Below are 125,734 nucleotides of genomic sequence, written 5' to 3' on the forward strand. Positions count from 1 at the left end.
AAAAAACCATCTGCAAAGCCTGTGTAAGTTTCCTCGACAAACTGAAATGAGTCAGCTGGAGAAATGTATAACATTACATATAAAAATGCAAACCATTTTCTTCTATTCCCTAAATGGTGCTCAAAAGGTTGTGACGAAGTTTGCAATTTCTTTTTAAGTGCCCTTAGGAGCCACCAAAAGAAACAATTGGATATAGATCATCAGGAGCTACTCCTACATGACAGAAGGACTGGTTCAGAGGCAGGGTCATTACAGTGAACATCTACCACTCTAATGAAAGCAGCAGAATAGTGTTACCCCATGGAAGTAAATTAGTAAATTCTTCCAGTTTTGTTTTGTACATCTTTTTTCTCAAGAGCCGAAAGAAAAAGGTTTCTCTTCCAACATCTAAGTAGAGAATGAAGTACTCTAACGCTTGCCTCAACCAATACATTTTTCACTTTCCTGTTCTTTCTACACCAATTTCCTTTCTTGCACCAATCCTAATCTGCAGAGTGACCTCTTCTTGGGAATAATAAAGATACTCACACATGATGTGCTTTCAGCTTCCACAATATAACAGTGTTTAGCAGTAATTCACTGTTTTTCATCTACAGATCTCAAATTGATTCGCTGCAGCCCTGCATGGAATTTACCTACTTGTAAGACTGAGACAAGTGTTTGCTGTGCAATTAAAAAAAAAAAAAAAGGAACAAAATAAAGAAATAAAGTAGACTTTATTAAAATCCAAACTATTTCTTTCTCCTGTGGTGTGATTTTCCTAAAGTGCAATTCAGGCTGCAAATAGGGCTCTTCTGCAGCCCACAGCTGTACAACCCCAGATGCTCATTTGCAGCCGAATGAGAACAGTTCACAGCCAGGTCAGAGCAATACCGTTAGAAAGCTCTTCCCTCAGTGAGGTATAACCGTGGCCAGAAAACAGAAGCATTCCTGTGCTTGGTTCCAAACATGAAAGAAATTATACTGCTCCTCGACTACCCTGCTTTCTGAAGGGAAGGCAGGAAGGCAGCCAAGGCATCTCAGCAGACATCCTCAAGAAAGAAAAGGATCAGGGGCTGGACATGATGCCTGGGCCAGCAGATCCAGTCCCTCTGCTCCATGGCAGAGGAGGGCAGCTGTGTGGCTGACCCTGCTGAGGCAGGGGCTTCACTCAAGAGCCTAGGAATGGTCCCAGAGGTGCCCAGAGCCGCCTGAGATGCTGGCAGCAAGCAACACTATGCCCACATTTCACTTACCCCAGGGCACACAAACCCTGCCGAAATTAACAATCCCAGCTCCTGCTTTTGCACTGGGCTGAGAGATGCAGTAGCTGCAGGACCATTGAGCTGCCTCTGGTCTCCCTGCAGCTGGAAGGAGCAGGCAGCAAGGACAAGATCACCATTTCCCTGACATGTATCTAACTACCTTGGTTCATAAGCCAATGCCTTGAGATAGGCAGCCAGGCATCTAACCACCAGCAGAGCAACAGAGCCCTCCAGAGAATAATTCAGAGTGTCTTAAGTTAGGCTCCTGTGATGAATCACAGCCTGTATCTCTCTGTGCTGACCACACGCTTTAGTTCCTCAGATGAAAGAGCTGAACACAATAGAGCAAATTCAGTGTACTCTCTTCCCCTGTTCAGCTTTTTTCTTCCATACAGGTCTGAAGAGGAAAGTCAACATGAGCAAAGCGGCTGCATGCCCACCTCTGGATGTTTAGCAGCATATAAAATGGTTTGGCTCAAATTTTAGAGTATCTGAACTTCTTGTTTCATGTAGTTGCTTTCAATCAGTTATTTTGGAGACATCATAGTGACTATCCCAGAAATGGACCTATTTAAGCCAACTCTGCTCCTCCCATTGGTACTCATACTCACTAGTTCAAGTTCACTGATGCTGCACCCTGTTCTAAGATCTTGAATTACTCAGGTTTTTTTTCAAACACTCAACTCAGTACAAATTTTAAGGTACTAAAAAAAACTTTCCAAAAATGTAGGGCTGAGATTTTCAGAAGTATTCTCTGTTTAGAAAATTCTTAAATTAATTACACTACAAGATGAATTTCAATGTTCCCAGATAGGACCACTCATTTATGCTTTTGTCTTTAGGAGAAATTCACTTGTTCAGTTTCAGTTTGATTGCCAAGCCTGGGCACTAAACTAACTGGGCTTCCGACATTACAAGGGAATGAAGTTATTGCTATGTATTCACCGAGTTTTAAAAATCAATATAAAAATTTTATTTCAATTTTAGAAGTTTATATAAAAAAATTATAAAAAAATTCCTTGCCCTTTCAGAGGCAAAACCAAAGTATCTTCTGATGCTCAACAGATGGCAGCAGTACACTATCAGACGATCTTAAGACAGGGTGCAGGACCCCATCTCTTCACACCCTCCCAGGGCAGATACAACTCTCCACACCAGAGTTATCTCTGCAGGAATGCCATGCCCTTAAGTACAGCATAACCCATCTTCACTCTCAGAAATCCAACCAAATAAAGCAATGCAAAAGCCAGTGAAGCTGCATGTATCGTACATGGCTGCAATGGTTTCACTTGGTGGAAACACCAGCTTCTGAAGTAACAGGCATCACATTTGTGCTTCAAGGAGCGAAACGAGCTCTTGCTCCACCACAGCTTCATGGGTCAGCACAAGGGTCACGCCCATTGATGTCCAAGCTGCACTGCTGTGGGACTGGACCCAGCTGCACTCCACAAGGGCAGATTTGAGGCAGAAATGAGCTCAATCACTTTGGGGTAGAAGAGAACACAGGGCTGACACGGGAGGACAGGCAACTCACCTTTTTCTGAAGCTTTTAAGTTATAAATGGAGCAAAGAGCAGAACTTGGTGGCAGTGGAAAAGTGCTCTTCAGGTCTGGCTTTACCCCAGGCATGTCTGGGTAAAGTCACACTCACTGTGTATGTATGAGGACACACCTGTCACAGCCACCCGGGTTCAAGCTCTGTTCCCTCTGCCCTCCCCTTTCCTCTCCCAGCAACCAGTCCAGCCTCACTGGTGTGGCGCACATCCCACCAGCACAGCCATAAAAGAGGCATCTCCCTTCGTGGCATCATCTTCCAGCCCGGCACAGAGAAGGGCTGGGGCCAACGTTCCCTTCTGATCCTCCCCTTCTGTCCAGGGGTGAGAAGGCTTCTTCCCTCAAACACATCCCCAAGGAGCCCCCCAGCCCTGCTCTGTCCTCCGTCATGGCACCGGCAGGGAGTCTCCGGCAGCACAGTTCTTGCAGCGTAGGCACTGCCCGGCGGCTCCGGCACAAGGGCTCAGAGAAGACCAGGGGAGTTCCCCCCATCTCATCAAAGTGCAAGGGGTTGTTCCGGGTCCCTGCCACCACCAGCTCCAGCAGCCGGACCACGCAGTCTGAAAACCAGTTCTTGAGGCGGAAATAGCCCTTCTGGAAAGAGATTCGAAGGCTGACAGGCCCCGTGGGCATCCGCACGCTCAGGCTGAACAAGCAGTTCCCCTGCGAGCTGTCCCGCACCAAGTAGGTGCCTACGGGCTCCCGCTGGAGCTTGGCATGAGCCTCCCCCACAGACAAGGGGCCCCAGTAGAAGTCACTGGCCTGGAGGATATTGAGGGATCGCTCCAGGACTTCCCACTCGCAGCTTCGAAACATCCGGAAACGATCAGGCAAGCCGGGTGGTGCGGGACCGGGGAGAACGCTCCGATGCTGCCTTTGCAGATGAGAGACAGTGGTGTGTGTGTTGTGCAGATCATCTGGCCTCCCTCTGATCATCTCTCAAAGAGCCCATGAATCCTGGAATGATTCTGCCTTTACCATGCTTCCTCCTTTGCATCCAGCCTGTAGAACAGAAGGAGAGTGAGGCAAACCCAATACTTTCTTCAGCCTGGGCAAGACACTTCCCAAGGGGTAAAGACCAGCAAAAGGACCAAAGAGGGTACTAAGGAGTTATTGCATGTCACCAACCCCCAGCTGTGGGGACAACCAAGGATATATGTATAGAAAGGGCTCCAGCTGGGACCCCACCAGCACAAAGTGACACTTTACAGAGCTCTGCATTAATTGGGTTTCTGTGATTCACAGCCAGAGGCTCCTGCACACCCTCCAGCAGGCTGGTTTGAACCCAGCAGGTCTCAGCATTTCAAGATTCCCCTCTGCCACATGTTTGAGACTCTTCAGAGCAGCCTTGAGATTGGAAAGGTGAAATGACACTACAAATCAAAAGGCAAGTATTTCCTAAAGCAGGAAAGTATAATTTATTTTGTCATTCAGTGAAAGATAGAAAGGTTTCCTCACACTTCTCCAACCCTTTCTTCAACAAAAAGACTGACAACGGGACTTAGCAAAAGCAGAAGACAGGTATGAGTCTTTCTCACCAAATCCCAGGAACCACTTCCTTATGCCAAGACGTGTGTGTATGTCAGGAGAAAACAAAGGTCTCAGATTAAGACCCCTTCAAGAAATGTTACAACAACTTCAAGGCTGAGACTACCATGAATGAGTTCACTTAACACTGGTACCAGACACTGCTGATGCCCTTCCAGACTCTTAACTTCTGTTTCTTCCAGAAGGACAACTCCCCCTGCCTGCAGACAATGCTGCCCTCTCCCAGTCACCATCCTCTAATGTATTGTCATGACCCTGCTCATCTACTGCACCTTGTGTTATCACCAGGCCGTCTTCAGAAATGCAAATTTCTGAACCCAGGGTTGCCATCAGCCATCCAAGTCACTTCAATTATATTAAAAAAAAAATACATATTCTAAATGTGTGTGTCTGTATTGGCACAAACAAAAAAACCACAGCCCTAAGCTAGAGGCTCATTCTCGGTGAGAAGCCGAGTTGTAACATACCACTTCCCCAGGCCTGACAAGTCAGTAGCTCGCCGCCAAATGCTGCCCTCGCTCCCTTGACATACTCCATTAACCCACTCATACTCACTCACAGCACAGCCATGCCTGGAGCAGAACAGAGTAATGGCACAGCCTGCAGCAGAGGAGGAGACACACTTCATCTGCAGCAGTCTCTCCCCCACCACAGACTCACCAGAGCATCGGGGCTCCTATCAGGCAGGCAGCCCCCCAGGGAATGTGCAGGGACCTGTGCTGGGCTTGCTCCGCAGGGAGAGCTTTACTGTAAGGTTAGCTCCTTGCAAGGTTCCCCTGCTCAAACCCTTTGCCAGGTATTCAAAAGCTTCACATTCCTTTTGGTGCTGGTGCCAGCTGAGAGGCTGTGAACACTCTGCACCCTGGGAGAGGACTAGCATCTTTCCTTCACACATAGCTGTTAGGGAGCGTAGGCATGCGCCTGGCAATGCCTTACTACAAACATCTTTTCTAGCCTAACATCTCTCCCAATACTTAACAGTAATACCAGTAATGTAGCTGCCAGTCACATTTCATATATGGAGCCATAACCATCCTTTCCAAGAGCAGCCTAGGAAGCTTATCCAGCTTACGGCCCTGTGATTTGCAGTCCACAAGCCACTAATGTCCCTGGTATTGCTCTGAATGCTGTTGATCCTGCCTTCTAGGTAATTTCATAGTAGGAGGGAAAATCCATGCTTAGAGAAAGGTGAGAGGGGTAGGAAGGAGTTAATCAAGTTGGGTTTTTTTCTTTTCCATTAAAAACAAAAACAAAACAAAACACACACACACACCCCCACACACCAAAAAAAAAAAAAAAAAAAAAAAAAAAAAAAAAAAAAAAAAAAAAAGAAAGAAAGAAAGAAAGAAAGAAAGAAAGAAAAAAGAAAAAAAAAAAAAGAAAAAGGCAGCAGTTGAAAGCTGCTCAGACCATTCAGCAAGTCAGAATAAATCTTAGGTGAAGGTGATTTAGTGAGCAGGATGCAAACAGTCACCACTACAGCAATAAGGGCCATCTATCACCACAAAAAACTCAGCACAGAAGGCACCAAAAGGAATTGCAGCATTTCTGTCCCTCTCCTTCTTCTCTCTGCTGGGTGAGGAAGCTATAGGACCCTCTGACATTAGCTCCTATAGAAAAAAAAGGTCATCCCCCAGGTGCCTCCAGTGCTGTGGCTGTAGCTTCAAAACGAGTGATAAAGAACCTTCCTAAACAGCAACTTCTCTTGGGTTCAAATGGAAATTTTGCCAATTTCACGGGTCAAGGTTGGAAATTTAATTCAAGCATGAAAACTGAAGCAGGCAGCTCTCTTTCATTTCCAGGCTAGTTTTACAAATAACAACAAGTATATAATTTCTTTAAGGCTGCAGATGCTATTTGACAGAAAAAACCCCAAACTGGTTTGTCCCAGTTTTCAACCTTGAGTCATTCACCCAAGTCCTTTAAGAAAAATCCACTGCTACTAGAAATGTGACTAAGAACTGAGACTGTCATCATTTCAAATTCAAAGTAAATGCAAAAATAGCACCTTGACAATTTGTTCACTTGGTTTGAAATCTACATATAGGTCAGAGCCTCAGATGGGGGGAATTTGTTTAGCTTCAGTGACCCATTTCCAAGAGATAAGTGCCTGGCCTGCAGCACAGCATTAGTTACAGTAATATTAGCCCTAGAAGTGCTTCCTGATACTACCTTTAAGATTCGCTTTTAATGGGTCAACAGGTCCTAGGCATATGTGGCCTCCTGTGGGAAGACAGAGATAGTGCTAAAGGTAATCTTGCCTCCCATACATTGCAGCTGTGTTCATTATCAAAGAACAGCCTTGCCGTCACAGCTATGGGTGTGATAAAAGAGTGAATTAGGTGGGAGAGGAGTCTGCTGGCAGTGCTGCAAGGAGGAAGGGACAGGAGGTCGTGCAAGGGACAGAAAGGGTAAGACACCATACAAGGGACAGACAGGGTTAGGTGGCTGTGCCAGGGACAGGAAGGAGCGAGCTGGAATTGCAGAAGGAAGGTAGAAGGAGGAGAGAAAGAGCCAGAGCTGTATGGAGCTACTAATGGGACTGCAACACAGAAAAGATATGAAAGACTTTTAGATAACAAGGTACTGATGCTTGGAGCCCCCTGAAGTTTTTAAAGAAGCACTCTTGAGTGCCATGGCCATCTCGACAATGACAGCCTCCCACATCAAGGAGGATGTGCAGACCCAGGATTAGGAATAAACCAAGCCAGGGGTACAATAAAATACACATGCATAATTAGTTCTGCTGACTTGTCACATCACGACTTGCTTTCCATCTTCTCCCCTCCAAAAAAACTCAAAAAACCCCAACACCCAAACACATTACCTCCCTGCTGCAAGTCAGAACAATGCTTGCAGCCAAAGCAACATACCGTAAAAAGCTGGTGTCCTGCCAGTTACAAGGCTGGTTAAGTTTCCCCAGATTTTCTGATTTACTGCAAGTTCAAGAGCTTTTCAAAATATGTGCTCTTGACACAGGGCATTCTGCTTTCCTCCTCACTTCATAACCCAGGCAAGGCAGCATATTTTATATAAGGAGACAATTCTAGTAAACCAGGGGACTATACACAGCATGTGGTGTCAGCCAAGCCAACCCTGCACCATGTGGCTTGACAAATCTGGTATGTTCAACATCAGCCTCAAGTACTCAGCTACGATGCATCCTCGCACTCTTCTTCCAGGACACTTAAAAAAGCTTACCCCTTTGTCTTTGCCATTCATAGGGATGAGTTTCTGGATGTCAGGACTGGAAGTGGTCCAAATTCAAAAGCTCTGATGCAGCACTTCCCAGTTTTTGCACGGCTTTACTACAGAGCAAATCCATCCTTTGAAAAGAAAGATACATCCATCAAACAGGTGACTAAGCCCATTAGTTTGCTGTAATGTGGATCTAAAATACAACAAATCTGGGGACAGGTTGTTTGTCTCTATCTCTTTGATCTGTGCAGTGTAGAAACACGTATACAGCACTTCAGATAGCAACAGAGACAGCAGATTATTGCTGTTGTTATTACTATTGCTGCTTACAAAGCCATGAGCTGATTAGGTCCAGGCAGCTCACCGGTGGCACAAGGACAAACGGAAAGACCATAAAGTTGCCATCATCTTCCAGAAGCAGGAACCATAAACCCCAAATGTTAAGAGATTATGGCAACAGGAATAAACCTAAGGATTCAGAACAGCAAAGTCCCAACTTGTGCCGAATACAAAGCACAACATTTAGAGTATCTTATTTGACACCACGTAGGTATCCATTCACTGCTGAGTTATCCTAATTGTGACCCAATCTGTTCTGGCCCACACTCTTCTGCCCTGCTACTCCAGCTCTCAAGACTTCTCCTTCTCACCTCGCAGATGGAAAAGTAAATTCACTGACCTGGTGGAGAAGCAGAGCACCACGTGTGCAATCGTGACTGTCAGTGGATCCATCAGCAAGCTGAAAAAACAATCCCAGCTTTCTGCATGCCTTTCAGAGGCAGTCCCTGCAGGGCTTCACTTGTACCCATGTAACATCACTTCTCTGCATCCTCCCCAGCCCAGTCCAAACTGGGCACACACCCCACAAGCTACACTGACTTGCAGCTAGCAACACTGCAGGTCACTCCCATTATTACACTTTCCCACTACTACTCCATTTGGCTTTGACATCTCCCAGATATCAACCCTGCAGTTCCCAGAGCAGTTAGATGGAGGTTGGGATAATTAGGAAAAGCTCTTCCTAAGATACCCTGCAAGCCCTTGTGACAGCATCCCTACTCCAGGCAGCAGAGCCTGAGCAGACATCTCCTGTTTGCACATCTGTATCCCACAGAAATGTGCTGCATACTGATTTGTGGCTGGGAAGTCTGTTTCAAAGGAAAGCTTGAGCAAAGGGCTGGAAGAAACCTACCTGGTAAGAGCCAAGCATGCACCACTAGGTTTTAATGGTAGGCCAGCCCGGTTCCCAGGCTGCCACCACCTGCCACACACTGGCACTGGTTTGAACTGCGCTGTCACCACCACGGTGCTTGGTCACACCAAAGGCCCTTGCCACGAGCACCCTGCCACAGCCGAGCTGACCAGGGCTGATGCAGAAAGGGATTGCGGAGTGGGAAGGGAAAGGAGATGCGCAGACAGACATGCCAAACAGAACACAGGGAGCTGTGGTTAGAGGAGGATATGGCCCAGCTCATCCATGAGGACCAATGTTAATCACAGCCAATTTCTCCAGCACAAAGCAGGCCTTGGATACATCGCAGTTCCCTCTATCTTTTATGCCACGGCAGTTTGATATGAAGCTGCCATTATGTCTGACACATAAGAGAAAATGTGGTGAAAAAAAACAAATCACACCACACACACAGCAAACCAAAACTGCATTTCCCTGTACAACCAGCATTCAAGGATGCAATATTTAATAAAATAAGCTGAGGCAGCACGCACACTGCGGCAGTTCCTATTTTGCACAGTAGACACACAGTGCAGGAATCTTGCATGCAGGGAATCAGCAGCAGGACACCTTGCAAGAAGACTTGTCTTATCAAACACCTCCCAACGTTTTGGGTCTGGAGAACATATTTCAAAATCCACAAATAACTTTGCATGGATCTAATATTAATGTTTGGTACTTCTTAACATACTTTTCTATGACATGTGTTTTCTGAATTAATATGGTATTTTGCTGATAGGGGCTAAAAGGTTTTTACTCCAATAAGACAGTGTGATGTGTGCCAAATATTCTTCAAGGCAGGGACGTCTGCAAGCACTTTGGTTTCTCCATGAAAAACCCAACAAGGTGGCAGTTTAAAGGAAAAAATAATTGTCTTTACTGGGCTAATAGAAGGAGCTAGAAGACATCCATTTTTAGTGTGCCCTCCTCAAACCTTTGAAATACTACATACTTTCAGAAATACTTTCAAATAAAGGAGCCTATTCCTCATCAAAATGGCCCAGTGTCAAACTGCAATCCTGCCATTTCGGAATAATAGAGAAGCCTCATCACTTCCCTGAACTCAGAAGCTGCTCTGCAGTAGCCACAAGCAACTTATTCCACTGCAAGTAATACTAGCAAAACTACCATGTGACTTCTGCCAAAGGCATTTTCTACTGGAAACTGAATTATTTCTGCCTTCTCCTTTAACTAGGGAAAAAAGAAGAAAAGAAAGTAAAAATGGAAACAAGAGGACTTACTACCAAGTTTCAAAGCTGCAGCTGAGTCTATCCCGCTACGGCTTAAGCAAAGAGAGCTGTTGCTTGACTCTGGCCAACAGCATTTTTGGTAAGTGAGGGAAGCCCAGTCACATTGCTCCCGACCTTTGCATTTTCACAGCGAGCAGCCATTCCTGTGAATGTCAGTGCTGCACAGCTACACAAAACCTCAGCCTTGTACTTGGCCAGGGAACACAGAATCTGTGCTGCTGCCTTGCCATCCCTCTCTCCACACCGCACACCGACTCAGGAACCCGCCCTCTGGAAAGGTGGCTGGAGCTCAGTTTGGCGGCAGAAACAAGGAGATGGGGAGAAGGCACAAGAAGGAAGAAGAAAGAAGCCAAGACAACTGCAGTCCCTCACGTCTCCCTACTTGAAATGCTCTGCCCCATCTCCCTGCTGAGAGGGGGATCAGTGGGAAGACGGTAGCGATGCCCAGGGCTGCCTCCAACTCATCATGGCTCCTGAGCATTACCAGCTCCCCCCACCCCTAGACCAGCAGCACAGGTACATTTCCTCTGCCTCTCTCTACTAAACTGACTTTATTCCAGAACCCTGTTTGAGGAAATGAGTAAATCCTGAGACACAAAGGTCATCAGTGGTCCCTGTGATGGCCATGGGTTTTTATCAAAACCATCACATTGAGTGGGGAAGGAATTCAACGAAGCAGCTAACTCTGAGAAATGAGCAGTGTCTGCAGCTAAAACTGGTTCAGAATCCTTACCAGAACTACGCTGTGAGAAGAGTCCCAGACAATTAACCAACATGAGCACATGGGGACAAGGGAAACATCCTGCCCTGACTCTTCAGAAGGACCAGCTTCAAAAGATGTGAGGGGCCATTACCAGTTACTGTGCCTTCAGAGGAAAGGGCAAGGGTCAGAAAGCACAGATGCACCACAACACTAAGTTTTCTAGTGGGGGATTTCCAACACACAAAATAAAGAAACTAGTCCTCAGAGTCAAAAGTAAAAAGAATTTTTAAAAAAATTAAGTCATGAAAGGTTATTTAGGAAATCTTAAGTGACAGAGTGTGTCTCTCACAAATGATAACACAGAGATGCTGCCTGGCTAAGAGGACAAGCCTGGGGGAAAACACAGGTCACACTGCAGGTATCAGCTGTAGGTGCAACAGTTTGCAAGGGCTTCTGCTGTGGATCAGAGACATCAAACACACACACTACAAAACCACAGTCCCCATTCAAATCTCTCTACAACCTCAATAATCCTTCAGAAGATGAAAAAATAATCCTGAAGGAGCCAATATAAAAGAATATAAATTAATTGATGGTAGAGAACAAATTTATATGAGGATGGCTGTCATGAAACTGGGACAGTAGGTGGCCAAGAGAAATAAAACAAAACCCAGAAAACATATGGCATTTTCAGTTTATCAAAAGCAGAAAACCTCTGAGGGAATAATTTAATTGAGTGAGACAGGGCTACCAGCTAGTGGGGACAGGGACACTGCAGAAAAGTTACACAAGCAAGCAGGTATTATTTTTTTCTTGCCCCGGACATGGAAGAGATTTCCCAGTATTTAATGCTGATTAACCTGAAAGGAAAAAAGAGAGTGCTCTATCAGAAAGAGATGGGGGAAGGTGACATTAAAGCAGAAAGCCAACTGGGCGTGGTGGACTATACCCAGAGATTCTGAACTGGTAATGGATGATTGAGATACAAAGAGAAGTGTTCTCTCAATCAAATCAGCTGCAGTAGCAATTGCTAGAGAGCTGCAAGTATTGGAAGGAACTTCTTTTGACATGTGCTGCTAAGGCAGGAACAGCACAAGGATACCTGGTGTGGGGGAGCACCAACCCCCAGGCAGTCTTCTCCATCAGGCAGATGGCACCTGAAGAAGCAACAGATGACAGGACACACTTTTGTGCTTCCCCAAGGCAAGTCAAAAAGTGAGATATAGTACACAAGCTAAAGAGTCAACAGCACTCCAGGACCTGTACAGCAGACGGGCAGAAGACATGGAGCAGTCATGCCACAGGGTGAATGGGAGGTGGAAGAGGGGTGGCCCGAGGAAACCAAGACATTTCAGCCCCTGCACAGTTGGTCACCTCCCTGCCACCCTCCCAGCCACTGTATCTTCCCCCCGGTTCGACTCAGCTCACTTTGCAGAGGATCCCACCTCCTCAACAGGCTGATGGGTACAAGCAGCTCAAAGGCTCTCCCATCTCTCATGCAAGCAGCTCCCTCCCCCTGACTGTGCAAACTCACATGTTGACCCAGGTCTCTTCCTAGAACTGTCTTTCCCTTGTCTTCAAGCTGTCATTACCCCCAAAACCTCAAACCTCCAAGGCTTAACCTTGCCCTTCAGCAGGCAGCTTACAGCCTCATGTTACTTAAATCTAGGCAGCCAACTCAAAATTTAGTGAGCCCACTCCATCGCTTTCCAAGGGTAAACAGTGACAAAATCACTCTCTGCAGGACAGAGAAGTTAGAGGTCATTCAAAATTTGTCAGCAGGAAAGCAGCAGGAGGTCAGGCAAGACTCTGTCCTGATACATGCAGACACACATAGACTTGCAGGAAAACCATCTGGGTCTGTATTTCCAAGAGCAATAAATTAAGTGCTGCAGCTGACCAATGAGCCGAGTAACAGTGCTGATGGTTCATTAAGGAAAGCTCCAGCTCCGAATGCAGAAGCAAGCAGGAGTGGGAGGGTGCAAAAGGGATGGGTGGGATCATAACAGTAATGTCACTACCTGAGAGAATCCAGTCAGTTCTAGTCACCTGAAATAAAAACAGAGCTGAAAAGAAGAGGATAGGCCTAAAGATGGGTAATAAGAAGCGACGTGTAACTGTATGGAGAGAGACTGGAGAAATTTCATGCTCAGTTTAGAGAGCAGATATACATACAAGAGGATGCCAGAAAAAGATACAGGACATTCTTGTATTCTTTCCGAAAACCAGATGAGAGGAAGTTCAAAGGTGACCAAGATTGAAAAGTAACTAATTTTAAAACTCACAAAAGGAAAAATTCAAATCATATAGACTGGGCAAAGAGAGAGCTGATCTGAGGAATCTCATTTCTCTTCTCTCTCTAGTGTCTTCGCTTTGTTTCTGTGCTGTACTCACCATGTCATGCTTTAGCAGACCTTAGGCAGAGGAATCCAGCAGCAAAGGGCTGAGTTTTTTAGCAATACCTTTTTAAGACACCTCTTAACCATTCAAACCTGACATTACACTAAGGGGAACCCAGCACAAGGAATAAATGCCCTTTGTGGAAAACTGAAGTAGTAAACAAGGGTAGAAGAAGTCATTATGAGGAATCAACTATGGACCTGCTGCAGAGTTAAAATAGCTCTGTCCATGTTTTCCTTATTCTTTAATGACTAAGAACACCACCTCTTTTTTAGATGTGCTGACTTGAATATCAGCGTGCACCCGTACACAAACAGCAGATTTCAGTGTTTACTGCTAAAGCAGTAAATATTTCTCCAGCTCCAACTTCCCTCCTTCCACACCACAAAATCTCGCCAGAAAACAAGGATATGGATAAAGAACAACACTGCTGGTTTGTCAAAAAGCATAAACAAACCATTCTCCCACAATCAAACCTCTGCTCATCACCACTAGTGTGTCAACTGAGGCAAACTTATGCTGAACCCCTTAGCTTCAGCAAGGCACCTTCAGCAAGATGTGCAGAAGCCCGGCTACACAGCTCAGATTGCAGATCCTCTGGCATTTTCTAACTGCTAACAGCCACACTCATTGTCTAAGCTTTAGCCTAAGTTTCCAAATAAACTGCTACTGAGGAAGTATGAAAGTAGATCCAAACTGTTTCTGAACCGCAGAATCACACACACACAAAAAACTCCCTTGTTGCACAAGTCACAATCTGAAGTCAAAATTTTTCTTCGGCATTTCTAGGGAGTGAGGGGAAGAACAAAAACCCTCTACAACAAATGCAACTGAATTCTGCCAACTTAACCCAATTTTGCCAGCCACTGCTCCAGTACAAAGCTAAAGGAGCCCGTCTACAAACTTACTAGTGGCACCGTTCGATTCTTCCCCTCAACTTTCACGTGTTTGTGAACAAGCAGAAGCACACAAAGTGCAGAAGCAGGAAGGGACAAGGCAGAGAGAATGTGCATTATCAAAATACCTTGAGAGCGGTTCTTGGAAATGTGCAAGCCTGTATCAGACACTCATTTCCTGTGAAGCGCACACAGGCCTTTTCATTTCTCCTCTGAAGAGGATGGAAATAAGGGGCAGCTCTGAAGTCTCCAAAGACAACACAAACCAGCATTTAGCCATTCTACTAAAACTGAATTTACATTTTTATTATTAAATACCTATTGAACAGAAGCATCAATTTCCAGAAGTATAGAAAGTAGGATTTTCTACACCTCTCACTTCTAAATCTTAACTTGAAACCTTGCATTTGGTGAGGGGCAAGGGGAAAGAATTCTACTCATCATTTTGATCACTCACTAACACAAAGTCACCAAATCCTGCTACATCAAACAGCACTGCACTTTCTTTTATTTTTTTAAATCAGTTGAGACTGATGTCAGCAAAATGGTGAGCTAATAAATACCTTATGAGGCAGAAGGACGCAGGATATGCACAAATGCAAACCAGACAGGATAAAAGAGGCCAAGTTGCTATCATACCTGCCTTCTGCCTCTACTGACACGTAATCAAGGATCTAATTAATGTAGCATTAAGTTGCATTATTTTCAATAAATATGCCTCCTAATGACATACAGACTTAACAGCTTTACTCTCTAAAAAGGTATCATCCCTGCATGGCTCAGGCAGCTCTCACGCCATCCCATCCACATTTTAAGTTATAGAGCGGCATGTGCCTTCCTCTCCCATCTTGTGAGCTTTTGGCAAGCACCCCTAAGCTGAGGTCTGCAGCAACCTGGAATAACAGCTCAGGAACACACCACCTCCCCACAGCTTTTATTAATCTAACCACAGGATCAACCCAACCCAAATGATGTCATATTTATGTACTGGCACTCTCTCTTTATTGCTGACCAAACCAAGGCTGCAGAAATCAGGACAGAGAAGCCTGTGGGTGGCAAGGGGAGAGAGGGGTGGCAAGGAGCTGAAGGCAAAGACTAGGAGAAAAGAGAAAAACATTCCCAGTGGGGTCAGAGAAAAAAGAGAAGGCAAAAAACACAGCTCCAAAGCACATTTTTTTCCCTTTGTTTCTCAGCAATACAACTGCAGTATTAGTGGCAGCAATTAAGAATTTTCACCACCCAACCCCAGCTCTATCCTTGCGCAAACCGACCACCAACTTCACAGAAATCCCAGCTGGACTGAGGAGGGTAAGGGGCACTGGCTGCATGTTTGAAGCTGTCACCTGGAAACTGATTTTGGCCCTCTCTGAGCAAGCACAGTGGGGACAGAGACACATACCTCTGGAGGATATGAAGAAGCTCAGCCTCTACCCAGTGCTCCTCTATGCCAATTTTTGAGGACCCCAGCACAGTTTACCTGTGCCTTCCAACACTATCTTACAGAAAACACCTGTGTTGCCACTCAACCCCACTACATTTAAGTAACAGGCAAGCCAGGTTATTAAAGGACATACAACATACAGAACATTAACAAAGAGCACAGAAATAACAAAGGCCCAGATCCCAGTTTAACTCAGGAAAAGATGGGAACCTGTGTGGGAGGCTGGCATCCCAGTAATGCTGTGGGTTTGTGCCCAAGAGCCTTTCCCTCTGGAGAGAACAAGAATCCATACTTCCACAACTATGTTTTAAATTGCATACCCAGCAGAATCACTCATGAACACAGAAACAAAGCTTGGCTTCATCTGCAGCAACGGGCCACATTTTGTCATAACTTGATTCAACATTATGTGATAATACAGCTTCAGTCTCACAAATGTCTGTGCATGTGCATGATTTTAAAGCACATAACCATTGCCCTGCTGTGACTGAATTGGCCATTTGAGATTCACACGGCGTCTGAATTGCAGTTGCAACTGTTTGGAGAAAGATATGCTTGCATACCTTCTTAAGGACACAGTCAATAGAGAATGAAACATCAGGAAACTTGTTATTTCTGATTCCACCCCATTTTACAGAGCTGAGTGTTGTCAACATGTGACCGCGTTTTTCATTTAAATTCTCTGAGAGCTGCAAGGACTAGAACTAGTAAATGGCACTGTCTGGACCACATAGTCCTAAATAGCAGCTTGCTAACAATACCCTTTACCCTCAGCTTTCTAGAACAATGGTCAAGCCACATCCCCCTTCTTCACCAGGCAGGAGAAGAAAAAAGCCAGGGACATTAACTTAACATCCTTGAGTTCCTCTCAGCTACCTCTGGGATTCATCCAGATCCTGTTTCCAAACTTCTACTAAGCGAGAAGTAATATACACTTAAACTAAATTATTTTTAAAAGAAAAGAAAACAAACAAACAAACAAACAAACAAACCCCGTAAGAGTAGCATGAGGTTTTACATGGTAACCATTCCAAAATTCTCAGTAAAAGTGCATGCATTTGTGGGAAAAAGTGAGTAGCAGATCCTCCACGGCTGTGAGCACCGTGACTCAGATTGCATAAAGAAGCAGGATTTAGCGATAACCTTTGTGATGAGGCTTTTCATGGCCGCGCAGCACTGATCTGAGAAACGGCAGGTGTGAGGCTGCGTTGTCTGTGCCAGGTCTGGAGGATGGCAAGTTTCTCCGCCTTTCAAGGCAACCCGAAAAGGCTCACAGTCACCCCACTTCCCTGTAATGCCTTCACTTCTACCAGGCAGCTCCCTTTTCCAACTAACACTAAGTTTAACAGTCTGAGCACCGCTTCTCCAGGGCTCTGTGTTAAAGAAGTGGTGAGAAGACCAAGTTACCCGGACTTGTGCGGCTGCCTCCCTACAGACCCACCTAAGACATTACATAATTTGCAAGTTTCACTTTAAAAGCAGCATCTCCCTGCCCTGACGCTTTTAAGAACACCTTGACAGCAGGACAGTCCCCATGGAGCCTCCCAGGCTACTCTCAGCACCCTGCCGCCAACCCAGTACAGCACAGGGCTCCCTTCAAAGCCGGCACCCCAAATCTCCCCTGAGTCCTCGGGAAAAGCCCCCCAAGCGTCAACACGCCCCTTCTTCCCAGCCGAGAACGGCCCCAACCCCGCCAGAAGCCAGATCAGCGGGGACTGCAACCCCTCGCAAGCCAAGGGGGGATCGGAGCAGACAGGCAGACGGACAGACTCCTCGCAACTCGCCCCCTCCCCCCCTCCCCCCCCCAAAAAAAGCCGTTTCCAGTTAACGCAGCACAGCTTACTCTCGGCACCTCCGGGGCCACGGGCGGGCGGCGCTGCCTCCGGTGCGAGCGAGCGAGCGCTCGGTGCCGGGGCGACAGCGGCGCTGCTCTTCCGCCCCGCAGCCAAACGCCGGCGGCCCCGCTCCCCTCCGCGCTCCGCGTTCGCCCCCGGCCCCTTCGGTCACAAAGGGGCCCGTGCGCGGATTACCGGGGGCGGCGCGACTACCCCGCCAGGCCCTCCTCAGCCGCGGGGCGGGCAGGCGCAGCAGCGGCGGCTTAGACTCCGGGGAGCGGAGCGGCACAGAAGGGATGGGAGGGGTGGGAGGGGAGGAAACCCCCCCAAATGTTTATTTTCCGAGGAAGGAGCCACAGGCGAGGGGAAGGGTTTTTCCCTCTTCCACCACTCCGTCTTTCCACCGCGTGGCTCTTGCAGGGGAAAAAAAAAAAAAAAAAAAAAAGAAGAAGAAGAAGAAAGTTTGTTTGTTTTAAGAAAACTTGGACGGATAGGGGGAAGCGAGAGGAAAAAAGGAAAGGAAAAAAAAAATGCTGTTAAAACTCCTTCACCGCAGACTGGCAAAGGAACCCCACTGGGACGGACGGCACCGCAGCATCCCTCAGCCCCGGGACCCGCTGGAGCCACGTGTCGCCCCGGGGAGGCGGCGGCCGGTCCGGCGTTCTGCCCTTCCTCCCAGCCACCATCGGCTGCCCTGCGACGCGAGCCTAGAGCATCGGGACTCGCAAGCACCGGGGAAGGGGCAATGTCCAGGGCCGAGGGGGTGGCGCAGAGGGCTCTTGACGCCAGCGGAAAACAGAGCCTGCCCCGACCTTCCCTGCCAGATTTCTCCCAGCTCCTTTCGGGCACTGCAGGAGCACTCAGAAGGACATTGGGCACCCTGGAAACGCAGCGTGTGTGGCAGGGTAATATGCATTTAAGGAGCGTGCCGCAAAACGCACTCTATTGCCTTGGTGGGTCAAATTAAAATACTGGAAATGGCGTAAAAAATTACAAATGCAGAGAAACGTTATTATATGAAATATAAATAGTGCACTGCATGGTGCATATTGTAAGCATATTGCTACTCAGAGAGAACAGACGTAAGAGAAGAAAAGATAAACTTTGGAATTCAGTACAAGCCTCACAGTTTAAAGGCCTAGGCCTGTAACGAAGCTATGATTTGACCATATCATCAGAGCTCTCACTCACCTACATGCTTTCTCTAGATGCTGCACACATTCCCTGGTGCGTGCATACCAGGTGAATTCCCCTATTGAAAAAGCTATATACAAACCCAGACGTGCTCTGGCTGCTCTGTACCAGCCTAGTGATGTCAAGCAGCTGTAATTCCAGCTTGAGCAGCAGACTGAAAGCTTTACAGCTGCTTGGCATTACTAGGGAGCATAAAGCAGTCAAAAACACACGGCTGAATCTGATCCTCAGCCGTGCCAGAAGTTCCACTGAGTGTTGAGACATCAATTTTGGGGTTTTTTTGTTGTTGTTGGGTTGTTTTTTTGTTTTTTTCTTTTTTCCAACCAAGCATGAAGATGTTGCTGACCACAGAAGAATTTCTGAACTTCCATAAGAATCTGGGCAAAGCACTTAATTTTTTTTCAGACATGCTTCAGTGGGAGGACCTGTTGCTGGAGCTCTAAATCACAGTAGGATGAAGTGCTCATCTGTTCCATTTTTGGTTTTTAAGTAGGCTTGTCACACTTTTATTTGTATTTTTGGATGACAGCTTCAAAAATATCCTGTGGTTTGCTTTACTGTTGCCTAGCAGGGAGTCTGTTTCCTTCTGTGGATATTTATAACACTTATTGTGTGACTTCATAGACTCTTCCAGCCACCTTGCCTTAATGTTAAATGGCCTGGTCTCATTCTACCTTTTATTCTTCTTCTTCATCTTTGCCTGTTAAAAGTTAACATCCATCCTCACTGCTCTGAGATTGTCTGCGGGTCTTGCTCATATTTCTCTCATCCACTTGAAACCGTGACCTGGCAGCAGTTACAAGCTGAAGCATATTGCAGCAATCATCTTCAGCCATAAAAGCCAGTGAGACATGTCACAGTGGTACTATTGACCAGTTTTCCAAAGCTCAGATTTGACCCACAGGGTCCAAAATGTGTTCAGGATCAAGGTGTACCTCTGAGGTGGCTTCATTATAGGTGGAAAACACAAGGATGCTGAAATAGCTTGTGTCCTGTGACATGAAGGAATAGAAGGCAAACACATCATGCACAAGCACAGGCTTAGCTAGTTATGCATTTCTTTCCTTTGAGCCTGAAACCAAGTCTGGATGTGTTTAACATGTAATACAAAACCTGTAATTAGTGAGTTTTCTTGAGGAAAAAAATACAAGCAAATTCCCTAGAACCAAGAGACTTCCCATGCTCTCGCCACTGGATTGAAGGTTTTTTCCCCCAACTGCTTTCAGTGCAAGGATACCCACCTGAAAGGCTTTGTGTAATGACAGTGAGAATAAAGGTGGGCTAATTTGAACATTGCCCACTGCTGCATCTCAGGAGAAAGCTGGATCCATCCTAAAGACAGTTTTTGAGATGCCCATGATGCTGATAACAGCATGACAAGGAATAGCCATGACAAAGTGTCAGGATTTGTTCTTAGGATTGCAGGTTTTATCCTACCCCTCATTTTTCCCCATCCTGTGGATACGTATAACCTCACTGTCCCCGATACTAAAATTTTAAACCACAATAAATATGAAAGCATTTATTGATAGAGCTGCTGACAGAATGAACCATTTCCAGAGAGTTTTGTCTGAAGTCCTGCTGCTGAGAGCAGTAGGCTGAGTTCATTCTACCTTTGGATCATAGTTCTACTTTATGGTGTTTCTCTGCTGGTTCTTCAGCAACTTCCACGTCTTTGGTAAGTTCCAAGATGTTGATATCCAGCAGCCTAAGCAGCAGTAACACCTTCACTCCTTCTCAGTGTGTAGATTCCTTACAGCTTGCATAAGGTAGAAGGAACCACAATCTGCCTATTTACTCCTGTCAGTTTGGGAGAGGTAGGAAAAAGAACAGTATTTTGGGGCAGGTCATTGCAAACTACTGAATAAAGATGGTTTTCTGGGATTCCAAAAGGCAAACCCTCAGAGGAAGAGAGATGATAATATGATGAGGGCAAAGTACTGAAGATAATGAAATACTGAAAATCTGCAGAAGAAAGGAAAAAAGATACCAAAAAACCAAGTGAGAAGAACATGGAGGGCAGAGGGAAGGGAAGATGGGTGAACATTAGAGCTTCCAGTACTGACTTACTCTTCAGCTTAGCAGACCTGTCTGTGGAAGCTGGAGTTGGGACACCAATTCCAGATCACAGGTGACCAATTACTTAGGATGTCAGTGCCTTACTGGGCCCCCAGCCAGACCCAAATGTCACCCTGTTTTTTCTGAGTTTTTTTTCTGATTGTTCATAGGATGGAGTCAGTCTCTTTAGCTTCTGCACAATATTAGGAGCAGTTTTCACTTTTTCTCACACATGGTAACATAAACAAACCTTTTGTTTTTCATTCCCTGTCCTTTGTTTGCATATTTCTAACCTGAAAACAATAGTAACTGACAGCTGGTCTGGCCATTCGGCTGGGAGGTGATAACTCCAGAAGCCAATCCACAGCCAGACCCACAAATGTATAAAAAGTAAGAAATAAACAGGCAGAGATGATCTCAGCCTTGGTTCGGCCTTGAGCTCTCACGGAGAAGCAACTCTGCCCTGCAAATCTCTTGTCTCAGTGTGGTTGTTTCACATGTTGCAATCACACCCAAACATGCTGTTGCCCCTTGGTTTGTACACTGACTTTGTGGATGGTGTGATATATGTTTTGAAATAAATTTGTGTTTCAAGTGTGTTATATGTTATAACATATAAAGTGTGTTACAAGCTAGGGTTTCCAAAAACTGTGGAGACATTTCTGGCTGCCGAAACTAATTTGCAGCTGTAAGAATTCCAAACAATTGCAGGGCCAAGTCCAAATTTACAACAGAAAAGGACTGGCTGCACAGGAGATGCCTCATCCACCAAGGGAGGGTCCGCTGCTTTCTCTGTGATCAACACATGATATAGATCTGTTGCGTATCAGCATCCCAATGCCGAGTTCTCGGAACCCAATTCAAGCCCTCGACTTTGCAGGGAAAGGCATTCAAAACCCAGCAGCAAGAGAAAGAAAGTATATGAATATGCACAGTAGACACAGCTCATAATAGAATTGCCTCAAGGAAGAAAAACTGTATAAATACTGCTCCCTGAACCTAGGAGATTGTGAACGAGGCGGGATAGGTTCATTTGTGGCCGTCCCTGAGTTCACCCAGCTTCGATCGGAATTGTCTTTTATTGTGGCTGTCCCAGATTGCTTTTAAATGGCGAAATAAAATTACTTTATATTAAATTTGCTATGGATTCTCTATAACAATGGGATGTGAGTAGGATATGAAACTGCCCTGAAAATGTAGCTGACCAAGTGGCCCAGACATAAGCTGGGGGGTTCCTGCCAGGTGGTTAAATGAGAAGGAAAGGGGGAGAAGAAAGCAAAGGGAAGGCCTGGGTACCCTGGGATGAGAGGTGATGCAGGCAGTGCATATAGGGTGGAAGGATGCTTGTGAGGTGAGAAGGAATGCCTGCCACCATCTCCTGATATGCTGCAAATAAGTTTCACTGCATTCAGTCTTAGGTAGTTTTTCCCTTTTGAGATGGTCTCTCTATTAACTTGCTAAAAGCCTCCTTTTAGGAGGTGCTAAAAGCAAAGCATTAAGAAGAGGGGAAAAAAACCAGCAGCATAAAAAGAGAAAGCCAGGAGCAATAAATAAGCACACAAAAATCCCCCAGCCCTGTTCCTCTGCTTCCCCGAGGGAAAAACAAACAAACCCTAAAAAAAAACCCAACCAAACAAAATGCAAATACCTTCAGTGGTTTGAGAGAGCAGAGGTTGTTTTAGTTCTACTCTTAAGAGAAAAATTAACGTGAGTAGTGGCTCCTTTGCATGAAGCGGTGGCAAGGCCCCTCCTTCCTCTAACAGAGCAGGGCTCTTCTCAGTAAGGAAGGAAAACTGCTTTCCAGGAGAGCAAAGGTACAGGGGCTGCCCAGATCGCGGTGACCTAGCACGGCTGCGGGGAGCTGCGGGGAGGTGAGTGCCGCAGCTTGTGGGCTGCTAGCCCCAGCACAGAGCGGCTGCACTGCCGTGCCCGGCGGTACTGCTTGTCCCGGAGGATGGATGGAGCGAGAAGAGCCAGAGCCAGCCACGCAGGGGGCACGCTGCACACCGCAGCCGAAGCACCTTCGTGCCAGGCTGCAACACTGCTGTCGCAGCTTTCCCCCACAGCCACAGCCACTGAAGAATACGAGTTCTCACTCGTTGCCAGTCCATGCCCCTGGTTAACTTGAGGGAGGAAGACACAGCATACAGGGTCCTTCTAGGTTTTCAAACAAAGCATCAGGCTGCATAATCTGGAAGGTATTTAAGTCACATTTAAGCAGCTGCAGTCTTTTATAACTGTACAACAAGCCACTCCCTCGCTTCTGAATCTTGCCTACATGTCAAAAACCCTGGAGCAGTATAGGATAGTCCGGGACAGGGGAAAAGAGGTACCAACCTTCTGCACCACTGGATTCAGGTGTGAGCTCGTTGAGGCTCTGTGGTCACATAAATCCATGACCACCACCTGTGCTGGCTTGAAAAGCAAAACCAGCAGGAGACTCCAAGTCAGAAAAAACTATTTAATAGGAGGGTGAAAAAAATAGTAAAATAAAATAAATGCAATAGTACAAAAGATCACTGACAGAGTCAGAATATAACCTGACACTGTGGTGGTAGCAGTCTAGATGAAGTGGTCTTGTTGAAGCAGTGTTCCCGCAGAAAGGTCTGGTAGCTCTTGTCCTCTGGGAATCCAGTGGGTATGGCTGCCTGTGCTGTCCCAAATCCCAGATTATATCTAGGTGGGAATGCTTGGCTCCTCCCCCTGGGCGGAGCATCTCACAATGGGCTGATATCATTTTATCAGTCTTGCAATGGGTCCTTGATTGCCCATTAAACAGAGATAGCTCCTGGAGGGAGTTACCTATGAGTCATGCAGCAGGGCATTGATGGGCCATTAACAGAAGATAGTCTGGAGGGAGGGGGCAAGAGAAACACTGCCCTACCTAGTTTCAACAGCTCATGTTGACGGTCATAGAATACATACTTTGGGCACATCTTACATTGCAACCTAGGACACCACCCCAGGTAACTTCTCCCCACATTGCTGCCCAACAGGCATGGAGGTGGAAGCTCCCTTGAGGGGAGTATTGCCTCTCCTTCTTATTCCACATTTTCAGGACATGTTACTGGAGGCCAAAATGGGTGGATCTTGCCCAAATCCTTCTGCTCCGAATCCTTCAGCTGGGACATGTAGCCTCAGTCCTGCCCATGTTTTCCCAGATTTGTTTCCCCCACACTGAGGCAGGTGGTGATGCTGAACCCTACTCACAGGACACAGGAACTGAGTTCTCACTTAATGCATTTCTCCAAAGCAGACAAAAACAGCCAGGAGAGGCTGTTTGCAGGGAGCAATCCAAGACAGAGACCCCATAGCAGAAAGGTCCTAAGTAATTGTTGGACCTAGAAACAGAGGCTTCCTCAGCTGAGGAAACCAAGCCTCTAAATGAACGAAAACAATGTAAAATGCAAGGAGTAAGTATAGCTATGGACTATAATTTTGGGAGCAGTTGTAGCAAAAGCATTGCAGGCTGGTACCGTCTGACAGCAGTGTCTAATGCAGTAGACTAATTTCCAGACCATTCTGCTTTCCAGATGATCACAGGACAAAGAACTCTGTCACATTAATCATTGTTGTTTTGTTAAACATCCCATTTTCATTAAAAAACTGCCGCTGGTTGGAAAGCTGTCAGCACCCTAAGTAAAGTATATACACCACTGAAGTATTTAAATCCTTTCTCCATTATCAAACGTATACCTCATCTCTAGACTGTTTTTTCTTGTGCCATTGTTAGGCAGTGTGACAACTGGAAGAGCAAAAATGCAATGCTACACAGGTATACTAAGGCTTTGATCATATTGGTCCTAAATGCTTCTCTCTCATAAAATGTTTTCCAACTCCTTAACAGGCCTTAAAGCTCTGCTAGGAAGCCTCTCCAACTTGTTGCCTTCCTCATTGAATCATAGCTGTCAAATCTGGGAATTCTTTCACACCAGTAATCACCTCCATGGAATTAGCAGACACAATATAATCTCCTGCAATATAATCTCATTACACCTGTTCCACATTCCCTGCTTAAACATTGGAGAATGGAATTAGCCTTTCTGCCTGCACTGGGAGCTCACACTCAGCTGCTGCTCCGCTGTAAGTCCTTTTCCAGAGTCACTTCTTCTACAAACAGCGCTGCTGGCTCGAAAGTGTGGCCCAGGTGGAGTAACTCACCATTGGACTGTTTCAAAAACCTCCCTTACATGCTTGTATCAACTCTAATATTTTGACACTTGCTATCTAGTCAGTTCTCAGTTCAAATACTACAAAATGTGTTAATTTGGTATCATTCCAGTATTTTAAAAATCAAAACACAGTGTAAGACTGTATCAGTTTCCTTGCTGGAGAGCTTCAACAGCTTTTATTTTTGTCAGCCAAATCTGTAACCCAAATCTACAATTTACATCTCCAAAAGTTCCCAAGCAGCTTTATAGATTCTTTTCCATAAACACATGAGACTTAGTTTTAACTAGAACTTTTCCCTTGTTTTTAAATGATCCTAGTATGTGCTACTTCCTTATTCTGTCTGAGGTCTATTGTAGTGTGTTAATTTGGTTTATATTGTGTTCCATTTTTATATTGGGGTTTGTAATGTTTTCTATTGCATCCCCTTGGAAACTGTATCACGTGGTTTGTCCCTGCTCCGCCGTGCCCATCCCCGACACTGGAATGTAACCCAACTCTGTTCCGCTCCCACCTTGTCCCTGATTGGGCAGTGGCTTGTCCTACCTCTGGGCCCGTCCCCCCTGGGAAAATGCCCTGGGACGGCCCAGCCCTGGGTCTCTCTGGCACCGGCGGGGATGAGAAAAGAGCTCCAGCCGGTGAGTGGACCCCTAAGAATAAAGCCGTGATATCCCCCCGGACAGAGAGCAGGCTCTGTGCCTTTTGCTATTGACGGTCATCTGGGTCTCTCAAAAGAACCACCACAGCGGTCAATAAGGAGCTGGTAGGCCTGTAATTACAAGTGTCAGATTACTTATGGTTTCGCTTTCATTTAATCTCAGCCTATGGGGAATCTGCCAGATTTTCCGGTTAAGTCTAGACAAGAGCTGGAGAGAAACTTCTCTTCTTCCCCTGCTACTCCATACATTAAAATAGGTGCATGATATAAAGATGGGTATGGGTTTTGTAGAGATCTGGAGAGAAGCTCACCTTGCAAGTTAATCTAAACAGTCCCAGAGGATTGAAACCAGCAGAAACTCCTGAATCTGTCCCAAATATAATAGACTTTCTGATTAAGGAGGAAATGGGAAGTTGAGACTGGAAAGAGTTTATTTGTATGATGGGTGCTCATATATGACTTAAATGCAAGAAATGTTTCTACCTATTTCATTAGTTGCAAATAAAGTGATACAAATGTGCATCACTTTGACCTCATGCATGATGCGTGCCTGGGGCTGCTTTCAGCAGAATGGTGGTGGTTCATGTGGAAATGATTTAACACCCCAGCAGCCCCACTATCCAAATTATGCTGCAGGTTAATCCGTGAAGCAGATGCACTCCACTTTTTCAAACACTCATTGCTTGATTTAAAACAGAGATTTCCATTTAAATTATCATATTGGCCTCAGACTGTGGTGGGTAAAGAGCTGGCATCTCTTTGTCTCTCCCACCTTCTGCACAGCTGGAGAGCTCTCTTAGCAACTGAGTTTAGCTCAGTTGGTTACAGCACGATGCCAATAAACGAGGCGCACAACAGGTCTAGAGCAAGGGGGAGAAACCAATTTAAGCCATCACAGCATTTTTTTTGCATTTAATATGTAAGCAACTTTTTCAACCAGAAATTCACATAAATAAAATTCAACAAGAAATTGAGGAAAACCAAAGAAAAAGTACACCACACGAGGTACCTGGATGAGTCTGTTGCTGTTGAGCAGAGGCCAGAGATCGTGGGACGATATCCTACCCCAACTCTTCCCACTTGGGGAGCTCATTTAAACTCTTGAGACTTCCTGGGACCATCTCCAAGGCAAGCAAGATTTGTAGATGGAGCTCAAACTAAAGCCTGTGAGCCAGCATGTTGGAGCTGCTTGCATGATAACATGCTTGCCCATGATCACTTTTATTTTCCTGTCTACTACAGATTGCAGCATATGCTCACAATATGGGGTTTTATATAGAGGTGTGTCTTCTATATATCCTCTGAAAGAAATCATTTAAGCTAGCAATAGCATACTTTTTTTTTATTTGTATAACTGCACAAAAGAAGTTGGGCTATAGGACTCTTACTAATAAATCAACATAAATACATCAGTATGTCAGTACCTCAGTGCTTGAATCCAACCAGCTATGGGGAATTCATCCCTTGGTAGCAATCAATCTGCTGTACTTGAAGTTTCCTCAGCAGATTTGCAGCTAGCACAAACTGATAAATGCTGTTCCAAGTCAGCGGAGCATAACAGCTTTGCATGTCCCAGTGTTCACCCTTGCAGGTCTCCTGCTTCTTTGCAAGGATGCAGAGGTTAAATTTCCCTTTGCTAAGCTCATGGGATATCTCACACTAACTCACAGTTCTTTATTCAAAACCAGCCTTTCTTACCACCAGTCTAGTGTAGCCCAGCCAACACCTTAGCAACTTTCCAGGCGGAGTCTAGTTTGGTCCTCCACGAGCAGCAATCCCACTGCAGTGGCCTGTGGCACTTACTAGAACTAGATGCAGCAAAATGAATTCTGTGAGCCATCCAAATTATGCTGTGCATCCTGCACAGGGTGCTCCCCTTGGGGAGTTTTCCAGGCTGTGCTGGGGGAGATGCACAGTCTTGTAAGATGTCGGGCTGCTCTTTTAGAGGGGTGAGTAGCATTTGTAGAGAAGGTATGAGAGACCTGGAGTACAGCCCAACAGTCTGGCTTTGGCTAAGAGGGTGACAGTCCTGCTGCTGAGGGGAAGGTAGAGAGCACATCCCAGTGCAATCTTCTCCGCTTGGAGCTCTATCTGAAATCACCTATTCCTGATCATTTCTGTGAGGAATTTTTCCTTTTCCATCAGGAGGCTGTTGATGGAGCCTCCTACCAGTAGTCATTTAGGATGCAGGTCAAAGGAGTCCAGCATCACTAGAGAATGAATTATTCCCACCTGAGTCCCAGAATAATCTCTGTGACCCAAAGCAATGAGAGCCCAGATCCTACTGGCTGCTGGAATGGGGGAGAAAGCCCAGTATGGTGGTCCAAGACCTGTGGGTGGTGATGCATATACTACCAGGGCAAGCATTTACAGCAGGATACCAGGATTATCCCAAACTAGGCTTGTGCTCAACAGTCCACATAACTTCTCATGGCACAGGGTCCTCTTCCTCAAAAGTCATGCTGTAGACTGAAGAACCACAAGCCTAGCACCAGCCACTGCCTAACAATTGCACTGCTGTCTGGTAGCTTCTTTAGGAGGAATTCCAGGAATTCACAGGAGGGCTCTGCCTTCTGTTAGCAGCAGCTGCTATTTGATTATTGATCATTACTACTGAGTGCATTTAACAAATCTGTACTGCTAAGCTGTCTTGTGCTTTTCACCTTTTGAAATCAACCACCCACCTCTGACACTTTTAGGAGAGAAGCTGCAGAAGTTACTGTGGCCTCTCTCTGCAAGGTTCCCAAGCCCCTTGTAGTCTGCTTTCCTGCTCCTCCAGTATGGAGGCCGAAGAAAAGGCACTGGACACTTTGCAAACCTGTAAAAATCTGTGTTCTGATTTCCTTTCTAATGGCTCACATGGAGAGGAGGCTGTGAGCCTACACAGTGCTCTTGTTTCTTCTCAGGGATGGGTCCCCAATGTTACATTTCAACTGCTGTGGTGCAGAGCCCATTTTGCCAGGATGAGCTAGGCAGGAGAAATAGGGCTCTAAGCTTCTGCCCTGGTTTCTTTCAAGCTTTTTAGGTTGTTCTGAAAATATATAGTTTAATTTAGGAGACTGATGTGCTGAACTGAGCATAGGGCTTTTAGTTACCATTATAAAATTGATTCCCTAAGAATATACATTCATTCTGCTTCCTTCAGCTGTTCCAGCAAGGGGTCCCACTGCTCACAGTGTGATTTGACTTTGCCTCTTTTGACCGCAGAGTCCTTGACTGAAGAGGAATGGTTGAAATCTGCATTAGGCCTAGCAGACTGACTGCTGGACAGAATGAGAGGCACCAGCAAGCAGCCATACTTGGGTTTTGGCTTCCTTGAAACTTAGCCTTGGCAGACATCACCTTTTTGGGCAATTAATGAGGCAAACTGTATAGAAACCTCTCCATCTGAGAGGGGTTTGTTTTCGCAGAAGAGGAGTGGAGCGGCTAAGGCAGTGCTGTCTGCTGTGGCAGCTTGGCCCTGTAGCAGAATCAGTTCACTGTGATGGGTCACAGTATGGGAGGGTGACTCTTGTTCCTGAAGCAACATGTTAGGAGTTCAGAAGTCTCTCTATCAGAGCATGACAGAAGTTCAGTGCTAGTGTCAAGCACTGGGCTTGTTTGATGTCAATATGAAGCTCCTGGGTCACAGTTAAAACATCTCACACTGTGTCACCACAGTACAGGCAGTTTCCATCATCAGTAATGTGTCTTCCGGAGGTAATCAAGGATGCAGCCATACCTCTGATTTCGACTCCTCAGAGATTCCCATCAGGTGCAGCAGGTTGTTCGCAGCTCCAGACCGAACAGCCATCGTTAAGTTCCCGTTCCTCCTTCAGGGCCCGATGCAGAAGGAGGCGGGGGCGGAGGCCGGGGCGCCCCAGGGAGGCGGGCAGCGGGGCGGTGCAGCCGGCCCGCCCTGCTCTGCCCGGCCCTGCTGCCGCCTCTGCTCAGCTGGCCCGGCCGCACGGAGCGGTAGGAGGGGGCTGGGATGCCGCGGGAGGGCGGTGAGGGCCCGTGGCGCTCCGGAGACTGCTCTCGGCACGGGGCGAGGGTCGGTCCTCGGGCAGCCCTTCCCCGGGGCCGGGAGCGGGGCCGGGAGCGGGGCCGGGAGCAGGCGCTCCAGGGAGCCCCGAGGCGAGGGCCGGGGTGTAGCGGCGCCTCCTGGCCGTCCGGGGAGGCCTCACCCCGGGGCCAGGGGGACCCCAGGGCCGAAGCCCCGCTGGGCCCAGGCAGGACTGCCTGAGGAGGGCCATCAGGCTTTGCCAGGAGCCTAGGTCCTCAGGATAGGGCAGCTCCACGGTCACACCATGGAAAGCCAGCCCACGGTTGTTTGTCAAGGTCTGGCCCGGCGAGGGCAGCTGGATCAGACACAGCCCCGTGATCTGCAGGCAGGGGCACGGTTCCTGGGGCGAGGGCGTTGCTGATGGAAACGGGCACTCCTGCAGCACTGCTGCGGCTGGTCCTGGGCCGAGCTTAATCGCACTCGTGGCGTTTGGGACCATCAGGGCAGCCCCCCTCTTTCCTCACTCCTTCGAGAGGTATGGGCTCAGGAGGGACTTGCTGTAGAGTGATTTAATTGCTGTGTGGTCTCAGGGCTATTTAAGGGAGCAGATATGCAAGACAAGTCACTTGGAAGGGGATATGACATGAGAGACTTGTAGATAGGGATAGTCAGGTTACCTGTGGCTTAGTCATGTTACCTGTGGCTTAGGAGTAAAAGGGAAATGTTTAAACAACCATTGGAGGGTCGCCAGAGGCTGGGTTCACTCAGGAGCCGGCACCTGAGCAAGGGTCAATGATTGCCAGGTGGATGAGATGATTTGCGGTCAAGCAAGTGCCTGGCAGGTTGTGGACCCATATCCCATGCAAAGGTCCCTGGCCCTAAGGGGTGCACAGGCAGGTGGCAGCAGTGCAGCATGGAGCCAGCTGCTCTCACAAATGAGCCAACCAGTGGTGTGAAAGAGAAGCACCAAGGTAAAAAAGGGCAAGGTGGTTACAGTCTAATGCTGGAGGCAGCATCCTTATTCTCCAGACTGCCTTTTTGGTCCAGGACAGGTGCCTGGCTGACTGCAGCTAGCTGGGGGAATTCTGTGTGGTTCCCTCTTGCCAGATCTCCTGTGCCGTTTGGTCAGGTTGCAGCTGCTGCAGTGACAGAGAGAATGTTTCCTTCTTCTGTGTAGGGAAAGCTTATTTCTTCCTAGAAGCATAGCTAGTACGTGCTGGGAGGAGGATTCCCTAAACAGTCAGGAACAGCAGCTTGGGATGTTGAATGGGGAGCTATAAATCAGCAAGCTGCTAATTAAGACCACAGGAAACTGGTGAGTTACTGAAGGCCCTGCATTACTCTTTTCAGAGCTCTAGCCCATTAACAAGACCCCTAAGACCTTCTTCAAGTACGTGGCTCTCCAAGGACATCACCCTATTTTGGGCATGTTCTCAGAGTTGAAGTTCCTTGTGCCCTGGGGACATGTGGCAGCCAAGGCCTGGGGACACTTGGAGGGAGACCCTGTGCTGTGTTTGCATGGCTGGTTGGACAATGCCAACACCTTTGACAAGCTCATCCCACTGCTCCCCAGAGGTATGTCTGGCTCATCAGGATGGCTTGTGTTGTATATGGCCAGGCTGCACATCTGATACTCTTTCCCTTTCAGGTTATTATTACGTGGCAATGGATTTTTCTGGCCATGGTTTGTCATCCCACCGACCTGCAGGCTGCCCATACCATTTCCTAGATTATGTGACTGATGTGCGCCGGGTGGCAGCAGGTAGGTAGTTGAAGGAACCCTCGAGGGGGTGCTTGCACAGGGGGTGTTGCGTTGGTCCCTCTCTTTCCAACAAGCAAGCAGCATTTACTGCCAGGAGTGGAATTGGTTCCCCCTGCTACTCAGTTTGATGTTAGCCAGTGCTTTGTGACTGAATAAGCATCCCTCTTTCTCACTGTTTTGGGAATGGAAGAAACTGTAAGCCTTGGCTCTTTCTGTAGTGTTTCTATACTAAAAAAGCAGTGGTGGTAAATGGGGGACGCAACTAAATAGTTTTGCCAGACTGGTTCTTTGTAAGCAGTCAGTGACCCCTAACAGTATTAGGTGCAAGTTGGAAACTTCTGTTTCTCCCTGATGGCAGTTTGCTACTTGCTTTAGTATCATAGCAAGAAATCTGAAAGTCAAAGTGTCTTGTACTTCTAATAACTCCTGATGTAACTGTCCATCTGTATACTTGGCATGTGTGGTTTTGCATCCCCCATTCAGTACACAAAAGAGCCTCTAGAAACTCTCAGATGTTCCAGAGGATAAACCCCATCTTTCAGTGAGGTATATTTAAGATGGGCAGAACTGATAAAGCTGTATTTTCCTATAAACCTCCCAGAGTGCCCTAAAAATGGACTGAAGAGCCAGATGTGCTAAATGGTGCAAGAAAGCTTTCACTTGGAATCATACTCCCCTTGATGCAGCAGACCTGGCTCTGTGTCCTCATGTCTTGCAGAATGCCCTGCAGCACGATGCTGTCAAGGATTCTCTCTTCCACCAGATGCTGCCCAGTCAGGCTCTGCTTCTTGCCAGTCTCATGTCTGGCAGTGAATGGACCTTTGCTGGAGTTTGTTTGACATACAGAGAGCTTGAGAGCTGTATGACTTAGCTGCCATGGAAATGAGGTGGTGAATGCTCTTTTTCTTCAAAACCAGCCTACATAGCTGCTTAGCTTCTGGATTAAGAAGCAAATATGGCAGTGGAAAACTCTCCTGGGAGAAAGGGCCCATGTCAGTGGAGAAACAGCAAAAAGTTGCTGCTCTCTGTTTCTAATGTAGCACTGTTTTTCTCTGTTGCCATTTAGCCTTGCAGTGGAAACGGTTCACCCTGATGGGTCACAGTATGGGTAAGTGGTTCTAATCCACAGGAGAATTCACAGCAGGCCTGGTCCCCACAAAGCCTGGGAACAGACAGCCCATTTGGTGGGCTATAAAGCTGGTTGAGGGGAACTGGACTCCAGGGTCCATACCTTCAAGTTTGGAGTATAGGTTGATTTTGCCACAATTTGGAGTCTGCTTCTCAGGGCTGCTCTGGTCACAGCTAACAGGACCTGCTCACCAAGGCATTTTAAACAATAACTCCTCCTTGGCCTTTGCTGCCTGAGGGAGGTGGGAATGGCACAAGATGGGGACTACAGCAGGTCAACAGCCCTGGTCTCTGCCTGCATGTTGCGGGCTGGGAGAGCTGTCCTCTGTACTGGAGTTTTGTCTCAAGGTACAATGCACATTTTATTTCTGAGGCAGCTCCTGCTGTGGGAAAGGTGAATTTCTGTTACCAGAGGTTGTTCTGTGCATTACTGAGCATCCTTTTCTCCTTTGCAGGTGGAGCTGTGGCAGGAATGGTGAGTAAAGCATCATTTCTTCGTGGGGTTATGATTTCTGCAGCTGCAACAAATGGAATAGGAATGAAGGGACAGACCTGGATCTCAGGGGAGGAGAGGCCCTTCCCTGACCCCTCTCCCATGCAGCAGGATAAAGACATCATTCAGTGCACAGCTTTTCATTCTCTTGTTTTTTCATCTCTCCTCAGTTCTGTTTCCTTTACCCTGAGATGGTAGACAAGCTGATCCTGCTGGAAAGTCTTGGCTTTCTTCTAGCTCCAGAGGTTAGATCTCATGTGTCCTTCCCTTCACTTTTTTAAAATACAAACCCAGAAAGTTTTCTTTCTTTCCCTCACTTGGTCAGAGAAAGCACTGATGTGACCACTTCCTGGCAGATCACACAAGTCCTAGGACTCTTCCTTTTGGCAGGCACCGATGTCCTCCTTGTTGCACAGACTGAAGTCCGTCCTTAGGGTGGTCCTTGGGGCACACTTGGTAGAGCTCCACAATCTGCAGTCCCTTAGGACTGAAATTTGCTTGTCTATGCCAAGCCCTTGTACAAAGAAAACTGGAACCTCTGCCCAGGCAACTGCTAGCTGTGGTTATCTTTTTGCCAACAGCTTGTTGGGTGACCTGGGCACAAGACTGGTGGATTTCTTTTTCTCTTCCTGGCAGTTCATAAGGCTACATGCCCACCTTGCCATCATTGGTACCAGATGATGGAGTTTTCGCTGGCAGTAGTGGGGCAGAAGCCCTAGGTCAGAGAGACAAAAAAATACCAAACTTTGGAGAGCTGTCCTCAACTCAGAAGTGAGTAGGAAGAATTAGAAAAGATAGCAAGGATAAAAAGTTAGTAAATTCATTACAGCCATATTGATGTTCCCTTTCTCCCAGAAATGGGCATTTTTAATAACATACCCATAACTGGTACCAGTTCTGAGGGATGTTGAAGGGTGAAATTCCCTCTTCCACTCTCCAATAAGGGGTAAAATCATTCAGAAGAAAGGAGTTTCTCCTCTTCCCTACCTCTCTGTGTTTCAGGACACTGAGGCATGGCTGAAATCAAAACGAAGGGTGATTGACAGACTACTGAGTCTGGAGGCAAAGCAGCAAACGCCCAAAGCACGGAGCCCCAAAGCAGCATTGCAGAGGTGGGTTCCTATCCATCCTCTTAATTTACTGCCTGCCCTCACCTTGACAGATTTACAGCTGCACAATTGAGAAAGGGAAACCACCCCTGCATTTCACCTTCCAAGTCCTCTTCTGGAATCCCAGCAAGACCTTTTGCTTCTGCTGCCAGAAGCTGCTGCTTCTTCCTGCTCCTTTCTGAAGCAGCCTGAGAGTTCATTGTCACCTTGTCATGCCATTTTTGCTTCACTTCCTTCCTTTTTCCAGCATCACAGTCTCTCTGCCATGTCTCCCTCAGGCTTTTAGAAGCAAACAGCCATCTGACAGCAGAGGGTGGGGCAATCCTGCTGCAGCGAGGAGCAACTGAGACACCCGCTGGTAAGGGGCTGTGTGGTGCTGGGCTGCTGCTGGGTGTGCAAAGGGACTGGTGCCAACAGCCATTGTCTTCTGCAGGGTACAGGGTGACCTAGCTACAGATTTACACAGTCTGAATGGGATCAATTAAGTCTGAAGGCAGAGTTCTCCATTCCCAGCAACTGAGTTTGGTGTTCAACTCCTAGAACAGCTAAAGAAAACAAATTTTAAAAAGGAGAAATCTGAATTAATCCTTTTCCTCCCACCTCAAAAAGTCTTGGGCTGAGCCCAAAAGTGAGTTAAAACAGAACAACTTCTCCTACAAAACATGAAAATCTTGTTTTTTCTTTCCAGGGCTGGTGTATAACAGAGACATGAGAGCCCGCACGGTGAGCACTGCTCTTCTGAGCATTAGCCCTTGCTGCTTTGGAGCCCTGAGCTTACAGAACACTCAGACAGAGGATGTCTGCTCACTGAGCTAGGCCCTGACTCCACCCAGCCACTTTCTGCTTCCCTAATTCCCACATGTCCTTTAAATGCTACTTTTAAAAGAGCCTGCCCTTGATCATTGATTCAGCTTACAGTCACTGGAAAATGTTACCATTTGCTTTTTCAGAAGTTTCTCTGCCCCAGGGCCTCCTGGCCACATTTTCCTGCTGTTCTAATTCTTCAGGCAGCAGATGGATGAATGCTTTCTGTCAGCTTCTTTGTCAGGTGACCTGAATAAGAAGGGGAGTGGAGCAGAGTCCTTAGGTTTGGTATTTTGATAGTTTTGTGCCACCTTTGAGCAAATAAGGCCCCCTGTACCTGTGCTACTGCCAGGATATGGAAACCAGGATAATGTACTCTCTCCTTTTCAGTAAAAGGATAGATTTTTAAAGCTTTTCTCCATGAGATCATTCCCATATGTGCTGCAGACCAGCAGGCAGTATTGTTGGCAGCCCTGAAACACAGCTGGACAGGAGCCTTTGCAAAGCCAGCTACTTCTGGCCTGGATGCTTGTCATGTCCCAGCATGGAAGCTTCAGGGCCACAGTTACTTCTACCTTCAGAGCTACTTGTGTAAGAGGGTTTGGGGACACCCTCTGCCCCCAGCTGCTGTCCCTGACCTTTGACACTTTCCCTCTCTTTGCATCTGCAGCAGTGTCACGAGTTCTTAACAGTGGAGCAGTGTGTGAAGCTCCTGCAGAAGATCCAGGACCGTATTCTCATCATTGTGTGAGTGAGGCACAAACCAACTCCACCCTTGCTGTCCCCCTCAGTGGGAGGAATGAAGGCTAGGAAGGAGTCCTCCACTACCCCTTCCTCTAACACCAGTTATCCAGACTTTTGGCCAGCTGGTGTAACAGTACAGCTTCACATATGAGAAGTATTTTCCAGTTCCCCACCACTGCCCTGGGTTGGACAGGTTCCTGGAGAAGGCAGAGAGCAACTGGAACATCCTCCCAGCCTGGCACTCTACTTTCAGGCTGGGACTCTCTGGTGCAAGGCTGACTGAGGAAATGTTAGCCCTGCCCCATCTTCCTCATGCTCTTGGCTTCACAATCCCACCTCACAACTTTCCATTCCTTGGCACTACAGCAAGGGACCATCCCGGCAAATATGTGACCCTCCACAGCATCACACCTACTTGCTGTCTTCCTGACCTGACTCTACCCCAGTCAGCAACCCAGTCTGCCCCCTTCTCTAGGCCCCAAAACCTCTTGTCTGAGCAAAGAAGTGAAACTACAGCAGTCTCCATCTCCTCCAGAAGCCCCTGGTCTGACTGAGCTCCTGCAAGCTCTCTCCTGTGGCATCTGGGACAAACACCTCTAGGGACATGGCCAGTGGCTTGCACAGAGTCCCAAGGGCTGTTAAGCTGTCTGGGTGTGCAGCTTGTTCTGCGAGCCGTCTGCCTTTTCCAATCTCCTTGGAGGGCAAGGAGTGCAGGGCTCTGGCTACTTTGGCTGGGGGTGCTGTTGAAAGATTGTCTAGAAAGCAAGAGGAAGTGCTAGCAGTTGAGAAAACAGGCACAGTTTTGGCTTCCCTGATCTGTTTTTGCATAATAAGACGTTCAGGTTATTCCTGCTTGTCCAGAAATGTGACATTGTGATGAGGTCAAGTCCTCTGGGCCATAGAAATGCCTTTGAGCCTGGCATGTCCCCATGTCCCATCACCAGCACAGTAGGAGACAGCATGATCTTAGCTCTGCCAGAGATCTAATGCTGACTTGTCCAGGGCAACTGCCCTGGTACCTCCCTCTCTGAGCAGGGCATAACCTGGTTAAATAAGCAGCAAAGAGAGACAGGAGGGGAGGTATGGAAACGCTTAAGAAAAGAAAAAGTTAAGAGCAGAAGGCAGAACAGGGACAGGGAATGGTCTTTTCAGACAAGTTACAGAGCCAGACCTGGGAGGACAGTATTTAGCCAGTCTCCACTCTGATACCACTAGGCAGTCACCCAAGGTTTTACATAGATAGTTTGACAGAAAATAGCTGCTTAGCCAAGCTGTGTGGTGCACTCTGACTACTGCATATGACCCTGTCACCTGCTGTTTACGAGCAGCCTGGAAACAACAGTTGGGTCTGTCACCCTACTGTCCTGGGGACACTGCTTCTGCCCAGGACAGCCACAAAGACAAATGGGGGCACACTGGGTGCTGTACTGAGTCTCACTGTTGTTTTTCAGATCACAAGATGGACTCTTGGTACCACACAACCTACCCAGCAGAAATCACTTTGTGAAAGCCCTGCAGGAGGCATTTGAGTCTACCCTCAAAGAGGTGAGAGCAAACGTCATCCTTGCATCTCAATTTGCTACCAGGCTGGGAGCAGCAGCTGACCTTGGACACCCTCCACTAGGTGATTTGTCCTGAACAGCATAGCCCTCACATGGGGTGGAAGAGGGTGGAGTGGGAGGAGGAAGACAACTTTGTCCCTGCTGCCAAAGTCCCAAGTTAGTACTGCCCTCTGGACCCAGCTCTTCCCAGGTCCTCCTATCTCTGTCCTGCCTCACTTGCCCTGTCTCTTCCCATGAGTGTCACACAGCAAGCAGAGTGTGCCTGAGGGAATACTTTCCTGGTCCACATCTTCTTGTGTCCTTTCTCTCCAGCACATCCAGCTAGCAGAAGTGCCTGGGAGTCATTTTGTGCACCTGAACGAGCCTGAGGTGGTGTCTGGGATCATTAGCAACTTCCTGACAGCACAGAACACCAGGGCCAGACTTTAGGAAACCTTCACAGCTGCAGCAGTCCAGGAGAATTGGAAGCTAACAAGCAAGCTCCAGAATGGTCACCATTCCTACCTTACATCCAACATGAGATTGTGATCTTTCCTATGCTTAGCTCATGCAGGGTGGAAGCAGGTCTGCCAGGAGTTCTCTGAAGGAGGGCTAAGCAAAGTATCTCATTTGCCAAAGGGAGAAGGAATTCTTGCTCTATTTCCAACTCTGTGAGTACAGGGATAGAGGCCCAGAGTGGCCTTCGCCTTGGCTTACTCCAAACTTGCACCCTGAAACAGAGCAGAACACAGGCAGAGGCATCCTCTGTGACAGTAGCAGCACCACCAGCTTTGGCACTGCAAGAGAGGCGGCTCATCTTGCCTCCTCCCTGAGGATGGTGCAGACAGGCTGCTCCCAGGATTTAACCTGCTGGAAAACAAGGAACGTGCTCTGCTTCTCTGCTTACTTCCATAGATTCCTGAGCTCAGAGGGCCCTCAGTGTCTGTGTTCTACTGTGAGAGCTACTGTTTAAGAATCAGCTTAAATAAGAGCTCACCTGTGCAGAGAAGGCCATTTTAATCAATGCTAGAGAATGTCCCTAATCCTCTATCTGAAGCAGCTGTGAGAACTATAAATTATGAAAAAGCTGGCAGAGGTGATTTCTGTCCTAAATAAAGATTAATGTTCTAATGTTAACTCTGTCTTCTTTACTCTATAGGAGAACAAACCTCCTTTCTCTTCCAGGCCGCTCATCCAAACAGCTAAAATGCATCTTGGGAGGCAGCAATTTTTACACACTGCCTTAGGTAGGCCATATTAAGGATCTGTCTCCCAATTAAGCTGATACAAAAAGCCCACTAAACAGGCAGGCCCGTCATCTCTGCAAGAAATGCAAACTGTATTTGCAGTTGGTTTATTAGGAGGGGGTAAATCCAGTTCATCTCAGCTCTCTGGAATCTACCACCACTTCCACCTTACATTCACTGTCACAACTCTAGCTAGGCTGCAGGTAATAAAATAAACATGTAGAAGCCTGGGGCTGTGTGGGTTACTTAGATCACAAATCTACCACTATGTCCAAAACTGCACAAATGCTTTATGAGCAGTACAAAAGCACTGCCCCACACCTAAACATGCCTGCTGCCATCATTACTTGCTTTTTGTGGGCTGGGGACAGGTTAAGTGGAAACAGGGCAGGGAGTGTCTGGTTTCTCCTTCCAAACCAGGCTGCTCAAAGTGGCATTTGTTCTTACAACAGTGCTGGGTATCAGGAATTTCCCAGGGCCTAGACATGGCTGCAGAGCTCCATGCACAGCTGGATGACTGGGCATTGCAGCACTTGGCCAGGGAGGGAATCGCCAAGAATAGGGGTAGGGCTCTCTACCAAACCACTGATCTTTCCTTGTGACAACAGGTTGCAGTTAGGTTTTTCCTAAAGTGACTTCCCTCCTTGTTCCTTCAATAAAATGTTCAAAGGAGCACTAGGTTACAAGTCATGATTTTTACCACCACCCCAGCACGCAAGAAGCTGTTTCCCACAGGAGACTGAGGAGGGGGGAGAGAGAGGCATTCCCATATTCTGAAAACAGTAGCAGCAGTTTATTTACAGTTCTTCAGCCATTCCCTGCAGCAGCTGCACTAGGTCAATCCCAGTTCTCACCAAGCTTTAGGAGGTGTGTTTTTGGGTGACACGGAGATACAGATTGTAACAGGATGTGCCTCAGCCCTCTGACCTGAGCACCCTGAGAAGTGGTGCCATGAGGCAGAATGACAGAAGAGCAGGATTCTGGTGCAAGTAAAGAGAACTGTCCTTCAGCAGCAGTTGCTGGGATATCCCATTTCAGATCCAAGGGTAGAGGCAACCCAAAGCTGCCTCAATTCCTCAAAATCCTTTTACAAATGGAGTCGGTGGGCATCTCTCCTACCCTCTCCAGCACAGACACCTGAGGAACAGCTCAGCACAGCCTAGTATGGCCGAAACTTGCGCTGGGCTCGCATCAGTGCAATCCTCTGCTTGTCCTCCTCAAATTTCTTCCTCAGCTGGGCAATGTCTAAAATACAGAGAAAGAACAGGTCACACGAGAGCAGCAGAACTCCCTCTCCAGGGAGCTTCACTTCCATAACACTGCAGGGGCTCAGTTCCAACAGCCACAAACACACGCTTCCCAGAGCAGGTCCTTTTACGCCTCAGCTGAGTGCCAAGCTGGGTCTCCAGCCGTTTATCTCCAGCGGTGCTGCAGCTCCCTCTTAGGGTGGAAACAGCTACTTTACCCCTTCAATTGCTGCCTTTATACAGACTGAATAAGCACCGCTTGGAAAACCACAACCTACACACCCTCCCACAAAATATTCCCTTGCTAGGACAGGTGGTGGCAAGAGGCCATTCATATCCAGCCAGCCAACTGCTTACTGGCAGCTGAACGTAGCCTCTCCTGAAGGCAGAAGTATGCTCTTTGGCCCCCAAGTGTGAGACAAGAGACATGGGCAGGGTAGGAGGAGACCTGCATACTCACGCTCTCTCTTAGCCTCATGATGCTGCCAGGCATAGAAGTTGAGCAGCTCTTTGCGGGCCCTTTTCTGTTTCTCCTTCTCCAGCACACGCAGGTTGGCAGCCTCTGTCCGGGGCAGGCCAGGCTTCCGGCCCTTCCGGGTCACCTTCACCCAGCCCTCCTCATCCGGAACACCCTCCTCCTTGGCTGCTTTGGCTTCTTCCTGTAACGACAAGAGGGTGAGGCAGCCCAGTGCAGATGCACAGCTTAATGCACAGCTGCCCACAGCCTTCTCTTCAACACGGGCAAAGCTCCTGCTTCCACACAAGATTTAAAGGGAGGCATAGGATCAGGGCTGCAGGCATTCAACTCTCGGTCACAACACTGCAAGTCAGCCACAAACCAATTTATTTGTGGCTATCTACTGTAAACCCTAGAGAAAGTGTCAGGTGCTGCAGACCAAACTAGGATCTGACTGCCCACTAGCAACTGGGAGTAAAAATCCTCTGCCAAACAGAGGGACCCTCAGCCCTTTCCACTATGGCTGGAGCACTGAGAAATCTCTCTTCTTTCCCTCTGCCCCAAGAAAACTGCTTAGCTGCACTCCCTTCCTAGCCTGGCCTCACCTCTGCCATCTTTTTATCATAGGCTTGCATGTAGGCATCCACCTCAGCCTTCAGCTCCTTTGGATCCACGATGGAGGCTTCATAGCTGGCGATCCACTCTGAGACAGAAAGGCACAAGTCAGCAGTAGCTGCTGTTAGAAGCAGGCTAGTGTGGTGCTTTGGGGCAGCTCTAGAGTGAAACCTAGAGTGGGGGAAGGATACACTGCTCCAATTTGTGTTCGGCTTCCCGCCTGCCACAGCTCAAACCGACTTGGCTGCCAGCACAACCAATATACCATCGGAAGAGTTTGCAACTTGCCCAGGCAGAAGTGGGCTAGCCTTAAGCCCAAGGGGCACAACGTTCAGGGCTGTGCCTCTGTCAAGGGGTTATATGTGAAGTACTGTCAACTTGACAGACATCTGCTGTCTGTTGCGTAAGTCTGGTCTCCATTTTGAGGACAAGATGCAGACAGTATCTCTGAATGTATGCAATACTGAAAAATGTCAGGAAAAAGGACCCTTCCAAGTGTCCCAACTCTCCCACAGGGTCACTGGACCAGACTTCAACATCTGGTTCAATAAGATTGCTACCCAGTGAATAATAAAAGCACACAAAACACTGAACATCACCCAGCTCAGAACAAAATGGGACATGCAGGGCAGAATTCAGCAAACAGTGAGTATAGTTCTTCCCTGGCAATAGCTCACAGAAAAGATAGCTAGAGTTGACGTACTGCTAATGCCAGTTTTCACAGGGTGGCTCTCTGTTGATATTAGCAAGGGACCTTCCTGTGACAGAGCCTTCGCTGCCTGGACAGCTGCTGGTTTCCTGAACACCACGTATGCTACTTGAAATCCCTAAAAGAAAAAAAGCACCCATGTGAGTCAGATATGTCAGAGAAACTGGTGATGGAGCAAGGAACTGCAGTACAAATAACTTCAAAAAAATAAAACAAAAATCAAACCACAAGTGGCAGTAGGATAGCAAAAAAAAATGACAGCGTAAACGTAAGTAATCATGTCACCCAATGCCCCATATGATTTCCTACGCCTCATATTCTGAAGAGAACCATTCAATACTTGTGATCTTTTCCCACTAAATCATCAGTATTCCCCTCCCCCACCCAAGCTTTACCTTCAGAGTTTTGTGCTCGAAGAATTTGGACGTTAGTTTATCTTTTTTCTCTCCTGACCCTCGCTTGTCACATACGTCCACAGACAGCACGTGCCCACAGCGAGAGAACAGCCTAGACAGAGAGTCCTTAACACGGGAGAGTAAGAGAAAACACGCGGTACAGCAAAGCAGAAGCGATGCCTCCCTCAAACAGCCCGCAGAACTCTCCGGGCGGCTCCCCGGCCCCGGCCCAGCCCTCCGCCCGCAGCAGCCCCGCGACACGCCGGCCCGCGGGCCCCCCAGGCCCTGCCCTCGGATCCCAGCCGTCCCCACTCACCGGGCCGCAGTACGGGGGCACGTTGAGGACGAAGAGCGTGCGGCGAGGCGGGTGCGCGGTATCGGCCCCTTCCCGGACCTGGTGCTCCTTCACCAACAGGAAGTGGGGCGAGCGCTGCCGTTCCGCGAACTTCACCGCCAGAGCTGCGAGGGACGCACCACTCTGAGAGGTGGCTGTCGCCCCGGCTCTGCTCCCCGTGCTACCCCTCACCCGCACGCCCCGCTGGCGCCGCTCCCGGGGCCCCGCGCTGCCCCTCACCCGTGTATCCCGCCGGCGCCGCTCCCGCCACGCATCCCGCGGCGGCTGCCATCTTCCCTGCGCGCGCGGCGCAGGGAGTGCCGGGAGCTGTGGTTTCCCGGGAGCCGCGCGGCCCTGATAATGGCGGCGGGGGGACCCGCAGCGGGCCCGGGGCCGAGTTCATGATTTTGCAACAGTGTAAAACTCAGGCACTGTCCTTAATCTGAAACACGTAAGTAAATCTTAAAGAGATTTAGAAACAGTCAAAGGCAATTGTTGTTTTTAAAGACTCATTAATTAAAAAAACTCAAAACCCCTTTAGAAATGTACTTACAATGGAAGACGAGACCATTCCAAAAATACTGAAGCAAGACTACTGCAGGACAAAACATGACATGATATGGAGAGTTGATCCAACCAAATACCAACTTAATGAACATTATCAGAAGGTACATGCAAAAGCCATGAAAATATATGAAATTTGCACGTTGTGGCATCACTTCAGAGGTATTCCCATTTTTTAAATAAAAGAAACCCAAAACAAAAGAAGCATTGTTACAAGCAACCTACCACCTGTCCTGGCCAGCCATATAATATGTAAATTAATGCACATTAATTCAGAGTGCAAGCAAATAGTATTTCATATGCAAGTTCATAATTTCTACCAGCCCAGAAGAAAAACAAAAACAGAACAACAACAAAAACCCCAAACAACAAACAAACAAAACCCCAGCACAAAATTATAACCACGTTGCATGAGGATAAATGTAGACAGAAGTGGTAGGTTCGAAATCATGATTAGCATGACAATTGCAGGATGTCCAGGAGAAACTGGAGAGCCAAGGTGAACTAACTGAAAAGGACTGGGAATAACCTGATAAGAATGGGAATAAACAGTTACTCTTGTTTCAGAGCCCAACAGAAGAAGCCATGCAATGGTGCATTAAAGAGCTGACCAAGACCAGAATACGAATGTGCACCAAGACATTGCTGTAAAATAAGCCATGAGGCGGCGTTTGGACAACCACTTAATTCACTGATACGTAGCAAATAAGAATATGCTGCCATAGATCACAGAGCTATGGAACAGAGCAGGAAGTACTTCTTCCAAGGAAGTATGTCAATGCCATCATAAACTCTCAGATAACCTAAACATAATGCAGAGTTTACCAGTAAGTTAAAATGCATTTTGGTATTTGGCTTTTCAATCTGTTAATTTAAAAAATCCTTGAGTCTCCTTATTCTTTCAGAAGAGGCAAGAGATGCACTCACATATATTGTCTTCACAGTTATACAGCCTTCTGTCTAGCTAGTAATGACAGTATTCCACTTCTCCTAGAACAGGTACCCTGATTTCAGAGCTGTTTATGCTATGAAGTTATTTTTAAATGAGTAGGCTGTCAGTAACAAAGGCTGCTTTTTTTCCTGCAAAAAGAGAATTTTAATTACATGGACACAAATGGCTTCAATTTAGTAGCAAGAGTCAGCTGCTAATTTCTATGATCCAGATTAAAAGGTAGACGTGTAACAGTTCTCTCACCCATAAATTTTTCTTGCTCTTTATCACATTATCAGTTTCGAAATTTCTGTGTTCACCTAGAAAACACGATCGACTCAATACTGGAATACCACCGCTTATCTTTAGTTGCTTCACAGCATCTAAAAAGACTTAGAATACACTCTCTGTATAACAAATGTTTATTCAGAAACAGGTAATACATTATCTTCTTCAACCCCTAATGTTTCCTCCCCCTCCCTTTTTTTTTTTTTTAATTAAAACACAGGTATTTGGTGGGCAATCTAAAAAAGGAGAACAATAGCTGTCTTAGGTCCCCTCCCCTACAAACATCTGCTGTTCACATAAAGCACCCTACCAATCATGGTGTCACCGACCTTCAAACCAAAGAGAGTACTCCAGAAAAAACAAGTCCTGCCAAGTCCTTACTATTTCCATGGCTAAAAGCGATACAGTGAGATAGAAGAATGGTCTGCACAAGCTAGATAGAAGAAAGAGTTCAAGAAAGCAAAAGAAACGTGGGGTTGTCCAAGAAACAGAACTGGACTTACAGGAGCTACTCAGCAGAGCTGAACAGAATGGATTAGGTCAGTCTCCCAGCTAGTAGGATCACGTTCAAACCCCAACTAGATTCTGGAAGTTGGCCTCAGCGCTTGTCTCTTCCAATACAATCTGAACAAACACAAACGAGAGGAGCTATCGGAGCTTTCAACATCCCAGGCGCCAACGCGGCACAATGGGAAGTTCTGGCAGTGCCCCCTAGTGGCCTGTCATTCGCACTCGCTGCCCCACGCCATGTCCTTGCCACCCTGCACAGGACTCGACGCTCCTCTCCCGTGCTCCTTTCGACAGCACTAACTGCCCTCTGCTCCTAAACCTCTGCCTGAAGCCACACTGCAGCAATCATTCTCCAAATCCCGGCATGCCAGCAGCATAACCGCACAGCACCCAAACAACGCCTAAATAGCATCTCTCAAAGAAATGAGTTCTCAGACACAAGACTTTGTGGGGATTAGGATCTGAAAAGTGTCCCAGGTCCTTCCTTTTTACAGGAGACTGGCTGAGTTTAGAAGGCAAGAAAGAAACTCATGCCCATGCATCAGCCAGAGGAGGCAATATAGTCTAATGGGAGTCAAACAGCTGAGTTTCTTCTAGCTCTGAACACAACTGGTTCTTAATCTTTCAGTCCAGAAAGAGGAGAGGAACTGAGCCTGACCTTCCAGAGCAAATATATTCATTGTACAAATGCCAGAACAACCCTCCAGCACTACCAGAGATGAAACAACCCTGCCCATAACACAATGGCTGGTGCACTTGTGCATACATCCTTTCTGCCTGATGTCTCCACTGGCACACACTGCGCGGGCAACTCAGCTTTTCCCACTTCTTCTCAGCGTCCCAGCTGCTGAGCAGGAAAGCGTCCAAAAGCCAGAAGGAAGAGTTATGCCAGCAAATGCCAACAAGTCCTTTCGGGATGGAGCCCAACCTGCCTTTGTACCCAGCACAGCAACTTCAGAAACAATGTGGCGCTCCTGCCTGTGTACAATCAAGGTGATGCATCTTTTAGTCAAAAGTTAGTCAGAAGAAATGAGAAGGAGATCACTCCTTCTCTCAAGGTCTATGTGCACTTTTAATGGCCACTAGGGGCTTCAGAGTAAAGGTTGGAGTTACACGGTATAAGCTTGGTAATACATTACTGGCAGAAGGGGGAGGTTATTCTCTTGGGAAAAAAAAAATCATGGAAGAAAACTCCAACTATGAAAACAGAAAGTACACACACAAGAGAAAACACTATTGTACAGTAAGGTAGAGATCATAGAAAACAAAAAATTTCAGGACAGGCGTATGCAAATAACATCTGCACTCCTGCACTTTCCTCATCCCCCAACTTATGAGAGTTTTCCAGTCCACTGCTTGCTCCTCCCTCTCAGAGCTTAATTTTGAATTCTGTGGGCTGCACAGAGGCAGAGACCCCTGAGGACTTGAAGAGTGCCTTCAAGATAGTTTCAGGGTCCACTTCAGCTGCGGAATTTGAGGAGGCGCTTGCACTTGACCGGCATGGTTCCCCTTCCTTCTTCACTGAAGGGGTATCACTCAATCGGCTGGAGGATTAAAAAAGAAAATTAAAAAGGCATTATTTAACCTCTCTTTATGATAAATACATTTTTACACTGTGTTGCATTTAATGTTATCTGTGCTTCCCCCTTACCAATATCAGAGATAAAGGTTTTAAATACACTTTTCTCACAAGAAAACATCGTCATCTCAGACTATTTTTGACCCTCGGGGCTGCGAACACTATATAGTGAAGTTACATTGCACTCCACTTGACATATTGTGCCACAGAAGGGGAGAGAAAGAAAATTCATGGTAGAACAATTCTCAAAATAGAACCTGCCAAAGTGTTTGGACCTTCTCCCCAATGAAGGACACTTACAGCAATATAGGCTGGTCTGAGGTGATGACATTCCCATTCATATGAAGATTGCATTTCATTGGTTGACCTAAATAAAAACAAAATAGAAAATTTATTCTATCAGAACTAGGGTAAGGCAAGATCCTTGAAACATCACACAACAGTGCAAGCAATAAGAGTTCGACATGCTCGGAAAACATGAGAAAGAACAGCTTTTGTTACAGAATCAGAGCAACAGAAGAGCCACTGAAACACTCAGTACAGTGTCAAGGATCATACTAATTAACAAGTTACATAAAACTATGAAGTCCTTAGCGGCTATACAAGAGAATCTCCCATTCTTAGCTGCCTGCTCCTCATCTTACACCCATAACATGTCACTCATTTCCAGCTAAAAATTAAGATTTCAACAATAATTTCAGTTTAACATGGTTAAAAAATAAAATTGCATTATTCAAAGTTTATGGAGAATCTGATACTAACTGTTTTACAGTTCAATTCAAAATGTCACTGAGTACACCCAGAAACGACTGCAAATAATAGTTTTACTTCTACTTTGAAAGCAGCTCTGTAAGCAGCTGAAGCCTTCCTAAGGACTTTCCAGCTCTTGGCAGCAAATTAGAAATACAAGAAATTTCATTTGAAAGTTAGACCAGACTCATCAGGAGACTCATCAGGACCCTGTCTGCAGCTCTACACCTTCATTTTCTAGGAAAATGTGTGCAGGTTTTTTTAATGTATTTAAATTAACTGTACATATATTCAGCCAGTTACACAGCAATTATTACCTTATCTAGCTCTTGAACTGATTTTCTGGTATTTCTCTCTTGCTAGCATATAAGCATCTAAGATGCTTTTAAACCTTCCACGCAGGTGGAAAAGTCATTCTTGATTTATTTATCCTACGTGCAATTCTGGCACCAAACTTACCATCTAAGCACCTGTTGTTGTATTTCTTATATGCCGTGATAGCATCTTCTTTCTTTACAAACACGACCTCAGCCACTCCAGGGTGCACCAGCCGGGCTCGCTTCAGAGCACCACACACACAGAATAACTCCTGAGGGGAGAGAGTCAGTCATGACAATGGTGACATCAAAAGCACTGCATGAGAAGGGTTTACTTGCTTCATCACACCACCTGTCCTGCTTATTAAATACCTGACAGGATCTGGACACTTTTCTCACTGTGTTTGTTATGGTAGAAGTACTTGGCACTAGTAAGAGACTTCACAAGCAAGGAAGCTCAGGGCCAGTACCCAGTCATGTCTTTGACACAGGAAGACCAGATTCATTCGTAGCCCGGTGAGAATGGAAGCCCCTACATAATTTGGATGGGGGCATAATTTTGGGTAGAAGAATCATTTGGCATGAACTCTTCTAAGTGATGTCAGGTATCTCAAAATAATCCATGGGATTTTGTCCCATGTTCTTAAGCACAAGTTTTTTAAAAAAACATAAACAAACCCCAAACAATCAGTTTTGGCATGGACAGAAAACCCACATCACACCCCTCTTCATTGCATTCACCATAGATCAAGTGATCTATCAAAAGATGTAGGGTAAGGAAAGGAAGTGTCACTCATGCACAGTCTGGCAGTAAGCAACACTCACAACAATATCTTCTTCTGTGACTCGAGGATGCAGATTATTTACGGTCATCTTTGTGCCTTCCAAAGGACTGAACGCTAGCTGCCAACACAAACAAATGCATCACATGAAAAAGGTCAGAAACACGGCACACAATACAGCACAGCAGAGAAAGCAACAAAAAGTCACTAAAGGTATGTCTGGGGATGTCTGTAGACACACACAGAGGAGAAGACTACAGCTAGTAATGGGAAATATCAATGTTTACTAAAGCCCAGCTCATCTGATGGCAAAAAGGAGCTCCTTTTCCATGCTAGTTTCTCTCTGAAGTAACTTCTCACTCTTATTCCCAAGAATAACACTAACTCAATCTGCATACACAGTACTCTGGTCATGCCTACACTTTTAACTGCCTCGTCTCCATTGTATTCTACACCAGCCAGCAAACTCCAAAATACAGCTCCAGCCTCTCAAGAGCATGCTGAAGTCAACACACCTAGAAAAACTTGGTGGGTTACTTGTACCCAACATCAGGCAGTTTGGCAAAGCAGTTCCAGGCAGGCTGTCCACAAACTGCCTGGGAGGTCTCATGTGTACATGAGAATGTGTACATTTGGAAGAACTCTTTTTTCCTCCTTGCTAGCCAGAGTGGACATACAACATACAATATATCAAAGAGTGTTAGAACACTACTTCTTAGGGACATGAAAGCCACCAAGGACTGTTCAAACAACAAATGCTGCCTCCCTATAATATGGATTCCTCTAGGACCATGAGCAGGGAAAGGATATTTAGACAGGTTTTAAATTCTTGGGATATGGACTGAAGTTATCAGAATAACCGTGATGATGTCCCAGAACTAATGGTGAAAGGCAGAAATGAGCTGCTCACATATCCAATGAACAGCAAGTTTCAGATGTTTCCGAGACTTCTATAAAGAGCATTTTCCCCTTCCCTGAGCTCACCTCAACAGGTGCTGGCTCTTTTGGAGGCTCCTCCTTTGTCACTAAGGTCCGGGACATGTTTGCCAAGGCCTTTGTCCTCATAGGAGGGAGAGGTTCAGGTGGAGCTGTGTATGAATCATTCTGAACCACTTTAGTCAGGGGAACAGTCTTGGACAGAGAGAATTTATTGCTGCTCAGACCAGTCTACAGAAAGAAAAAAGAAAGTATCTCAGAGCTGCAGCCTACAAAAGCCGACAATCACTTTTCTTCAAGCACCACCACCAGAGTATTACTAGTATGCACTAAGAACTGCATGTCCTTCCCCATGTCAAAACCACTATAGTGCTAGATACTTTCAAAAGACTCTGAGAAAAAAAAAAAATCAGTGAAAGTTTCTGGGCATAAATACAAAAAGGTATGCTTATCCAGAAAGAGCACTTCCCTCATAAGCACTTTTTGGTTTCACACTTTGCTTAAATTAACTTTAACAATGTGATCTGAATTTGAAAAGCTCTTTTCATCCAAAGATTTTCAAATACTTTTAGAAGTGTTCACAAAGATTGCTCATTAACAGTAAGACTGAGAAAACCCCAGAACAAAAAGCAGTAATTCCTCAGAATCACCAAGCTAGGGCACACAAAAACATGGAATGTAGGCTGAAATACCCGAGTTTAAAGCCAGACTAAAACTTGCACTTGGAAGCTGCCGTGAACACTGGAAAAAACAAATTTAATCCTGAAAAAAGCCCTCAAGAAACCCTCATAAGATTATTTGAGAATCACAGACAGCCAGAAGCTCTATTCTGAATACCTACCTGTGGAAATAAATTCCTGGGGTAATCGATGCACTACAGGGCCTGCATGATGGTAAAACCACATGAATTTGCCTTTCCGAAACCAGAAAATATCTTAGCCCAAACCTATGTCCACCTCCCATGTCTGAAACAGAGCTAACTTCAAAGACACATTAGGATGGCAAAGGCCTTATTCAGCTAAGCACTGAATATTCAAGAATGACAACTGCACAACCTCTCTGGGTCCCTGTGCCAGATGCTGATCAATACTGTGAGAATTTCACCAACTAGAAATTCTTTTGCTGCAGCACGTTTATTGTTTTGTCTTCTCCATGGTCACTCCTGAAAAGGACCTGGGTTTTGCCTTTTCCAGACAGTGAGAGTGGCCAGATATCGCTACAACCTTCTCAGCCTTGAGACACTGCTCTCTCACCCTCTCCTCCCGCATAATATGGTGCAGGCCTCTGACCACCCTGTTTACTGGTTCCAGTCATGTATCGCAGAGCCCCAAGATACGCAAAGAACTCCGGATGTATCCTCAAAATGTCAAACAGGAATAATTATCTTCCTTGATTTGCTGGCTGTGATTTCACTACATCTACAGTAGGCCTTTGTTGCTGGAAGGATGCACTACTCACTCAATCTTAGCAGATCACACAGTAGGAACCCCAGGCTCCTTCCCACAAAGCTGCTTTCTAGCCAGTCAGCTCTCAGTTTAAGCTGCAGAGGGCCATCTCATGCCAAAAGCAGGACCTTACATTTGTCTGTACTGAAATTCCATCTTCTCCAGAGCAACAGTCCTCCCCAGCAAGATGCCTACTAAAATTTTTGCACAGCAAGAGATTTCCTGCTCTGATGCTCAGTCTTCAAGAAGCAGCAGAAAGCTTCCCTTGCTGGTTTACTCAAACAGTAACAAGACAGATTCAATGCACTTCCTCAACAAGAAGAAAGCCAAGAGCCAGGATGCAGCAACCTGCCGGCAGCAGGGCAGAAAGCACATATTCTGGCTGCTAAGAGCCCATAAAACCAGTTACCCTAAAAGAACTCTGTTCCAAAAATAACATTAGAAGCATCGGCGCAAAGGAAGTGTGGGGTGAAGAGGGAGTAATTGAGGAGGAAACATCACTTACAGGCTTCAAAAGAACATAAGCCCTGCAAAGACACAGCCTATCTGTCCATGCGATGTGAGCATGGCATGGTGGGGACTGTTCAGATAATCTCTTACCGAGTTGTGAAGGAAACTGTTTGTGGTGGTGATTTTCATCTGTTTGCTAGGAAGGGGAGAGACACTTTCATCATCATCTTCCATGTCATACAGACCCTGAAGTGAAGAAGGTAATAATTTACACAGGTAGGTAGATTTCATTGAGACATTTCAAAAATAGGTAGTTTTCTCCTGCCTTCAACCATCTTCAATTAATGAACGTGATTACACTGGATTTTAGTTTCAAGTCCACGTCAAAACATCAGCATAAAAATTATCAGACTTTCTCACCAAAAACACCACAGTAAAGCTGCTTCCCTAGATATACTGAAATCACATACAGATTCCTCTACTCCTGGGACCTCACTAGGACTACTGAAGCTACATTAAATGGAATAAAGCCTCAGCATCTTTTTAGCACACTCCTACCTTACAGTTGAAGCCTATGCATGTGATTTTTAAATTATTTTGGGGGGGGGTGTGGTGGGGTTTTTTTGTTTGTGGATTTTGGTTTTTTTTTAATTAATTAAACAAATGCCTGCTGAATACACCTAAACTGAACATTCCTCTTGAATGGTCTGCTTTCCTTAGAACAGAACATATACATCTGGCCCCGGAAAACACTGCACTAAGAGCTTTACTGAATGAATAATTAATTTTCCAGTTCACCTTAACACTCATAGCCTTGCCTTAAAATACTGAGGTGAACTCCTACACAAGCATTTTTCCTTGACTCTAAGTAACGTTAAGAAAAAGTCTAGACACATATAGCAGTGCCCAGAATGTAAGAAATCACAACTGCAAACAGCTTCCCATTGATTCAGTAAAAAGGTAAAGAAAAATTGAGGGATTAGCAATGACAGCTTGCAAAAATCAGTGCAAGATTCTGGTTTACAAACAGAGAAGTTGTTCCAGTGATACTATGAAGGGAAAAAAACCCCAAAAAGACAGAGAACAGAAGAGAATTGTGCAGAAAATAAGAGCTGTGAAAAACACTAGGCATCAGGACAATGGACTTGAGTTTGAGACAAAATGGAACGGATTCCATGTTTACAGTGATGAGGTCAGAGTAATGAAGACACTTCCTGTAAATGATAGCATCTGGGATAGGAGAGGGTAGCAGGCCAGCATAAAGGTAACACATAAAAATAGCTAAAGTTACTATAATCATGGCAAAAAAGGCACTTGACATGATACTGTGAATATCAGTTTTCCAGTATTTCATGCAATACTTTATGTGTATACACATGAAATAACTTAAGTAATAAAAACATGCCATTTTTTTTTGGAAAGCACCCAAAGTAGTAAGGTGGCTGAATGGCTGGCGGCTGCAACAAAGGCCCTTAAAACTGATCCCAGAAAGACAATACTTCAGGGTCCTTCTCAAAATCTGCTTGATAAGGGCTATGGGAACTTTGGAAGTACATCAGAATACTAATTAACATAATTCCCTATCAGGATTCCAGCAGTGGTCCACATCTGGGATTTCACAGGAAGGTTAAATCCTCTCCCACCTCACTGCAGCACATTTGACCATGGACCATGACATCCACTCTCTGAAGAGGCTGTCAGCATGATGAATCAAAACAACAACAACTTGTTCTGATGTGGTGTCACTAAGAAATGCATAGAAAAATCTCAGAGCTAGATGTCAGCCTCTAGGGGAAAAAAATACCAGTAGCACACACAGATAAAACTCGGAATATCTACTTCTCATTCAGATAATACAGTAGGAATCAAGATAAATTATACTAAATGAAAACCTCAATTACATGAAGCTATCTTAATTCCGCAAGACATGGAAGCTAAGCTGATGGAGAACTTTCAAACAGTTTTCTTTCCTACTTAAAGTTTTCCTTGCACCTGCCAATGTTTATGAACAGATTTTCTTCCCTGCCAAAGGTAACAAACAAAGTACAGAGCAGGTACACACCTGTTTATGTGTATGATTGTTCATCACATTGATCCTCATTCCTGCTGGATGAGAGTGTCCAGGAACTGGAGCGTTCTGCTACAGTTAGAGATAAAGAACCAAAGCATTAAGCACTACAGTTCATCAGATCCTCATTTCAGAAAAATCAAGGCTTTAGTTGAATACCCTGAGATCATCTAAACGTAACTCACCTTCCTGCTTTGAAATATATTACCACAATGTGCTCTTAGGTAACACCTGTATTTCCCGTGATATGCTCACTATGAGATAGCTTCACTTAAAGTCTAAGACCACATGAAGAAATGGATTCACATTACTTAGGGTTTAGTCTGAGATTATTGGGAAGGGAAGTTAACTTCAGTCCTGTCAGGACCGACTAGATCTACGTTTCTGCCAATATAAAACCATGAACAGGGTAAGTCAGAAAGTATCTCTTCTTCCATGCTACAAGTAACTAAACATATATATCTCCATCAAATAAAAGGAGTATAATACTGCCCCCTTAGCACTAAAGCTGGAATAAACTGTAGTGGAATAGAATCATGCACAGGGTAGTGTAGCTACCCCTTCTGCAGCCCATTTTACCATGAAACAGGGAAACCACCACAGAAGTAGCTAGGGAATGTAGCTGTAGTAATTGATAACTGAAATCATGCAACAACAGCCTTAAAAATGCCCTTGTTTTTTTAAAAAAGTTTGAAGCTGTCCATTAAAGAATAGATATTCTTACAGAAATAGTCCACACAGGTAACAAAATCTTCAGATTTGCATTTTCTCTAGACTGCAACTTATACCATATCACCTCATGTTTCAATTTGCTAATCCACTGGAAACAAGGATACCCATGCCACAGAAACAGTAGCAGATTTAAGGTCATTTTTGGTTTCAAAGACTTTTCTTTGCTTTATGAGAAACAAGACCTCAGGACAGCACATGCGTACATGTACAGCTGTGCACTGTACCTTGGGTCAAGATACATTCGTTTGATTCCACTTCCATGTTCACAAAGATAGGAGGGTCAGAGGCAATTTGGAATCTCTGTACAAATATTTTAAAAAACTTTTAGATAATTGCTCATGTCCAAGGTTCTGTCTACAGTCTGAATCACCATTATATACTATATATAAATATATGTTTCCTTAAAATACTGTTGGACAAACCAAGTCACAAAAAAGCTCCAAAACATCAGGTCAAGACAAACAGCTACTGCACCAAGTCTCTGGAAACTATTTTAACTCCTAGGAACTTTGTAGAAAATGTTCAATTCCTCATGGCTGATGCTGGTGATGTGGCTTAGAAGGACAGCAAGAGTACTAATCATCCCCCTAATTATGGACTGCTGAACAGACTGCTCTACTGCTCTGTGATTAGCACTTCTTACTGCCTCAAGAGTCCTTTCTCTTTCTTAATCAGCCTGGCAGTAAACCTGCAGAGTAGTGGGAAACTTCCTAGGCTAATCTGCAGAAGAATTTTTTTGATGCTTTTCAGCAAAACCCATAGCTGAACAGAAAGCAGACTCATCTAGGCTTTCAAACTGATGACAATAGGAGAACACCGGGTACGTGTAAGCACACTGCTCATTTTTGGGAGGATGAAAAGGGAAGACGTAGGCTAGGAACTTCAGTTACATGCTTGTAGTGGTAAGGAGCAAAACCACTCAAACAACAACCCCAACAGTCTGGAAACTTCTGTTCTGATTCTACCCACTGTACTTAACAGACACAGTTCAACGACAGTTGTTTCTCAGAGAAGCTAAGAATCAAGTTGCTGAGCACAAGGCAAAGTGAAATCAGAAAACTGGCCCAGGAAATTAGCAGGTCAGGGTGATCAACTGATTATAATACAATTGAAATAAATCTTGAGCATCAGCAGGAATGCTTCATGTGATCAGGCAACTCCCTGGAAACCAGGGCATTCCTGAAAACCAGACAAGTATAAAAAGAAAAAACTGAAGAATGGCTCATTGAATCTTAAATTTTCTTAGATATAAACACACCTGCATATTCTAAACTGTTATCCCACCATTAGGATAAGCCAGTCATCTATACAGGACAATCCACCGCATCAGACTTGCAAAGTGGGAAAATATACTACCAGAATGACAAAAAAAAAATCTGCATAATTTTGTTTGCATTCAGGTAAGAAAGGGACTACTTTACTATTCAAGATATCTCCTTTAATGCTTACAGGAGCTCTGCCTTTTTGGGCCAAAATGAAAATGAAAAGTTAGATGAAAGGTGTGATTCTACAAAAAGTCCCAAGTAGCTGCAAGGACACACAAAAGGATCAGAATCCTACCCTACAGGCTGGAATGAACTGTATCATTGTTGCTTCTGTTGTAACTATATGAACATATTAATGCATTACCATGTCTACTGATCTGCTGTAGAGTAACTGAGGGGCTCAGAGGTGACTCGCTTTACCTACTTGGATAGTTTTGGTGATTTTCATGGCTGGATTTACCGTCCCCATAGCTGGGCTGATAGCAGCTGGAGTGCTCCTTTTTAAGCTGATCTTCTCTCTGGCATCCACCACTTTGGTCACCTTTTCAGCAGCAACACTTTGCTGCTTACGGGAATTCAACATCTCTCGAGCATCCTGCACCTTCCCTTTGATTTTGAACCGAGCGTCCTTTTGAACCAGTTTTTCTCGGGCATCTTTAACCCCCAGTTTGTGCCGGGCATCAGTGAGTCCTATCTTTTGTCGGGCATCAAATGTCCGCTGGAAGCTCACAGCTGGTGATGATCTATTCAGAAGATTTTGCTGGATCCCAATGCGAGATCTTACACCCCCAAACACCGGCCTTGTGTTAAGTCTGTGAGGAAAAAAAAAAAAAGAAAAAAGAAAAAAGTTTTGGGCTTTGTAAGATGTGATACAGTGTTAAAAGTAATTGTGTTTCTGCAAACAGAAGTTCATTATTACTGTGCAGAAATCCACTCCAGCTGGATGTCTAAATACATCAGTAGAGCTCCTAAACTGTTTTATGCTGGATTTTACTTTCTACATAAACAGCTAAGGAAGTGATTTCCAAAATCCGTCCTTAAGGTCACATTTACAAACTACAGGGTCTGACTTCAGCTGTGCTAAGTACACAGTAAATTAAACAAAATTCAACAACTCAGGTACTTTGGGCAAATTTTTGAAGACAAAGAGGAACAGGAACAGACTTTCAATATTTAGGACTGAACAGGTCCGCTAAAGCATCTTCTGTAATACAATAAAGCATCCTGATACGAAGGAAGCATGGAACTACATGATTTCAAGAATTTTGGACAGCAAGTTCAGATTTGTGGGAGCGCAGCAACTTCAATTTTATGATGTACAAGCACCAGTAACAATCTCAGTTCAAAGTCACCAGCTTCAAGGTTGATTAGCTTCAAGTAAAATAATCAGTCGTCAGTCAAATTACTTTTTAATATGACTACCTCTTCTTTAATCTACTAAAAGAACTACTGCACTTCATGGCCTTAATTTTTTAAGCACATCATTATCACAATACTGAGCACAGAAAGACAACAGCCCACAAAAATAATAGCATTTTTACTTGTAGACAACTATTCTTAAAAAGCAGCACAATACAAGGTGAAAGCTAGAACTATCTTCTTATTAGAGGTCTGATACACTTTTTCAAAATCTGCCCTAAGAATAAAACTAGTTTATCTAATTTTTTAATGGACTTCCTCTGATAAGTATTTTTAAAGTTGTTTTTTTTTTAATTATTATTGGGTTTCTTTGTTTAAAAAAAAAAAAAAAAAAGAAAAAGACAAAGGAGAAAGGGAGAGAAAAAATATTCTTGCTGTTGACTTTTTAGAAGTCAGACTAGAGGGCTATAATGCTCATCTGCTTTCAGAAATGCATTGTCCAGTATTATAAAGTCTAAAAGTAGACACCTAGAATTTGTTGTAATACTCAAAAGGTTAGTATCACATTATCAAATGATTATGCTATTTCAATTCTTCATACACCTTTTTATCAGTATTCCTTGATCTAACTCCACAACCTTCACATTATTTACACTCATGTATTCTCAGTGGAGAGATCCTTTAAAAAAATCCCAACCAACTAACCAAACCACCAACCAAGAGATGAAAGACTTAACCTCTGCTTCTGTCTCTTTCATTCTTGTGTCCAGACATCTGCAAAGCGGGACTAGAGTCCCATTTTATTACCTATTTCAGGGTCCTATGGCTGCTCTCTTACACAGCCAAAGCAAACCAGCTAGGAGAAAAAGGACAATTATTAAGACAATCTATGAAAATGTACCCGGAATACAGAAGAGTAACAGTACCCATAAAGCAACAGACACAGAGCAAGACTTTTCTTGCAATTTTAAAAAGCATTTATTTAGCCATGTTGAAAGCATTCAGCTGGAGCACTACAAAGGGCTGGATGAGTGGTTCATGAGAGAAGTCAAAGTAAAACCAGAAATGTGTGTATCAACATTTAAACTAGAATTAGTTAAGACTTTTGATGACAAAACCCAATGAAATAGGTTAAGAAGTTGTACTGAAGATTACAGCATTTCTGAAGAGTTGTTTTTACCCTAATAAGCAACCCTCTTCCACAGATAATTGCTTACCTTACAAGAACATTACCTGCTTAGGCATTTGTGCCACAGCACCTGAAATAAAAGCGGATCTCAAATATCTAATTCACTTTCCAAGATTCCAAGCTCTGGCTTGAATATATTATGGATTAGTACATTTCACAGGTGAAATTCTTTCTATATTTCATCTAGACTACTGAACAGCATGAATATAATGATTTAAATTTATTCAGTTTATCCAGCCATCACAAAGCCAAGTTTGCTACCTCAGGAATTTAGAAAGTGAGCTAAACATGACATACAAGAGGAGCACAGGGCACAATTCTGACAGTGCTGCAGAGGGATTATTGTTCAGAAAAAAAAAAAAAAAAGGCAGAAAGAATTCCTGAAACAAATGAGAGTTAAGGAGAGATTTGAAAAGGGATAAAGGAGGTACTTGGGGCATAGTAGGCAGCCTAAGACTCTTCCAAATATGCAGGATAACTTGAATGAAAGCACAAAGCCAAGGCTTTGTCTAGACTAGGATTTAAATATGTTTGAATGTTTTGGTTGTATATGTTAGCAGGAAACTTTCAGAATATTACTCTAGATATGTAAGTGTATATACATTCAGAGTCAAACACAAGACCAATACTTTTTAAAAAGACAAAAAAAAAAACCCCCAAAACAAACAACCACCAGACAAAACCCAACCAAATAAAAAACAACAAAACAAGAGCACAGTGAGCTAACAGAGATGGGGGACAAGGTCTTCAGAAGCATTAAGAGAGTAAGGCAAAAGGGAAAATGAAAAGCTACCGAAAGAGAATCCAGGTAAGAACTGCCAACTGTGGCAGTATATGGCCCAGCCTACACTGGAAACATCTGCCACGCAAAAAAAAATAATAATCTGACCTTGCAGCTCTGATCTGCAACATGCTCCACGTTCTCTCAAGTACTTCAAACAATCTGTCAGAGCACCACTAGCTACGCTAGAGCGGAAACACCTTCCGAGGCCCGGGCAGCGATGCGGCCGAAGCGCCGGCAGCCTCGCCCGCGGGTGCCCGGCGGACCCGGTCGGTTACGGGTCTCCGAGCACCACCAGCCCTCCCACGGCTCTCCCACAATGCACCGGGCAGCTCCCGGGAGCGCGGGGGCACCGGGCACTCCAGGCCACTGCCTGGATAACAACAGCAGCCCGGATACCGACGGGGTTCAGAGACGCTGACCCCGTTACAGGGGTAGCGCTGGGTTAACTGGCGCGGTCAAACACGAGGCAGCGGAGACAGGGCAAATCGGAGGATTCAGTTAGCCAAGAGACGGCGCCACGAATCCCCAAAGGAGATGGGACTGGCCGGTGAGCGTTCCGGCCCCAGGCAAAGGGGCCGAAATGGGGACCCGACCCCCGCCGCGGCCCTGAGTGACGGCCGTCACCGCCAATCGCATCGCAGCGCGGCCCCGTAGGCCTGCGGTTCAGCCAATGGGAATGTGAGGGCGGGAGAAGGCCGGGCCTGCCAAGGCAGCTGCGGCCCGCAGCCCCCGGTGCGGAACCACCCGCAGGGACACACGAAGAACGGCTGAGGGCCGCCGGGCCCGAGGCGCTGCGTCGCTGTACCAACTGCTCACCTTCCCTTCACGGTCACACCGCGTTTCCGTATGAGCTCGTCCAGAGACAGGTCCGCCATCTTGCCGCGGCCCCAACGCTGAGACGCAGCGAGCGACTCCCGGAGATGACACAGTACGACTTCCCTTTCTCGCCCCGCCCCCAGAAGTACGGCGGGCCTCACCCCTGGCTCCGCCCACTGCGACGGACGCCCCACAACTCCCCGCGGCCGCCGGACCCCTCATTTGCATACGGCGCGGCACGTCGCGGGGTGGTTCGACCCGCTGCAGCGGTTCCGCGGCATGGAAGGGGGCAAGGATCGTCTGCAGTGCTGAGGACACTGCAGGCCAGCTAGAAGGGGTGTCAGACGGCGTGGGGCATTCCTCGCCCTGACCTGTAGAGTTAGTGCTTAGCAGTGTGGCGCCGGTGCGGAGCCTCGTTTTTTATGCCTTAAACTTATGAGTAAGGAAAATAACGATCCGGGGTGACGCCCGGGTCCTCACTCCGAATGTGAGAGGAATTTTTGTGCGGGTACAGGTCGCCCCTGGGTGTCCCGCTTACTTCGCGGGATGCCCGGGTGCTGTGATCTGCCCGTTGTTCCTTGGTGTGCCTTGCAAGAACAGAACCGCTGGGGGCGGAGTGTTCCCTCTGCGCCGGCAGCGGGGCGGAGGCGAGGCGGGGCGGCGCCCGTTCCCCGCCTTGTCACATCGCAACGAGAATTACAATCGGTCAGAAGATAAGAAATACCTTATGATTATCTTTTTGCTCTGTTCGCTGAGGTGCCCTAAGGGTCTTCACGAGGCTTAGAAATAAATCACCAAGCCTGGCCAATAAATATTTCATGTGTCTGCAGGAAGTAATTCCTTTTCTTCTAAGGGAGCAATTACACCGCTAAAAATCAAGCCAAAAGGGAAAGGGAAATGGTGCCTCATGCAGCTCGGGCAGTGGTGAGCTCCTAGGGTCCTGCCCTGTCATGACCTGCATGACTGTGTCTCTGGATCTCTGGGCCGTGGTGCTGTTCGGCCTCCCTCAAAACGCCCTTGTGCAGCACATCACAGCCACAGCCTCTCCAAAATGCAGTTTTGCTTCCACCTGCAGTTCTGTCATGAGGTTCACTTGTGACTCCTTCGCACCCCCGCTGTTCTTTTTCCCCAGCACCTTCCTGAGCTGCAGTAACCACGAGGCATTGCTGTGCACGGTGCAGCACCCATCGTGCTGCTGTGGAGCTGGTGGCCCAAGTGCATTCCATGTGAGATCCAAGGGGAAGCTCCTGTGGGGAAGTTCCTGGACTTCAGTAGTGTGGGAGCTACCAGGGAGAGCTGGGGACAAACAGAGGAGACTTGTGCAGCTGAGGTGGCTGCTCACAGCCACACAGGCTCAGGCTCCTACAGCACTGTTTTCCTCTCGGAAAGCCTTTGTGAGCCTTGAGTCATACCAGCAGTGATGTCAGGTCCCTGCTTGGTTGTGCACTGGTGCTTGATACAGCTTCAGGGTGGGACATGACTGCCATTTATGCAGTCCTATAAATGAAGGAACACAAAATACAGCCCTTTTTTTGAGTTGCCTTTCTGCAGCTGTTGAGGAACTTGATCAAACTGAGGCATTGGGGTAATATGTGACATTTGTTTTGCTGTTGCAAAACCAAAAGGCAACATCTCTTTGAGCAAAATCTTTTGGCTTTAAGAGCAGCCCAAGTGGTTCCAGACTAGAGGGCCACCTAGCCAGTGACCAGCAAGGACCCCTATGGAGGTCACTTCCGGACACCGCACCAACCTTAGTGCTCTTTGTGCAGCCATGATGCCTTCAGGCAGTACCTCCACTCTCTGCTTTGTGGTGAACCACATCCTCCTGTTCGTTTCGCTTCCATCAGCCTAGTTCTTGCAACTGAAGCTGAAGAGTGCATATGTAGCTGCCACCCACCCCCTCTTCCACATGTGATCCCTGAAGTCCTCTTCCGTCCAGGCAAAGAATTCCAGGTCTGCTCAGACATTCCTTCAGTGAAGCTCCCTTCCCTCTGCAGGCTCCCACCTTCCCATGTTAAGTCTCTGTGGGAGGCTGATTAGGGGGCATGAGTCATGCTGTTGTGGAAAATGAAGGGTTTAAACCTCAGGATCTTCCTCTCTCCGGGTTTCTGATTGTTTTGCTCTTCCTGTTAGACATAAGCTGTAGCTCAATATCCGCAGGTTCATCATGGTTCCTTCTCTGAGCTGTAGATGAGAAGTCAAATATTTGTTCCATTGTGAAGAACAAGGTTCACTTTCTTAGAAAAATTTATAAGCTTAATAAAAATTTAAAACCCGACAGTTAGGAGAGACAAAAGCAAAACACAGTTTCTCAGCCAGGATGCTTGGCACCGAGCCAGCCAGCATACCTGCTAACAAAAAGTTTGCTCCTTAAAAGTATCAGCCTGTTGCATATTTTTAATTTCCATGCATGATTCAAACATTCCTTTTGAGTGTGAAATTCTTTGTTCAGTTTCAAACCTCCCTCCCCCCCCCCCATCCTTTTATCTGGTAGATCCATCTGCAGGTGGCTCCATTCCATCTGATAGCACAGGTCCCATAAACTCTTCTCCCAGGGTTTTGGTCATCTTCATTTGGATAAGATACTTGATAACAGAAGTTAAATAGCTTTTTGGTCAGCAATCTTCATGCAGGAATTAAGGATGACTCCCCCTACCTTCTGGTTTGGCCAGTTTAGATGTTACAAAAAATACCAAACAACAGTCTTTTACTTTTAACACTATGTTACAATCATTAAAAAAATATACATTCATCACATTTCTAAACTCTATTAATAAAAGAAAATACAGTGCAATCTTCCCACATTATATATACAGTATTCACTTTAATATTTGTGAAAAGCCAACTATATAATATGAATTTATAACAATATCCCCCCTCCTTCTTTTATAATTCATTTGGCTTGAGCCATATGCCTTGTTTTCTAGCTCCATTATTTGTTCATTTTTTTCACAGATCAATTTTGCTTCTTCAAAGGGGTCTTCTATATTATTTTGTTTCTCTAATACCATGATCTTTTGTGCCGTTCAGTTTTGTAGCAAATTTAGGGTCCATAGGCATTGTTACACTTGCATGCCTTGAACTATGCTTGTGATCAGCCGAATAAAACAAGGGATTAAACAAGGAAGAAATATCAGGCCAGCAGTAGCACATAAGAGAAAAATACTAGCTTTTTCCACCATTCTATTCCCAATAGGTTATCCCATACGCGTTCCAGGGGGCCATTCTTCATCCCCCCATTTTTGGAATCGTCCAATCAAATCCCTCTTATTTCTTTTTAAGTCCTCATAAACTGGTACTCCTAATTGATCTCCATTTGGTCCTGGTAAAAGAAAGAAACCAGGCTGTATAATTCCCAAAGTGCCTCCCTTTCCACCTAGAGGGTAGTCTTGGGTATGCCCTCTTTCCACATATCCAAAATAAGCCATGTGGTGCTTTCCAATAATCATTTTCCTGCTGATTTATATTCTCCAAGCATTTGGATATTTCTGGGATCCCAAAATAAGGTTTATTTCTTCTATCATTACATTGAAAAAGTCCAGCTTCGTTATTATATCTACAATTTTCCTCCTTCATTTTCTTTTGAGTCCAATACCAAGTTGATTCCTCTGGGATCCACCATGTAAAAGTTCCATTGCTTACCATATATCTTTTACAGGGAGTTTTTCCCACTTCATTAAGAATTTTTTTCCTGTGCACCAGAGACATTCTTCCCCTATCACTGTTGAGCTTAAAATCCACCCTTCTGGTTGGTTTTCCCCTTTTATATTTGTCTGGTTCCACTTAAGGAGTTCAACTGGGCCTAAGCTACTGCCTTTCTGTGGCCATTCTTCTGACATCAAAGCACCTCCACAGACCCAACAGCTGGTTATGTTAAGTTCCTTACTTATTCTTTCCCCCAATTCTACAAACAGATTTTTCCCCAGTCTCAAGATATCTATTTATTTTTCTAATTGCTGGTCCAGTTTTGTATACAGATCTTGAAGTGAAATTTGCACAGAGTTAGATTGCTGTGTTGGCTTTGTCTTTTTGCTTGCCTGTTGCTCTTTTACTAAATCTTGGACTTTACTCGCAACAGCATATGTGAAACAAATCCATCTTTCCCCTTTTGGACATTTACTTCCCAAACTGTCACCACTTGTTCCCAAATTTTCCATAATCCTGTATTTTTTCCCATTGTGAATGCAATTACTTAATTTGGTTAGGTTATAACAGTGACTGTTGATGTGGGTGTGTGTAATAAGGAAGGAACCTCGGTGTCTTTCCATATACAGCTTTCAATAGCATCTCTAACATGACTTTGCCGATATCCCATAAGGGAAAAGACAAAAAACGAGTGACAGAAAAAGGAATAACAGAGGTCCGGTGTGGCTTATACCTCCACCTCCCATGCCTATGGGGTTGCGACCCACAGCAGGAGTGTGTGATCTTCTTGGTAGCAAGTACAGTGGTCAGCTGGTCTTGCCCTCTACTTCCTTGTCACGTCCTTTTTGTTAATTTCCAGACAAATCATCTTTGACTTCTTAACTGCAGTTTCCCACTGTTCCTCAGGTATTTCCCACTCAACAGGTACCAGTAATTCCCATCCACAAAGCAAAGTCACTATTTCAGCTGTTCTTAGTTCTGCTGGGATGGGGAAGATATTTGTCACTTGGCACTTCATGCAATGAGAGCATTGCTTTTGTGAACTACAGTACCAATTTTTTACACAATTTGAACATTTACATTTAACCCAGCTAGCATGTCCACTATTGGGATGAATCAGACAGGGTATATAGTATAATTCTGATGGAGGTAGTAACTCCTCTTCTCCTGTGTATAAGTCACAAGCTAAGGTGAGAATATAAGAACCCTCTGACCGAAACAGTCCTGATTCTCCTGTTTGAAGTGGAAATATTCCTCCCCAAGGGTAGTATCAGGGGCATCTCAGAACTCTTCCAGGCTGAACTTGAAACCACTGATATGAACTTGGCCTTATTTCCCAATTAGGTTTGATTCTCTGTATATTTCTTGGGTCATGTGGGTTCTCCCAGTTCATTACCACCCAGTCCCCGTTTAAGAGTCAGTTTAGTATCACCCAGTTTATATGTTACAGTCCATTCCTTCTGTTCTTCCACGGGTCCTTGGATTCTGCTGGCATGGATCCACCTGCTGTATTTCATTAGTTGGTTTGTTCTGTTTTCCCCCATGTTCACTGTATTGATGGTTTACCCCTAAAAGTCCGTACCCTCCCCGTAACTCCTTATAAGTTCATACCACACCTTCCTTTCCAGCACCTTCCCTGCTTGTTATCCAAACCGTACCCACTACTCCCAAATCCTCCCTATCCATCACTGTAATCCCTGCCCCTTTACCCAGAATGTTCCCTGTTCATCAACCCTCCTTCAAAGCACTATTGGACTCAGGAATACAATCCCTCCTACTCTTTAACCTTGGATTTCCGTTGCTAGTAAGCCATGTGGATTTATCCCGGGGAAAGAGTCTCCCTTCATCCTTTGCCTCGGTTCCAGTCAGCACCAAAGGCAGCAGAAGCTTGCAGCTTCAGCTCCAAAGGTTCAGCATGTCTTAAGCCTCTGCTTAGGGAATGCTGTTCCCCACTCCTGCCATTGCCCTGGGGTCAGGAGCTAGCCTGAGTGACACCCTCGTTCCCTGGTCCGGATCGCAGCTTTGGTCGTCAGCAATACCTGAAAAGGACCTTCCCATTGTGGAGTGTGCTGGCTTGAATGCAAAACCAGTGAGAGACTCCAAGTCAGAAAAAACAATTTAATAGGAGAGAAAAAAAAAAAGTAAAATAAAATAAAACACATGCAATAATACAAAAGATCACTGACAGAGTCAGAATACAACCTGACACTGTGGTGGTAGCAGTCCAGATGAAGTGGTCTTGTTGAAGCAGTGATCCATAGAAAGGTCTGGTAGCTCTTGTCCTCTGGGAATCCAGTGGGTAAGGCTGCCTGTGCTGTCCCAAATCCCAGATTATATCCAGGTGGGAATGCTTGGCTCCTCCCCCTGAGCAGAGCATCTCACAATGGGTTGATATCATTCTATGAGTCTTGCAATGAATCCTTGATTGCCCATTAAACAGAGATAGCTCCTGGAGGGAGTTACCTATGAGTCATGCAGCAGGGCATTGATGGGCCATTAACAGAAGATAGTCTGGAGGGAGGGGACAAGAGAAACACTGCCCAACCTAGTTTCAACAGCTCATGGTGATAGAATACATACTTTGGGCACATCTTACATTGTAACCTAGGACATGGAGTTAAAGATTGTTCTTTCCACGTTTTATCTAATACCCACTCCCCTGGATGGATATTATGGATTTTAAAGTCTAAAGGTGCGGTTTGAGGGATAATCCCTTTTAACCACATATTTTCAAGGGTTTTTGCAATTGTGTTGATATATTTCTTAACACTCATAGCTTTTTCATGTTGGGTGGTCAGAAAGGGTAACCCAAACATTATCTCGTAAGGTGACGCTCCCAGGTCTGACCTGGGTTGTGTTCGAACCCTCAGTAAAGCCAGAGGTAGACATTTTACCCATGACATTTGGGTTTGAATTATTAATTTTGTTAAGGTTCTCTTTAAAGTCTGATTCATCCTCTCTACTCGGAGTTTGAAATGGTCAAAGAGCTAACTCCTGACCTCCTAATGTTGTTTTTCTCATTACCTTTTTATTTACCTTTTGGCACATTATAACATCTTTCAGTTACTTGTTTTGCCAATCCAAAAATCCCAATACACCCATAATTCTTTACTTCTAATGTCAAGTCATCACTGTCTGTTAGGATTGCTTCATATTTTAGCATCCCAGAGTCTGTTAACCATTTTTCAGCCTTCTGGCTCTCTAACGGAGCTACCGGCTCTGTTTTGCCCAGGCTGACTCGAGACTGCAACAAGACAGGAAAACTCCCCTGGGTCCTAAAAACCCGGGAAGCGGCGAGGGGCTTTTCCCCTTATCACAAGAGAGAGACCCCATCGGTGGCAAAGGAAAGGAGCCAGACTTGGTGTGAGGGCAAATCCAAGGTCTTTTATTTCAGTCTTTGTCCCGTCCTGTTTGGACGTCTGCCCCAGACTGCGCCTGGACCAAGTCATGCAGCCAGCCTTGTGCTCTGGGCTTATATGCAGGGGAGGGGCTAAAGGAGGGGACAAATCAACACCCAATGTGGGATAAGGTGGGAGTGGAACAGGGTTGGGGGGACATTCAAAGGAACCAATGTGGAACATAAAGGGAGGAATCTCCTCGGCTCTTGCCCTATCATTCAATGTCTTTTACCCGAACTCTCCAGAAACTGTGAGGAATAGCCGAATGACAGGGCCTGCAGGAGGGGACTGGAAGGAGTGTGGGAGGAAGGACAGGGAAGGGGGGAAGGGACAAACCTCGGGATATAACATTTTCCAGGAGAACAGGGGAGTACAGAACAAACCATTATAAAACCCAATACAAAAATGAAATACAATATGAAAACAAATAAAACAACACTGGTTTAACACATTTCGGACTGCATGAGGTGTACAGACAATTAGTTTACTTCCAAAAGTAAGCTTCTGGCTATTTTCTAGCAGAATTGCAGTAGCTGCTATAGCTTGAATACACACTGGAGAGCCATGGCTCACTGGGTCCAACATCTTTGATAAATAAGCTATTGGTTGTCACTAGAGGAATGAAAATAACGACAATCACACAGTCTGTTGTCAGAGCAAAAAGAAGGAAGTTTATTTCTTGACCTCGATTTATATAGATTCTGGACAGTGACTAGGGATTGGAGAATGAGGTTACCACCTCTCTGACCCCATTGGTCAAACTAAAAGTCCATCAGTTATCCCTCCTCCAAAGACAAATGTGAAAACAATCACTTTGTTTATGTTACAATCAGTGAGAAACTCCACTACAAAAATGCAAACAATCAGAAAACTAAAAAGAACAGGCAACAATTGGTCTCTTCACTCCTCCCCACTCCTGAACCAGAACTCCATAAGCTACTCCATTTTCCACATTCACATACAGATGAAAAGGTTTTCTAATGAGGGTAAGCTCAAAGCTGGCACCGAGGTTAGTTTCAACTTCAATTCTTCTAATTTATCATCATATTCCTTGGTCCACTTTATATTATCTCCTTCTGTCAATTTTCCATATAAAAATTTTACTGCCTAGTATACTCTTCAATCCATAATCTACAATATCCCAATAATCCAAGTAGCTTTCTAATTTCCTTTTTTGAAGGAAGGGTGAGGTAAAATTCCTGCAATCCTCTCAGGGTTTAGCTTTTGGCTACTTTTGCTTATGTCCTAGGGTAACTTTATGATGCTTGTATCCCCAATCGTCTGTTCTGTTTGTGCTGTATATTGAGTTCTGTGCCTTTAAGACTGGTTCTAAGAGCAAGGAGAAGTGCGGAGTTTGTTTTGAGAAAACTGCCTGACTCCTCCACATTCTTCTGCAGACGGGGTGTTCGGTGGAGCTTGGCGAGACTGCAGGACAGAGATCTTTTTGCTTTTAGTTAGTTTCAGCTAGCTAGGGCAGAGAAGTTCCCTGGACTGTTTTTTTTTTCCTTTTTCTTGGAACTGTTTAAACCTGCTCTGGACTGAAAACCCAGGGGAGCACTGGGGCTGCACCTGCGGCCCACCGGGGCCTGGACCTCAGCATTTTCCAGCAGCGCCGGAGGGACTGGGACTGATGAGAGACTGAGAGAGAGAACCGAGCTACACCCACGGCAAGGACTTTCTCAATTTGCCATCTCACTCCAGAACGAGAGGTTTTATTGCTTCATATTATTCATTCTTTATACTTGTATGCACTTAATTTGTTAAGTAAAATAGTTTTTTTCCACTTTTCTCCAAAGAAGTTTTTTATCGGAGTGGTTGGAGGGAGGGGCCACGTGGGTTTGCTTCCCAGAGGGATCCTATTCAGGGGTTTTCTCCCAAATTTGTCCCTAAACCAGGACAGCTTATTAAGTGTCCAAGATATTTTACTTCTGATTCTACAAATTGCAGTTTTCCTTTTGATACTCTTAATCCTTTTTCTCTGAGAAAATTCAGGTTTATAGTAGCCTCCCTAGCTTCAACTTCAAATTCCCCTGACAATAGGAGATCATCCACATATTGGATAATTTGTATTCCATAAGGAGTGGGGAAAGTTTGTAATATTGTTTCTAAAGCTTGCCTAAATAGGTTTGGAGATTTAGTAAACTTTTGTGGTAATTTTGTCCCTCATAGTTGCTGCTTTGTCCCAGAATTTCTATCCTCCCACTCAAAGGCGAAGACATTTCGGCTTTCCTCAGCTAATGGACAAGCCCAAAAAGCACCTTTTAGGTCCACTACACTAAACCACTGATGCTGGGGTGGGACCTTACTTAGGAGAGTGTAAGGATTGGATACCACTGGGTAACGGGTCCAAGTTCTTTTATTAACCTCTGGTAAATCTTGTACTAATCTATAATTCCCATCAGGCTGCTTTACTGGGAGAATGGGGGTATTATGAGGAGGCATACAAGGTTCTAATGTCCCATCTTTTCATAGTCCTTCTATTACTGGCTTCAAACCTCCTTGTCTGTCACCCTGGTTTTTCTGAGTTTTTTAAAGCCTTCTACTTGTTCATAAGATGGAGTCAGTTTCTTTAGTTTCTGCACAATATTAGGAGCAGTGTTTCACTTTTCTCATGCATGGGAACATAAACAAACCTTTTGTTTTTATTCCCTGTCCTTTGTTTACATATTTCTAGCCTGAAAATAATGTTAATTGACAGCTGGTCTGGCCACTAGAAGAAGGGTAGTAACCCCAGAAGCCAATCCACAACCAGACCCACAAATGTATAAAAATGAAAGAAATAAACAGGCTGGCTCAGGCTTGGGGAGCAGCTCTGCACTGCAGACCTCTCATCTCTGTGTTATCGCTTTATGTGCTGCTACCACAAGGTGTGAAGGATAGATGGGGGGTAAATGGGTGTCCCAAAATCACTGCTTTTACCTGACAGCTCCAAGCATAATTTCCTCACCATAGGGACCAAATGATTCCAAGAATCCAGCACATTATCCTGGACAACCTGTTCTGGTGGATCTCCCTACTGTAGTGGAAGTACCCCTGGTGCTGAAAACCCCGTGGAATAATTATGCGTGGGTAGCCTTTGCTGCTCTAGGGAAAGCGCATCAGATAAATTACACACTGGACCATTCCATCGTTCTAATTTTATGTCTCTTGGTGGCAGATTTTGTTGTGTTTACTTTTCACAGGAGAACTCTGAGGGACATGAAGACCACATCAACAATGATAAAACTAGTGATACTCTTCTGCATCCTACCACAACCCATGGCCAAAACCTAGCTAGTTTGAATTTTAAATACTAATTTATAAATTGGTTGCCACAACTAGAGGTTTGACTGAATTACAACGATTGCAGTCGTCCTTATTGGCTTTGGGAAAACATCAGTGGTTATTATCAAACCTATTACCAAATTAGGAAAAGGTAAATGTAAATTGGTAATTGATGCACTCAGTGCTACACAAAAACCACATTTTTTTGGCCCTCAGCTGTATCCAGGCTGAATTGTGGATGCAACCAGTTGCTGCCTCTATTATAAGAGAAGGCAAAGAAGGCATTTTCCCTACTGAAATTTGGAAAATAATTTGGGACAATGCCACTGGTTTTGAAAGAGAATTCCAATCCAGATGGGACTTAGTGAATTTTACTTACAACCCCATTACAAACACAGCCCCAGCTTTTGTGTTAACCATACGTAATGCCTCAGTGCGTTTGATATTCCCCATCATTGCGTTAGGGCTGAATTATGATGGAGCTATTCTCTATCCTTCCGAGCATAGGGAACAGGCCCATCAAATTGTTGAGAAATGGCAAACTGTTAATTTCAATTATAGCTCAAGACATTTGTTTGGACACAGAGCAAAATATCTGTCATTTTGAAATTCATCCTTACGAGGCTTCTGAAACTGTCCTTATATATATAGGTAATGGTTGTGCATGCTCTAGAACTGCATGTGATATGGTATTTGTAGAAAATGTAGTAGTGTGTAGGAGAGTGTTGGGACAGCGATGAGAGATTTCTGGAGTCCAGGGCAGCTCTTAAAACGTGGTTTATTGCATAGGTTGTTGGTGCAAGAGCTTTGCTTAAGCTGCCAGCCACAGCTCAAAGCCTGCCCGAACAAAGAGCATTAAGTTCTTGTTACAATACATTATACCTCCTTCTGTGTTGAATATTCTAGTTTACACTAACCAACCAGTACAAGACACAAATCCTACAGTATTTACATATAGCCTATAGGAACTACTACATTACCATACCATGCCACATTCCAAACCCTAAAAGCTACTTTCTAGACTCCTTTTCCCTTCCACCTTGGCAGGGCCCCTTCCCCTTGGACCCTTGGCATGCCTTTGTCTGTTAGGGATATTGCTCAATCAACAGGGATCTTGCCTTCAGCTAACTCAATCACTGCCTTCTGGCTTGGCATCCTACATCTCAAAGCTTGCTTTCCTTTCTATTTCACTCATAGGTTTCATGCTGTTAGAATCTTTTGCCAAGCGATTTCACCCTCTCCAAGAGTAGTGGATACTAAAAATCATTCAAATTTTTGTGCTTGTAATTTTAATAAAATTACAGGATGTGATTTTTCTTATAAAGCTCCAGTTACCTCTCATTACCTTTTGCAATCAAATTACACACTGATTCACAAACTATCACCTGCTCGCGTTAGAATGAACCTTACTTTGGTAAAGCATTTGTTGCTTCATCAGGATTTAATACAAATTTTGGAAAAGATCAAGAAAGACGGACAGAAAACCCTGGTAATTGTTCAACATAATGTGAAAGAAATACATTGTGTTATAGAAAGGGTAAGACAGGATGTCGAGCACAGGTGGTAGGATACTGGTTTTGGGTGGTCACCTACTGCCACAAGTGCCTTGAACAAATTGTGTCATCCCATCATTGTCCTTTTGATTTTAGTTTTAATTGGTTTTGTTTTATCAGTAATCTTATTCGTTATGAACTGGAGAATGATGAAAACGGTTAACATGGTTGGTGGCCATAATCAATGCACATAACCTGGCTGATGTCCTCTCCCCTAAGAACATCCCCAAGGCTATTGACACAAGGCGATTATAAAATTTGAATGTATGTTTTGAAATTATTTTCTCTTGTAATCTTGTGAAAATTACTTCTGATTTTTTTGTGATTTGTTTTGAATTATTTTAATTAATACTGTTATTTTTTGATTATTCATGATTTGTTTGATCATCTGAATTAATATAATATTTGTTTATTGTTTCCTTTTCTACTTTTCCTTTTCTTTCTCTCTCTCTACATACTGTCTCTGTTCTTCAAGATATACTACCAATATTGACGAGTCCTGAAGACTTTGCAACAACACTACGGAACCCTGCTGATGAAGATCTCTTGAAGACAATCATGAATCACAGGGTGGTGTAAGAGTTGGTCTGAAGTCCCCTCATTTGCCTCACGATCGTCACGAGGACCCTGAGGACCCCACTGCAGTTCTGGCCTGCTCGAGGTGGATGCTTGCCAATCGTCTGCAGGTGCATTTTCCTGAGTCACCACACCATGGTACGCTGGCTTTGAGCAGTGTAATGGCAAATCTTGTACTTGAAGTTTGCACCTGCTTCATGGTCCCTGCTTCACAATAGCCTATGAATTTCCCCACCTCTTGGCCAAGTGGACTTTATGGGCAACACTGGTGGTTGGCCCATGGAAAATCCCTCATCTGCTTCACAAACACCATGACAGACAGAGCTCAAAGCCCCCTCCCAAGGACTGAGACTGAGACTCTCCCTAATGTGACAGGCGGATCCATTGACCGGACCACGAGGACTTGGTCTCCATGTTTGGTAGCTATATCCCCTCTTTCCTCTCTCTCTATCTCTCACTCTTAATCCCTCTGTTGCATTTGCTGTGGTCAAGCAATAAAAGGTGCATTTGTTTTGATTAATACTGAAATCCCCTCTGTGTTGTTTTGCATTCTGAGATTGGTAAACGAACCATCACAACCCCTGCTTGTATGAGCGGATCATGACAAAGGTGCACACAAAACAATGAATGCTACACAGGAAAGAAGCTGGCATTTCAAAGTACACCACCTACCTAGTGACTCCAAGAACTCTGCAACAGAGCACTGGATGGCTAACGAGCAGGAAAGATCAGGGGAAAACTTATCCCAAGCCATGTATTCCATAGGTGTCCAATAAGGGGCTCATCATGGCCTCTAAATATTTGGGACAGTCCTGGAGAAGGACTGCAGTGGATGGATGAAGCACACCAGTCCTATAGAGCCATCCTTAAGTGATAGGTGCAGTCAACTTTAACTAGATACAGGGGAGTTAAAAAGCAGCACTTTTTGGAAATTCTATAATGCACCTTATTTTCCATGCCCTGTTACAAGCTCTGCAGGTGTGAATTGTTTTTGTACCCCTTTCTACCCTCCAAGAATCCAAATTAAAGATATGTAAGTTCTTATGCCTCTAATGTGGAGAAAAGTTCACGCTGGTTGTTTCTTCTCTTCTCCTTGATTAGATTATCTGTGACATTATCTTACAACTGATGGAGGAGAAATTTGGTGGAGACAGCAAAGCATCCTTTGAGAAGGTGACCAATGAAATCTGCACGCACCTGAATAATACCTATAAAGAGGAGGGCTGGTGAGGATGTACACCCTCCAGGCTCTTCAAACAACTTGCCAGCACTGATTTGCTGCTCTTGGGCCACCAGCCACAGCTGGAAAAATTTAAAAAGGCAAGAAAAAAGGCTTCTACAATATAGATACCAATGTCAATGATTTCCTTAGCCAACTGAGTTTCTACAGCTAAACAAAACCCAGATACATCAAAGTCACCCAACAAATCCTGATGTGCTTTGCAGTTTCAGTGTTTCAGGTGGGTTCCTCTGGCCACTGTCCTTGAAGACTACATTTTAAGAGAGTGACTTTAAGCTTTCTATCTCTAAAAGAAAGACTTGCTCTTTTCCAGCAGCACCAGCAGTTCTTTGACTCACCTACCACCTCTCCATCCTCACAGATGACCGCAAGGAGACCATCTGAAGCATGTCCAGAATCTTGGTAGAGGTCATTATTTAAGAGGCATCAGTATTGTTTTGTGTTTGAATTTGAACAAGAGGGGAGTGGTGTATTGTTGCAACCCTGAGCACTGAGAATTTTAGACTTTGTGTGCTGAACAGGCACTGACCCCCAACAAAACACTACATTTGACCCAAGGCCTTGGAAGAGGTTTCCAGAATTGAGTGATAGCACTGGTATTATGGGTGTGTAGTTTGAATAGAAGTGTGTAATATCACAGGGTGGAAAATTTAAAGTTTAAGGTTTTAGTATATAGTAATATATATTAAGCAAGATGGAGGCTTTAAGGTGTAGACAAAGTATTTTTTTTCACCTTCTTCATGGGTTTGGGTGGTATCTTGTAATTGGATAGAAAAATCCGCATTGCAGACCGTGGGTGGTTGGTTATTGGGTTAAAAGTGAAAATAATTAGATGTCATTTCATAATTGGACAGGTTGTTCTTAAAAGACCTTGTAAAGAGAGAGACAGAGCCATTCTTCACTTTTTTAGCTAGAACTCACAGCTTGTGAAACTGTACTATAGATAAGAATTAATAAACATCTGAATCCAAACATGAAACCCATCTCTCGAGCATTTAATCCTGGCTCTGATAGGAAAAGAAGATAAAAACCCCACAGTGTATAGGAATGACCAACATCTGGGAGAGACATGAAGAAAGTCCCATCTTGCATGAACCAGGAGAGTTACCTAACCTTGGTTTCTCAGAGCAGCTTTCAGCACAAGGCATGACAACACTGTGGTCACCACTAGACCCCTCTGGGCAGGGATGAACAACTCCAGGGTGTGGATTTCACTGTGTTACTCCCAGGAAATTACTTCGGTTGTACTACCACATGAAGCAAGAGTAGAGCTCACTGGCTCTTGTGCACTCAAAATGCACCCAAGCAGATGGAGACTGCTGCCTTGCTGCATGGGCAGCACAGAGGGCTCAGCCTGGCATGGGACTCGTCCTATCCTGTCACACAGCCTTGAACCTCCCTTCAGTGCTAACTGGGTCCTGAAATATTTAGTTGCTTTTCTTTGTATTCCTTAGACTTGGTGAAATAATCAGCTAATAACTGCAAACAACTACATGCTGGTTTGCTTCAGTGTAATGCAAAAAACACAGAGAAAGCAGATGTGCCCTCTCATTTGCTTCACAGAAAAGGTGATGTGCAGTAGTGGCAGCTGGTTACAGTGCACATTTACTGGTGGTACAGGGGGGTTTCCAAAACCACTTCAAGCTCCCACCCAGGCACCCATCATACTTCTGGCAGTCAGACTTTTCATGGTTTTCACTTAACCATGAAGCAACAGCTCTGTAAACAAATAAAAATGCAGTTTTCCTTCGTTCCAACATGTAGTTTTCCTCACCACTGCATTTGGCAAAGGATGCTAAATCCCAAAGTCCAGAAGAACTCTAGCCTCAGGGGAAGATGGGGAAGGCTGCTTTGTTTGCTTCAGTGTTCTGTTCAGCTCGGAGAGAAAGGGAAGCGTATTGCACAGCATTGGCAAGGACTGTAAAAGAAAAAAGAACAAGACATGTAAAAACATATTTATAGTCTCAAATTGCTCTGAGGGAGTCCAAGTTCTGAAAAGGCAGTGGCAGTTCTTTACTCCCATTGCTCTGCTGCAAACCAGTTTGAGCTTAGGAAGATTTGAAGTCCGCAATTCAAAAAGTTACAGTGGTTCCAGTGCAAGTTCCCCCACCTACTTACCAGTAGTTCCAGGTAGTGGCTCCCCACCTACTTACCGCCTTCTAGAGATGGAGAAGAGGCTTGAGCCGGGCTGAAGGTGCCTGAGTGCCAGTGCTGTAAAAGCGCCTTCTTAGCAGCCTCTCTGAGCCAGCACCTGGGAATGATTTCTAACCCATGTGCATTTAACTGAGCATCACCATCAATACTTTACCACAGTCAGCATTTGCCAGATCATTTCAGCCTGGGAAAGGGCTGTACAGCCATGGCAGCTCTTGCTGCTCGCAGGCCCTCTGTGACCTTGCTGGTGCCCAACCCTGCTTTTTTGCTAGTTAATCCTGCCTTTCTGATAGTGCATCTCCTAGAACTCTGCTTATCTACAGTGCTCTGGCAACAACACTGAGCCTAGGGGAAGGGATTTGGGACTGCAGTTTCCCTAGCAACAGGAAGTGAAAGCCAGAGCCAGGAGAGGTAAGTCATGAGAGAACTTTCTAATTGCCCACTGACTCCACTACAAGCCCATTGTAGCAATGGGATGGTAACTCCCAGATTCAACAGCTGTTGGAAGGCAAGGAGTCAAAGGAAGAGTCTCCTGTGCCAGCTCCAATGGCAAGTCTTATGTTGAGACTCAGTATACAGAGGCACTAGACCAAGCACCTCTGCTTGGAAATGTCACCATTTTACTGTGTGGTTCCTCCTGCTGCAGTGGGAAAAGCAACACACAGGCTGTATAGCACTGGACCAGACACCCCAGGGAAGTGGCTGAGTAGCCATCCCTGGGGGTTATTTAGAAGGTATGAAGATGTGGCACTTGGGGACGTGGTTGAGTAGTGGGCTGAGTAGTGCTGGGTTAATGGGTGGATTTGATGATCTCGGGGGGCTTTTTCAAGGTAATCAATTCAATGATTCCATGTGCAGGAGATGATCTCATTTCTGGTAATGTGCCATTCTCCAGCTCCTTATCATCTTAACATTTTTTGTTTTGCAGTCTCCTGACTAGTCTGGACTGATTATGAGATATGGGAACGATGCTTTCAGGTTCACTGCAGTTCAAAGACTCGAAATCAGTTAAGTAATTTACTTTTTCTGCTCATTTTGTACATATTCCATTTGATAAAAACTGCTACGGAGCTAAAACTGCATCAGCAAAATTTCCAAGATCTCAAAAGGTGATGCTCAGCCACAGCATCCCTAGGTTCCCTCAAGAGTTCCATTTCATAATCTATTTAACCATGAAGAATAAGGTCAGTCCATACCACTCTTCAGCTGTCCAGCAGGAAACCTACAGGTGATGAATACCTGTTTTGCACTCCTGAAAATTAAGGTCATTGGGTTCTGATGCGTGGAAGATCTGTAATTAGGCGCAACTCTCCTCTTCCGACAGATGCTCTGAATCTTTTGCATCCTAAGGGTGTTTCATCAGTCATCTTATTTTTTTCTTCCCAACTGCACTTCGGTCCTGTATTTCCGTAAGTAATTCAGATTATTTTATGAGGGAATTGGAGAAAAGCATTACCTTCTTGCTTAACATTAGTGTGGTACTTCCTCTACATAAGGGAAGGCCCAAACCGCATCCCCCTTTTGTAATTAAATTTAAAAGCCATTTGTAAAATGAATGGCATATTATCTAGAATTTGCTAGTGTGGAGTCTAGGCTCTGTTTTGTCACAGTATGCAAATCTCACCCACCCTCCCTTCCTCCCCCTTTTTATGATACACAATTTCTAGTTGCTGGCTGCGGGGGGAGACAGGTCCTCAGTATTTCTGAAATATCATTATTCCAGAAAGGAATTCCAAAGGAATCACTGGCACTTGTGCTACATAAGGTATATCTTGAAATGACTAGTCACCTTTTGTCACACTGGAACCTCATTAACAATCAGGTGATGATAGATGTTATCAAGCACTTACACTCTGGCAGTACCAGATGGTAGTATCCATTCATCAAGCACCTGGGCCATCAGTAAATCAAGAAACACTCCCAGGAAGGAAACTCTTGCTCAGAATTCAAATGGATAAATAAATAAATAAAGGGTTAAGTAGTCAGTCATTCTCACTTTGGGAGCTTAAAATTATGTGAATTCAAAACTGAATGTGCAATGCTGGATCCAAATCCTTGCAGAGGTGTAAAGGTCCTGTTCTAGATTTCATAGCCAGCCAATACACTGCTAAATTACCTTCTATATGAGGAGTATCACCCATGTGCTTTGACCATACAGAAGATGCTACAGAAACAACACTGAGGACAAATGCAGAGTGAATGGTATTACACAACGATGTTAGCAGGCCTTCATAGGCACTTGCACTAGGAGGGACAGAGGCTGCAGAACCTGCTGGAAGTATCAATAAATCATTACAAACACTGCTCTTAAGCATCACTATTAGGTAACTCAGTGATGTGATTACAAGGAGGAAAATTTACCAATATCAAAATTCTTCTGTGTGGGAGTAGGGCATATCTGAGTAGTTTAGATACCCCTAAGCACTTTCAATCCAACAGAATGGACAGCAACCCCTTTATGTTTTGTCAGCAACAGGGACTTGGATCAAGGGCACCCTCAGTGAGTTGGGACAGTCAACACACTGGACCAAAGGGATACCATCCACAGGGACCTCCACAGGCTTGAGAGGTGGGTCTGTGCAAAGCTCAAGAAGTTCAGCAAGGCCAAGTGTAAGGTGCTGCGCCGGGGTCAGGGCAATCCCAAGCACAAATCCAGGCTGAAGGACAAACAGATAGAAAGCAGCCCGCTGAAAAGGACTTGGAGTGAATGAGGGGCTGGACATGACCCAGCAAACCCTGGGCTGCACCCAAAGCAGCACAGGCAGCAGGGTGAGAGAAGGGATTCTGCCCCCCTGCTTTGCTCCAGTGGGACCCCACTGACCCCACCTGGATCCAGCTCTGGGATCTTCAGCAAAGGAAGGACACGGACCTATTGGAGTGGGCCCACAGGAGGCCACAAAGATGAGCAGAGGGACCAAGCACCTCTTGTATGCAGAAAGGCTGACAGAATTCAGGTTGTTTAACCCAAAGAAAAGGCTCTGGAGAAATCTTATAGCATGCTCTAGTACCTGAAGGGAGTCTACAACTGGAGAGGGAGTTTTTACAAGGGCATGTAGTGACAGGACAAGGAGGAATGGCTTTAAACTGAAAGAGGGTAGATTTAGATTGGATATTAGGAATCAGTTCTTTGCAGTGATGGTGGTGAGGGGTTGCCCACAGAAGCTGTGAATGCCCCATCCTTGGAACTGTTCAAAGCCAGGCTGGATGGGGCTCTGAGCAAGCTGGTCTAGAGAAAGGTCTCCCTGACCAGAGCAAGGGGGTTGGAACTGGATGATCTTTCTCTTCCAACCCAAACTGTCCTATGGCATATTCTCTGCCAACCCAAACATGTTCCTGCTTTTGAAGACTTTAGAATAATCAGGATTGTAAGCGAAATGAGTGCTTCTCCTAGCTCACATCTGTATGTTAAAAACTCTAATAATAAGGTATTTTTAAAAACACTGAACTGCTAGTTAACCACCTTAAGAGACCAGTATATCCTTGTTAAGTTATTGGACAATATGGTTTCTTTTAAATTTTTTTTATTTTTTTTTGTTCTTAATTTTTGTTTGTTGTTGCTGGTTTTTTTTTGTTTGTTTCAATACAATTAAAGGTGTACTCCACAAGAAAAAGCAGAAAGAGTCCTTATGGAAAAAAACAAATATATTGAACACATACCAATCAAATGGTACAGATACAGGACTGGCTTTGATTTCAAAATTTAAGTAGAAATAAAAAAAATGTAATGCAACAGCTGTTCAATTTCCCAGTCCAAATAGGCACTGTAAAAAGACATTTCCGCTTTCTCCAGCACAGATTCCTGTCTAAACGCTCCCACTTGTTATCAACTCCTATAATTCCAAACAAAAATAAAACCCAACACTGAGAACATAATCTTAGAGAAAAAGTTAATATAATCCACCCACCCTCTTAAAAAAAAAAAAAAAAAATCCCCCCAAATACAACCTTTCAATGCTGCTGTTTTGACTGAAGCAGAATTGGAGAATTTATAAAGGTTCAAAAGCACCCAAGGCAAGTAGCACAATATAATTTGTTCACTAACTTGTATTGGAAAGGAGATTAAAAACATTGAGATCTGCATCTTGGTAAGTTGCCCTGAATAAAGAGAAATCTTTCAGAAAAGTTTTACAACTTGCTGGAAGTCCAGGACCCAGCTTTAGGCATCATTAATTCATGGGGTTTAATTCTGACTTTGTTATAACCACTTTTATATACTGTACATCTACCCTAGTTGGATCAGTGTTGGAACTGCTCACTGGTGTCCCTTTGAACAACTGTAAACTAAACCAAAATATGCAACTCCATAGGAAGCTAGAGATCAGGTCAATATACAGCCAGTTATATCTCCCCTGCTTCACGCTCCTCTGAGCTCCTCGGCTCTTCTGACTGGCCGTTAGCGCTTTCGTACGAACGTTTCTTGTCTTTGAAATCCCGCGGCGACCTCTCCCTTGAGCTTCTGTCTTTATCACGGGATGTTCTATCGCGATCTCTTGAACGCTCTTTGTCTCTGGAAGATCTTTCTTTAGAGGATCTGAAAAGTGCAGTGTATTTGAGAATTCAAGTTTGACATGAATGGGTAGCTATCAAACAGCACTTAAGAGTTTGTATTTTTATTCTTTTTCCAACCCAGCTTTAGATTTATATTAACAGATGTGTATAAGAAGACATCAAATCATTCTACCCATCTCCCTTTCCTACTTCCCACTTCAAAGGAAAAGTACTTTGACGTAGGATTTAATTTACATTTACTACAGAACCCAGATTAAGTCCAACGGGATTTACTACATCTTTTACTTTCAGCCTCCACCTCCAAGTTTGCATTAACTTGAACAGAAATTTCTTGTTGCTGTGCATAATTTGGGTTTATATTGTATTTCATTTTTATATTGGGTTTTGTAATGGTTTCTTCTGTACCACCCGGTTCCCTTGGAAAATGTATCACAAGGTTTGTCCCTGCTCCTTCTCCCTGCCCATTCTCCCACACTGGAATGTAACCCAACTCTGTTCCACTCCCACCTTGTTGTCCCTGATTGGGTAGTGGCTTGTCCCTGCCTCTAGCCCCTTCCCCCTGGGTAAAACAAGGAGACCATGGGGGGAAAAAATCTCTCTCGCTCTTGGGACCAGGATGGGGACTGGACTGAGCTCCAGACTCTGTGGGGGCAGGACTCCAGAATAAAGCTGTGATTCCCCCCGGACCAAGGGCAGACTCTTTCCTTTTGCTATCAAAGGACACCTACTCTCGCTAAAGAAAAAGGTTTACAGCCTCTGGGATCTTTAAGGCCCTGAAGGGAAAGTTTCTTCTGGCATGGTTTCTCTCTCAAGCTAGCTGAGGCAAAAATGGAGCATGGAATCAGAGGGAGAGAGAGCCATACCAATTTCTCATCTGCAGTCTCTAGTTTAATGTGTCTAGCCTTTCTCAGACTATAAATTACAAACTTAAAAAACACATTTAAAAACAAGAGTTTGCTTAAAAGTAGGGGGATATTAACCTGGGTAATTCTGGAAGGGAGGCTCTATATGACAAATACAAACCAAATCTGGACTCTGTTCTACAAACATTTTGTTACAAGAACTAACCCTTGTGTGACTTTGAAAGGTTGGGGTAGTGTTTTTATAGATATCATACTCTGAGATAAATAGGCATTTTCAAAACCTGTATGATAGACACAGGAAAGACCTGTTTGTTAAACAAACTACGTAATTTTGAACTGAATTAGCTACCTGTATGGGCAAAAAAAGGATTAGATATCCTCCTCAATATTCCCTTACAGATGCACTTAGATCTGTTTTTCAAAAACATTCCATCTGTATTTTACCATGTACTGCAATCACAAAATGCTCTAATACAAACTTTTACAGAAAAATCTTAACAGCTAGCCAATCATTTCCTAGTTGAAAAATTTGGTACTCTAGACAGATTGTACTCTCTCTGTTTCCATAGTTACTGTCACTTCATCTCCAAGCTTCAAAACTAAGGTCTTCAAAATGCTCCTCTACTAATTTCCTTTTGTAAGCTTTCAAAGAAGTGACCTTTCATGTTAGTTGCTCTTCTGAAAAGATTACTTTTCCTGTATGTAGGGAAGTACTTAGTACTTGCAAAAAACACCAAGATCCATAGTATCTTGTGGAGTATTACTTTACTCGACAAACTAAATGTCACAGGAGAAGCTACATGCCAAATAAGAGCCTCATCCTGGAGTTAGTACAACTGTTTATCAAGTATCTTGTTCCCAAGTCCCCTGCAGAACTAAGAATGATTTAACTCCTTGTCGTGGGTTGGCACAGTTTGGTTTTTTAGTTATGGAAGAAATGCTCTAAAAAGGACAGGGACCTATCAGAAGGCTAGTTTGGGATACTGGCATCTGTTTTGACCACTGAGAATGTCAACTGTGACTTTGGGAAGTACCCATATAAACCCTGATTCCCTGCAGGTCAGCCCTTTTCCCTTTGGCCAGAGAGGTAACATCATGCAGCAGCCAGGGGTCGGCCGGGCCGCCCTGGGCTTACCCAGGCCCAGAGGAGCAGCCCTGGCCGGGCTGTGCCTCCAGGCCTCTGCTGCTGGCGAGGAGAGGCCGGGCCCCTGATACCAACTACAGGCCTGGCTGGGTTGGGCCCACCCAGATTTACACTGAGGGGTGGGCAAAAAAGTAATTTCTGATCCTGCCTGTTTTTTTTTATTCCGGACTGCCCAAGTGCTCTGATCTCTGATCTTTTGATATGAGTTACCCCACCCCATCACCAGCACGACCTTGAAAATCTAACACCATGAACTGCAGTGAGAGAAAAAGACTCTGGGCAAATTTAACCCTTTCCTGGAAAAATGAAGCTTCCAAGGCTTAACCCTTCCTTGAGAGATAAAAGGAAAGGGACAGAGTGAACACAGAGAAGACACAGCATGAAGTCAGTGGAGCGAGAGTGAAAAGACTATTGGGACAGGCGGTTGAGAAGTTTGTGATTCCATTCTTATAGAGCCATGGAAATGAACTCTATATTTAGATTATCCCTTTAAATAACGGGAAAGATAAGCATATGGGGAGATAATTGTTTAGATTTGTGTGTGAATTTGAGCAAAGGTGTTTGTGATGGACTAAATGATATTAATCCCCATAAGATGTCTGAACAGAGATAGAGATGAGAAGCCCTCTGTGCCAGTAAAAAAGTGAGAAGATATCTCTGTTCCTTGAGATGAAGAATCCTTTGCCTTTGGAGTTATTCATCTTTAAAAGGTGACATTCCAGTATGCAAGAGTCTAAGACCCATGACCCATAAGCAGCTTGGGAACCTGCTGATGGGAGGGGTCACAAAAGCAGCTTTCCCCAGCCAGCTGTTTTTGTGACAGTTAAACCCACAAGAGAACTGTTCTAGGTTGTCAGTGACCCTAAGATAGACTCCTCTTCTAAAGACTGGTGAAAGACTATTTTCAAATGGTGAAACTGACTGAAAATTACAAGTTTTGTCTCTTTATGACGTTTTGTAGGGAAGTTAACAGTTGGTAGGGGGAGGGAAGAGTGTTTTTGGAGTTTCATTCTGTTTTGTTTTAGTTTTTTTCCCAACTTTCTTTTTCCATTCTTTTAGTATGTGTTAATAAAACTATTTGTTAATTTTTAAGCTTGAGCCTGCTTTGCTTTTCTCCTAATCCTTCTCCCACAAAAAAAGAATAAACACTAAGACCACCATACTAAATTTGGTAACCAAAATTTGGTGAACGTGAAACCACTACACTCCTGAAATAATTTGAACTTATATGTAAGTCCTGCTTGTGTGGCCACTTCAAAACCTGACCTTTTATCTTCTTGCAGGTCAACAGTCTCAAGTTTTTAAGACTGGGCACTCTTTCACTGTACTGCTCTCGAAGTATGCCACAGTGGGTAACCTATACAAGAAAGGAATCCTGTTTATGAACCTCCCTACCAAATACCTCGTTGTGCAATCCCAACTCTTAAGTTATGCTCACCTCATTCATGTAAAACAAGTCAGCCAGTCCTCAGGACCAGAGACAGCAACTGAATCATTCAAAAGCAACAGCGCCAGCCTGCCCCCTGTAGTAATCTTTCCATGAGAGGTCCTTGCAACACACAATCTTCAGATGCAGTGGAAAAGTTTCAGTCATCCCTAAACTTACTTCTATCATTTCACAACAGATGGGCTCTGGTGTTGGGAACAAGAGCCCAAGGGAAAACTTGAATGTATTTACAGTAAGATGACTGCTGATATTCCTGGGTTAAAATGAAAATCAGCTGTTTAATTTTCTATGCTGCATGAAACTGGTGTTATCAACTTGCCACCAATACTCTGTAGCACTCATCCAAAATGGAAATAATATATAACCCTGTTATTGGTATATAAAAGAAATAGAGAATTAATCACTCTGGTGTGTGAAATCAAATATGTTGAAGTTGTAATTAAAATCTGAGACAGACTCAAAATGTGTTGAAATTACTAAGTGGTAAGCATAAACTTAATTTAGTGCAAAACTTTTCATTGTGTGTTGGGAAAAGCCATTTATTTCTAAGGCAACATTCACCTCTTTTTGGAGCTGCGTTCTCGGCTCCTCTCCCTGGAGCTGTGCCTGCTTCTATGATGGCTGCGGCTCCGACTGCGGCTGGTGGAGCGGGACCTATGGCGGTGGCGTTTCTCACGGGATTTGGATCGAGTCCTTCTCTTCCTTTCCCGCGAGGCTGAGCGAGAGCGGTGTCGGCGGCGATCTCGGGACCTAGATCTAGGAACAGAGAGGGCTTACACCACACACTGCTCTCACCCAGCCACTCTTACCAGTGTACTGCGAACATTATGTACTCTATGTGTAAGCACATCTGTATAGAGAATGGCCTGCAGTGTTCAGAGCGTCACATTGCAGTGTCTGATTCACAGGCAAACAGGTAACATTAGAAAGGCTACAAACTCCATTTTGACTAATGCAGACAATTCTGTAGTTAATTCATGACTGTATGGCTACAGCACAGCCAATGCAGGCTCCTGAAAGCAAAAAAAAAAAAAAAGAAAAAAAAAAAATCGCCTTCTTTACATTTAAAACTAGCGTCTTTATCAGGCAAAGAAGAACTTAACGATGCAGTGACAGGGATCATCTGCCAGAATCTGTGAGTTATGATGTTCTTTAAAAGCTGGACTATATTGTTCCTGTAACTACAACAACAAAACTAATATGGAAAGTTCTAAACACTATCCAAATTTGGTTTTCTCTTTTTATTTTTTTTTCCCCAAATCACTTTGCAATCATACCTCATACCTTGTGACCTTCAACTGTGTAGATCTGAAAGAACACTCATACTGTTCATGAGTGATCTGATGAGTTAACCTGGTGCTTAGGGATTTTGAACACATGGGCTATCACCAAAAGGTATTAGCCAGAAGCTTTTGTAAAGAAAAAACAATTATCTGTTTTATGTGTTACTTGGACATGAAGCTGAATTGTAATAGCCACAAAATAGATGTAGATGTACAAACACAGTAGAATGACGATAAACAGTGTACAAACACAGAGAGGTGACTATGTAACAGAAAGCTTTGTTTGTAAAGATGGACATCTTAAACTAACAGTGCTAAACAGACTTAATGTTCCAGCTGTGAAAGGCTAACTTCACCACTGGTATTCCTTGTCTGCAGATTTATATACCTTTTGGCATGCTTGCTGTGGGATCTGGACCTGAAATAAATGGAAAATAATAATTTTTCTTAAGAGAATCTCACTACCAAATAAAGTGCAATTTAGTAATAATAAACCAGACTAGTTGACCTGTTATTTTATTTCTTGTTTTAGTAGCAAGTATTTAAAGGCCTTTTATTTGATGTCAACATCTTTGTAACACATTTATCCAAAAGCACATCTCTGCTTCGTGTTGGTTGAGGTTTTTTAAAATTTATTTTTGAGACTACTCTACTAGAAGCCCAGATGATTATCTAACCAGCTTTTTAACTCACATCCCCCCCTCCGCCCCAGAAAAAACTCACAGTTGAAGTCAGTATTCCCTTATTTCCTGACAGGCAAATAGTACCAAACTGCAACAGATTTCAGAAATTCACACTGTTACCCTCTGAAACTTAACATGTTGAGAGAACTACAGCTCATGTTCCATTCCACTCTAGCCCCACCAGGCCCAGAAGCTACTGTTTGACAGAAGAACAGGGAACTGCTTTCCTTAATCATACATTCAACTACTTCCAATAAGGAAAATATCTAACATCTCTGAAGAAAATTGCCAAGAGATGTAAGGATGTGTGTGTAAGCTCACATCTGTTAGGTCTCAAAACAAGGTACACACCTGAAAATTATCTCACTTAAAGGCCCTTTGTTCAAATATGTGGAGACAATACCATGAGTCGTTTTTAAAAAGGCTTTTTATGAGAATAATTCCACGTTTTAAGATTTAGAATGAAATTCCATCTCAATCCTTTTAAGTTTCCAAAGAATGCAAACTATTGTAATTCTGCAAATTTAGAAATGTGTATGAACGATATCAGTTTTCTTATTAAATAGATCATAATGCACATGCAATTAAAAGTAATCCCTACCTCCTTAGTTTCTCCCTTTCTTCTCTTTCCCTCTCCTCTCTACGTTTCAGACGTTCCTGATTTCTTTTCTCCTGTTTATCAGCCACAATCCTCTGAAAGCAAAAGAACATACAAAGTTATATTAAAAAAATTCTCACATGAAGGTGCTACAAGAATCATCTAGACCATTAACATTCAGTTCTTTCCCTCAGACATATCCCCTTTCCCTTGCATATATTTATTCCCCCTCTGTTCCTCAATATATATACATATATTTTATATTTCTCTTGAAGAATAGAAGTTATTGCAGAAGAGCTGCACGTGGGTGTTACACGAAGACCTGAAATATAATGTTAAATATTAAGCTTTATTAAAAGGGAATTTAATAAAAGGGAATGCAGAACAATAAGTCATGCCTTTAATGTGAGAGTCTCCATGCCAATCCTATCATATTTTTGACACTGGGGAAAGGCAGAAAGGAATCAGAACTGGGAGAGTTAATTGTTTCTTAAAGGACTTGGCTGGGCCAACACCTAAGTTTTGAGGCTACTTGTTTCTGGTATTATGACTGTGGGACAAAGTTAGATGCTTCAGCTGATAGCCCCCACGGTGAACTCACTACTACTGGGGACAAGGCACGCTCAGTAGAGGGCCCTCAGATGTAGAACTCACAACTGGAGATCTGGCCAAACCCAAGTCTTGCCACCTTCTGGACATGATGCAAGAAATTCAACTCTTTGTAAAGACCTTCTTCTGAGAGGTGGAATTGCCCCAGCAGCATCTTGATCAGATCTCTGAGGAGAGCTCTGAGGAAGGAGGGGATAGTTATTGTTTTCTTTCTTTATTAGCAAAGCACTTTGAAAGATTAATTTATTGATGCTTTGGGAATGTGAAATAGTTATCCATGCATATTTTGTTCCAAATGATGTAAATAATTAGTTATTTCAACCCTTTATGTCAAATTGTATCTATATTTCCTTGTAAACGTCAGCAATTTAACTACAAGCAAGGTTTCTTGTTCAAGTAACTCTTTGCATAATTTCATGGAGGGATGGGAGGAAACACGCATGACCTGTTCTAGGCATCTAAGATTTGAGTTACACCAGCTACAGTTAGGAGCCTAAATTGCCAACACTGTCAATAGAAAGAGTTGGGCTCTCCAAAGAGAAAGTCACAGTATCCATGCAAGACAGCTGGAATATTACAGAACATAAACCAAGTCAATTTATTCAAATCCAGTAGCAACAATTTCTGCTCTTAGGACTTCAACCAATTTAGCTACTGTCTTTAGTGATTTCTACAGTTAAAATGCTTGATTGAGCTCCGTAATTTGTACATTAAGGTCATAAATGGCATCAGTGTTCAAATCCATCCTCTTGAAAACTAGAAGTCCAGAATATCATTCCAGTAAGTCTTTCTTCCAGCATATGATTTCTGGTCAAGATATGTTATAATATTCCAACTGGATTTCAAATGTTCAAGGTATAGAGAACTTGCAACCTCCCCGTAACAATTACTTCTGACTTCAAGATATACATAATTTAGTATTCCCACTTTGGATAGCTACAGCCTTGAGTTGTTGGATTCTATTCAAAGTCATTTCCTAATCTGTGTCCAGGTTAAATAAACAAACTGAGTTTTAGTCATTCACCATATAGCAGGTTGAATTCCAAGCTTTTTTTTTTTTTTACATTTTTGGGAAAACTTTTCCAGGTGTTATCCTCCTTACTACATCATGCTCTCGTATTATCAAGTGTCTCCTTAATACTTTTAGTCGATCGTCTGGCTAAAAGCAAAGTTCATTTGGCTATCTCCTATGACTGCTAAGTATCTTTCAACATTACTGTTGTTCACTCAAAACACAGTTCTCCGTTTTACAAGGAGATTCAAGTTCTCTGTTCCCAAGATGCATTACTTTGAATGTGTTTTAATCTACCTCAGTGCAAGTGAGGTCATCTTACAAATCTATCCAGGTAATTGATGCTAAATTAGAATGTTTAGTTCAGTTTGGTTTGCTTTAGTGTTTTCAGACTAATGAAAATTCAAAAGTTTAGTGATATGAAAAAAATTCACACAAAAAGAAAGAAATATTCCATTAAGGCTGCCTGGCAAATAATTAAGTAGGAGCACACACAAAACATGTAAGAATGGTTTACCCTGAGTTCCTCTAGCTTCTCTCTTATTTCAATAAATCCCAAGTGTAGTTTTCCTCCAAAGTGATCAGCAAGTCGTCGGTCATTGTCATGAAGACCAAGATAAGCTGAGCACACTTCACAAACCCTTAGCTTCTGCTGCTGAAAGCTAGATGCAGGCATAGAATTCCTGTACACTTCCTAGAAAAGAAAAACATTTGCTGTTATTTCAAAATGAAACTTTACCAAAGATATACTACAAATAACTACATTCAATGTACAGCAGAACACCCTTTAGTTAATTCACACTATTCATACATTAACTGTCTCACTAAGATACAAGGCATGTTTCCTTATTTTGAAAACTGAATATACTTAAAAGCAGGACATCAGTGACCGGTTTTGCAAATTAAAAAAGAAAATGTTGGGTAACCTTACTACACCTTAAGATTATATTACATAGAAGAATGAACAACTTTTTAATGTACAACAATGACTACACTCTAACACTATGATTACTATGTTGATGTATTATGAGAATATGACGCCAGTTTTAATTCTGAACCTCATTTAAAACAGTATTAGTTTCCTGAGAAATCTACCTGAATTTTAGACAATAATTAAACACATTATTTGAACAAAATTTACCTAAAGACATTCAGATGACAGACCAGCAAGACTGCCTGCAATCCTTCTGGTACTATTGAAACAACTGCAAACACAGATTTCTAGAAATTTTGGTATTTTTGTGTAATACAATACAGAAAAGCTCTTGGTGAGTTATGTCACCTGAACATTACAAAGATCATTCTGACTTTCCTGATACACAAGACATAAACTCGCTTTTAGTGAAGACAATGGATCACTTCACCAAAGCTGTCCAGAATGAGGTTACAACAGGGTTGCCAGAGAAAGAGCCATGAGACCAAACCAGGTAAGTCAGGGCAACCACCACAGCCACAAAGATAGTGTCCACAGATACAACTGACCAATACAGCCAAACTAAGATAAATGCATAATTTGTGGAAGGAAGTATAATTTTACTAGTATAGGAGTGTATTGAGGGTAGAAACTTTAACCGTATAGGGTGCCAAAGCAATTTCTTTAGTTTTATATGTAGCAATTAGCTAAGGAATTGACAGAATAAGATGTCTTGCATTGCACAGAGACCAAGCACTTTAATATTTGATGCTGCCTTCTCCATTCCCTAAGCCTTACACAATCAACTTACTTCTGCTTCCCTCTTCTTTACCCGAGCCTTCTCCACTTCATCCATTACTTTTTGAGATTCTTCCACATTCCCATCAGCTCCAAGCTGTTCTACTTTGGCCAACAGTTTCCCAATTTCTTCATTCAATTCATGAACTCTTTCAGCCTTGAAAGACAAGGAAAAGCTTAACACAGGAAATACTTTTAATTACGGAGAACAATCTGAACTACTAGTGAGTTAAGATATGCAAAATTTAAGGATAGAATTAAAAGAAACACACAGAGAGAATTTCTCCAGTTAGAAGTGAAAGAAAATTCCTCTCTAAAAAAAAAAAAAACAAAAACCCACACAGAAAAAGGCTGAGTTACCAAGTCTATATAAAATTCCAGTAAAGAATTTTGTTCAGAAAACTTCAAGTAATTCACACAGTTGTGTATACCAGCTTTGAAAAATTTATATTTGTACAACCATTCCTCCTAGCATTTGTAATATATGTGCAGAAAAATGATGGGATTTTTTTTCATTCAAAAAAGATTTTGAGAAAAGAACATTGATTTTGCTTAGTTTATAGATGAAGTCTGGATCAAAAAGTGTAAGAATTACTAACATTTCTATAGCATGGATTCAGAGTCAAGTTTCCCCGAGGTGAAAAATATCAGAGGTGTCTCTTCCCTCTGTTCTCTTCTGTGCCTTAAAGGCAGTTTTAGAAAGGATGGAGAAAGTGTATTCCCCTCTTCAATATGAATTCTCAGATTTGATATATTTTCAAAACTTGAAACTAGCTCCATAGAAAAACTCCAAAAAGACAGCAGTAGCTCATCTGACATGCTTACTTTAGCAGCAACTTCAGCACTGATCTCTTCTTGGGTTTCTGCTAGTCTTTTCTTAGCCACTTCTGTTCGCCGGTCGCAGTCTGCAATAAATGACTGCAGGTGGTCCATTGCCTAAAACATCAGTAAGAACAAGGATCAATGCTGTCAAGAAGATAAATATTTCATTAGCTGTAAGGCTTCTCCAGTTTATTAAGGCTTCACTTTCACAAGTTTTTATTGGTGATTAGTGAAACAATCTACTGGTTTATGCTGACTTATCACACATTCATAAAAACAGTTAAAAAATTATAATCTATACATTGTCATAGTTTCTAAATATTTGCAGAAATTTGGAAGTGAATCTGTCTTAAGTCATCTCAAAGAAGAAGCAGGAGCAGTGTGTATTTCTAGTGGTGTTAAAATTCTTGGAAGGCTATTCAGGATCACTTCATCCAGCCATTACATGCAATACTGAAACTAGGGCTTAAGTAGGTATATTAACCATCCCTCCAAATAACAATTTAAAAACCCAAACCCTTTTGTCCTAGCAAAGATTAACTTTGTTGTTGGAAGTTAAAAACAAACTATAGTGTATGGAGACATAGTACATGAATTGTTATCTCCAATACTAAATTACTTCCTTTGTTAAGCGTAGAATTTAGAACTCTCTTCAAAGCATACACAGCTTTAACATTTGCTTGCTATTTGACAACACTAAAACAGCACTCGGGTTTATCCTACTCCGAGAAGCTGTCAACAATTCTACCTAGCAATGACTACCAACACCAATTAGCATATAAACATGAAGAGGCAAGCTACCTTTCATGTAACTGTGCCAGGAGTTTCTCTGCCTCTTTATAAAATGTTTTTCAAAAGTCTTCCTTCAATCTGTACCAAACTTAACATCGGTTGCTCAATTTATCCACCTAAGCACACAAACTAATACTTTCTCTCCACCATTAAGGCAAAATACATACATCAAGCTCAAAGAAGAAATCTTGATCTTTGGATGCTATTTCATAGTCTGCCCTTAATGCCAGGTCATGCACTTTCAGGCATTCTCCAAGGTCCATTCTCTGAAAAAGACAAAGGCAATGTGGTTTAACTTTCCAGAAGCGTTACAAGGAATAAGGTTAGCATGATTTTCTTTAATAGTTAAATACTCTGAAGCAAGCCATCTCCTCTGTGGTAATGAGAGTTTAACAAAGCTATAAGATGATACCAGGTCTTTGACAAATGCATGAATTGAGAAATAATAACAACAGAGAGAATGAACAGCTTATCTTATAACGATGGCTGTTTGCATGACAAAGTATCATTAGTGTCCTGCAAAAAAATGCTGTTTTACTACAAGTTCAAAAAAGTGACTGAAGCGTATATCATATATATAATGTATGGAACTTAAGCAGTTTAGTAGAGCCAAGTTCCATGAAACTAACCAGCAATTAAACGGTCAAATTCTTGACCTGAACCTGTCTGCACACTCCATGATAATGTGTTTGTTATATTCATCACCTGAAAGAGCTACAACCACAGCACCATTTTAAGTGCTGCTTAAAAAACATTCTAGAAGCATTTCAAGTAAGAAAACCAAAAATCAAATCCCTGCAAAACATTTTGCAAATGAGGGAAGATGAGCTGAATGTTGGACTATGTTCAAGAACCATGGAAGGAAAAGTGGAGAAATTTCTCTTCTCATCTAAAACTGTTCTAGAAGGGGCAGAAGGGAAGCATGGACATAAAAAGTAAGTAGGCTGCATCACTTATCTTGCATACAATGACACTGAGGAGAGTGTCCAAAATTTTACTGGGTAACAACTATTGGTTTTAAATTTAACTTTGCATAGGAGACAGAAATTCTAATTCTGTCTCCTCACAGCAAGTCCAGTGACCAAGACAGAGTAAGGTGCACTTGACAAAAAAACATTAAAAAACTTCACCCATAAACAACCACTAAAAAAACCCTAAACCAAAAACCTAAAACACCCCTCCAACCAATTCGTAATTGAAAAAAAATTGAATAAACTCAAAGCAGCCTCTCTGCAAAAGCACAGGCTGATGTATAATCACTGAAAGTGATTGTTATTTACAGCACTTAAAACCAGCACCGTTTCAGTTAAATCTGCTCTTGACACTGCTCACTTCATATTAAGAAGAATGAATTCTTTCTAAACATTGAAAGCACATGATGAAAACTGAACTCTGATGGAAAAAGTTACTGTTACTGTAACTTACTGTAACTAAAATTGTTACTGTTGTAGTTAAATAACAAATTTAAACCCAAATCTAAAATAATTAATAACTTGCATTGTGAGTTTCGTAAATAGAAATTGAATGTTAACTCAGAATGTGCTGCAAATCAAATCAGTTAAGGTTTTGTTGGGTTTTTTTTTTTGCTCGTTTTTAATAAATAAAATACCTGGATTTAAATAAACAATCTAAGCCTCATAAGTGTAGTAAAATAAACAAATCCCAAGTATTTTAGTCTTCTCAAAATTTTACTTAGACTTCCAATGAAACCATTAAAGTAATTTTTATGGAAGCTGTTGGTTTATTTCATACAAAAGTTTCAGACGGAGAAAAAAATCCCATATCAGTAGAATAAACAATTTTGAAGCTGAAAAGATGTTTCATAAACTGCAGTTATTTAAATCCTTTTAAGCAACCATAAATCTGTTTCCGGAAAACATTTGATTGCAATAGGGAGTATCTGATTGCAATGATAAAAGGAAATACTAGCTTTTCCTTTTGCTACTATACAGAAACTCAGCAATTTTGTTAACTAATGCAAATCCTCAAAGACCTTGAAGCTAAGCAATGTATTATAGATGTCTCTTTCCAAGTCATGCTGACATTATTTAAACAGAAGCATTTTTTTCAGGAAAAGTACTTCAATACTAGGAGAGCAATGTGAAAGAAAAATTATCTGAAAATTAGACTCTTGAAAATTATCCTAAAATTGTGAAAAGATTGACTTTATGCTGATTCACCTCCTGTATTGAATAAGGTCTTTGAGGCTAAAACTGTAAAACTGAAGGCCAATTCTATTTTGAAGTGAGGCACTTAAGTTATAAATGCACAGATAAGGTTAGTGACACACTTCAATAGGTCTGAATACAATGACAAAAAACCTGAAACACATACACCACAGCACAAACCCCCATGCTATTTTAAGCTGCAATCTGCATACATTTTGAATAAATGCATGAAATAAAATTCCATCAAAAACTAACCCCCCCCCCTAATGCACATAACACTACCATGACATGTAAAACACTTTACATGCATTTTATGCTTCATTCTCTCTATTTAGGTTGGACTTAACCTCCACAAACCAGTACATTTTCTGATTTCTTTGCCTCTTACTGGGAATTGTAAATCCAAAACCAGAAAGGATGGTAATTAGTCTGAGCCCATCATTACTACTGAGAAACATTCTGTCCTTCCCTTATCCCTCTCCACGCTAGCACATCTGCCTGTGCTTTTGAACACAATCTGGGTAGTGACTGGGTAGTGACCTCAGCAAACCAAACAGAGGCAAATTTTTCAGCAGTGTACCTCTGTCCAGCTTGCTGGGCAGCCATGCAAACAATATGTTAACAATATGTAGGGGACAACAGAGTAGTGGACTTAAGAAGCTGGCAAATTTAAAAACTGTTGAAAACCTTCAGTAACGTTAGTGGAAATTTTGAGGAACAAGGAGTATGCTATAGAGGATTCCTTTTTGTTAGATGCCTCAACCGTAACAGAAGAAATTTTGGCTCCCCTTCCTCCCTCTGACCTAACAGGGTGGCCTAATAAACACTCATGTGGCATAACAGGAGCAAGAACAAGCAGGTACAAAAAACCCGGATTCTTTATCCTTAGTTTTGCTGCTGAAGAAATTACATCATTGTTGTAACTGCTCCTTAACACAGCCTATACTAGTCCTGGGTAATCCTCTGAAAGTCTTCACAGAAATATTACTATTAATTGTCTTTCATAAAAGTTCCATTAGCAAACACCAATGTAGAGAAATATTAAAAAAACCCCACCATGTTTAAAACTCTTAAGTTTGCATATTAAACACAAAAACAGGCTAAAAAGCACTTCTGCTGGTATAAGTTATGCAACATCTGGCAAAGACAACTCATCTTGGGGGTGATTCATTACTGTCAAAAGTCTATGCTGGATCATGACTGCCAAGAACTTTAACAAGCACAGAGCAGCTTGTAGTATAATTTGGCTCATATAGGTAGCTGCAAAGTAGATGAACAGCAGATGAAAATGGACCAAAGATGCAGTAAGACACAGTATTTTCCTTTTCCACAAGTCCGCCTTGCAATCTGGTGCCAACACATGCCCTCCTTGCAGAGGCAAAAAACAAGCATTGGTAGTCTGCCGTTTAAAGATCAATCATATTTGAAACAGAAGATGGCTAAGAGGGAGACTCATGCTCAGACACTGAGCGTCCTAGGGTGACTTCACGATGCTTGTATCCCCAATCTTCTATTCTGTTTGTGTTGGATATTTTGTTCTGTACCTTTAAGACTGGTTCTGAGAGCGAAGGATGAGAAAGAAGAAGGGCAGGGCTTGTTTTGAAAACAGCACACACTCCTCTGTATTCTTCTCCTGGACTGTGCTCATCTGAAGCACAGGCAGGCAGCGGGACAGATTTCCTTTGCTTTTAGTTAGTTTTTAGCTAGTTGAGAGAGAAGTTCCCAGGACTGTTTTTTCTCCTTTTCTTGTGACTGTTTACAATTGTCCTGGACTGAAAAACCCCAGAGAGACACTGGGATCTCACACCTGTGGCCCACTGGGGCCTGGATCTTGGTATTTGCCAGCACCGGAGGAACTGATGAGAGACTGAGCAAACCAAGCTAATCCACAGCAAGAACTTTCTCAATTTTACCATCTCTTCAGAGCAGTGAGAGGTTTTATGGTTTCATATTATTCATTCTTTGTGCTTGTGGGCACTTTGTTAAGTCAATAGCTTTTTCCACTTTTCTCTGAGGAGATTTTCTCCCACACCGGTTGGGGGAAGGGCTGTTTGGGTTTGCTTCCCAGAGGGACTCTATTTGGGGGTTTTCTCCTAAATTTGCCCTAAACTAGGACACTGAGTTAATGGAAGGCCTAAAAAGAACAAGCTTACATTGCTTTTCACAGTTAATACACTGACCTTCAGACAGACATACACTACTTAAAAGTGATTTACAAAGCAGTTCAGATGAACAACACAAATAAAGATTAAAACATCCAAGTGCCCAGGCTAGACATAACTGAAATTCATTGAGTAAGCTAAGCCACGCTTTGGGTATTTCTGCATTTTCCTGAACTTTTACTGAGATTAAAACCTGAAGAAAAGCATATATATTTGTAGACTCTTTATTGCAAATGGAAGTTATTCCTGAAGATTAGTCTAGGTAACCAGATACAAAGCAGGATATCAGGAGTCCTTTTGTTATTGCTGAATTCTGCTTAAGAAACTACTGCCTTCTAGTACTTGCTGACCATTTTCTACAACACTTTTCTTATTTCTTAGTATTAGATGGGCAATTAAAGCTGTTAGATTTCCCAGAGCTGAGGTTCAAAAATCTGGTCTTTCATCCCAACAAACTTTGTATTGAAATGATTTAGTAATCATTTTTGTCATCCCACCACAAAATAGATAGAATGCCTTTGGGTTATGATAAAGAAATATGGATTACATACATTTTGTTTGCATAGTGCTACTTCAATCAAATCAAGTAAAAAAATTATTATCACAAGAATTAAGTATGAGTCGACAAGGAAGAGCTGGCCAAAGATCTGGCAACAGAAAAACTACAGAGTTTATGTTCAAAATAAATGTGCACTCTGAGTAGCTGACAAATAACTGAATAGGAAACTGATGTGATGCTGTTTCTGGAACATGAAATCAAGGTGGGGTTCCCCCCCCACCTTTTCTTTTTCAGCTTTTGAGCTACCTACCTACAGCAAAATTCTCATTTTGGCACTTTTACAATGGCTACAAGTTCCATTGACATCAGAAATTTGATTATGGAATATACTCTATATAGACTGCACAAAGAGCACAGAAAAGCTAAAGATACTTAAAACACAAAGGGCTGACGTTGAGCCAAGTGTGACACAGTAGCACAAACTATCAAACACTTCTATAAGCAGCAAGTATTTTTATGAGGTTTTTGAAAGAAGGTACTGTGGGTAGCGTTTACATAGATATTTCTTTTTAGATATAAAGATGCCAAAGCAGTTCACATCAGCAAGAGAAGAATTTTTTGTTTGTTTAGAAAGATCTGACATTGCTGAAAAATTGATATTGGAGGAACCAGATCTCTTCCTTTAACAAACTGTCAAGGCACTACTAGGGTCTGCATGAGAACATTTACTACAGATAAAAAGAAGCTGAAAACAGACTCTGCAGAAATTTTCCATATTATGGAACTCATTCTTCAGCTGCACTACCAATTTTATTTTGAACAAATTTCTAGAGTTTTGGTAAAGCCCATCCTTTCTTGTAGGCAACACATATACAGAAGGGGATTTAAATTCTCTGACTCCATTAACAGTGGACTTTTGCAGCACTTCACTAGCAGGAAAGAAATGCTGAGCAAAATATATGCAGAAATTATTAAGTTGAAGTCCTTAGTAACCACTGAATTCCAAGTATCTTCTGAAATATAATACTTTCTAAAAGGCATTTCTCCATGTAACCATACTCTCACTTCTAAAGACTTCAGCTTCTTAGAATAAATCTTCACTACCCAAACTAGCAGCAGTCTTTCTTACTATAATATATTTCAGTGTTTACATAGTATTTGTTCTTATAGCCTGATTATAAAATATATTAACACAGGTTGATAACCATGCTGAAAGTAACAACCCACCTCCTTCACCTCAATAAATTAAACCCATTAAAATGGAACGTGGTACAATCAGTTCACCTTCCTGGTGCTGTCCAAAGAAATGAAGAATACATTTCAGGAAACTGACATCACTTGAGAGGACAACAGTGCACTTTACAATTCATCACCACTGGGCTGAAGGCTTCAAACGTCAAGCCTAATTTAATTCGACTTGCTAAGCTAAAGCAGTTTACATGATCAAATCAGTCCTGAACTGAAATGCTGATACCCTCAGACAAAATGCCTTCTAACAGCTTCTAATGCTTTTTCTAGAAGTACAACATAAAATCACAGTCACATCCCAAACCACAAGTTTTAAGCATACAAGTAGTTCCAGAGCCAGTGGGACTACTGGCAAATAAATCAACTACAGATTAAAACTTGTTACTAACACCTATCTTGCACTATCCAAACTTCTCTTAAACAGTAAAAGGAGATACAGACAATACATTCAGTAAGCCTAAATGGATTCAGCCCACCATGAGAGGGATACCCACGGGCAGGTGAACTCCATCTTTTCTCTAGGCTCCACTGCCTAGATATCTTTTGACTTCAGTGCAAGCTTCAACACCCAGCTCCTCAACAGAAATCTAAATTTAGATGTCTTAATCTGGAGCTGAATTCCATTCCCAATAAGATTAAGGTTAATAATGTATTCCAGTATATTGCTAAACCAAGGTCTTGATTAATGTGGTTTTAGTCAGTAAGAGTCCTGAAGAGCTGCATGCAGTAAATTTAGGAGCATCTAAAGATATGCTTAACTGCAGGGTGAGCTAACAGAGCCTATTTTCAGGTCTGTAATAAATAAAATGCAAGAAGTAATTCTTCCCAACAAATACACATAAATACCAAGTTAATTCACCGAACAGATAGGAGTTTCTGAGCCATTGTTTACAAGACCATGTGAAACATTTTTCATCATTTTTCATGACCAAGTTGATAAGAAAGCCAGATTAATGCAGAAGTGCTGGGATTTTCAGACAGCTACTGGGTTACAACTATTCAGGACACAGCTACTTAATAACAGCCTTGTTAAAGGTATTAGTTTTATATCTTCCCACCTTGTCATTTTCCTTAGCACTCTGCTATTCATTCAGAAACACACAAAGACAGAGAAAACACACACAACTTCTAAGACATGCAGAGGACAGCACAGACCTTACATCCAGAGAACATGGCTTAGCAGGTTCATACCATTATGGGGTGGGGGGGGTCATCTGACTGCTACATATTCAGCTTCAGTCCCTAATCTCGTAATATAGATAAACAAACAATTTTGTAAAGAAAAAAAACTACCCCAAAACAACCAAAAAACGCACAAGTCTTATAATCAAAAGTCATTAAGGGTAAAAGTAACAGTGTTAACTTGGTAAGGCAAAAAAAAAAAAAAAAAAAAGCTAGCTGTAATTAGGAAAATTATTCAGTGTCTCATCAGCCAGGGTTTACAAAGTCTTAATAATTTCTCATTATAAAATTTTCAGCTCAAAATGAATGAGGAAACTCTTAAGACACTGACTTATGTATGCGAACTGGTGCCCAAGTTATCATTAACACAAAATCACCTCCACCAGGCAGAGACACTTCTGGCTGCTTGACCTGAAATTTCCAAGTCTACAAAACCAGAAACTTAGTAGCACAAAAACATATCCATAAATAAAATCCCTAAACAAACATACACACACACACTACCTTTACCAATATATACTGCAACCCAAGGAACACAGTTTTTTATTGTCAAAGGAAATCAAAATCTTTGCAGAAGAAATTCCTTTTGGGAATTTGGCCATTAAGGGAAAGAACACACTAAAATAACAGGGCCTACTCATATGAGTCACTTTGTTTTGTGTTATCTGTGAATGTCCTCCTTGAGTGCTTTTGAAAGAGCAGGTGGACTACAGATGTCCTGCATTTTGCAGACAGGAACAGTAATGAACAGTACCTAGGAATTGTAGATCATCCTGTAACACATACAAAAAAAGGCAATTCGCATCCAGTACTTTACTGATCATCTAGTCATTGTAGAGACTAAACCTCATAAAACATCCCCTGAGAACCTACTCTTTCAGGAGCATTCAGGGATGTAAAAAAAAAAAAAAAAAAAAAAAAAGTCTCTCAACATTTTTTACCATCGGTCTTGAATGTGAAGATGCATCAAGATCTTCCTATCAAAACTCTGGAGAAAACTTCACAGTCGTTCTCTAAATCAGTGACAAACTGTTCAGTAAGACTCCATGCTTCCTGCCCTTTTAAAAACTGCTGTTAAGAAAGAAGGTCCATTCCTGCAGATCTATGACCAGGTAAACAGCAGAACATCACATGGCCCAGATAAAGCCTATCTCTTTTGAATCCCCTTTCTATTACTCCCACTAAAAGATTAAAGTAGTCACTGCTTTATTGCACTCTGGTTTACATTGTGGAACACATTTTCTTGTATACTAATTGCATGAGGAAGGAAAAGACTGATATTCTCTAAAGAAGCCGTTTCATTCAGTATTCTAAGAGCCACAGCAGAACCTGTTATAAGGCTGAAGAAAACTTCCAGTGAGGACTTAAACTGTGTTTGATGCTCCAGCCTAGATGACTGACCTGCAGTGTAAGAGGAGCTACTTTGTGACACCTTGGACTTTCATAGTTTTGAAGATAAACATCTCTTTACCTACAGCTAATATAGAAGTCTTTGTTTACAGAAATTGGACCACAACAAAAACCTGTCAAATGAATCTCTGACAAATTTCTTCCTATGGATTATGACCAATGCCTTTATATGTTTTGATGGTATACCAATATGCCCCAAATCTCCCCCAAGCACGAGTTCTTTTGCTCACCACACTACCCAAAGAAACATCCAACATAACAGATTGGTGAAAAGAAACACATTGTTCTCCCTTTCCCCCCATTTTGTTTGGACAGTAACACACAAAACAGTTCAAAATAAACCTGTATATATATAGATACACAACACTACTTCAAATAATCCTTCAGACTGATTTTCCAGTACTTATTTTGCCCAGGGCCAAAGAGTAACAAAACGTGCCAACAAGAGTGAAAAAAACTACCCTAACAGCATTAAAAACAGTAGGCACATGGGACTCTGTATCACCATACTATATCTCTCTACTATTAATTATTCTAATCATCAAACATTAGATTAAATAATCAATGAAACAGTACTCACCTGCCTTTCACAAAAAATAAGCTACCTTAGACACAGATCATAAGGTAAAGCACACTGGCAAGGCTACTGACGTGTGTCAAAGCCCCTTGTTTCCTATACCCAGGTGTCATAGTTTTAATTTCGTCCTGTGCGGAAACACCCATTAATGTAGTGGTTTCACGTTCACTAAATCCTGGTCTTAGTACTTACTTTTTTGTGGGAGACTAGGAGAAAAAACAAAGCAGGCTCAACCTTAAAATTAACAAATAGTTTATTAACATACACTAAAAGAATAGAAAAAATGTTGGAAAAAAACAAAAACAGAATGAAACTTCAAAAACACTCTTCCTTCCCCTTACAAACTCTTCACCTTCTTACAAAATGTAAAGAGACAAGACCTGTAATTTTTAGTCAGTTTCACTATCTGACAATAGTCTTTCATTAATATTTTAGGGGAAGAGTATTTCTTAGAGTCATGGATCCCACTGACAACTTAGAACAGTTCTCTTGTGGGTTTTAAACCATCACAAAAACAACCGCCCGGAGAAACCTGCCTTTGTGACCCCTCCCATCAGCAGTCTCCTAAGCTGCTTATGGGTCATGGGTCTTAGACTTTTGCATACTGGGGTGTCACTTTTTAAAGATGAGTAACTCTAAAAGGGTTCTTCACCTCAAGGTACAGAGATATCTTCTCACTTCTTCACTGGCGCAGGGGGCTTCTCATCTTTATCTCTGTTCAAGCATCTTAGAGGATTAATACTACTTAGTTCATCACAAACACCTTTGCTCAAATCTACACACAAATTAAAACAATCATCTCCTCAAATGCATATCTTTCCCATGATTTAAAGGAATGATCTAAATACAGAGTTCATTTCCATGGCTCAAGTAAGAATAGAACAATTAACTCTTCAACCCTCTGTCCCAACAGTCTTTTCACTCTTGCTCTACTGACTTCACGCTGTTGTTCTTTATGCTCACTCTGTCCTTTCTTACTCTCTCAGAGAAGGGCCAAGCTCTGGAAGTTTCATGTTGCTAAGAAAGAGTTAAATCTGCTCAGAGTCTTTGTCTCTCCCTCTGTGGCTCATGGTTTGAGCTGGTGAGGGAGGAAGAACTCACAGAAACATCAAAGATCGGAGCACTCAGGCTGTCCGGAATCACAAAAAGACTCCAGGCAAGATCATAAATGCCTTTTCGGCCCACCCCTCGGTGTAAATCGGGGTGGCCTCAGCCCAAATGGTGCCCATAACTCTCATTAGGGGCGCAGCAGAGATCTCTCTCTGCTCCAGGGAAGTTTAGAGAAAGTAGTTGTTGTAAAACACCAACCTCTCCTTCCCCCCACCCCGCCCCCTTCCCGAGAGCCCATGAAATCCAGCCAGGCCTCAGGCCAGCTCCTCCCCAAAAGGGGGGAGCAGCAGGCCCAGCTCGATGTTACCTGTCTCTCTCGGGCCAAAGGAAAAAAGAAGACCCACCTACAGGAAATCAAGGGGTTTTCTATGGTACTTCCCAAAGTCGTAGCCAAAAATTTCAGTGGTTAGAACAGATGCCAATATTCCAACTAACCCTCTGATAGGTCCCTGTCTTTTCTAAAGCAATTCCCAGGTCCTGACCTGGAGAATTATTCTACATTCTTCTGTAACTAAAAAACCAAACTGTACTAACCCATGACACCAGGTAATAGAATGCCTACTACAGAGCACGCAAAAGTCCAAGTCAAACAAGTTACTAATATGTCACAAATGGATATTTAAAAATTGCTTTAGAATTTATGGCACAGTAAATGGATATTGTACAGCAAGCGTCACTAACATAATAAATGTAACTCAACTTTCAGAAATTTAGTTAATTAAACTTACAATATTTTAAAATATTTAAATTATATTAAAATATAATATATATTATAATATATTTTATAATTTATAATATAATATTAAAATATTTCTGAAGAGAGAAAAATTTTTGTACTTCTCTATACAAATACATCTGTGGAATACTTTCCCACTACAACATATTTAAGATAGTAACTTCATTATAAATACAGTATTTTTTTTTTTTCTTTCTATTACTTGCAACTGTACCACTGTAAGGCCACTTTGCTATAGCACAATTCATGTACATAATGTTATGTGGCTTTTCACGTTATAGTAAACCATGACATTTAAGTAATAATTAGCATATAGAACAGGAGAATTCTACAATTTAAGTTCAGAACTCATAGATTAGCTGCTTACAAAAGTTCCTCTGAACTACCGGAGAGTGCTAGATAGTTGCTGAAAACTGTGAAATTTAAGGAATTACTACAAAGAATAAATATAATTCAATTTCTCCACTTATCTAAATAAAACACAAGATTCAGCTACATACAGTTCCAGAGAGCACATCATGAGGGCAGCAGTTGAGAAGGTGGCTCTTGCACACTCGGTCATCACTGAATTTGATTCGCTGACGCGTTGTGTCACCTGCAATATAGAAATCAGCACGTTCCAGGTCAGAAACCTGTGGCAGTCGGACATGTTCTGCAGGTTACATGCAAAGCATTAACACTGCCCTGTCACATACTGAAGTTCTATGGAAACTAGAACTCAAAAACACTCTACGCTTCTTTGTCAAGTAACACCAAAACCACAAATGTGTGTTTTAATGCTCTATAATGCTAGTTAAAAATCCTCTCACACTTCCTCTTCAAAAATGCAGCAGGAAAAGTGCTTGAAACCAGCAAGTCAGTATTAGCTTAAAAACACTTTGATACAATAGCATTTGTTAAGTGAGCTATATAATGCTCTGTTCAGACTTTACAAAAAATAGTGATGTATTTCTATGCAAGAATTAGCATATCAAAGCAGCCTCATAAACATAAAATGATACACATGAGTCTTCACCAAATCCCACCTGATACTCATTTTATGATTTTGCTCTTGGATGCAATGCACCCTTTAACATCTGATGGGAGCAGTATAAAGAGTTGGCAGAAGAATGATTTTAAATGCTTACAAACCTGAAAAAAAAAAAATCAGTCAAACATATAGGCAAAGCCTATACGCAAAATATTTTAGAGGTATTTATTTGCATATCTCCATATGATAAACCTTTTTTCTTTTTGCTTCTACATGCTGTTTGTTGGGCTGGAACATCTTAATTATATCTTCATTGTGGCAGGTTGCAGCTCCTGCGTCAGCAGAAGCATCAACCTGCCCAGACACTGAGGTCCAACTGCAAGGTAAATTAACCCCTTCTTGGAGTAAGACCTGAAGTCTTCAGAACAAAGTAACCAGCTGGTATTCTGGGGATGAGGGCTGAACATGTTTCCCTTCAAATCATAACATAATTGTCACTGAAATTCAGAAGAGAGATCACCGCAATGACTCTTCTTGTTGAGAAAGAAACAGGCATGATAAAACACCTTAATCTCTCTAAGGATACAGCCTTTTTGTTTGGTTTTTTTGTTATTGTTGATTTTTTTTTAATGTAATTTGCTATCTCTTACCATTGAAAACCTACTGGTGAATTACTGAAGCAAGAAAGGCTGCTGGCAAAAAAACTAACATACAGTGAGCTCAGATAGCAGCCTCTTACATTTCATCCATCAAATATTTTAAAGAGTGTAGATACATTTTGCAGTTATTAAAGGTTTTTTATGGCTTCATGATTTGAAACTCTAAACTTTTAGATTTGAATCTCCTGAACAATTCAAGGAGCCATATTCATTACTGAGGTTAACCACAACAGAGAGGAATAAAAAAACCCTGTATATTTTAAGTCAAACCTTCCTTACTATCACATAATCAGATTCTTAAATATCCATTCTGCATATAGGATGCTAATATATAACATTTTCAGATGGGCCATGTTTCAGATTATTAAGTAAATAAAAGCTTTCATAAACAACACATGCTTAATTTACCTGTTGGATTAAACAGGTAAAACCTGTAACCCACACACCAAAGAGCTTCAAAGCAGTTCAGCAATAGGTTTTCTAGAGGGCAACCCTACTGCTTGGTTATACTTACACTACTAAAAATTTAGAGTAATCCCTTTACAATCATGCCTGCTACTGCAGTAAAGAGTTCTGATTTTTTTTTCCCCTTTCTAGGAGGTGGATTTTTATTTTTTTTAAACACATAACTGCGTTTGTTCCACATTCATTAACACATCTGAAAAGTTATTGATAACTCACGGCTCGGCGAATGCGGGGCCTTTCTGACACTCCCTTGCAGATTGATGTAGGCAGGCAAAGATACATTGAACCTTTATAAATAAAACAAGGGGCCAGATTGTTCAGTTTGTATAGAATAATAGACTCTGCCAGCAATTTTAACACAGCATCTAGAAATACATGTTGACTGTAAAGATTTTTCTACATAAAGACACATCAACAAAGTAAAATATTTAGAAAAACCCCCACAGCTGATGGTCTAATAGCACTAACCTATCAGGAGTTAAGGAGTTACCAAGACCAGAAAATTGGTGAAAGACTCTGGTTCCTGAGGTAAAGTTGGCAAATAGTATTTTCACAGACATTACTTCCAAGTAGCTTTTTTCACACCTCTACCACAACTAGGTACTGACACTACAGCTGAAATACAGTCTTTTTCCACTTTTTATTTTGTCACTTTTTTCATAATCACAATTACCAACCCAAGGACAGCATTGGCGGGGGGAATGGCAGAAACTGATCAACAACGGCCTCAAGGATACTTTACGTATTTGTATTTTAAACCTTTATTCTACCTCCACCGTGCCTTTATTCAAGCATTTAAAAAACTTTTAGAAAGGTTCCTTGACAAATATGATTGGGGTATTTACATTTTCTTTTCTACAAAAAGTAATTTTATACATTTGGGTTTTTTTAATATATACTGTTTCAGAAGGAAACAGGTGTCATATACCACATTCTATTTTGTGTCACTCTGACAGCTCATTTGCAAGTCTGATAGCCTCAGAAGAAAATGATTCTATTTATTCATGAAATTGGTGAGCTCCAATATTCCTAAGTACTGCACATTCCTTGGCAAAGACAGAAGATTTATTCTGCTGCTAACCTATAGATGAATCATCCTGAGTGGGTGATGGTCTGGGATCTACATGGGTTGCTGGGGGGGAGGGAAGAATAAAATCTATGAATCCACTATGCATCTGACATTCTGCCTACAGTAAATGAGATTTATGCAGATGCCTTCTAAGAACTAAAACAACACAAACAGATGTGTTCTTAAGCCAAGGATTTCCGCAGTACAGCAGGTAACCAAGGTGCTACTCCTGCTTGTCAAACTGTAGGGAAGTTGATACCTTCTTTGTATAGCCAAAAAACCAAGTGAATGCTAAATCTAAATAATGAGCATCCAAAAAAAGCATTATATATTCTGTAATAAGGAAATAATATACCTAGGCAACAAGTAACTGCAGTCACCTAAGTTTTATAAGTATCCTTGGAAATTTATAAAGAGGACACTATCACTGATATTTCAGACCTTATTACAAAATCTATTTTAATAGGTAAATAATTAAATTAGCTCAGAATAGCAGTTTATTTAACCCTGCCTCTGAAGAATAGCAGAATATTCAACTACTTGATCTTTAAGACTCATGCTCAGTAAAGAAATGAAATTAATTTACCAAGGCATTACAGGAGTCAACATCTATTACTGTAAGCCATCCCTGTATTTCCAGTTAGATTTTTTTCCACTAAAAGAAAAATTATATAGTTGATAAAATTTATATGGAGAAAAGATAAATCAAATTTTCCCCAAGAAGCATCAGCTTTAGTTTTACTTAAAGTACCTGTCCCAAACCATGTTTCTCTAAGAGATTACCTTCCTTGTAAATGAAGAACTTTGAAACAGAACTGAAAAAAAAAAAAGCGAAACACCAAGGAAACTTCTATATTTGCAAATTTCATATCTTTACAAACACATAGAAACTGCACACAGTTACAGAAATATTCAAGATACAATATTCAAAGATACACAAATATTCAAGAGATTATTACAGTAATGTAAACTTTCTAAAGGGAATTTTCTGCTTTGTAAAAAACATACTGACTACAAAATTAACATCAATATTCAAGACCAGTGCATACTGTGGATTAAGGAACATCCAGAGGTTAAGCTTACAATGTGGGCTTACACTACACAATTCACTTTGAACTCCCAACTCTAATCAAACAAGCCACCACAATGTCATTCCTGTTCAGTATACTTTAATCACAAACCAGCAAAACAAACACGCATGCATCAACAATGCTAAGCATAGTAACATGCTTACAACGATTTCTTTGATCCAGCATCTCTTACTATTCTTGTGTACTCTAATACACTACTGTCAACAATCCCAAAGCACAGATGAGAATTACCCTTTATAATCCAACTGTAACCACTAATTGTGAACCAGCGGTGCAATCCATGCAAAGGAAACAACACGAATTTTCATTTTCATGCTGCTGACTTCCTGAATACATTGACAAAAAAATGGATAACTTCCCACTCAAATTTCTGAAGCAGGAGTCCCAACATGTTGGCAAGGGACTCTAACAGCTTTATTCAAGAAATACTAACTGGGTGGAGTATGCATTTAAAAACTATGTATCAAAGTCCACCTGCAAAGCAAGCCCTGTCTAACCAGTATCCAACACCAGTATTTAATGGAGGCTTAAGCAGCCACAGAAGATCCTGTTTCTGCTACACAGTGAATGGCCAGCTAATTCTGATACTCTTGTCACTAACACTGGACATGTCCTGACCCTAACACTTTTAGAATAATACATATTTCTAACCAGGACTGCTTCTGTTTAACACCATGACTGAAGCAACACTTATGAATGCAGAATATAATGAAACCATCCTTTAGTTAATGCCTTACAAGTGGAACAAATATCAGAATAGTTTCCCCTGAGGTATGAATACACCCATTTGCTTCTTCATATATGCCATTTTAGACAGCATCCAAGGTAGAGAATAATTCTGCAAGTCCTTCACTGTTTCCATAATTTTTAAGGTTTAAACTATCAGAACTTTATAACAAAGCCAGAAAATACAGACAAGTCATTAAACAGTCACTGCTCTTAAAACCTGATCACTCCTGATTGATAAACAAAGCACCTTTTCATGAAGTTGGCATGTTGTGACTACTTTCAGATTTCTGAGCTGATTTCAGTTCAACATTTTGGGGAGAAATTCAATACATGAAATATTTTTCTCTGCCTTTGCTGCTGCTCTGTATTTGAAAGCAGGGCTCTTGAAAGAGGCTCCTGGCTCCTTATCCTGGCTCTCAGCCTGAAGCTACCCAAATGGCTACAAAACCCTCAACAACAATCTATCAAAGTTTAAACACACGTACCACATTCTATCTCCAAGTGTGAAGCAAAGTGGAAACCAAAATCTACCTAACCCTGCAAATACCAACATCAACCCTCCACCCATTGTTAAGTACACAGAAATTCTTCAATAATCCTATAATAAAACAAAGAAATTAAAAAATGGGTTACAAGTTCCAGATTACACCACTGTTACCATATAAAGTGTGCCACCAAACACAGAGTGTTTAAAATAAGCACAGGAGTGTCATTTCAATTCCTTCCAAACAACAAGGACAGAAAACACACATTACTAACCACTACTAAGGATAACTGAAGCATAACCTAGAAAAAACAGTCATGATGTAAACAGGTGCAAAAAGGGTATTTTAAGCTTCAAAAGCAGAAGATGATGATCTACAACAAGAAAAGTGTGCTTGCCAGTAAAAACTGAAGAACTGAGTTAAAGACTTCAAACACAACAGCTCAGCTCAAAAAACTAGCAGGTGAAGCAAAAAGAGGTACTGACTGACACTTCATACCTACGGCTTCTGTCTAAAGGCTCCAGAGATTTTTCTGCTAGTCCCATAGCATAGTATTTGTTAGGATGCTTGGGAGAATCTTTTCATGACCACATGTAAGTCTCAGAAGCACGCACAAATTCACCTGTCTCTTAAGAAAATCCAATTAACTTTGCTAGCTTTTCATATTTCCAGACTGCAGTCTGATTTTGAAGTAGTGGCAATTATCTGAAAAACACAAACCAGTGCCACATTTCTTTGCAACAATCAAGTCTTAGCAGTTTCAAGATGCGTGGCTCCAGGGCCACTGGGATCGGCTGTGTCTGCACTACTGTCACAAGTAATGACCCTGCTTCACCCTCTGCTTCCAACCAATTCCTCAGGCCGACTACAGCACTCTCTCCTGCAGCAAGGCAGAGCAGGTAACCGACCTGATGGAAAATGAAACACTTGGGCAAGATAAGCTGGTTCAAGATAAAAAGGGATCTTTACCATCAGGCCTTTTACAGAAAACTTATCAATCTTTGCCCATTTAAACTATATTCTGGGAAAAAAACCCCCATCCTGGGGATACTAATATCAATTGCTAACATTTCATTCAATTTGTAAATGACTCAATTTCCTACAGTTACAATCTTATCTGTATGGTGTCACTGTCAGACGGCCACAGCACTGAAGAGTGCTCCTTTAAAAACCTCAGGGGGCTCCAAGCATCAGTACCTTGTTACCTAAAAGTCTTTCATACCTTTTCTATGTTGCAGTCCCATAAGTTGCTCCACACAGCTCTGGTCTTTCTCTCCTTCTTCTACCTTCCTCCTGCATTTCTAGCTCACTCCTTCCTGTCCCTGGCATGGCCACCTAACCCTGTCTGTCCCTTGCACGACCTCCTGCCCCTTCCTTCTCACAGCACTGCCAGCAGACTCCAACTGACTCCTCTCCCACCTAATTCACTCTTTTATCACACCCATAGCTGTGAGGGCAAGGCTGTTGCCACTCTTCGATAATGAACACAGCTGCAATGTATGGGGGGTAAGATTGCCTTTAACACTATCTGTATCTGTCTTCCCACAGTAAGGTTCACTCCTGTTTTCAGGACAACAGGGATGGCAAAAGCAAGGTTTACCTAAGTGTACTATTTAAAAAGTTTACTCAATTTTACAGTTGAACAGCAGTATTTAAAAAAATAGAAGTCATACATGTATGACATGTACATGTGCCATGTACTCTTAAATGACGAGTTCCAGCAGCTCTGGTCAACAACAAAAATTTCACCTAGAACTAACCTTTTAACTAGTGGCATATGGAATAAAAACTCCTTTAGTTGAAGTGTTATCAATAAAAAACAAAACAAACCCAAACAAACAAAACCAACCCAACCCAACCCCCCCCCCAAACCCAAAGAAACCTAACCCAAAACCAACAACCAACGAAACAAAAACATTCCTACAAAAGTACATAAGATTAGCACCTGGTTTTCAGCACTACTTATTTCTCAATATTTGGAAAACCCATATTATGTATTCAGTAATTTATATTTAAAGCCTCTCTAGGTATGGCAGATTATCAGTACCTGAAATGCCATTTCAGAGATGTTTTTTCAGCCTGCAGTCATGACTATATTAAAAACAACCAGCTTTTTACTAGCACCAAAATCAAAGGCACTTTTAAATTTTTTTTCTTTAATTTTGGCACAGTCCACATCCAATTCAGCTTTCCACTTGTCAGAGAAATGTGCAAGAGAAGGTTAACCAAGGTAATATACAATGCATTTTTAAAAACTCACTTTCTTCTAAATAATAACTAATAAATGTTTTCCCAGGTGTGTAAAAGAACCACTCCTGCTATTCAGACATTTACTTGTATTGACATCACCAATACAATTGCCTTTCAGATGACCCAGATGTATTCTAAGACCTGCAACTAACTGAAAGTCCTGAGAGGCATCTGCCAAGTCCCCTCAGTTTCACTTTCTGCCAGGCATTCGTCACATGAGCAAAGGCAGGCATAGAGCAGGGGGCACTGGGCTGAGCAGCTGCCAAGCCCTATATCCCGGCAAGTACCAGCCAGACAGCAATGCCATGTGACTGCAAGTGCATCTATCCTGCGGCCCAAACTCAGCCCAGGGAGGAAGGAGGCTGCTAAAGAAGTTCGAAAGCTCTCAGTTGTCCCTGCCCATAAGCACAGGGGCCCTCTGGGAAAGGGTACAGCCAGGGGCAGGCCCGGAGCAGCACACCTGCTTTTTAGCTGGCTGCATGCTGGGCAGCCCTGTTTGACATGAGAAGACTTCTCTCTAACACAGATTATTTTTCATTAATATTCTTACAGATTACTGAGTATTTTTTTTTTAATCACTATGACCCATCCAGAACTGTGCTTTCTAGGTGTTCTTGAAGCTTAACAGCAAATGCATAAAATCACTTAGTCACTCCATCTTCCAGGCTTTTCCATTCTGGCTCTAGGGGCACCAAGTATAATGAGTGTGCACATTGTTGTCATCGTCCCCCCCCCAGATTAAAGCCTACAGCTCATGTCCTAAAATCACGTTTGAGCATCTCACTGTGGAATTTTCAAAACCATTTTCAGAGCATGTTCATATTTTCTAAAAATGATACTATTGCCTAAAAGGGGAAAAAACTCCAAACAAAAAAAACCCCTACATCTATTCAGGCATGGCCACTGGATTAAAATTTACCTCTGAGTTTTTTCTGTTTCCACTGAAGAGATCAAATGTTTGATCTACCTTTCCTAAAATATGTAATATTTTTAAGCCTTCATAGTCTAGGCTTCTTAAAAAAAACAACCTACCAGACTTTGTAAAGTGTAGAAAGCAATTTGGTAATACTGAACAATAAAAAACAAAAACATTGCCCAAGAAAGATTCTTTTTTCAGAAACTCTATTTTAAGCTCTATTGTGCTGCCAGGCAGAGCAAAATCAAAGGCAATGAGGACAAGTGGTGAAATGAAAGTTCTGATCTACCAAGAAATTAAAAAATTGGCACATTCTGATGAAAAGCTGCAATTTGCATGTTAACATAAATAGACTATTTGTCAAAGGTAACAGGAATATTAAAAAAAAAAACCTAATTAACCCAACCCCCACTATTCTCAAGGTTAGCAATATTTCAATGACCTTGAGCTTGGTCTTGGATTTATTAAGTATCAGCTCTTAAAAAAAAAAAAAAAAAAAAAAAAAGGTTAATTTTCAATCCCTATGTACAATTCAGTTTAAATAATGCTCCAGCGTCACTGAACTTCTCTTTGGTTTTAACTAGAAAGATGTTACGCAGATATCCCAAATCAATCATGGAAGCCAGTTTTGCAAATGGTCTTTTCTCCTTATCCTTCCCCATCCTGCCCATTTTGTTTAAATGCTTCCTTTCTGGACAGTTAAGTTTCTGAATGGCTCAGCACATGCGGTTTAGAAATTACAGGGTGAGCAGGAAGTGGGGGGAATACAATAATCAATACAATAACTGCCTTCTTACAAAGCCAGAGAAAATACAGCCTGAAATGGCTTTTCCTGGTTTAGACATTAGTCACTTAACATTTCTGGGCAGCTCTCTCAAGTAAATCACACTCCCACCATCCAACAGAAAATACCTTCAGAAACTGAAACAGCTCTTCCACTCCCCTTAAACCTTCTGTGTAGTCTTAGGCTTAGCACTGAGACAGCAATCTAGGTGCCAACACTAGGAAGACTTGAGTATCATAAGCACAATGTTACCTTACCAAGCACTTAGAGAGACATAAACAGTCACAACAGGTAGTATTGGAAAATCTTCTGGAGCAAGACAAAACCACCCCAAATTAGACCCTGTATGATGACAACTGACTAAACAGACTTTGGAAGACAATCTTTGCAGAGCAATAATTTAGAACTCAGCAGAAAGCACTCACGATACAAGGAGTATGTGTAAACCAGTTACATTTATTCGAAATTCTGGATTATATTAAAAAAAGCTGTCATAACACATTAACCCAGTACCAAGAGACGATAAGGACATACACTTCTCACAACCTACTCGATGCATGGGGAAACAGGTAACCGTTAATTCAACACGCACGAAGCTTCAACAAACTAACACATCTGCAAGAGTGAGTAAACTGAGTATGAGTAGCACATGCAGAACATTTAAATTACCTTTAACTGCTGCCTACCCTCGGGTGCAGTATTCTCTTGAAAGTTAAGAACTGCACAGCATAACTGGAATTGCTCTTTTCTAGCAGCCTTCCCAGCTATCTGGATTTATGGGTGAGTACCGGTTCAGACTTTCAAGCTCATCACCACGCACCCCGACATAAACTGCGGGAATCTTTACACAGCAATACTCTTCACTGTGTGATCGCAGAGCGATCTGAAACCTGACTGTACAACGCCTCTGGGTATGACTGCCTCCAGATGTTAAGATTTTACTTGGCTGCTTAGGGCTCGTTTTTAAAAGAGTTTGTCCGCTTGGGTCAATCCCACATTGCCTTTTAGAAAGCAACAGCCATACCCGCCTGCTGACTGACACGATGGTTTGGGCCAGAATTTAGACAAACGTATAACGACACAAAACCCCACCCTGCTCTACTGAAGGGGCTGTTGGCTTGGGGGGATTTTTTGGTTCGCTGTGTTCTCCCCTCGATGATCAGAATCTCGCAAGCTTGTGAGCCCTTCTACGGCGACCGCGCGGGAAGGCTGCGCGCCGCGGACACCGCCAGGAGAGGATCTCCAGTAGCCGCAGGACCGCCGGCGCGGCCACTTGGACAGTAGCAGGCGCCGGCAGCTCCGCGGGTGGAGGCGGTGCCTGGCTCCCCGCACGCCACGGCCGACGGTCCCGGCAGCCCCGCCCCGCGGGGGGTGCGGGGAAAGGCCTCGGGCCTACTAATCACGGCGAACACCGCCCGGCCCGCCTGGCACCGCCGTGACCTCCGGGGTTGCGGCGGTTCCGCGCCCTCCTCCCCGCTCCGCCACGGCCGGGGCGCACTTACCATCCCGGGACGTGCCCATGAGCTGATCCAGCATGGCGCGCATTTGGGCCTGCGCCGACATCTTGAGCGCGAGAGGGCCGGCGCGACCCGGCCGAGTCACGCCGACAGCGGCCTACAAGGCCCGAGGTGCGGCGGGCGCTCGGCCCTGCCCCTCGCGTCACGGGCGGGGCCGCTCCCGCGCCGCCGCGGGGGGAGGGAGGAAGCGGGCGCTGCCCCCGCCTGGCTTTCTCGGCGGGACGCGGAGCGGGAAACTCGCCTCGCGCCGGACCCGGTGCCGCCGCCTCGCGTCCCCACACGCTCCCTTACTCCCGCTGCCTCCCGCGCCCACCACGCGCGCGCGCCGGCGGGAACGGAAGCCCGCGCGCACACGCCCTGCCCTCCTTCGTCCGCTCCGTGACGTCAGCGCGGACCGTCCTCGGTGCTCGCCCATTGGCCACGGCCTGCGCCGCTCGGCCGGTGACGCACCGCGGCGGGGCGCCTCTGATTGGGCTGCCAGGCTGGGCCCTTGGGGCGTGCTGATTGGCCAGGAAGGCCCGCGTGGCCGCTGTGGCGTCACGATCTCCGGGTCAGCGGCGGCGCCGGGTGGGGCCGGGCTGTTGAGCGACCCCGGGAGCGCGGCGTGAGGACAGGTTCCGTTTGGGGATAATTCCCTCTTGGATTGACGCCGCACCGCTGCAACGGCCCCTGCATCTCTCCAGTGCCGGGTGCAGTCGTGGTGAAACAAGTTACTGTAATACCCCGCTTAAGGGAGGAAAACCTCCCTTAAAACTGAGGCTACCGCCATGTGTGGTTGATAATTCAACTTACAGGGCACCAAGATCCATTAAAAAAAAAAAAAAAAAGAAAGTAAAATAAAATCACGATTTTTACCCATTCTAATGCCTGCATTTTGTGACTCTCCCTTTGTCAACCGTCGTGTTGCCATCTAGTGCCCAAAACCCGTCACAAATACCACTTCTAATCGTCCTCAAGCGTTGTCGTGTTCAAGGTTAAGCTCCATACGAGTGAAAAAAGGCAACATACAACCTCCCCTAATATTAACCCCCTCACCCTAATTATCTGTATTTCAGAAGGATTTGCAGAGAAGATGCTCTTCTGTAACACCTTCAGGAAAAGATTCTCTACCCAGCGCCCTTCAGCTAATTAGACTATATCCTGGCTTTTTCTTTAAAATCTAAATTTGTTAGTGTGAAAAGTGCATATTATATGGCTCTGCGCAAGATATTTACTATATGTACTATGTTGTATTGATGGTTAATGTTGTATTAATACTTTGATAGTATGGTAAATGTAGTTTTGTAGTTAAAATGTAGTTTTTATATACCAACCACAGGAAAATGTAAATCTTTCAGAGAAAAAAAGAACCTACTACTTCCTTATCAGAAGAAACCAACTTCTCCTGCCTTGCTCAGTCCTGAAGACGCCATAGAGATTAAAGGAAAAAAGTGATACTAACCAGAGACAATTCTTTGTTTGAATGGAATTTATGCATCATGTATGTAATGTATGAATATTCAACAGGCGATTGCTTTTAAGAGATAATCCTTTGTTAACAGGGGTCCTTCTCCGGAGCTTTTTTGCTCGGGAAGGCACCCAGACATCTGTAACTTTGTTTTTATTGTCTCGTATTGTCCTAACCCTAATTGTTCAATTTTTTACTCTAATTCTATTTTTATAACCATCTTATTTACTATTAAACTTTCAAAATTTTAAAACCCAGTGATTAGCGTTTTTCACATTAGTCATCCCTTTAGACTGAAGGGGAAGTAAATGGAAGAGATATCAATGCATGCTAGAATTGTCTGTTTAGTACCTTGGTATGCTTAGGGGAAATTGAGAAATTTTAGTGACTATTTACACCAACACCATACACACTTTAGCTCCTTCTACTCTTTAAAGAGCATCTGTGTCTGGCAAAATTATGAGTGGGTTGTTTTTTTTTTTGTTTGTTTTTTTTTTTTAATTTCCCTTCTCAAGCAATATACTATAGAATGCAGCAGTTTTCATTAAATAATCCAGAACAAGCAGTGTGTCACAGTCATTCTCAGTGTATGGTGACATCCCACAACTCCAATCTACTGAGCTGGAAATAGGTTGATACTTTACCACTCGTTATATCAACACTTTAAAAAAAAAAAAACAACAAACCAAAAAAACAAGTACTGTTTAACTAGTGAGACACTGTAAGACTTGCAAACTGGAATTTTGGTCAACAGAACCCTAAAACTTGTAGTTCACATCTCCTTGCCTTTCCTAAGCAGTCCAAATACCCCCAGTTTTAGGATCTGTTGTGCCTATCCACTATACTGTGGGGATTAAACCACCCCCAAGTTTTAAACACAGAGGAAGGAAGTAGACTTAGATGAACTAATTCTACTTGCAACATTCTTCTGACATAACACTTTGTTTCCCCTGGCAGTAAAAAAACCTCAACACACTCTTTTCTCAATAGTTGCTTCAAGCTTCTCCCTGTGATATATGTCCTAAAGTTAATTCATGTTAAAAGATATAAGATGTAATTCACCCCCTATAAATACAAGTTTTATTTCTAATCAAGTATACTAAGGGTTAACTGAGACGAAAGCTGCACGGAGAGGGGTACAAGGAATTTCTTTTGCCAGAAATTACACAGGAGGGACACAAGAAACTATGCTAAGAATTACACGAAAAGGGACACGAGGATACCTCTGCCGGGAATCGTTAAAAGGAGAACAAAGACAACGGAAGAGGGAGATGGAGAACCCGGAGAACCAAATGATTACATCACATCGATATCTCATCCGTCTCCTCCCGACATTAACATCTCTACATAGCACCTGGACACAACAATCAAGGACATTGTCTTCCCGGGCAAATCCATTCAAAACACCAGAACCCGAACATGAATATCTAATGAGGCTGCCTCGGAAGAGGGAACCTCGGAGTCCCGAGTTTCTCTCAGCGATCCAGTGTACAAAAAGAGACAGCTCCAAACCAGAAATGTGAACTTGGGGGGTGACATACTGACTGAGTGTGTTACCGCATTCACCCAGCGCTGACCCTGGGCTCGACACTGTCCTTTTAATTGTGGCTTTCAGAGACTGTCATTTTGTCTCTCAATAAAATTCTAAAATTTTGATTTATAGAATTTGGTCTATCATATTTATTACATCCCCAAGTAAACCTCACACTGTACCTTGCATACAATTCAACACTCTTCTGTGAACAGCAACAACTCAAGACCTTCTTTTATAATAAGAAACTTGCTGTTCCAGACTTGTGAGATGAGTGAGAAAATGCAGCCCCGTTTGTGTATCTCATGTGACTGGCTACAGTCAGTTCCCTTCAACTCTGCTGAGATTCAGTGGGTGAGGGCAGCACAGAAAGCTGGCAGTCACAGTCGACTTCTCAGGGACACTGAGAAACATGTAAATCATTAAGAATTTATCTCTCTGAATTGCTACTGCTCACTCACCGTCATGGAAAGACAACAACAAAATCTTTAAGAAGGAAGAGGTTTGTACTACTGCAGTGCTTGCCAGAATCCACAGATGCTCCACAGGAGAGACCTTTTTTCTTGGGAGAGTAGGAAATTCCATATACACAGAATATGGCTGGAAAACGCGTCCATAAACACCGGACAAATTCTCTCACCTACCACTTTTGAAACATGCGGAGGAACCATGAAACCCTGACTGCAACTCCTGAGACAAGCAGTTCAGCAGTGAAGGCTGACATGTTTTTCCACTACAAACAACGTCTCTGTCAACCCGTAGAAGGGTGTCCGTCATAACACACATTCACAAGTGTTATATGTGTATATGATAATTTGTGCAAATAAAATTGTCATATATTTTTATGTACTGTTAAAATATACTCTTATAAGCTTTAAAACTCACAAGCCAGAGACTGCAACAATGTCAAAACCACCTGGACAAAGGAGGGAGGACTTCATTTACAATAAAATAAGTGTAGCCAGCTCAGAGATGGATTGTCCATCAAGGTGGTCCCAGGAACGCCCGGGTGATGAATATGTGATAAATATCCGGAGACTGAGTTAACCAGGGCCATCAGAGAGATACATCTCAATGCCAGATTCCAGGAACACGATCATGGGTGCTCATCACTCTCCGGACATGTTTAGTTCAACTTGCCACAGAGAAAGAACTCCTCATGAATACGTGTAGTCCAAAACAGAAGAAAAGGGACTCGGCCTCAGGCGAAAAAAAAAACGTATAAAAATCGCTCAGACAGGACAGTCGGTGTGGAGCACAGGAGACCCTCTGCTGCAGCGGGCAAACCTGTGTCTCACCCAGCGCCGATACCCGGGCTCAGCACTGACCCCTTTATTTCTTTTTTGATAGTGTTTTTTTGTCGTTGCTCTCTAAAATTCTATTTGGACCTTTTTTAATAAATTTCCTTCAATTAATAAATTGGAGCGTTTTTCATTTATAACACAAGGACAGGATGGGCGTCTGGGAAGCCTGATAAAGGGAGAGGGGGGTGCTTGCATGTAGTTACTGCTTTCACACCATAACCTAAAACCGACAAAAGGCACCCGCTAGAGAACCCAGCCCATTCCAGTGGCTCTAGATATTTATTTATTGAGGAGGAAATATTGAAGACGGCAGTCCCGTCTCAGCTCTTCCCTCCCGGCTGCTGAGGCAGTCTGAAGCCCACCAGTCCGGCGACCTCCTGGGGCGAGCGCTCGCCCCTGCCGTGGTACTCGCGGTGCAGGGCCTCGTGCTCCCGGACGCTGCGGAGCAGGCACAGGTAGGTGGTGGCCTGGAAATGCAGCTCCTGCTGGGCCCGGCACAGCTTCTCGCTGGTTACCTGCGGGCAGCGGCGGTCAGGGCGGCCCCGAGGCCTCGCCGAGACCCGGGGGCTCCCCAGGCAGGGGTGGGTAGGGGAAGGTCGCGCGTACCCGGTGCGCCCGGAAGGCCGCGAGCACGTGGCGATAGGCGGGACTGTCGCGATAGGAACGGCCAGCGGCGTGGCGCAGCTCGCGCAGGAGCGCGCGCAGAGTGCGCAGCGGGGCTCCCAGCGCCGCCATCTTCTGACCCCGCGCGGGCGCGCCGGCCAGTCGAGCACCGCCGCCGGGCCTCGCTCTCGCGCCCCGGCAGTGCAGGCAGTCGAGTGCCGAGAGAACGATCGCCTCCCCCTACTCTCTGCCGCCCTCCCCCGTCATTGCAATCGGCGCTGGTCAGGCGCCGGAGGTGGGGAGCGGCGAGGCCGCGGCGTGTCCGCTGCACACCTCGCGCTCGGCCCTGCGCCTCGTCGCCGGCCTGTGGTAACGGAGCGGGAGCACCGGGAGCTCTCCGAGAGGCGCATCATACGGCGGGAAACCGAGTCGGGCCGCCGGCACGTCCCCGTGAGTTTCTCGTCTGCGGTTTAAAAACAGCTTCGGGTCCCACTGGAGCCAAGAGCGGACGCCTAAGAAGAAGCCCAGGAGCCGCAGACTCGAGGCAACCGGCGGCTCACACGCGTCCGGAAAGGAGAGCGGCTCGAGAACAAAACAACACAACACAACAAACCAAAACAAACAAACAACAACAATAATTAAAAAAAAAAGGTTCACCCCAGATGGGACTCGAACCCACAATCCCTGGCTTAGGAGGCCAATGCCTTATCCATTAGGCCACTGGGGCTGCCGCGGAAGGGTGGTTTCCGTGCGCTTACTTTTTTTTCTGACTCCGCCCCCTTTTATGGAGCATGCCTGAGGCCGGTGATTGGGCAGCGGTGCCGCCCGCTCCCCTGGGAGCCGGGGCCAAGCGGGGTCGTGGTCGCTCAATGGCGGTGGGAGGCCGCATCTCGGATCAACGCGGTGTTCCCACAGGGAAGTGCTCCCTTCCACACCGCACCTTTGGCAGTTTCAAAACGCTGGTCCTTGCACACGGTGTTAGCCTTCCCCGGGTGGCTGCCCTGACTGAAGGTGGTCCCTACACCCAAAACAGAAAAACCCGAGAAAAAGCCCCAAGAGGGCCAAACCTTCAAGTGAAACCTTTTTCCATTTTTATTTTTGTGAGAAATCAAAGACACAGGGCTAATATGTACATTCCTCTTTATTTAATACAGCACGGACACGTGACACATAAAAAAACAGAAAAGTACACTCATGAAAAAGCCTGTCGCAGTCAGGGACAGGGAACAGCTACGCCGAATTGAGTAAGGCTCCTACTGCAGAACGGGTCTGCCGGCAAGGGTGGATCCCAGAGCAAAGTCTGCCAAAAAAAGCTTGCGCTCCTTTCAGGAAAGCAGAAATGGGCAAGTCCCTTCAGGAACAGGTGAAGGCAGCATTACCTGCAACGTTCACAGGATACGAACCCCATGACTGTGTTTTGGATCAGAGCACTGGTAAAATTAAATGCTCTCCAGTTATTCTAGCAGAGGGCCACTAGTCCTGACCTCTGAAAGCATTGGACTGCTCAGGGATAGGAAACCTGAGTACCTGGAAGGAGGGAAAACGTCAAGTAGTCACACAGAAGAGAGTTAAAATTAGCCCCCCTGACAGGGCTCTGCTAGCCACAACGGGGAATGTGCAGGGAACTAACCATCTTCCCAACTAACAAAAGACTAACAGCCATTAAACTGACCAGAACAATATACGCGCTTGGAACTGATGCAGGCTTTTGAAGCAGCAGCTTCTTTTCCTGCTTCAGTTCAGGATGGAGATAAAGCAGGCACCAGTTCCTCTGGCAAAGAGCCTTACACACTTTTAAAAAATTAAAATACAAAAAAGGGAGACAGGTGTATTTACAAAATCCATGGCTGGTACAGTACATCATTTTTAAGACACACTAAATGCTACAATCTTTCAGGTCCTGAGATTATTACAAAAAAAACCCCCTCAAAACAAAACAAAAACAAACTCCAACAACTCAAAAACTTGTCTTCAGGTCCACTTTTATAAGGAGAGAGGAAAGAAACCGCACATTTAAAACACACTATCCCTTGAAGTTATTGGAACACACCTCCCTAAGAAATCCAAATGAAAGTGGTGCTTACCACCCAAATGTAGTTTGGGTGTTTGCATTTGGTTGTTCAGGTTTGTTGTCACAAGAGAGCAGCATTTCACGGGGCAGTTTCCCTGGAGAGCTCATCAGGTAAGCACAAGGCTGTTGGGATCCTCTCTCCATCCTAAGCCCTATGATCTGGAACAGACGAGTGTTAAAAGGAGGAAGGTGACCTTGTACAACTTCATGCTGGACTGAGTAAAGCATCACAAGAATCACCAACTCAAACAGGTTTGCCATCTCGTAGTAACTATGCTCTCCTTTGTTTGAAGCTGAGGAATGCAAAGTATTCTAGCTGTGATTTAATGTGTGTTAATAACAATCTCCTCCAGCTTTTTGTTCTGAGCTCCCTAGTAAAAAGCAGCAAAACAGTTTCTCAGCCCTTCATTGTCTGGGGGATCACAGCAAGTCAGGCAGAATTAAACTGGCTATATCCAAACTTGCTATATATATATATATATATATATATATATATATAAAAAAAGCGACACCAAACAAAGGATATGAAGGCCAAACTGCTGTTGAGGGGCTGACCCCCACTGCCATTAGCTGTGCAGTGCACTCTTCTTCACTGACCCTCTTTTATCAGGCAGGCCTAAAGGGATTTGTACCCACAACTGTTTTTTGGTTTTTTTTTTTTCCCCCAATTAAGTATTCTGAACATCATATAGATTTTGTATCATCAGAAGTCATCATCACAGATGCCCTTTTATTATAGGCACCCAACCTTTAGGCTAGAGAATGGCAACTTAAGTTAAATGCTTCTAACTCTCCGTAAAAGACTACAAGTAACAAATCACATTCACAAGGATTCTAGTTTAACTGCTAAAATATAGCACTCCTCAGTAGACTGTTGGGGGGTAAAAAGTAGTAGATAATTTTGTTGTTGTTGTTTTTAACAGTAGTCCAAAAATAAAATTTCCCCATCTATTTCCAGTACAGATCTTGATAACTATGCAAGAACATGGTACTAGTTGCTACATGATGGAATCACTGGAAATAAAACACAAACTACAGTACTCATCTCTGAGCTAAATTGTTATTTGTAGTTACATACAACAAGACTAAAAGACCAGTGAGAAATACCTGGGGACTGTGATTTAGTTTTTATTTAGCTAGTAACTCCCCTTGTTTAGAAGCAACTTAATTTCAATGAGAAATTAATTCACTTCTGATTCTTGAAAGAAACCTGGGATGCCTCATGAGTTTCTTTCCAAATCCTATCTACGCATTAAAAAACATTTCTGCACCTTCTTAATCCAATTGTGAGAGCTGAACATTCTAAAAAACTCTCAGACTAAAACCTGTCACAAGAAGAGATTTTTAGCTTCCTTCTCAAGCAACTTTATGACACTTGACACTACATGTTGTACCGATAAAAGGATTTCCTCCCTACCCCCCCCATGTTAGCAAAAAGTTCTGCATTACAGACATTAAAAAATACTCCATTTTCTTTGGGTAAAATTTCAATATGTGTTAAGAGGGGTAGCTGGGGAAAGGAATGCATGTAACACTGAAACATAAAAATGCTTATCTGCATAGTTGATATTAGTGACTACTAATCAAACTAAGGCCTTATCTGGAAAAAGCTGAGAACACAAAAAAGCTTCTTCCCCCACTCTGGTGAAATCTGCTAAGTCTCAATGAAGCTCTGTCTACCTCAGCAACTGCTCAGTTTGGCCTATGATAGTGGCATCTCCTGACTGGTTTTGGTTGATTCTCTCCCACTCTTTCTCTTGGTGCTAGACAGTAGCAAATATGACTATTGATAAAACACATCTGCACACATTGCTAGGAAGAAACAAAAAAACCTTTAGTATTGTGCATGATAGGAGCCAAACATAGTGTACACTGCTCGGTTGGGATTACTTCACCATAAAGAAAAAACTTAGTAGCTAATGGTTATTGTTTAAGCAGGAGAAGATAGCAAAGGAGAAGACTGAAATACACTTTCAGATACAAAACATGGTGGTGGTTGGCGTAGAACTACAGCTGTCAAAAATGGCTACAAAATACAGGCCTGTATCTTTGACTGCTGACAAGATTAGCACAGTTTTAGTTACGAGTGTGCAAAAACAGTTGCAGGGAATCTTTGTACTTCCTCAGTTTTGGGCCAGTTCCAGGATGTGTTGATCTCTCAGCATAACTCACAGCAGCACCAGGGCTTTCTAGAGCCCCAAAAGGCAATTACAGTAGCAAGGGATCACTGCATCATAGAAAAAAGATGAAGCCTCACCAAAAGTTTCCACAAACAAAGCATTCCTCTACACAACGCCTATCTTTCCAGTGGCCTGGTAAGCATACTTCTGGCTGCTTAGCTAGGAGAAATCCACTTATGGCCTAGTTTACGTAATGGGTTCACTCAAACGTGAAGACGAGCCAAGAACAGAGTTAGGCTATTCTCTGCCACAGGAAGATATTTGGTACCGTATTTTCTGTTTTCCACACTGGTTCTCCACCCATGAAGGATTCCTCATTCCATTCCAACTCTGTAAAATAAACACTTCCTTTTCATATTGCAGCTCAAAATTAGATCTTCCCTAGGGGAAGCACATCACAGAACTAGAACAGTCCAGTGATGCAGATGCATGTTACCTTAAGTTTAGCACTCGGTCAACAAGTGAATTGCTAATTGCAGGTATTGATGTTTATAATAAGTTAGATAGATCCTTGGCACAAAGCTGTTAAAATCACAGATCATCTATTGCAGATAGCTAATTTTGTCTGAGAACAAGGGAACAAGCACAGATACTATTATGAGTGCTTATCTGCAGCTAAGAACACATGAACTTACTTCATTATAGTAAGAGAAAAAAAAAAAAGAAATCTCTAATTGAGAAGAAGTACAACTAGAAAAATACATCACGGTGAGTGACTTAGGCAACATGTGAAGCATAGCTAGCTTTAAACTCAATTAGCAGCTGCACTCTTGCAGTTTTACCAAATTCCTTCTTACATAGGATGCATGGTGGAAAAGTGACAACTTTGGTAAATATGAGAACCCTTGCAGTAACTGGTATCAAGCAGATGTGACGAGCTGCACACAAGATTCTTGCAGTTAGTCTCAATTAAAGTATGTTGAAAGCTGCTATTTTAACTTTATTTACCCCCCAGCTCCTTAGGGCTGTCAGCCACACATCTCTGCCGTAGATTCACTGATTGTGTGAAGCAGCCCAGTAATTAAAAAGACTGTTAAACAGGGTCCATAATGTTTTACTCATGGCCTAATTAAGAAACAAATTCAAAACCTTCAGAGAAAAAATGCAAGAAGTTTCATTCCCGTTAGCCACTTCCTCTCTCTCCTGCATTTATGCACACTCATGCACACACTCTTTTATTGTACTGTCATCTTTGCACAAACATTCAGCCTTGAAGTAGCATTTAATAGAGACAGGAGGAGAATGAAGAAGGATGAACAAGTTTCAGGAATATTGCTTGTCTGTGTGTGCACATAAGAGAGAATGCACAAGCACACAGAACCAATGCCACAGTACAGCAGCTATGAAGTTACACACTTGTTTTTTTTCTTTACAAAAGGGAAAAAAATAGTATAACAGCATAAACTCATCTTGACAAGCTTAAGATTTTCCTCCAAAATGCTTTCCAGCACTTCAGGATCTCTGAGAAAAGTTTAAAGAAGGTAGGGAAATAAAATAAAAATAAAATAAAATTAAAAAAAAAAAAAAAAAAAAAAAAAGGCACTTAAAAAAAGGACAAAGGCGCCTGAATCAAGTAAGTCATGAAGGGTTACAGCCATTTCACCAGAGCTAGGACCAATCAAAGTCTACCAACCTTTTCTAAAATTTCTATAAAATTAAAATTGCATAAAGTGATAATTAATCAGTTGTTTACTCAATGCTTTAAACTTCTGGTTCATTTTAAGGAAGAAAAAACAAACAAAATAAAAGCAACTAACAAGCCCAAACAAGAAACCAAATGTCCCTTTAACGGTTTTCCCCCCAGTTCGGTAAAAGATGAAAAGTAAGGTGTGGGAGGAGGCCTTCTACAGTTTAGCTTGGCTGTAGGTATTCCCTGCAATGCCATCTTCAAAAAAATACAGAACAAAAACAGAAGAGGGACCACTGTGCTTTCACCAATTCACTCAAAAACAAACAAACAAACCCAAACAAAAACCCCATCAACTCAAACACCTTTCTAATCCAACTGTGGGCAAAAACTAATCAAAAGAAAACAATCCCCCCCCCCTGTAAACTAGATTAAAAATTTGCTAATAAATACAGCCAAAAGTTCATTTTACAAATGTAGCAGCAAATGTGATAAAGTTAGTTGGAGTCCAAGGTGACTCCCAGAGGGTTACTGGTTCACACAACTGATGGCAGCTTGGGAGAGTTGCAGATTTCTCTGTTTTCATGTCCTCAACGTTCTTGCACCAAGTGGAGAAGGAGTGTGGAGGAAGGGTCAGGTGATGGGAATGCAGGAAGGAACAGGCTTTTAGCACCTGTCCCACCCCGAAATCCGTGCATCAGACAACTCTGATTAGATTACAACACAAAGCAGAACCCAAGTAACTTAAAAGTTACTTCTGATTAGCAGAAAACAGATGTGAAACCCACAGCATCCGCACTTGTCACTCAGTTGATCGGTATTTAGACACGTTTCTCAAATCAACAGAGACGGCTGGACAAAGTGACTTAGGCCATTTGTGTCTTGGAATGGGAGAACACTGCAGTTATAGTCCAAGGTACCAGGAAACTCTGCAGCCTGTTTTTCATCTAGTCCGCCTTTTTTCTTTGCAAGAGTCTCTAATGATTTGAAATAGCTACCGTGGTTTTTTGGGACTTTGGATCACGTAGCAGGGAATACTACCCAGAAAGTTTCAACACCTAAAACCTGTGTTCGAAGTTATTGCTTGCATTTGTTTGGGGCTTTCAGAGAGCTTGGCACATTAGCTCATATACAGTCCCCAAACCAAGTTCAGCCCTGCTGCCTGGAAAAGACAGCTCTACTTGGCTTTCTTATTGCTTGTGAATACTGAGGGTTTATTTAGTATGTACAACTACAGTTTATTTATTAGCAAAGACCCTTAAAAAGTAGAAAAAACCTGTGTGTGTGTGGGGGGCCACATCTTCAGAAGAGCTGCTGTGCAGAAATTAGCAAAACATTAATCTAATTTTGCATCAAATGTTGCAGTAATCTTTCCCATCCTGTCTCTGTGCTACCTGCAAAGGTCTTTGGGAGCCACCCTAATATTTCCTTTGATTTGGCCTTGCTAGGTTTAACTAGGGAGAATAGTAAACAGCAAGTAAAGGGTCCCCATCCCCAATGTTGTTCATGCAAAAGATGCTCAGGAGCATAATGACTGAAAACAGTTACCTGCTGGGGGGGATTGTTTGAACTAATGTCACAAACTATATATGGTCATCTTTATTTTCATCATCCTAGTATCTATTTCCACAATAAGTATTATTTTACTTGTTTCCCAAGACCGAGAAGCTCAATAAGACACAGAGGCAGGACCATTCCTACCCTCAGAATTTAGAGGATACTCTTCAATTGAAGATGAAAGATACTTCCAGGAGGAAAGGAATGTTGAAAGAGAATTTGTGCTGTAGTTATAAAGGGCTCCAAGTCTCCCAGTCTAAAATTTCAGTAAGTATGAAGACAAAAGATGACAATTTTAATGGGATGCCTTGATGAGGAAAACACAGAAGAGGTAGAACTCTCTTAGGACAGGGTCCTTTAAATATATTGCTGCCCAAGGGCTCACTGCTGCAACTCCCTTAGCTACATGCATCATTAAAGTTCTTGGGTTTGACACAGTTGAGAAAATTAAAATCCTGCCAGAACTGTTGGGCCTCAAAACTGGCTTCCTTCAACCCTTCCTGGAGAATTTTTTTCTCCAAAAAATGTCAGATGATGCTTGCACTCTAGTCTATGGTATTTTGAAAGAATTTGTGCAGTATTAATGCCAGGATCTACATAGCTGTTTGTGTTTCAGCTCTAAACCACAATGGAGATGGCAAGCTTATCTGATCAACACACCACATACAAAATATTAGCGCCAGCTAAAAAGCATTTAATTGGCAGATGCCGTGGAGTGAAACTAATGAACTAATGCATCTTAATTTAATCTGTCTTTCACAGAACTGTTGTGCAAAACCATTTATTGCTGAGCTCAACCCAACATTTTTATACTAAATACACAATATATATTATTTTAAATTTATGTATACATATTTATATAAAATTAAAATGAGCTCTAAATAGAAAAGAAATTGTTGTCTGATCTAAGAAAAATAAATCACATATAAAAGAAACTTGCAAGCTCTAAGTAAGCTAGCAAAAACCATTGAAGATTCACTATTCAGGGGTCAAAGTCTCCCTAAAAGGTGTGAGATAACCAGTAGTGTCTGGTTCAATCTCAAGTCAAACTACCAGAAAAACTATTTACTAAGAATTTCAGCATCTCTGGTGAAAGGAATGTTTCAGGGTTGAAGGAGAAAGGCATCATACTGGTTTATTTGCTCCTTTTCCCTATGACTTATTTTAGTTTCTGCCATTCTCACCTTTTATCTGACCGCACAGGGGACTCAAAAGCAAAGTTCTGTCATACCATCAAAAGTGCAACACGTGCTGGATGCTCCCTAATCTTACATGTGAAGTGGTTGATGTATTGCTATCAAAGAAAAAAAAAAAAAAACAAAAAAAACCCCCCACCCCAAAAACCACAACAAAAACAAAAAAAAGAACCC

The 125,734-nt window shown here is 43.3% G+C and overlaps 6 protein-coding genes, 1 long non-coding RNA gene and 2 other non-coding genes across 27 annotated transcripts; 3 read left to right on the forward strand and 6 right to left on the reverse strand.

The window, feature by feature from the left end:
- Nucleotides 1-2,193: 2,193 nt before the first annotated feature.
- LOC120751585 (suppressor of cytokine signaling 1-like) lies at nt 2,194-17,557 on the reverse strand. Of its 9 annotated transcripts, none has more exons than XM_040061626.2 (4): nt 17,495-17,513; nt 7,874-8,011; nt 7,547-7,671; nt 2,194-3,799 (listed from the first exon to the last, which is right to left on the reverse strand). In XM_040061626.2, exon 4 carries the CDS (start codon nt 3,731-3,733, stop codon nt 3,050-3,052), a length of 684 nt encoding a protein of 227 aa, XP_039917560.1. In that variant the 5' UTR covers nt 3,734-3,799; nt 7,547-7,671; nt 7,874-8,011; nt 17,495-17,513; the 3' UTR covers nt 2,194-3,049. The 9 variants fall into 9 exon arrangements, with proteins under 9 accessions (XP_039917560.1, XP_039917559.1, XP_039917563.1 ...); XM_040061625.1 differs by lacking the exon at nt 17,495-17,513 and adding an exon at nt 17,308-17,376; XM_040061629.2 differs by lacking the exons at nt 7,874-8,011; nt 17,495-17,513 and adding exons at nt 8,223-8,282; nt 17,308-17,361.
- An 11,640-nt stretch (nt 17,558-29,197) lies between these two features.
- SERHL2 (serine hydrolase like 2) lies at nt 29,198-38,082 on the forward strand. Of its 6 annotated transcripts, none has more exons than XM_040061615.2 (12): nt 29,198-29,333; nt 30,715-30,939; nt 31,013-31,126; nt 32,193-32,234; nt 32,710-32,729; nt 32,918-32,992; nt 33,750-33,859; nt 34,135-34,214; nt 34,545-34,579; nt 35,331-35,407; nt 36,856-36,949; nt 37,279-38,082. In XM_040061615.2, exons 2-12 carry the CDS (start codon nt 30,792-30,794, stop codon nt 37,393-37,395), a joined length of 912 nt encoding a protein of 303 aa, XP_039917549.1. In that variant the 5' UTR covers nt 29,198-29,333; nt 30,715-30,791; the 3' UTR covers nt 37,396-38,082. The 6 variants fall into 6 exon arrangements, with proteins under 6 accessions (XP_039917549.1, XP_039917554.1, XP_039917553.1 ...); XM_040061616.1 differs by lacking the exon at nt 29,198-29,333 and adding an exon at nt 29,393-29,412; XM_040061618.2 differs by lacking the exon at nt 29,198-29,333 and adding an exon at nt 29,734-29,899.
- An 881-nt stretch (nt 38,083-38,963) lies between these two features.
- Nucleotides 38,964-42,281, reverse strand: RRP7A (ribosomal RNA processing 7 homolog A). The gene is made up of 7 exons (XM_040061622.1): nt 42,190-42,281; nt 41,932-42,074; nt 41,616-41,741; nt 41,215-41,338; nt 40,502-40,599; nt 39,900-40,098; nt 38,964-39,437 (listed from the first exon to the last, which is right to left on the reverse strand). Exons 1-7 carry the CDS (start codon nt 42,239-42,241, stop codon nt 39,352-39,354), a joined length of 828 nt encoding a protein of 275 aa, XP_039917556.1. The 5' UTR covers nt 42,242-42,281; the 3' UTR covers nt 38,964-39,351.
- A 1,567-nt stretch (nt 42,282-43,848) lies between these two features.
- On the reverse strand, nt 43,849-58,871 carry POLDIP3 (DNA polymerase delta interacting protein 3). Of its 2 annotated transcripts, none has more exons than XM_040062037.1 (9): nt 58,715-58,871; nt 54,991-55,378; nt 52,564-52,638; nt 50,652-50,747; nt 48,655-48,837; nt 47,714-47,791; nt 47,031-47,160; nt 46,122-46,188; nt 43,849-45,786 (listed from the first exon to the last, which is right to left on the reverse strand). In XM_040062037.1, the coding sequence occupies exons 1-9, from the start codon at nt 58,771-58,773 to the stop codon at nt 45,612-45,614; spliced, it is 1,251 nt and encodes a 416-aa protein (XP_039917971.1). In that variant the 5' UTR covers nt 58,774-58,871; the 3' UTR covers nt 43,849-45,611. The 2 variants fall into 2 exon arrangements, with proteins under 2 accessions (XP_039917971.1, XP_039917970.1); XM_040062036.1 differs by having other exon boundaries at nt 52,564-52,641.
- A 265-nt stretch (nt 58,872-59,136) lies between these two features.
- On the forward strand, nt 59,137-59,285 carry LOC120752474 (U12 minor spliceosomal RNA). The gene has a single exon (XR_005700720.1). It is a non-coding gene; the product is annotated as a U12 minor spliceosomal RNA (small nuclear RNA).
- A 7,646-nt stretch (nt 59,286-66,931) lies between these two features.
- Nucleotides 66,932-73,307, forward strand: LOC131378546 (uncharacterized). The gene is made up of 3 exons (XR_009207807.1): nt 66,932-67,466; nt 71,050-71,288; nt 72,252-73,307. It is a non-coding gene; the product is annotated as an uncharacterized LOC131378546 (long non-coding RNA).
- A 4,861-nt stretch (nt 73,308-78,168) lies between these two features.
- On the reverse strand, nt 78,169-112,380 carry LUC7L2 (LUC7 like 2, pre-mRNA splicing factor). 5 transcript variants are annotated; one of them, XM_040062000.2, is made up of 11 exons: nt 112,030-112,166; nt 103,420-103,490; nt 101,610-101,704; nt 90,185-90,283; nt 89,229-89,339; nt 88,417-88,560; nt 87,210-87,386; nt 85,075-85,166; nt 84,179-84,208; nt 83,069-83,263; nt 78,169-79,075 (listed from the first exon to the last, which is right to left on the reverse strand). In XM_040062000.2, the coding sequence occupies exons 4-11, from the start codon at nt 90,278-90,280 to the stop codon at nt 78,883-78,885; spliced, it is 1,038 nt and encodes a 345-aa protein (XP_039917934.1). In that variant the 5' UTR covers nt 90,281-90,283; nt 101,610-101,704; nt 103,420-103,490; nt 112,030-112,166; the 3' UTR covers nt 78,169-78,882. The 5 variants fall into 5 exon arrangements, with proteins under 5 accessions (XP_039917934.1, XP_039917931.1, XP_039917933.1 ...); XM_040061997.2 differs by lacking the exon at nt 103,420-103,490 and having other exon boundaries at nt 112,030-112,380; XM_040061999.2 differs by lacking the exons at nt 103,420-103,490; nt 112,030-112,166 and adding an exon at nt 102,135-102,220.
- Nucleotides 112,381-116,586: 4,206 nt separating this feature from the next.
- On the reverse strand, nt 116,587-117,107 carry FMC1 (formation of mitochondrial complex V assembly factor 1 homolog). Its single transcript, XM_040062001.1, has 2 exons — nt 116,933-117,107; nt 116,587-116,841 (listed from the first exon to the last, which is right to left on the reverse strand). Exons 1-2 carry the CDS (start codon nt 117,059-117,061, stop codon nt 116,647-116,649), a joined length of 324 nt encoding a protein of 107 aa, XP_039917935.1. The 5' UTR covers nt 117,062-117,107; the 3' UTR covers nt 116,587-116,646.
- Nucleotides 117,108-117,583: 476 nt separating this feature from the next.
- Nucleotides 117,584-117,656, reverse strand: TRNAR-CCU (transfer RNA arginine (anticodon CCU)). Its single transcript has one exon. It is a non-coding gene; the product is annotated as a tRNA-Arg (tRNA).
- Nucleotides 117,657-125,734: the final 8,078 nt, after the last annotated feature.

This window comes from Hirundo rustica, chromosome 4, assembly GCF_015227805.2.
Source record: "Hirundo rustica isolate bHirRus1 chromosome 4, bHirRus1.pri.v3, whole genome shotgun sequence".
NCBI classification, from domain to species: Eukaryota; Metazoa; Chordata; class Aves; order Passeriformes; family Hirundinidae; genus Hirundo; species Hirundo rustica.

Bases quoted from the DNA above. Each gene is read 5' to 3' on its own strand.
- LOC120751585 (XM_040061630.2), bottom strand. From the start codon at position 3,733: ATGATCAGAGGGAGGCCAGATGATCTGCACAACACACACACCACTGTC.
- SERHL2 (XM_040061615.2), top strand. From the start codon at position 30,792: ATGTTCTCAGAGTTGAAGTTCCTTGTGCCCTGGGGACATGTGGCAGCC. The intron at 31,127-32,192 runs GTAGGTAGTTGA...GTTGCCATTTAG, and splicing joins TGTGCGCCGGGTGGCAGCAG to CCTTGCAGTGGAAACGGTTC. The intron at 35,408-36,855 runs GTGAGTGAGGCA...GTTGTTTTTCAG, and splicing joins GACCGTATTCTCATCATTGT to ATCACAAGATGGACTCTTGG.
- RRP7A (XM_040061622.1), bottom strand. From the start codon at position 42,241: ATGGCAGCCGCCGCGGGATGCGTGGCGGGAGCGGCGCCGGCGGGATAC. The intron at 40,600-41,214 runs GTACGTCAACTC...TTTCTGTCTCAG, and splicing joins TGTGAAAACTGGCATTAGCA to AGTGGATCGCCAGCTATGAA. The intron at 40,099-40,501 runs GTGAGGCCAGGC...TTGTCGTTACAG, and splicing joins ATGATAAAAAGATGGCAGAG to GAAGAAGCCAAAGCAGCCAA.
- POLDIP3 (XM_040062036.1), bottom strand. From the start codon at position 58,773: ATGGCGGACCTGTCTCTGGACGAGCTCATACGGAAACGCGGTGTGACC. The intron at 52,642-54,990 runs GTAGGTAAAGCG...CTCTAACTGTAG, and splicing joins AAATCACCAAAACTATCCAA to CAGAACGCTCCAGTTCCTGG. The intron at 45,787-46,121 runs GTAAGTGTCCTT...TTAATCCTCCAG, and splicing joins TCAGACCAGCCTATATTGCT to CCGATTGAGTGATACCCCTT.
- LUC7L2 (XM_040061997.2), bottom strand. From the start codon at position 112,090: ATGTCGGCGCAGGCCCAAATGCGCGCCATGCTGGATCAGCTCATGGGC. The intron at 101,705-112,029 runs GTAAGTGCGCCC...TCTATATTGCAG, and splicing joins CATGGGCACGTCCCGGGATG to GTGACACAACGCGTCAGCGA. The intron at 90,284-101,609 runs GTATGTAGCTGA...TGTCTTTTTCAG, and splicing joins ATGATGTGCTCTCTGGAACT to AGAATGGACCTTGGAGAATG.
- FMC1 (XM_040062001.1), bottom strand. From the start codon at position 117,061: ATGGCGGCGCTGGGAGCCCCGCTGCGCACTCTGCGCGCGCTCCTGCGC. The intron at 116,842-116,932 runs GTACGCGCGACC...CGCTGCCCGCAG, and splicing joins CGGCCTTCCGGGCGCACCGG to GTAACCAGCGAGAAGCTGTG.